The following is a 140796-nucleotide window of genomic DNA, read 5'->3' on the forward strand; positions in this document are numbered from 1 at the left end:
TGCAATATTATCTACAGTGACAACGTGTCAACGTTTACTTGTGCAGCAAAATTAGTGACAAAAGATCCTACCCTAGCCAATTGGCAAACAAGTAAGCGTATAGAATGGAAGTTTTCTCCTAGCCTAGCTCCATGGTGAGGTGGGTTTTGGGAGAGGATGGTACGCTCCGTTAAAGAACCGCTAAGAAAGATGCTGGTGAAAATGGAGGTTAGTTTCGACCAACTTCACACCATACTGGTGGAAATTGAAGCTATCGTGAATTCGCGGCCCCTTACTTATGTGTCTGCTGACGCACATTCCTACGAAGTTTTGTCTCCACAAAAGTTGCTGACCGGAAGACAACCTGGAGCTTCATTAGAGTACCCGACTCAACGAAGATGAGCCGTGTCGACCTCATCGAGCTGGACAAAGAGAGGAGCGAACACGCCTTGACATGGTGGAGACTGTGGCAAGAGTCATACCTGTCTGATCTTAAGCGATTTCACTGTCGCAAGGGAAAGGGCACCAGAATTTCGCGTGTTGGTGAAATCGTCCGGCTGAAGGAACCTAACATCAAACGTGTTTCGTGGACGACGGCCATTGTTACAGGAGTGATCCCTGGAACCGACGGCAAGGGCGAGCGGTTGTTTTACGACTGCGTTCGGGTAACGAAACCACCAGGAGCATCCAGACTGTCTATCCATTAAAAGTCCAAGCCGATATCGACACGCCCGTCGATGATACTGGAATCAGCACAGTGGAGAAGACTACGTATACGAAAAAGAAGAATCCGCTCCGTAAGTTAACCTTCAAAAGTATTTAATCGCAGGTATTAACGTAAATATTGTTACGGGTTAAGATTAATACTTTTCACTTCAGATTCAATAGGCAGCTACCACTGTTACTACCACTATTGGCCAGCCAGCCACATTCGCAGTCAACTACTTCAAAGAAGCTACGAATACTTAACACCGCCATCATAATCATCAATACATCATCTCTTACAGATCAGATTCTTTGCAATTTGGTTTTTGAACAATATATTACATGTAACTGATTGAAACTCTTATTTCGTAAAAACTTCTGGTTTTTTTTTTGAAAATGCATAAGAGAAAGTTAAAAGATTTTGTTGGGTCGAGACCGAGGGCACGTCGTGTGAGACGATTTGTTGAGGATTTTAAAGATTAATATCTTTTTTGTATAGAAGATAAACTATTTATTTTTTAACAGTCAAATGTCTTTACCATAAAATATACTTGGTAGAAAAATCGTACACCTACAATGATTTTAAGACCCTCAAAAAGCTTATGAAATTTGTCAAAAACTCATTTTTTTTAACTGACGACGTTGGGGGGATAATAACTTCTGATAAAGGTCGCAATGGTCTTAAAATTAAGTTTTCTATACCCTTTTCCTATTCTAATCATAAAAAAATTTATTCTTTAGTTTAAATTGGTTTTAAAAATTATTGCGCTCAATACCCAATTTTTGACTTTTTTGAAAAAATCGAAACTTTGAACCCAAATATCATCCGAACGAATAATATTTGGGTAAAATCCTTTGGCATACCTTGTTTTCTAACTATAAAGAACCCACCAACCAAAAATGATCAAAATCCGTGAGATGTCGCAACGAGCTCTGGATGTTTTGGCGTGGAATGACCCATAAGACTTAATTGGGTACTCCAAGAAAGGTTCATATAAAAGCCATCAACCCTGGATGGTATCATGGATTTGATATTGAAGATGGTATCGTGGCTTCTTTAAACTCACGAAATTTTCACTTTTCATCAGACAGTGTGGTGCTGAAGATGTTAGTTGGGATCGATGGTACACCGTTGGGAAAGTGTTCAAATAGTCAATTGTGGCCCATTCTTGGGCTACTTTGCATGGACGAAGCAGAACCGTGTGATTTGGGTTTTTATCATGGTCACGCAATGCCAGATGATGCAATTCAGTATTTGAAACATTTCTCTGAGGAAATATTACAATTAACTAACAACGCCTTTCTGTACATCGGGTGCCGAATTAAGATCAAGCTCCAAGCATTCTGTTGTGATGCGCCGGCTTGCAGTTTTATAAAAAAATGTGAAACCTTACGGATCATACCATGGATGCATGAAATGTGAAGCTGAAGGGATGTATGTAAGAAATATTTCTGGGCAAGGTGGAAGAGTGACCTATCCAGAGACTGATGCGATTTTGAGAACTGACAAATCTTTCCGCCATAAAGAACAACTACATTATCACAATAGATGGTCTATTTTAGAAACATTGCCAATCAATATGGTTGACGCATTTTCTATTGACCCTATGCATCTGGTTCAAATGGAAGTAATGCAAAAATTGCTCTTCATTTGTTACTAGTATACAATACGGTATGTAGGAATGGAGCGCCCCAACTATTTATTGGAGAAAGTTCATGTTTTTCTCTCATTCCAACGTTGATCGGCGTTCCGTGCTAAATCAATTCCTACTAGTATCATACGGTTACTACGTAGTAGTAGTAACCGACCTACCGTCGGTGCAGACTACGTCTGCTCTGTGGCCTACGGCCACAGCAGTAGTACTACCACTACTACTGCTACCTTTGTTCTACTAGATTGACGGCTTTTCCAGCATATATATAAAAAGACGGCTTTTCCAGCAGAAACTTGTCAATGTAATATGTTTGTTAAAATAAATGACCTCCCGTGGACACCACGGGAGGTCATGCTGAGCATGAAAGACATGGCGGCTACTTGTGCACGCACGGGGCGGATTTGGCCGCATACCATCCTATGGGCCGACCGTGAGTCGACAGAGCGCGCCCGCCATTACGAGCGACTTCGAGCTGCTCAGGGCAGAAGGGATGCCCGTATAGCTATACGAAACCAAAGGGAGCAATATGGTGATGGTGTTCAGGCACCTGAACCGGTTGCTGGGTTTTACCCAGGGGTCTTGTTATAGACGGTGCGGCACCCGTGATACAGGGCCAAGAGCTGGATGATTTAATGGGTGGGGTGGCCCCGGCCCAATTAGAATTTGATGGGTTTTATGGTCCTCAAGACCAGGCCACAGAGTTAAATAATGGAGGGTTTCCGGAGCTAGACGCCCCGATTCCTGATTTTGAAGTTATCTACAAACAACAAAGTTTATTATTAGTCGTTATCTACAAATTAAAATAAAAATCGGTTACGAAAAGACGAACGATGAAAATAAAACTGTCCTGGCAAACGATGAAGGAAATGTCATACGTTCTTTTAAAAATCGAAAAGTTCATATGTGTTGAATTCAAAAGAACAACTAGAACACTTGATGAACTTTCACGGTTCAAGGCAACTGAATTTCGGCTACTTCTTCTACACATTTTACCAATTATTTTGAAGAACAGACTTCCGGACGAAGGTTATCAACACTTTCTGTTGCTCCATGTAGCGATTAGAATTTTATAGTGTAAAGAAAGGGTACAAAACGAAGCAAATGTGGACTACGCCAATAGTCTCTTGCTCTTATTTATCAAGAAGTCCGAAATGATTTATGGAGACCAATTTGTAACCTACAATGTTCATAATTTGCAGCATTTGGGAGAGGAATGCAAGCGACTGGGTTTCCTTGACATGTTTTGCTGTTTTCCGTTCGAAAATCACATTGGCAAGTAAAAAAATCTGGTTCGCAAAAGTTCAAAACCTTTACAGGAACTATTTAATCGTAGTATGGAGATCCGTTCTAGTCCCCCGGTAATGACTACAAAGAAAAATAAGAGCTTGATAAAACTCCTTGGTGAGCACAGCAATGGACCCATGATAAACGGTATACATGAGCAGCAGTTTTCAAAAGCTTTCTTTAAGGAACTCAGATTAAGTAGCAAAATTCCAAGCAATTGTGTTGTGATCGAAAATGATTGTGTAGTGTTGATTGATAATTTTATTGAGAAAAGCGACGGGCAAGTTTACTTTTTAGGACGCACATTTTTGAACTCAGAGACATTGTACAATTTGAATGGACTCGATAAAAAAACACTTGGTACTCAAATTGTTACTTTGCTGTCTCCAAATATTGAATGTTGGAACTTAAACTCAATATCAGCTAGGCTCTAAAAATACCAATTATTCACAATACCGCACCACATTGTTCTGGAATTGCTACATTACTAAACTTTGATTTAAAGCAAAAGGTGTCTTAAAATAATTTTTTTTTAATTCCTTTTAGTATTCATAAATTGCTGAACCTTAACCGAAACCGGTGGAACCCTCACCTTCAATCACCGATGCAGAAGCCGTTTTCTTTTGATAATACAGGAATTTCGGGATTTACAATACAATGGATTTTTATAATATTTTGTTTGTTCTTTTTGTTCCATTACAGTAGTTGGTATAAATTAAGTAACTAATGGTAGTTGGTATAAATTACGTAATTTATACCAACTACTATAAGATCATGTACATGATCTTCGTTTTCATGTATCTATTCACATTTATCAAATTTATCTTTTAGATGTCAACATAACAATAACGAAACATAAATATTTTTTTGAGATCTTTAAGTTATATTGAAAAGTTATATAAAAATAGAAATCTCATAAATATCGTCTAAATATCTTTGAAATAAAAAGACGGTGGCAAGATAGGAATATATTTGTAAGATAACATAAAGATATCATGTTCTACTAGGTCGTTTCCATTTTACATGAAACCATGATGACACTTCAAGTAACTAACGTTCAAAATCGTCAATATAGTCTGCTAGAGCGACTTTATACATATTAAACGTTGCAATTCTAATTAACAATTTGTTTAAATATAAACTATGAACCGAAAAACAGATTTGTTGTTCAAAAATAATATTTAGAGGTTTTTAAATTTTATAACAAAATTTTGAAATATTCGAGAAAACAAAATATGGTCCTTAGTAGATAATCGCGTTTAAAATTTCGCATTACAATCGCTGAAATGAAACAAAGCCCTTGAGAAAATATTATTAATTACACCATAGTATTCCACGAACCGTTGACCCATGCAACTGCAACAGAATGGCAATTTGTTACTTTGTTCTCTTTTGAAATACTATCAACACTAACTGACTTAAATAATTTATTTTTTGCAAATTAAGGTTGTGAAATTAATATTATAAGTAACGTTGGAGAAAGAGTGAAGTTCTCTTCGAATTCATCACTCAAAAAACCTTCACAAACATGTAGTACTTCGTCAGTTATCTACAATGAACAACACTCTGGTAACACATTATTCACAAAACCTTTCTTATATCAACACTAATACTGTATAAAACTTTGTTATCCAGAGGAAGGTTTTAGTAAATACAAGAAAAATAAACAATAAGAAAAGGAAATTGACTTCTAAATCAACATATAGATTCAAACATCGTATATCACCATTAATGTTTTCCGATAACAGTAGTGATCATGAACAACTGTCTGGTAATCCATTACTTTGCATTAGTTATGTAAACTCTTGAACCGACTATACTTAAATTTCATGCTGATGTAGTCGAAGCAATAACCTCTGGGTTAATACTATCAAAAACCGAAAAAGAGGAAGTTATCACAGGACATTTATCAACAACCATCGACTTCTTGATTTGATTACAATGCTGTACAACAGTCTGGTAAAATCCATTTTCATATTTGTTTAAGAACACTAGTACTATTAGTACGAAAAATGATAATAATAATTGAAAAAGAGGAAAATAATGTCCTTCAAAGTTATCCCTAAAGCACAAACCTAGCAATACTGCACCAAAATGTGTGTCATCTGAGAGCTATGAGGATACATAGTCGGGTAACAAAGAAAATTGTTTTCCGTTTTTTGGCAAAGTCTTGCTGTTACTGACTATACGATACCTTTCTTATGCAAACGAATTGAATTCCAAAAGCACTTTGAGTAATAGGAAAAGAAGGAAGGCTCAATATATCTCTAAACGTAAACAGTATTCGTCAGTTCATCTTCGGCCATCTGAGAGACTTTATTTAAGAAAATGGAAATTGACGAACAATTTCGGTGGTGCAAGAAGGTAGCGGGGGGGGGGGCTACTCCAGACAAAATTGTGTCAACTATGTTATGGTTGAGATTTCTTTCGATAGAAGGAAATGTACGTATATGTGTTGGCACCAAAATGTAGCCTAGGGTTAACTTATTTTTAAAATGTTTTATGTTAATAAATAGCTTAAATATAAACAATTTTGTGTTATTGTCTCTTCTTCCGGTTTTACCCCACCGAAGGGGCTATCGTACAGTTTAAAAAGATATATATTTCAAATAGTGTCAGTAAATATTTCGAATACATAAATATACCAATTGAACCAGAATTGTATTTCCGTTTTGATAGTATAACTTTTATATTATTTTAATAAAGGAAATCCAGAAAATAAAATAAAGTAGAGTAAAAGTTTGTTTCTTCAGTTTTCTGCATTTGGTTTAGCAAAAATCGGAGATAAGGGAGAAGCCTTTAGTAGCATATGGTCTAGTCTCAGAATGGCGAGTTCTTCGTATTCTGCTACTTTGTTTTCGTTCGTTTATACTTTCCTTGTGATATTGAAAATGGTTCGCACCTACAAGAAGAAAAAGGATAAACCACCCCCTACTGATGCTGAGATAGTTTCTGCTTTAGTTTTGCTTAAAACTAGTGGAAAATCATTAAGAGAAGTGCTGTAACAAGTGGTATACCAAAAAGTACACTTCATGATTATTCAAAACGGTTTCCAGACTGTTCAAACCTACAGCCAGAAACCAAAATTAAACCAACATTTCACCATCTGCCAGTGCTGACACCAACACACGAGCAAGAATTAACAGATAACTTGATTGAATCCCGACAAAGAAGACATGGCTTGACCCCCAAAAAGCTTAAAGTGCTACTCTACTCTTATGCTTTTTTTAATGGTATCCCCATGGTCTAACATTGGAGGTCCCCGAACTGTCGTCTGCTAGGCCTGTTTTGGGTTTTTCGTCTGCTATTTCCGCGGACAAATTTTGGGGCACTCGCTAGGGGCGCTGACTACCCGGATCAGTCATAACATTCCCTCCAAAACGTTGTCAACAATGGGGAAAGTAGTCGCTTGTGAATGTTTTCCGCGCTGTTTTCTTCTGGATTAAAAAAAAATTACTACAAAAAAAGGAAACCTGAATTAATTCCTCTTCGTATTAAACACCTTAATATACATTAATGCACATTAATTGACCATCTTAAACAGTTTGTGCAGCTTATGCTGCTCTTCTTTTAATTTCTGGCTAACCTCATTTTTTAAACGTTTCGCTTCCATATGATATCGGATTTCTTTACATTCAAACATTAAAAAGTGACCATTTCGATGCGATGTTCGTCGATACAATTTTTTTGCAAAACAAGGCCGTTGCACGCAACATCATGGATGACTAGATGGAACGAATTTCTCATGTAAGCTTTTTCAAAAAAATTATTTTGAACAATTTTCTCAACTTTGGCAAATGTAAAAAACATGCCAAGAGAGGCAAAACGCAGGAAGCCTTTGCCTCTCTTGGCATGTATTTTAAGTTGAGAAAATTTTTCAAAATCATTTTTGAACGGCTTTGTTTTGCCAAAAATTTGTTGTGTCCTCATACATAAAAGCGGAATATGCCCATGGTGCCCCCCAATCACGCACAAAATCAGCAACATGTGTTAACAGGTGTAGGTTGAAAGACATGTTGGTTAAAGTCTATTTTACCCGACCAACGTAAATTAAAGTAAAGTAAAGTAAGTTAAGTAGTTTACTTAACTTGTTTACTGATTTAGTCACTAAATATACTGAATTGTATATACCGAATCGTTCTCTATTTACTGTCAGACTTATAAAAGCTGCTTTAGAATGACACTGTTGCCAAACGTAGTAGTGAGGCGATGTTGCCGTCATTAAAGTGTAGTATTTACTAAATTGTTCGATTAATATGAATACAATTATAAGAAACCAGTATGTTGGGTAGCTGTGTGGTAGAGCAACGGATTAGTATGCTAGATGTCACAGGTTCAAATCTTACATTTTCATTAAATTTTTAAATTTTTTTTCATGAACTGGTTTATATGAAGTAAATATTAAAATAATCGACACTTTGCTATAGTTTTCCTTTATTGTTTATTGTTGTTTTGTTATATTTAGTACTATTTATATTTAGTATAGTATAATATATAGTATGTATATTTAATATTCTACTATACTTTAGTATACTACAAACTATACATTGTAGTATATATACTTTACTATACTATACTGCACAAAAAAACCAGTACTAATATGAATTTAAATATACAAATGTATTAAATGAGGTAGCTTAGTGGTAAAGCACTGGATTACTGTAAGAGAGACAATAGGTTCAAATCTTAAATTATCATTTTTATCATACATAAATTTTTATTTAAATAATTGAGTAATTCAGTTTTCATTTGGTGGTGTATACGTTCATAAAAACAGTCTGGTTTCAAGTATGGATATCAACGGATCTATTTTTCTGACCTCGTCAAGTGAATTTATCAAAAGTTACAGTGAAATGTTGGAAAACTTTATGGATGTGAGGAAAGTGGATGTGTTGAATATATATACGAACAATTTTCTACCCCGTGGGACTGCCATCTAGCAATTTACAATTTTTTGCATGGAGGAAAGCTACACACTCGCAAGAGGCTCTCCCATCGGGCGGAAAAAAAGCATGGTGACTGAAACGCCCGGTCATTTGGTTGTTAGACTTGATGGTGTGTGATATATAATTTTTAATACGGATAACTTATATTGGTAAATATTTTATTTTTACTATACTTAATATACCCACCCAAATTTCCTGTTTTCCTTGCTTTGCTCGGCCTTTGTCCCGCTTAGTTTCTTTAGTAGTATAATTAAAGGTTAAGTTCATTAAGTTTAAGTTAAGTTAAGTTAGTTAAGTTAAATTATTAAGTATACTGTATAGACTTTCATTCATTATACTTTACTACTTTATTATATTACTATACTATACTATACTTTACTTTACTCACCCAAATCCCCGGTTTTCCTCACTTTGCTCGGACTTTGTCCCGCTTAGTTTCTTTAGTAGTATAATTAAAGGTTAAGTTCATTAAGTTTAAGTTAAGTTAAGTCAAGTTAGTTAAGTTAAATTATTAAGTATACTGTCTAGACTTTCATTCATTATACTTTACTACTTTATTATATTACTATACTATACTATACTTTACTTTACCCACCCAAATCCCCTGTTTTCCTCGCTTTGCTCGGGCTTCGTCCCGCTAAGTTTCTTTAGTAGTGAAATTATAAGTTTATTTTATTAAGTTTAAGTTAAGTTAAGTTAGTTAAGTTAAATTATTATGTATACTTTGGTCGGGTAAAATAGACTTTAACCGACATGTTTTTTTCATACAACATTTTCACTTCATTAACGAACTTATAAATGAAAAGAGCAGCAGTTTCTACATCCTGGTTCTTCAACTCGTGCTTGTGAAGTAATTAACCTGCATCACAAGTGTTTATAATTAACACTTGGCAATACTTCTTTCAGAGCGACAGCTGAAATCAACAATATTGTAACGCACAGCTGACGTAGGGTTATGCAACCTATAGAATTTATCTCATGGTTAACTCCCGAGAGTTAGATAAAACTGATGATTATTAAATGTCACAGGAAGGTTATCACCCAATTACTTAAATCCCTAGAACAGGAGAAAACGCCCAACGATGGTATAAAAGAAGACCACTCGGCTGGATCTGGGTTCCTTCCGTCTTAGTTATTCTTATGTGTCAAACTTGTTTAAACCTTGTTTCCCTTATTCTTAGTTTACTCTGTAGTCAATTCTCTTTGATTTCCAAATAAACGGCTCTGACGTCGATCGTCCGTTACATGGTGGAGATGCAGGGTAGGCCTTTTTGGTAAAGCAAGGTAAGACCAAGTTATCTGTGAATCTAGCGTAAAGAAAGAGACTCGGAGGCAGGTACTGTTGAGAGGTCCTTGGAAAGTGTGACCAGCTGGTATAATTTCCTTAAATTGCTTGGGCATAGGACCACAGGCCTGACCAAGTTTCTTGTCTATTTTTTTGAGATTCACGAATAAGTGGTCTTTTGCTTCTCCTTGTTAATTAGAGCCTACCGTAGGGCCCGTAAAAATTTTGGAAATTGTTAGGGATAGATGAATCCTAGTGAAACTAGGCAAAGTAAGCGAATTAAGGGATTAGAAGCATCACCCGTCAGTGAACTGAAGGGACGCGGTAAGAACAGTGAAACAGGAGCGAGACCGAAGGAGTCAACGAAGAAAGGCGTCGAGAAGGAGAGTAGAACGGCTCAAGAGATCGGCCATTCCGTCCAAAGTTCTGGAGCGGAATCTTTGAACCCGATCGGAAGCTGAAGTACAAAATCAACACCACGGTGCGGATTTCAAAAACTTGTGCTTCAAAAGAAAGTAAGGAACAGTGGTTTTGGGGAAGAGTCGATTGTCGAAGAAGACGAATCGTATGAGGAAGTGACGGTAGGAAGACGTACTTCCATCTATCCACCTGAACAAGACAGGTTCGAATCATTCAAAGAAGGAATAGAAGAAGCCCCAGCAGTCTCATCTAGTGAGTCATTGGTTGCAGAATCAGGAGACGAAGGTGAAAATTTTGAAGTTTCACGAGAACCATCTCCCGAAGCCATGGCTCAACGACAGCTTATTCCGAAATTGAAATACAGAGAGCCGCCGATCTTCTGCGGGAAGAAAAATGAAGACGCTACAGATTGGTTGGAGCGTTACGAAAGTGTTGCAGCGCACAACCGGTGGGGGGACGATGAGAAGCGAGAAAACTTCGGAATGTCCCTAGAAAGAACTGCTAGAAAATGGTTCCTCTCGGCTGGGAACTTTACCCAATTGGAGGATACGCCAGCAGTTGCCGCAGCGGCAGGAGTCCAAGCTGCTCCCGCTGTGGTAGGCTTGCGAACGAAATTTCTTAGCGAATTTCAACCGCAGCACTATACCCGTTATCAAGAAGCAAAACTTCGCTAGCGTAAGCAAGGAATCGATGAACCAGGGGAAGACTATTTCTATGACATCATCGATTTATGCCGCAAAGTAGATCCAAGAATGACAGAAGAGGCGAAAGTAGATTACCTATTCAAAGGATTGAAACCTACTTTGTTGGAAAAAATGTGGGTCGTCAACCCGGCGACGACTCAAGAATTTTTGGCAGCGCTAAAGCTTCATACTGAAGCTTTGGAAGTTGCTGCTCGACCAGATTGGGTAGTGAGCATGCTTGGCCCTGATGGGAGAAGACCACCACCCAGAGAAGAAAGAAAAGATGATCTTCGAGATCTGGTATTAGAATTGAAGGCAGAAATAGAAGAGATGAGACGAACTTCTAAGCCTAGCAAGCCTTGGGCTGGAAAGGATAGGCCTAAGCCATCGCGCACGACAGATGGAAAACCGATTTGCCATCGTTGTGGAAAGGCAGGACACATCGCACGCGTTTGTCGAACCGATCTAAAGCAAGAGAATAAAAAGCCAGATTTTCCTAAAGGAGACGAGAGAAGACTAGCCAAAAGAGACGAAAGAAAAGTTCCACGAAATGAACAATAAGACGAACCAGCATCGGTCGGAATAGTGTCGACAGATGAAGAGGAAGATAAAGAATCTACCGTACTCATCATCCAACCGGCCAAGCTGATAACTGAAGAAGTTGTTTGTCAAGGGATGGAGCTTAAAGCTGTCATCGATACAGGAGCTGTAGTATCTGTAGTATCACCAAGCCTGCGAGAGAAGTTACAAGCAAAATGGGTTTCCTGCAAAGTACCCTCTGTTGTGACAGCCAGTGGACAAAAGGTACTTCCAATGGGAGCCATCGAGATAGAAGTGGAACATCGAGGCATGAAGGCCAAAGGAAAAGTGATTGTCCTTGCCATGAAAAACATTGAATTACTGCTAGGAAATGACTTCCTGAAACAATTCAACAGATTGGAGATAAATTACGATGGTAATGGACCAGACTTGATGTTGGGAAGAATGCCCATCAACATCATCGAAGAAGTGACGTCCACACAAAAGCTGATTACAAAAACTGGAAAAATGTTACCTCCACGAACAATTGTGTCAGTGGAAATTGAACCAGCTGGTTTACAAGAAAGCACCGGAATGATAGAACCATCAGAACATCTAGCTAGAGTGAAGGGTGTAACGCCAGGAAAAGTTTTGGTGTCAACCATACAACCATTGGGACAGGTGCTGATGGTTAACTTAAACAACCATCAGACTTATATTCAAGAAGGGACAGTACTTGGACAAATAGAGCCTATAAACTCATCGATCGTGGCTGTGGACGAACGGGAGCAGACAGAAAAGACCGAAGAGCACCACGCAAAAAATGAAGCAATCCTTGTACTGGAGGAAGAAAACGTTACGCAAAGAGAAATGGAGCTGATTCCACGTCAAGCTTTTCGAGCAAAAATAGCAGAGAACTTCCCACAACAAGAAACGGAAGAATTAGTAGATGTCCTACTAGAGTTCAGTTCCTGTTTTGCGCTGAAAAATAGCGGACTTGGGATGTGTAAGGTAGCCGAACACGAGATTCACACTGGAATGTCAGCACCGGTACATCAAGTTCCTTATAAAAGCGCATGGAAGGAAAGGTCCATTATTCAAAAACAAGTAGAAGAAATGCTGGAGAAACAAGTGATCGAACCATCCAACAGCCCTTGGGCAGCGCCAGTGGTTCTGGTAAAGAAAAAGGACGGCAGCTGGAGATTTTGTGTTGACTACCGTCGTCTAAATGCTATTTCGGTAAAGGATGTATACCCATTACCAAGAATTGAAGAGACATTGTCCCGGATGGGCAATGCCTGCATCTTCTCTACAATGGACCTGGAGAGTGGGTATTGGCAAGTACCCATGCATGAGGAACACAAAGCTAAAACGGCGTTCGTAACACCAGATGGCCTTTACCAGTTTCTAGTAATGCCGTTTGGATTGGCATCAGCTCTAGGCACCTTCCAGAGGATGATGGATCTAGTGTTGTCAGGTCTAAGGTGGACGATTTGCTTAGTATACTTAGACGACATCATCATCTACGCGGGAAGTGCAAGCGAACATCTAGTGCGCATTCGACAAGTGCTAACAGCACTGCATAACGCAGGACTAAAGATTAAACTAGTGAAGTGTCAGTTTGTCGCCCAAGAAGTGAAGGCTTTAGGCCATGTGATTAGCGGAGAAGGCATTCGCCCTGACCCGGAAAAACTAAAAGCTATAGAAAACTTCCCGTCACCAAGCTCGTTACAGAAACCAGCTGAACAACTGAAGTGCGTTCGCAGTTTTATAGGATTGTGTTCCTATTACAGACGGTTTATTACTCAATTCGCTCACGTAGCTAAGCCCCTGACAGACATGTTCAAGAAGGGAGGAAGCTTCGTGTGGGAAGTGCCGCAAGAAGAAAGCTTCAAGACATTAAAGCAAGCGTTAGTGAAAGCCGCTACACTAGCTTATCCCGATTTCACAAAGCCTTTTGAAATTCACCCAGATGCGTGTGATTACGGTCTTGGGGCAGTGCTGCTACAAAGAGTGGACAACGTAGTAAGACCTCTGGCCTATGCAAGCCGCCTCTTGGCAAAAAGTGAAAATAACTATTCCATAACGGAAAAAGAATGCCTTGCGTTGGTCTGGGCAGTGAAGAAGTTTCGAAGTTACATCTGGGGAATGGAAACCATCGTGGTAACCGATCACCACGCCCTGTGCTGGCTACTCAGCAAAAAGGATTTGGCAGGACGTTTAGCACGCTGGAGTCTTCAATTACAGGAGTTTCTCCTGAGAATCGTGCATCGCAACGGAAGATTGCACACAGACGCAGATGCGCTATCACGCTACCCCGTGAATGTCGTAACAAGTTCAGACGAGGGTTTAACATGCATTCTGGCCGCGTTAAGCATCGACCAGGACACTAAGAAAGAATTCCAGCGCGCTCAGCAAGAAGAGTGGAGCGAAGCGTTTGCCGCCATCAAAAAAGGAAAAGTGTCGGGACGCTATCGAATCAAAGATGACTTGCTGTTCTATGAGAAGATCGTGGACGACGGACGTCTTTTAAAATTGTGTGTACCACATTCGTTTAAAGAGGAAGTTATGCGTTCGTGCCATCATGACATTACCGCAGGTCACCTAGGATTAACGCGTACTTTAGCGAAAGTACGTGCTCGTTATCATTGGTGGGCAATGGCCGAAGACGTAAGTGAATTTGTGCGTAGTTGTCGAGAGTGCCAATCTCGCAAACCTGTGTACCAGCGACCCGCAGGATTTTTGGAAGTAAAAAGAACTGAACGCCCGTTTGAGAGACTAGGATTGGATATCCTAGGCCCGTTCCCACTATCAAAGAAAGGGAACAAGCAAATTATCGTGGCAGTCGATTACGTAACAAAATGGGCCGAAACGAAGTCACTTCCGACTGCTGACGCAAACGAAGTAGCGGATTTCCTAGTGAAAAGTATTTTGTTAAGACATGGAGCACCACGTCAATTAACAACAGATCAAGGCCGCTGTTTTACTGCAGAAGTGATACAGGCGCTCGAAACGAATCATCGTACCACGACAGCTTATCGTGCGCAAGCCAACGGACTAGTGGAACGTTTAAACCATACATTGGGAGACATGTTGTCAATGTACGTGAGTCTTGACCATCGTGATTGGGACGAGTCGTTACCATTCGTAACATTCGCCTACAACACAACCCGGCACGAAACTACGGGAAAAACTCCATTCTACTTGGTCTACGGAAGAGAAGCTGTACTTCCGATAGACGTTACGTTGAATGCAGACCCAAACCCAATACCACCTGAAAATCGTGATTCATCGGAATGGGCAATTCAACGTCTGCAGCAGGCTCGACTAGAAGTACAAGCCAGAGCCGCCGCAGTACAACAAAAACAAAAAGAAATCTACGATGAAAATCGTAGAGAAGCAACCATGTACCTACCAAATGAGGAGGTACTGGTCTACAAACCCATTAGAAAAGTGGGCAAGTCAGAAAAACTTTTACATCGTTGGTTTGGACCCTATACAGTGGTGAGGCAAACAACGCAAAGCAACTACGAGCTTCGATTAGGCAAATCACCAAAAACAGAAATTGTGCATGTCGAACGAATGAAACCATTCATTGACATGACTAGTGTTGCACAATGTACCAAAAATCCAGTGCCTTCTGAAGATTTGCAAGAAAATCAAAATAAGGGGCCAGAAAAAGAAGTATCTGCCAATGCTCAAGATCAAGAACAATCAGAAGAAACAAATACAAGGCCCTCAGAGGAAAATGGTGCACAGTCAGAAACTACAGAAACAAATACTGACGTACCAACCGTACCGCCAACAAGACAAGGAAGACAAGAAACCGTGCAAATGGCAAGAGCAGAAAACGCAGGCATACTTTTCCATCTGCTCGCATAGCTCAAAGAAAAACAGTGATGTTGACCCTACCTTTGATTCTGCTGCTTTCCGTAATGTCAGGACCAACAACTTCCAAAGAGATACTCGCCTATCAAGGCGTTATCTTCAAATCTGAAGGAGAGATAGCCTTTTCAGACTGTGGGTAGTCGTCACCGACTTCACATTCAACCCTTTAGAAATCGTCATTAAAACTTTACATGATGTATTGGGAAGAAAGGTCAACACTCTGAACTTCAGATACGAAGGTCCAAACGACGGGTTTAAAAAACGGATAAAAGAAGAGGTCGAGGAACGAGCACGAGCAGAATTAAAAAACCTGAAAAAGAGTCAAGAAAGACTTAGAGAACTAAAACAAGCAGTAAATATAGGCAGTACCCGTAAGAAAAGAGGCCTAATCGATGGAGGAGGAAAAGTTCTCAATTGGCTCTTTGGGGTGTCAACTGAAGAAGATCTAGAACACGTCAACAATCATGTTGAAAAGTTATCAACAGAAACCACTTCAATCGCTCACGCATTGAAAGTGCACGCGTCACTAATCAACGAGACGCTTTGGGAAACAAAATCAACAACGAACGCCGTTGAAGAACTGCAAAACGCTTTTGAAAAACTAGAACGTGAGGCGTGGAAAACAGATCACAAAATTGATGGAATTACCCAAGAAGTTGAAAAACATGAAATAGCCAGAGTAGCCATTGAAAACACCTTTCGTGAAATCAAGTCGGCCTTGGCATGGCTGGACGAATCGATTGAAGATTTTGCCGTCGGCCTAGCAACAATGGCAATGGAAAGACTTCCAGCACTACTTTTCCCACCTATGCAAATCCAAGCAGTGTTAAAGGAAATAAAAGCAATCTTGCCATCTGGATGGTCATTGAGCCCTTCTATTCAAATGGGAGACACCTGGCAAGTTTATAAAGACGCAAAAGTAGCTGTGGCAGCAATTGAAGACAATTTAAGAATTTTCATTCACTTACCTGTGTTCGAGTTCCCATTTGGATTCACTCTATACGAGGTAATAAGCTTGCCAAGACCAACGAAAAACGCCACCCAAGGGGCACAGTTTCATCCGTTACCGGCATTCTTAGCTGTGGCAAACGATAGACAAGCGTTTACCGAATTGTCAACACACGAAGCACATCGCTGCATGATGACAACCACATCGATTTGCCCTATCAGCAAAGCAATAAACAAAAGGCATAGGGAACCAAGCTGCGCAATGGCATTGTTTCTAAAAGATGAGAAAAGAAGCCGCGTACAATGTTCAACGAAATTATCTCCATGGACCGGACAACAAACTGTATACCTGGGACACCGAAGATGGGGATACACCTCAGCACAAGAAATGACAATCACCATAACTTGTCCAAACAGCAGAGGAAAAACTAACACAGTGATTAAACGTGAACCTTTTGACGTGTTTGAAGTTCCAACAACATGTACGGCATACACAGAAGATTGGATTTTTCAAGCAAGCTTCAAGAAGAACGTCAAACATTCGTTGAACAACGTTACACTACCGCCGCTATCTGAATTGGAAAATGCAGACCTCATTCCAAAAGAGTATGAAACGCGGAATATGGAAACGGCAGAGCCAGAAATGAGAAAATGGAAAAATAGGCCTCAGGCAACAAGCAAGGCCTCAATACAAAGCCGCGTTACTCTTATGGGGGAACATTTACGGATAATAGAAGAAGAAGAAAAAGAAAGAAAGAACACCGAACGTACAATCAACGTCCGGTATCCCTTCGAAATTGTCGCTGCTATAGCCACTGGGTTCCTTCCGTCTTAGTTATTCTTATGTGTCAAACTTGTTTAAACCTTGTTTCCCTTATTCTTAGTTTACTCTGTAGTCAATCCTCTTTGATTTCCAAATAAACGGCTCTGACGTCGATCGTCCGTTACAATATCTTCGTTAGCTTTCCAATCAGATCCATATTTTTCATAAGACCTTACTATTCGGGGCATGTCATCTGGAGTACAAATAGAACTTAGAACTGCATCAATTTAATTTTTTTTACAAAAATTAATTGCTTAAAAAGAACCAGTTCTAGTTGTTTTCCAAAGTTTATGAAATTGATTATCCAGCCCCGAAAATAAACCATGCATGATGTCAGGTACTACTCCACAGGCAACGTCAAAGTTTGGGATAAGATTAAGTGAGGTGGGGCCTTTAACCCCTAAAAATGGTTTGTTCTCTTCAATAGCTTGATACGCATGTTCAATCATGGAATCTTGGTCCCTTAAGGGTGGAAGTGGGTGAATTACATCAAAAACCTGAACAGTGCCTTTTCCTTGTCGAGCACGTGAGCCTTCATGCAGGCAGTGCCCACAACCAAACGCACCATTATATTGTACTAGGTTGCAAAACATCGCTCTGGCTGGGGCATCGACAACACACAAACAAAACATAACTTTTGACGTATTTTTCTTCCCAGTAGAATCATACCAATCAAATCCATTTCCAAACAATGAAATAGTCTGATCTAAAAAGGGTTTCAAAAGAGTTTCTGGTGGTTGTTTGTTAGTGACTGAGTACAGACAACAAAGTGTGAGAAATTTTGATTTCAGATGAGTGTCAAGTTCATTGATTGAACAAGTGATAGCCCACAACGTAACTGACGATGCCCTGAGTGGTTTAATGCCATGAGTAGAGAAGGTCATTGTGAAATTCAATGGAGATTCATTCAAGAAATCCTGAATATTTTTACAGTTGTAACGATCTCCCGTAAAAACCTCTCCCTTTGTACCTGGATCACGCACTTTCTTTTTTTGTAGTTGTAGTAGGTTTCCCAAATTTCGTTTTTCTAAAAAGGTTGTCAATTGATATTTGATGGGATGAACCATAAAATAACGATTGCTCTTGTTTAACACACATTTTGGCTGTTATAACTGTGGAGTCGTCACAAATGGGGCATTCAAAAGGGGATCTTGTTTTTGTTCCCAAATAAGTTTGGCCTTTCGGACATTAGAAATGCATTTCAGTCTTCTAGTTTTCTTTGGAAAAATATCTCTCCACGAAATACTTTGATGTGGGAACGCACTCGGGAACAACATTATTTAACAAGCATGGCTGTTACAAACGAAAAGCGAAATGACGAACGAACGAAAAGGCGATAAGATAAAACGAACTATAACGAATAGGGTAGGTAAAAAATACTGTATTAGAAAAAGGGGCTGCCAAACGGGAGATGACGAAAAATGGCGACGAGCCGCTCGAACGGCAAAAATGTGACTGCTTCGTTAATACACGTCATCCGATCACTTACGCAAAAACAAAGGAATAAAGATGCGCGAATTAAGATAAACAATAGATTTAAAAAGGGGGGGTAATTAAAGGCGCGCGCGAAGCCCGGCCGAGTTGCCATGGCAACTCGGTAACACAGCCGGCCCTGCTGCGGTAAAATTTAAGCAGCATTACAGGCTTCGAAGCGACATAAACTTGTAACCGGGCGGGTATAGGTCTTGCCGGACTTCGTAATGACTTCAGCTGCACGCCCTACCCCATCAGGTCCAGGCAACGTTCTTACAACACGGCAGATCGGCCAATGCCCGCGCGGCGACTTCGGGTCAACCATCAGCACCATGTCGTTGGCTTCTAAGTTTTTCTGCGACTGAGTCCATTTGCTGCACGTGGTTAACGTTGGCAAATATTCGCGCAACCATCGGTTCCACACCTGGTCTACGAGTCGTTGCGCGTGGAGCCACCCGCGACGAAAGCCCTTGATGTCGGGATCAATGACGTCAGCCGGCAAGTGGGGATTGGGTCGCCCCAACAGGAAATGATTCGGGGTTAATGGCTCAAACTCTTGGGGAGCCGCTCCTATATCGGTTAACGGACGATTGTTGAGTAGAGCTTCCACTTCGATAACCACCGTAGCAAAAGTTTTGTCCTTAACAGTCTGCTGGCCAACGATCACTCGTAGGGCATCTTTGCACGAACAGACAAGACGTTCCCACACGCCCCCAAAATGCGGTGCTGCAGGGGGATAGAAGTGCCAGCGAATCTCCTTTTGGGCCAGTTGGTCGGCGATTCTTACGTCGTTTAAGCGGGCGACCGCCTCACGCAGCTCACGTTCTCGAGCCCTCAAATTCGTCCCGTTGTCGCTAAAAACGTCAACCTGGGCACCCCGCCGACTGACGAAACGGGTAAAACGCCATCAAGAACGAGTCAACGTCCAGCGACGGGGCAATCTCGAGGTGAATAGCACGGGTGGAGAGGCAGGTGAAAAGCGCGATCCAGCGATTTTCCGTGCGACGACCAATTGAAATTTCCGTGCGACGACTAATTGAAATGAAGAACGGGCCAAGGTAGTCCACACCGGCGCTGGTGAACGGCGGGTTGAACGGTTGGACACGTTCTGACGGCAGCGGGGCCATTATAGGCTGAAACGGGGGGCACGCATACGGGAGCAATAAAGGCAGGCCGTGATGACTGATTTTGTCGCTTCACGCCAACTCAACACCCAATAACGGGCACGGACTTCGGCGAGCGTTCTGTCGGCTCTTCCGAGCAACAGAAAAATGCGCACAGCGGATAAACAGCTTGGTAAGCGGGTGCTTCGGGTCGAGAACGGCTGGATGACGAGCTTCGGGGCTGATAGGGGCATTTTCGAGGCGACCACCGACACGAATAATTCCGATGCAGTCAAGGTAGGCAGCAAGTTTCCGCAACCTGGATTCGGGGCGAATAGGTTTTGCTCGCTGCAACATCCGCAATTCATCGGGAAATGAAACGCGTTGCGAAACACGAATCAGAAGGTGTCGGGCTGCTTTTAACTCGTCCGCGTTTTGCCGCCGGCCTGTTTTCAGCTCACTGGGTCCTGTTTGCAAGTTTTTGGGGTTGCCACTCAGGACAGCCTTTTCTTTAGCCCGATTTTGGTGTACGAGGGTCCGCATATTGGAAATGAATCTTTCGACCCAGGCGAAGATGCGCACCAGGTGGTGTAGATTGTCCGCTCGAGCAACGAGATCGTCTAACGGCCCGTTAGAGGCAACGATAAGTAAACAGCCAACAGAATAATCTTCGGCTTCTATTATTTCAGTCGCTGGAACCTGGGCTGGCCATCGTTCGGGGGGCAGAGCGAGAAATTCAGGTCCACGGTACCAGCGATGATTCGAGTCGAGTTCGGACGGACAAAGGCCACGACTGCATTCGTCTGCTGGGTTGAGGACGCCAGGGACGTGTCGCCACTGCTGAGGAGTAGTAGAATCCAGGATTTCAGCGATTCTGTTTGCGACGAAAACGTTATAACGGCGATGGCTTGCGGGAATCCAACGAAGAACTGTCATCGCGTCAACCCAGAAAAATACGGCAGTTATGGGTAGATTCATTTCTTTCAACAAGTAATTTGCTAGCCGGACTGCTAACAATGCACCTTGAAGCTCCATCTTCGGGATAGATAGCTGATGGATTGGGGCAACTCTAACCTTTGCCATCGTGAATGAAACTTCAATCTGGTCGACTAGTTCGGATCTTAGGTAGACGACAACGCCAAACCCGTCTTTCGAAGCGTCCGAGAAGGCATGTAACTGGAACGACTGGTAGGCAGACCAGGGGCGCGATAAAAAGTTTCGTGGGATGTTTAACAGCTCTAGCAAAGGCAAGCGCTCGACGAAACGACCCCAACGGTTCAGGATCTCGGAGGGCAGGATTTCGTCCCAGCCACCTTTAAGCCGCCAGATATCCTGGAGGATGATTTTTGCCACCAGAACTACCGGTGCTAGGAGGCCAAGCGGGTCATAGATGCTGGAAATTGCAGCCAATATCGATCGTTTTGTGTGTGCTTCTTCCGTCCGCCGAAAACGTTTTCTTGGTGGGACTACACAACTTTTATGAAAGGTAGATATCAGGCAGAAACTATTACTACACGTAACAGTTTCATCGCGTTTTTTGTCATCTTGACAACAAATAAGATAACTTTGGTTTGCTCTTTGGTTTGCTAGCTCAACTTCCATTTCTGTCACTGATGGGACTTCAACGTTTAAAGCACTTATGACTAGTTCAATATTAACGTTTTCTTTTAAACTTAGTTCACTTACATTGTTTGATTTAACGTAATGCTCACAAAGTAATTGCGGTAACATTACTTGCCTCATATATTTATGTGTTTTTGAGATTATTTCGTCCGCAACCACTTTGTCAAAAGGAATGCTGATAACACAAATGTCTTTTTCTATGAACATCATGAAAATTCCATAAGTACAATCACAAGCAATCATTTGCTGTTGTATCTGATAAAAGAAAGGATGGTTTTTTAAAAAGAAGAATGCTTCCTCCTCACAGTCGTACATCAAACAAAAATCATTGTTATCTAAAGCAACCTGACTTAATGAAGCAGCATTACAATGTTTCCATGAACACTTTACTTCTACCACACAACGACCGTGGCATTCACAGAAGAACAAGCTGTCAGGGGATGCTGCCATTCCCAGAAAACTAGTCGACAATATTAATCCACATTTTGTCACGGTAAATGATGGGTGGAGATTTCGTTCACGCATCCAGCATATTCCTTTCTTAAGGCACTTGGTTTCATTTTCAATGCCATACCTAGATAAAAAGAGATTCTTTATTTATGCACTAGAACCAAATACACAAAGAATTACAAATACCTTGTTTCCTCAGTTGAAAAAATGTTGTCAGCAGGATAACGAATCGATTTTAGGAGCGACGTAGATGGTTTCACAATGTTCGTGTGGCAAATGGTATGAGACTTCGATGCTGTTCAAAGTCCAGATCGATAGAGGTTCCACAACTTAGCTTTGGTTTGTCCTTTAGTTAGTTTTTGCACAGATTCTGATTGGTTTGCTGTAACTATAAACAGGTCAGTTTGAAGAAGTCTATCGATCTCTGCTAGCACTGTTTCAAATGGTTTGTTTAAAAAGACAGCGTTAAAGATTTCTGTGATGGGAGTCGGGAGATCTGGTGGAATGAAGTTTGCAGCAAATTCATCAAGGACGTACAACTGGACTGCGCGCTGAGAAACCAGCTTACTGTGAAAAGAAGAAATTTCTTCTAATGTAATTTCCGAAATCGTTGTGGTGGATATCATTTTCATCTTTTTATTCCTATTAAATTCTTCTTCATCTCTGTTTTTTTATTGTGAAGTATTCAGTTGACATAGCTGGTGGATGAGCCCCTAAGAAAAGTCAAATTATAAGCGTATGTATAGTTTGATTTGTATATTCAACTTACTATGTGATGTTTTGTGTGGGTATCAAGCCACTTGTTTTCTTGAGCAGTACAAGGCACATTCATCGCATAGATGAATGTGCTGTACATAAGTGCACCAACATGACAACAAACATTACCTAGCCTAAATTATTTAAAATAATGTGTTACATGTTAGAAACTATTTTACGTTAAAATTTGTCTTACCCAGCTGTGCAAGGACAGTGAGCTGCAATGATAGATTTGTTGGGATGAATTGCAACCCACGGTGTAACTTCTTTTTTCCTCAATGACTGTGAATGATGGACAGCAGCCTTTACTAAAACTTTGTCGTTAGGCAAATGGATTCCTGACAAGGCAGATACCCAGCCCCACTTGACATATTGCAGAGAATCAGACATAGTTTTGTGGGCATTAAGTTGCAATTCAGTGTCCCTACTTCTTCTTGCAATTAAGAAAACGTAAATGTCATGAACAGTTATGTTAGGCAGGAACTTTTCTAGCAAAGAAATTTGTTTTTGCCACATTTCGTTTGGAAGAATATAGGGGCAATCAATATTTAGGGTACACAACTTTTCCAAATAAATCTATTTTTCCTTTTCCACTAAACTTTCTGAGTAAGGAGAAAATTTGAAAAGATTAAATGTATCACTAAGGGGAATATTCCCACTGCCATGGCAGAGGCCATACCACATTGACTTCACTTTGTGGTGTTCAGTCCGTCAGCTGACAATTACAATGTAAACACCATTCTTTAAAAATTTATTTAAAAAAAAAGAAACGAAGATGTTGGTTGAAAAAAATTGTATTAAATCACCAAAAAATCAACGTACACTTTAAAATTAAAATAAAGTTTCAATTTCTTCTAATAATAACACAGGAAACAAACAACCGGTTTTTACGAGAGGAAAAGATGGGACGAATCCGACAATACGCAATTGGGATCAATGCGAGAACTTGGAACTCAGCATCCGCTCAGGGTCTATAGCTGTAAATATATCTACAAGTTATCCGTAAGATATCTTGTTCTACTTGGGGTTGGAGAAGAAGAACCAGTCGAGTATTACCTCGTTTTTCTGCCAGAAGAGCCATTAAACACCGAAATTGAGACCATCAATCAACAAGCTACTGGCCGAACTTAGCCCATCTCAACCACTGATTCAGCCAATCCCCAGCATATTCAAGGAATATCGCAACTGATTAAAGCAGAGGAAGTTATTCCCCAACCGCTAGATGCTTCAGGGGAAGAACCCATTCAAGACCAAAATTTCCACGGATGGACAGACCATGCTGGCGCAGTCCCTCTCAGGCGATCCATGCGTATATCAATGCTAAAGCCCCGACAGTACAAAGGTTTAATATCGACAGCGATCGAAAGTCCAGTCGAACCTCAAACCTATCAAGAAGCCATATCATCTAAAAAATCTGAACTGTGAATCAAAGTCATGGAAGAAGAGTACGCCTCACTTATGAAGAATAAATCCTGGCAGCTGACGGAACTGATCGTACAACTATTAAAAGCCGCTGGATCTGTAAACTTAAACCTGGCTACAATGACGTCCCACAAAGGTTCAAGGCAAGACTAGTAGCAAAAGGCTACACCCAACGGCAAGGTGTTGACTACCAAGAGACGTTCTCTCCGGTCGTCAAGCATACAACTCTTCGCATCATACTTGGACTAGCTGCCACTCTTGACCTGGAGATGATACAGCTCGATATCAAAACGGCCTTCCTCTATGGAGAGCTTGATGAAGAAATCTATATGGAACAGCCGAAAGGGTTCATCACACCTGGAAGAGAAACTGGTGTCTGTCGTCTCGTCAAATCCCTTTACGGTCTTAAGCAAGCACCGAGATGCTGGAACGAGAAATTCAACAAGTTTATCACGAAACTCGGCCTGACGCGCTGCTTATCTGACTTCTGGATATACTACCGCCATCAAGGGGAGGAATTCACCGTTCTTACTTTCTTCGTTTATGACGGTATCATTTGCAGCAAGCAAAAAGAAGCCATGAAAGACATTCTTGGCCATCTACAGAGGGAGTTTGAAATAAGAACTATGCCTGCAGACCGGTTCCTTGGCCTAAATCTCTTCAGATGCCGATCCAAGTGACAAATTTGTGTGTCACAGTCACACTTTATATCTGAACTGCTTCTCAAGTTCAACATGGATAGGGGAGACTGGAGTAAGCCGGGACGGTTTTCGTTTTCCCCCTATATCTCCCAAACTAATCGTTAAATTAATTTATTATTTTGTTTTTATGTATTCCATACGGTAATGTACACCCCATATTTTTTATATAATTTAATAATAAACTATTTTACCATATAAGACCTTTAAAGTTTTCTTATATTTGTGGGAGGAGCCTATTTTGAGGGGTAAGTGAGGACACTAGGGTGGGTGGTGAGGGACGTCTTCCGTTTTCGCCTTAAAATTCATAAAAAAAATTGTAAAAATTGAAATCGGAATTGGATCTTATGGATTGGGACGTTAGTTTATTTATTATAAGAATAATTTCAACAAATTTCTCTTCATTTAGTGAAAAAAAATAAATAAAAACAGGACATTATGTAAATGTATTTATTTTATGAAAAAAAATGCATGGATGTTAGGAAAGACACATTTTTACTTTTTATCTTCGGATCCAATTGTCTTTTCTGATTGCTCTAAAGCAACTCGCCAGCATTTTAGCAAATGAACAAGCCCTTTGGTTATCACAACCAACCTTTCGCTACCAGCAGCATGGTTTTGGGCCCTTTAAAAAAAGGATGTAATTAAATTACTCATTACCAAGATGTATTATCTTAAGCTAAGTAGCTTTATTTCATATATAAAGCTTTATTTTCAGCTAATCAAGCCAATGCTGCAGCTTAATGTAACCAAAAAAGAAAAACTTTAATAAGATGTGTAATTAGTAAGAAATAAGTAACGGTCTCTTGGAATTCTAAATTTCAATACCTTTATGACATTTTTTTTGAAAATACAACACAATTCCAAGAGATCGTTCCTTATTGCTGATTAGTTACACGACTTATTTAAATGTTTTGATAGGAACGGTCTTCTGAAATTTTGTTAGATTTTCAAAAATTTTCATAAATGGTATTGCAAATACGTAATTTGAAGAGATCATTCCTTTAAAAACATTTAATAAACTTTGAATGATGTGTAATTAATAATGATAAAGAACGGTCTCTTGGAATTGTGTGTTTACAATACTAGATGTGACAATTTTGAAAATGCGACACAATTTAAAGTGGCTTATTTAAATGTTTTGATAGGAACGGTCTCCTGGATTGTTCTAAATTGTCATAAATGGTATGCAAACACACTATTTGAAGAGAATATTCCTATCAAGACATTAATAAACTTTGGATTTAATAAGATGTGTAATTAATAAGCAATTTTTTTACCAAAAAAAGAAAAACTTTAATAAGATGTGTAATTAGTTAGAAATAAATAATGGTCTCTTGGAATTGTAGTTTGAAATATGTAGGGGGCAGTTCCCGACGGCGCTCAACCGTGAATTATTATTTTATTATATTATCCCAGCTTATTACCGCATGGTTGAAAAATTTTCTTATTTCCAGTCATTAGATCCGTCATTTGTGTGTTTCATATAGCAGCGGAAAATAAGATGCGCTAGCGTCATCTATCCCTCGGCCCTGGACGGGCCTAAAGTTACTAGTACAGTAAATAAAATAAAAAACACACCGATGTGTAATAAACTTTGTTAAAAATAAAAAATAAAAAGATTTAAAATAGGTAAAAACATTGTATTTATAGGAATAAATAAATTATAAACAATAAAATACATAATAAAAATAGAAAAAGAAAAAAACAAATGAAACGGCAGCGCTGCAGAAAACTCAACTGTGGAGAGTGTGCACCAGAAAATACATCGTGGCATATAGAAAAGTGCATCGCGCCGTTGAAAAAGGGGCATCGCTCGGAATCAACACGAAGCGTCTCTGAGAGCCGTCGCAATGATCGATATCTAGTTGGAAGAAAGGCTTTCGCTGATATCGACCACCCAACACAGTCTCAGTGACTCGAGTCCAACCTCGGACCTTTTCCAGCTTTGAAAGTTTGGTCCAAGGTTGGACTCGAGTCTTCACTACGGTTATCGTCGGATAACCGCTAGGGGGGGGGGACGTTAGAAAATCCGTCAAGCAATTTTCACGCCATTATCGTGATATTATTGTTTTTAAACGATTAATCGATATCCCAGGGATGTAATTAATCAATGTTAATGATATATTTTGTGGGTGGAATTTTAAGGGCTTCAAGCTTGTGATTTTACATTAGCTTTCCCTTTCATATAAAATTTCAGAAAAGTCGTTTGGTACTACCGTTTAGTACCACCCGATTTGTTATTGTTTGTCAGTGGTTTCTCAAAACATTGAAATTCAAAATTGTGTGGTTTTTTTGTTTGCTGGTATTGAAATGGAAAGAAATAGTACCACAAATCCGTGTAATAGGGTGAGCTTTTCTTTTTTGACATTTCCTTGCTAAGTACTTGACCCAAATGTCTTTTCAGTTCGACCCACAACAAGAGGCTCGACTCAACAAGCTTCGAGTAATTATCATATATCCTTATCATCACACTTTATTTATAAAGCTGCCCCCTTCAATGACTTCATTTTTTATCTATACAGGCTAGCCACCCAAGATCCAGACTTGTTGAGAATCCAGTTGAAGAACAAAGTAGGACTCGTGTCTTTGCCAATACAATCCCATAAGTGGTAATGTAAGTATCTTATTTCTAATTCATTGGGTTGCTGACTTATGTCAACAGCAACCCCAATAGATCTGCTATAAATCAATCTCATCTTAGCTGAAATTTATAAAAAATTCTCTATTTAGTTGCAGCTATATCCATCACCTCAACTCTCCCCTATTGTGACGGAAGTAAGTCAATTACAAAGAGAAGAGGTTCCTATTGCTTGGCAAGAAAATTTACCTTAAGTATCAAATATTCGGGGTTTGCAATTTTACTGTGCTTGTTCCTTGTCTTTTAAATTATTAAAAATGACTCAGAATAATTGTCCTGCAATATTACCTGATAAATGTACGGCTAGGGTTTATGATGTGATTGTGCACCGGCATATGCAGGTTGGAATATTGAATACAAAATTAAGAAGGCTTCGCAGTTCGCACGTTATGATTTTTCACTTGTGACCATTATTTTGTTGTAAGAATTATAATCTGATTGCATTTAATCTCTCTTGGGAGTGAGTACAGACAGTCTACTTGTATTTTTTCAATGCACGGCACTCGGTATTCAATTTATTTCTGATTGCTACTCTAATGGGACATTTTTTCTCCGTTAGGACGTCTCCGCAGATGTTTTTCCATGTGTCTCTGACAAACCCTGTCAACAATTTTATTATAAAATGAAAACGGTTTACAATATTTTGGAATAAAATCCTGGCATACTAATAATGTCGTTGAGGTCATCTTCTGGGAGACCAGGTTTGTTCGACTCCGTGTTTGAAGCATCATTCTTTGATTTTTTATTGCATCCACCTGACAAGGACCGACTTCCCAAAAACGTCTTAGAGTAAATGGATTCCAACTGTTTGTTTATCATTAAATTAAAATTATCTTTCGTTTCCCTGCCAACGACCAGCACTTTATCGATTTCTGATCTTTCAAGTTTTATATGTGAACCCGCTACTAAAGGAATCTGAAATATAAAGCTAGTTAGTAATTTACTGTCCCGTTTCAAAATATAATGTTAATTAGCGACTAAACTATAACTCTGAATAAATAAAACTTTACGGCGATCGTTAGCTCTCGATAAAAGCTATCTATTGCTGTAAAATTCAAATGAAAATTACTAAAAGGAAAAAATTTGGGGGCAAAAGTTTTGGGTTTGCTTTCTTGATTGGGTCGACTACGGATCCGGATCGCAAAATCTGAGATCTGAGATTTGCGACTTTTTTCCTATTTTTTTTTTTCTATTTGAATTATACAGAAATGAATAGCTGTCACCAAGAGCTAGCGATTGCCGTAAAATTTGAGTTATTCAGAGCTATAGTTCGGTCGCAAATTAATATAACATTCTGAAGTGTATAGCAGTAAATTACTAATTAGCTAGCGTCTACCCAATACGGCAATACGCTATTAAATTTCATTTGTGTGTAGTGATGGTGATTTAAATTTCTTAGAAATACATTACTTTCACCACGAGCTGTATGGACTGACATACAATTTCTTAAATTTAGAGTTAAGTCATAATTTGTTTTCCAATTTGTTACCGAAGACAGCAAATTACTCAGCAGTTAGGCAACATTGTTTGTTATTTTCAACAGACATCGTTTTTCGATTTTTCTTGTTTTCATTTTGAACTGAATTCCATAACATTTTCCGAAATCCGAAGTAAGTTAACTCACAAGAAATCAGACGTTTCAATTCATAAGGAATTTTTAAAAATCAATCCAACAATTACACTCACAAATCAAAAATGGAGAAAGTTGAGATGGCATTAAAAGACGACTGTGAAAGCCACTACAATACAAGAATTAGATTAGTGACCAGTAAATTTGGAGATGGATATATGGTTCAGTTGTCACCTGACATGTTTCAGGAAGCAGGTGATTCAAAGAAAATAAATTTACAAGTATAGTTATTTTAATCTCATGTTGCCTAATCTTATGTTCACAAAAGACGAGGACAATGTTGAACATGTTCAACATGTCGAGTCACATCAATCGGAAGTCGATCCACCTTCTCACAGCTGCAACAAAGGCCAACCAGAAAATGATTCATCATCATCCCAGAACCAAGATGTTAATCATCAGGTAAATTTTGTAAACCAAACAAAGAAGCATAGATGAGTGAAAAGTGTTTCTATACCATTAGATTGAGTCACTGACCAAACGAAATGATGAATTAGCCTAGAGATTGAAAATGGTTTATTGTACACAACAATCCAAGAATTGAATAAAGAGATTAATGATTAGAAACAAGAATTGAGGCAAACAAATGCTACTAGTAAAAGTAGCCAGGGGAAAAGAAACAGGACGAGTGATGAGCTGCAAGTCATGGTAATAAGTCAACGTCTATCATAACAATCATTTATCGTTATTTTAACCAATTTTACTCGATTTATATTTCAGGTTCCTTTAGTAGCGGGTTCACATATAAAACTTGAAAGATCAGAAATCGATAAAGTGCTGGTCGTTGGCAGGGAAACGAAAGATAATTTTAATTTAATGATAAACAAACTGTTGGAATCCATTTACTCTAAGACGTTTTTGGGAAGTCGGTCCTTGTCATGTGGATGCAATAAAAAATCACAAAATTTTGAATTTCAATGTTTTGAGAAACCACTGACAAACAATAACAAATCGGGTGGTACTAAACGGTAGTACCAAACGACTTTTCTGAAATTTTATATGAAAGGGAAAGCTAATGTAAAATCACAAGCTTCAAGCCCTTAAAATTCCACCCACAAAATATATCATTAACATTGATTAATTACATCCCTGGAATTTCGATTAATCGTTTAAAAACAATAATATCACGATAATGGCGTGAAAATTGCTTGACGGATTTTCTAACGTCCCCCCCTAGCGGTTATCAGACGATAACCGTAGTGAAGACTCGAGTCCAACCTTGGACCTAACTTTCAAAGCTGGAAAAGGTCCGAGGTTGGACTCGAGTCACTGAGACTGTGTTGTGACCACCAAGAAAGCGCTGATTATAGCACCCCTGGCGGCCTTACATGTATTACAGGTCAAATATAGTTGGTTTGCAAACGAGTCGGCCCGACCTAGTTATAGACCAGTTTCGGATGCTGCGTTGCAAAATTTTTTAAAATCGAGGGGGGTTTCGATTGCAGGGGGAGATAGGAAAAAAGGGGGTTTTGATTTATTTACCCAGTAATACTTATCCAATTCAGGAAATGTTTTAGAATACTACACTTTAAGACATTCTTCGTCTTCTCCAGTCATTTTAAATAATTAATCATCCCTAGTTTATCCATGAAAATTAATTCAAGTAAAAGGCTAGGTATGCTGTTTAGTATTTTTTGCGTTTTTAGTAGTGGTTATCATACCTGTCAAGTGTCAGTCCTGTCACAGGCTTAATATTACTCTGTGTTGCGAACTGTGAATTTACTTGTGCCAATTTTAGAAATGGTTAAGATATGTGCTATTGTGGGGTGCATAAACAAAGCTGGAAGCAGAGTATCTTTCTTTTGTATTCCAAAAGTAATACAGAAAGACACAGAATCAGAACAACAATTACAGAAGAAAAGACGTTCGTTGTGGATCAAGCAACTAAAGAATAGCATTTCCATAACTGATCACAGTGATACTAGGGTTTGTAATGAACATTTTATTACTGGTTAGTAAAGAATTCATATACAACAATTTAACAGATGTTTAATGTTGTTAATTGGCGTTGCAGGGACTCCTAACAAAGATGAGTCTCACCCTGATTGGGTCCGACACCCAGTGAGAAAATTGTTGTTACACCATTATTTGCTAGCTATTTCGAAGATTCATCAGCAACTTTATCTGCAGTATTGCTAGTAACATTACCATGAGAGTTTTACGGTTCTTAAAGTAATGTATTTTAAATTATTTATTAGAACCCTGAAGAACAGACTGCGGAATACAGTGATCATATGGATCTTGAAACAGCAAACACTCATTCCAAAAATGAACCAGTTGATGAAGTAATAAGTCACTGGGTGTCGATGACTGTTGATCTTTACTTTCCACTTGCTTCCTGTTGAATTTTCTTAAATGACGTTGCAATTTATTTTTTGCATCTTCTTTACTTGTTATTATATCAGCATTACACTTCACGTTGGGGACCCAATCAGGGTGAGACTCATCTTTGTTAGGAGTCCCTGCAACACCAAATAACAACATTAAACATATGTTAAATTGTTGTATATGAATTCTTTACTAACCAGTGATAAAATGTTCATTACAAACCCTAGTATCACTGTGATCAGTTATGGAAATGCTATTCTTTAGTTGCTTGATCCACAACGAACGTCTTTTCTTCTGTAATTGTTGTTCTGATTCTGTGTCTTTCTGTATTACTTTTGGAATACAAAAGAAAGATACTCTGTTTCCAGCTTTGTTTATGCACCCCACAATAGCACATATCTTAACCATTTCTAAAATTGGCACAAGTAAATTCACAGTTCGCAACACAGAGTAATATTATGCCTGTGACAGGACTGACACTTGACAGGTATGATAACCACTACTAAAAACGCAAAAAATACTAAACAGCATACCTAGCCTTTTACTTGAATTAATTTTCATGGATAAACTAGGGATGATTAATTATTTAAAATGACTGGAGAAGACGCAGAATGTCTTAAAGTGTAGTATTCTAAAACATTTCCTGAATTGGATAAGTATTACTGGGTAAATAAATCAAAACCCCCTTTTTTCCTATCTCCCCCTGCAATCGAAACCCCCCTCGATTTTTAAAAATTTTGCAACGCAGCATCCGAAACTGGTCTATTGGCCCATCAGGTGGCAGTTCGTGATCCGCAACAGACCAGAGTGTTGGCAGAGTCATGATAGTCAAAAGTAAAAAATGTCAGCAAATCAAAAGTTTCAAATAACCCAGTCCCGAGTTCGGACATTTTCACTAAGCTACTACCATGAATCTGCACAAAACTCATCAAAAGAAATGTAAACAACTGGTCAGCTGATTGGAAAACTGTACTTTAATTAATTATAGTAAATTAAGAAGAGGTTATTTCCAAATGAAAATTTTTAAACTAAATTTGTATTACTATGGGGCACATTTTTGTAGAAGATTTCGTTTTTTTACCTACTACAAGTAAATATAATATTTTAAAAACCACTTTTCCTCCTATAGAGCAAGTGATTGACGCGTACCCCCTCCCTATTTGTGAACGCACTCTTGCAGATTTCGCAATGTTTGTTACGAGTCCGTTTTTCCTCTGAGGAATCCTTATAGGGAAAAAAGGGGATCGCAAAAAAAAATTTGTGAAACCTTCCCAGTTTACTAAAGGATACTAGCAATAATTTGGTGTTAAAGGTAAATGAACTAGCTACATTTTAATATTAAATTAAGGGTATTTAATTCTAGAAAACAGCAAAATTTTAATGTTTAACGGTATTGTTTACATTATGTGTAAGGAAAAATGAGCTGCGTTGTAAAAGGGTGTCATCATACCCAGTGCCTAAGACAATGAAAATTGTAAACAATACCGTTAAACATTAAAATTTAGCTGTTTTCTAGAATTAAATACCCTTAATTTAATATTAAAATGTTGCTAGTTCATTTACCTTTAACACAAAATTATTGCTAGTATCCTTTGGTAAATTGGGAAGGTTTCACAAATTTTTTTATGCGATCCCCTTTTTTCCCTATAAGGATTCCTCAGAGGAAAAACGGACTCGTAACAAACATGGCGAAATCCGCAAGAGTGCGTTCACAAATAGGGAGGGGGTACGCGTCAATCACTTGCTCTATAGGCACGAGAGGATAGCGCTCGGACCCGCGCCAATCGGGGAGCTTTTAAGTCGAACCGGTGCGGGGATAATCTTAACCGGGGAAGTGATTTCAGTGCTCGGTACGGTGAATCTGTGATCGGTGCCTTCCCCGATTTTCAATGAATAGATATCTAAATTGGCAGTTGCCCTGCGGCCAACAAAAACAAAATGTGACCCTAGTCACGTGTCTCGTTGGCCTATCAGAACGCAAGGTCACTGGTAAGACTAGCCCCCTATGGCTGAAGCGGTGCTATCGGTGTAGCACCGATTATAGCACCGTTCCGCACCGAAAAACGAAATCCCCGCACCGAACTTCCCCGATTCATTTTTATCGGGGAAGCTTAGCGATGTCCCCGATTAGAATGTAATCGGGGCTGAGCCCTACGAGAGGACCGACATCTAGGGTTCGGCCCCGATCACATTCTAATCGGGGACACTGCTAAGCTTCCCCGATTAAAAGGAATCGGGGAAGTTCGGTGCGGGGATTTCTTTTTTCAGTGCGGAACGGTGCCATAATCGGTGCTGCACCGATAGCACCGCTACAGCCATAGGGGGTTAGTCTTACCAGTGACCTTGAGTTCTGATAGGCCAACGAGAATCACGTGACTTGGGTCACATTTTTTTCTTGTTGGCCGTAGGGCAACTGCCAATTTAGATCACTATTCATTGATAATCGGGGAAGGCACCGATCACCGATATCACCGCACCGAGCACCGAAATCTCTTCCCCGATTAAGATTATCCCCGCACCGGATCGACTAAAAAACTCCCCGATTAGCGCGGGGCCGAGCGCTACCGACATCAGCACATCACCGAACAATTTTGAAACTTGGCAACTCAGCATCCGACACAGGTCTATAGCCAAGGCCTACTTAATGCTTAAGGCCTGTAAACTCGAATACCTCCTATGGCGGTGACGCGTTACCTGGCAACAACTAATCAGAGAAAAAACAAGGGTTACGACGACACCATCTGGCGCTCGCTACTGCTACTGCGTCGAAAACCTAAATACAAGATTAAGCAAAAACAGGGTTTCCTTGTATTTTTTAATTAATAGTATCTTAGAATCCTAAAATTTTATTTAAAGAATTCCAGTAAGTGTAGAAAATCACCTCTTTGAAAAAGAAGTGTGTCCACTAAGTAATATTATCATCATTACATTTCACCATTTCAATCATATTTGCATCGGTACTGGGATGGTGGTTATATGGTGGTTAAGGAGAGATTTATGGATATGAGTATGACGGTTCAAATCTATTTCATGTCATGTTATCAAAGTGAGTAAAATTTTATAAATTTTTAATTTTATCTCTAAGAGAAAATGTTTAATCCGTTTATAGATTTTTTTCCTAAGTGATTAATTCAATTAACTACAAGAACAAGAAGAAAATTTTTCATTAACATGATAATAAAACTTATACCGTACCCACGCCAGGTATTGGATCACCTCGGTCCAAAAACGGCGTTTTAACCCGCACGAGATAGGCCTGACGGTGTCTCGCGCGTGAATTTTTTAAAATACTAAGATTGCTTGTACGAGGTTAATTTTTTTTTATGATCCGTGATTCCGTCGGGTATGGGAGAGGGTCGAGGGGTGAGAAAGGGACCCAAGTTACAACCAAGTTACCCGACGGCATAGCCACGGGTAGGGACAACGAATGCAGCACATGTCGGGGGTGATACAAAATTTTAAAATGATCCTTTTTCCCATATAACAACTATACTTTTTACAAATTAAAAATCAGAAAGATAAAGACTAGTTCTTTATCTTTCTGATTTCAAAAAATTAACCTCGTACGAGCAATCTTAGTATGTAAAAAAAAAACACGTGCGAGACACCGTTAGGCCTATCTCGCGCGGGTTAAAACGCCTTTTTCGGACCGAGGTGATCCAATACCTGGCGTGGGTACTGTATATTTTTAACATACTATTTTTTTCTTTTTAACAACTCAATTGCCATATTGCTGTCAAACTAGCACACTTTTCATTTCAAAAATTTGATTTCCATTCGTTTTATCTTTATTCGTGTGTTTATGTAACTATAACAAGTGTTAAAGTTTTTGGGGGGTATTTTTCAACGAGGTTATAATTGCGAGCGCCAGATGGTGTCGTAACCCTTGTTTTGTTGTCTGATTGGCTCTTACTAGGGAACGCCTACCCACCATAGGAGGTATGTGAGTTTACAGACCTTAAGCATTAAGTAGGCCTTGCTATAGCGCGTAAATTGCTGGTATTCCGCAATCAAATACAGCATTTTACCCACTTAGGTCCGAACCCGAAACCGTTCTTGAAAGTTTATTGTGGGTGCAAAAACTCTCCACGTTGATTAATAGTTTGTTATTTTGCTATGGCTATTTTTAATTTACCTGAATCGTTAAATTAAATGCCTAAAGATCAAACATATCAAAACACTATCTTCGTGTTTTAGTATCCAGAATGTGTGTGCTTCTGTAAATTCAAAAGAATTCAAGTTTATTGTGTTCGTACGAGATGTTTGTTTAAAGGGACATTGAGGTTTTCGAAGATATGGGTTAGAAAACAGCTTTAACCTAAAATTACCAAGTTTAAACCTCTCACAAAGATATTATTGTGAGAAATGGATGTAGGACTTCGAGTTGTTCGAGGTCCTGATTGGAAATGGGTAAGTACAGCCACGTAGTAAGTTAAATAAGGATCTCTGTTTCATCATCAGCTATTCTTTAAGCAACAGGGAACTTACTTTAAATACCATATGTCCAATAAGTGATCTCATTCATTTTTCCTGTGGTGATGACAATTTCTTAGGCATGACCTAAGCTTGAAGACTTAAGCAGAAATTGCCAGTCTTCCCTGTATATCATAAAGAATTTGTATGGCTGTTTTGGTAGCTGTGGTTTCCAATTAAAATACATCAGATTTTTTTTTACACTACAGAGTTCATATTTAAACTAAGTTATCTTAAAATGAGGAATTATGTTTATGCTAGATCCCATTGGTTCTATTTTGCAATCAGCTTACACAGCATTACTTTTAATAAATACAACTAATGCAAAATTTTAAATGAATCTCAGAATCAATAGTAGAACTAAAAAAATGTCATATCTTGTAACCTACTACATTTTGTTTGAAAACAAATGCAGGGTAACCAGGATGGTGGCGATGGGAATATAGGAACCGTTGTTGAAATAGGTAAACTCGGAAGCCCATCAAGTCCTGACAAAACGGTTGTCGTGCAGTGGGATGCTGGTGCTAGAACTAATTACCGTGTTGGTTATCAAGGAGCTTATGATTTAAGGGTAAGACAAAATAAATTTTGTTGGTGTGGCGTTTTCTGTTGTTTTTTAATGATAAAATTATTGGGATCTAGATATGGGATAATGCCCCAGTTGGTGTAAAGTTTCAGAACATTGTTTGTGATGGCTGCAAGTGCCAAGGAATCTCAGGAATGAGATGGAAGTGCCAATCGTGTAAAGACTTTGATTTATGTACTTCCTGTTTCATGGAAGATAAACATGATCTAGCTCACCCATTTTCACGCTATGAAAATGCATCATCGTTTGGGTATGTTTGCTTCTTCAGTCTTACATAATTCTAGCGTTTTTTAAATCTGTGCTTGAATTTACAGTGTTGCGTTGGATAAAAGGCAAAGCATGTCAAAAGTTCAAGTTAAAGGTATATTTGTTGGAGCCAAAGTAGTTCGAGGACCTGATTGGGATTGGGGAAATCAGGTATACAAAAATGATTGCTTTACGGCAGTTCGTTTTACACATAATTTTTTTGTTGTTGTTGTTCTTAAAGGATGGTGGAGAAGGGAAGATCGGCAGGGTTGTTGATTTGCGTGGTTGGGATAATGAATCTGGCCGCAGCGTCGCTAATGTAGCTTGGGCTTCTGGCTCAACAAACGTCTACCGTCTCGGGCACAAGGGTAAAGTGGATTTGAAGTTGGTTCATGCTGCTGTTGGGGGATATTACTATCGTGAAGCACTTCCGGTTTTGGGGCTATCAAACGATTCCACCAGCAGACCTTCACGTGGTCCTGGTTCTCCAAGCGCCATTGCTGCGTTTAGCGTGGGTGACAAAGTCAAAGTTACTGTTGACGCCGATCGGCTAAGAGAAATGCAAGAAGGACACGGAGGCTGGAATCCTCGTATGGCGGAGGTACATTGCTGTTCATATTTTCAAATTTTAGAATATCAAGTTGATCGTTATTTCCCGTTTTTTTTTGGTTTTTTTTTGTTTTTAACGAGCAACAGTGCATAGGTCACGTCGGAACAGTTCATCGCGTTACCGAAAGGGGTGATATTCGAGTTCAGTTTGATGGCAGTAACCAACGCTGGACGTTCCATCCGCGAGCTATTTATCGTTTATCGGCCTTTTCCATCGGAGACGCGGTACGGCTAACCGATGATATTGCACACGTGAAACTTCTTCAACGAGGCCATGGAGAGTGGGTTGATTTAATGCGATTGGTACGTATGATTTTTAACAATGCGACATTGCTAAAACATGGCGTTTCTGATAATCTTGTGGTAATTTTCTTCGGTCAAAGAAAATTAAAAACAACTTCGTAATATCTGAAAAAAAAAAAAGGATAATTCATTGTGTTTTCTAGGCTCTTGGTAAGATCGGTAAGGTGACCAAAGTCTATGACGATGGTGATCTACGAGTCACTGTGGATGGACAGACTTGGACCCTCAATCCATTATGTCTTACGCCATTGCCCGGTTCAGCGACAGAACTGCATAACACCATGGCTGCAAGTGTTCGACAAGAACACATTAGTGGGTTTCCTTTTTCTCTATAATATTAGTATTACTATTATCTTTTTGCTTAAATTCTGAATTTACGTTTTTAAGATCCATTGACCTCATATCTGTCTCATCTGCTTGTGAATGGCCCGAAGCAACAGCAACAACAACCACTCTCCCTGTCTCATCCCAGCCATCAGCCGGGAACGTTTAACGAGGGCACGATAGCCGATCGGCTTGTAAGGGCGGCTGCACAGGGTCAATTTAATATCTTCGAACAGTTATTACTACAGCATCCCGATAAAGCGAACGCCAAAAGCAGCGGAAAGACTTGCCTGCAAGTTGCCTCTCATCAGGGCCACACTGAACTGGTTGGATTCTTATTGTCCAAAGGGGCATCTATGGAAATTGCTGACGATGACGGTGATACAGCCTTACATTATGCCGCTTTTGGGTAACATTATTAGGATTTCCCTGCGTTAAAGGAATACTTTTATTTCCTACTTTTATTGTTGATATAATTTGTGTAACAGAAATCAGCCCGAAGTTATGGAACTGCTCATAAAAAAAGGAGCCGTCATTGATAGTACGAATCGCGGACGCTGCACACCTTTGCATGTCGCTGTCAATAAGCAGTTTCCTGCTTGTGTTCAGATGCTCCTCAAATACGGATGTGACGTCAATGTTCAAGTACGAATTTCAAAGTCATGCATGAATCATCGCTGATAATGACACGTAAAAGTTATCTTCATCCTGCTTTGAAACTGAACTAGGACTCGTACGGAGACACGGCCCTGCACGATGCAATCGGCAAGGAAAATGCGGATATTATAGAAGCTTTAGCTTCGGCATCAGCTGTCGATTGTACACTGAGGAACACGCGGGGTTTCAATGTTCTTCATCACGCCGCTCTCAAAGGGAATTATTTGTAAGCATGGAGTAATGGAACGACATTCGTTAACACCATCAGTTAAACCAATCTTGTGGTGTTTTCTTAGCGCGGCGGAGCGCATTTTGATGCGCAGTCGACAGCTGGTGGATGTGAAAAAGGATGACGGATTCGCCGCCCTTCATTTAGCTAGTTTGAATGGCCATGTTCAGGTTGGTGCTTATTTATTATCGGGCATTCCCTCGGAGCTCTTTTAAAGCGTTTACACGTAATCTTTTTTTAGATGGCCAAACTGTTGTTGGATGTCGGCCAGTGCTGCGTTGATCCCCTGAACAACCGTAGGCAGACACCCTTACTGCTAGCGGTGTCTCAAGGACATGCTCCTCTTGTCGAGCTCTTAGTTGAAGCCGGCGCCGATGTGACGGCTGCTGATGAAGACGGTGATACGGGAATCCACGTTGCCTGTCTCAAGTTGCATTCACTCCAAGGAGAAGCCAGCGCTACGATGTCACCCAACATATTCAGTGTATGTTTCTTTTGAATTTCTCATGTGCAAAAAGGATTTTAACGAATATTTTTAATCAAGATCCAGCAATGTTTACATTCGAATGGTCGAAATCCAAATCATAGCCTAGCTCTGGCGATCGCTTGTTACTTGGTGCAACTTGGTTGTAATCCCGAAGTCCGCAATCGTAGAAACAAAACGTGTGCGGACCTAATTGCTGACGCTTCTGTTTGGGAAACTTTGATTAGTTACGTTAACCATCGAACTTCGCTTTCGCCAACTTCGGTTGGTGGCGAAATTGCTACCGAGTCTGATTCAGTCGTCATTCCGAGTGAGACAAAAATTACCAGTAAAGGAGGATCGCCCGATCAATCGTTGCCACCTTCCGTCGGCATTGAATGCATCGTCTGCTGTGAAAATCCGCCGGATGTCCGTTTTGAACCTTGTGGCCATGTCGTCACCTGTTCCGAATGTGCCCAACGGATGAAAAAATGTTTAAAATGCCATGTTGTCATTGTTCTCAAATCGAATTCCGGTTAGTAAGAATCGTTTCTAATGTTTTCTTCAGACTCAAGTTCACACCTGTAACTCATGTTCAATTGTGTTTCATTTCAACGTCGTGCTTTCTTGCAGACGGCACCCCGATATCAAGCCAATCGTCTCAACAGCCCAGCCAAGATCGCTTAAAATATTTGGAATCTCGTATCGCTGAAATAGAAGAGGCTTATACATGTTCCATTTGTATGGAACGCCGAAGGAATGTGGTAATATAAAACATGATGTCCAATTTTTTTTTTCCATCGCTTAAAGTTTATGCAATTGTAGGCTTTCCTTTGCGGCCATGGTGCGTGTGACAGCTGTTCGCAAACGTTACGCACTTGCCATATGTGCCGAAAGTTGATCGCACGTAAAATCAATCTGTATTGAACAAAAGGAGCATGCGAACAATGTTAAAGAAGGGGTTGGTTCAGCTGTTTGTCCCAAGCGAAAGGAAGTAAGCAGCGCTTTGCTGCTACCGTTTCCAGTTCAAATAGAAAATACTTGGAAAGTCATATTTCAAAACTGCTAGAACGGGACCTCAGACTATGCATTGTTTGGCCCATCCTATCCGCACCTCATTTTTCTGTAAATTTTATTCTGGTTGAATTCAATGTGAAGTTTTTGTCTATCTTGGATTTAGCATGATGATTATGTCTAGTTATACTGGATATATTGTTTGTGCCTTTAAAACGTTTGCAAAAAAGAATTTTCTTAGATCTGACAACATGTGTTACTGCATTGATTAAGGATCCTTGAAATCACTACAAAAAACTGGTTGAAATTTTAAACCTAATCACGGCCTGGATACGAGCGGTTTAGTTACCGTCATATCACCTGTCCCTTTGGGCTTTGCATTCTGGGGTCGTTAAAAAATTGCGCGATTTCTTTCAGTTTCTAACCTTTTCATGGAGAAAATAACCAAAACGGACTCTTTTGTGTTGAAGACATCCCTCAGTAGAAATGCTTTTGAATTCCGACATAAAAGAGTGGCGAGTTTGCCTCGCGCTTTAAAAGATGAAGTGTTAAAATAAACACCAGACGGTAGAGGACAAATCCTCTAACTGAAAGTGTGTGTGGTTCAAAGGTTCCACATGGAGGTTGGAAAATTAAAATTTGGTAAAATAAGAACCACTAGTTAAGGCAAGAAGAGCTTGGAAGTTTCTGTTTATAAAATCTATGAATACGGCTACTCGTTGGTATGGTGTTTGAAGATTCGAAAGCATGTTAGCTTGGGATGAGCTTAGACCCATTTTCTGGAGTTTAGAACTGAAATAATGCTTTAAAGAACTACCAGAACTAGAAATCTCACTATGCTACATACTATCACTGTTGGAGGCTTTTGTTTCAAACTTAAGATATTGTTAACCTATTGATAGACTATGTACTTAAAACTATGAAACGCGTACAGTTTGTATATGACGACGCTTGCATTTGTTGTATTTGTCCGTTAATGGATCATAGGGTACAAGCATAAGTGTATTGTCACGTTCAAAACTACACTGTACGTTTCGGGTTTTTGGAAAGAGTTTCTGTTTCGTATTCAATTTCAAGTCTCGGTTTTCTCCTCGTGTTATCTTTGACAGAATTTGAAGCTTTAGGTTCAATGTCTTCCAAATCTGATTCACTTTCTAACTCTCTTTCTAGATCACTGTCAGCTTCAACATATTCAATCTCTTCGTTTTCGCTTTCTTCTTCTAGTTCTTTCTCTAGCTCTTCGTCAATATCCTGGCAAAGACAAATTTATTATAAACCACTCTGTATGAAAACTCCATAATTCTGCAAGATTTGCAAAGGGATCTACAAACCTCGTCTGGCTCCTCTCCTTCGTTTTCTTCATCTTCTCCATAATCATCGCCTTCCATATTCACTTCCGCGTCTTCCTCCTCTTCTAAAGCTTTATTAAAAGCAACTTGGGGGAAGTTGTAAATGTCACCGTACTAAAGATTATTCCAATCGTGAGTGCTATTGCTATTCCAATTTAAAATTTAAACAAAAATAAAAAAACATACAGTTCCCCGTTTAAGACGTTCTAGAAGTTCTTTTTCGATAGCCGAATCTAAACGGGCTGCGACTAGGGCTTTTTCTTCTCGGCGACGCTCACGTCTATCTTGTTTTCTTTGGATAGGTACCAGTTTCTTCCTATTGGGAAAATGATGCAATAATTAGTACAGTTGGTAAAATATAGTTATTCATGCAGAATAATTGCTAAATGGCAATTTAAACACTTACTGTCTTCGAAGCCTCAATTTTCTCATTCGTATTAGATATTGGGAGATTTTAAGCAGTCGCTGTTTGCACTTTTGCCTAGTAAAGCCTGGCCAGTACACAAGGTACTCGTTAATCTGTCGAAGGGCTTTTTCCAAGCTTTTAGACAGCTTTACTTTCTCCCACATGTTACGAGGAAATCCAGACCTTAAATGAAATAATTGGTTTTATACCTAGAAAAGCTATGTGCTAACAAAATTTTACCTTTCAACTGTCTTCATATAAAGAAAACAATTTCCATCTTCTTCTCTGACTGTGGCATACTGGCTGTTGGCTAGTGGACAAGCTGAACGATTGCATAATCCAGTAAGGTTATACTCATTTCTGCAGAACCTCTGAGTTTTTGTGCTGCACAGTACAAGAATACAATTTAATCATTGTCAATAGATAAACATAAAAGTCGTTATTTAAACGATGCAAAACATACTTGACTTTATAAGAACAAAAAGACTTGTTGATAATCGACCAAACAATCTGTCCAGATTAAAAAAAATTATTAGTGATCTGTCAACGAACGTAACATACAATCAAAATATACATCGTCGTTTTCCATTTTTTAAACAATTGTTCGTCTTCCGAAATAATTTTCACTAATTAGTCCTTTTTGCTGTCAATTGGTTTTAAACCGCTGATGGAGATATATTATTCAAAAGATTTTACTGTTCACTGTCCACATGCTCTAAAAACAAGCATGCGGAGTCTCACAGTAGCCGTCTGCGTGTCACACATGGAAGTAACAGACAAAGGCCATTGAAACACACAAAAGTAAGAAAACAAATCTTTTCACTTTTAGCTTTTAGTGCGGCATCTAGTAGAGTACTCTCACGGCAAACAGCGTTACTACCTCTTTGGTTTATCTTTTCCGTCGTTTGGCGCCGCTACTTTTACCGATTTCTGAAAAAAATGAAAAAAAAAAAAATAAAAACTTAGTCAAACCCCACCCCTCCTCTTTACTACGCCAAGGATTGGAAGAAGGAGACTAACTTGTTTAAATAATAGCCTACTAACTACGAACACTACAAACGGAACTGGTCTTTGGCATAGAGGTATACTAGTCTACGTCTATCCCGTAGTCTAGTAAAACATGTTTTGGAATAGTTTTGTAGCATATGTAGATCCTATTATATCAGGCCATCGGCCTTCGAGTTCGTATTCAAGTCGTCCAATTCGGATTTCGTGGAACTGGTTAAAAAAAAAAGAATCACGCCAGAGCCACGGGATTTTTCCATGACTTAGGCTACATTTTGCTCATGCATTTTTGGCCTTGATCTTCGTGCGGTATTGCACTGGCACCAATATCCGTACACGGCTGAGGGAAAACAAGATATATGGTAATACCCTTCCATACGGTAGCCTACTATCATCGACGTAGTGTAGCCGACCGGTATTTTACTGAAAATATGACACTAGGCTCCATGTAGAACAAATAAAGTACTAGAGCAAGTCCTTCCTGCTATTCTTATTCATTACCGTTTGTCCTGAGTAGTGTGCATTAGGCTACCATTCTACAGCCACTCTATTTTCCAGCAAAACAGCAGAATATAGCTACTGTATTAACCCTGAATGCATTAACATTTGTTCTTTTTCAGATATTGTGTTGTTTTCCTCGCATTCCTATTAGGAATCGATCATTTTCACTACCACTACCACTAACAATAAACAAGAAACCACAAAAAAAGGAAAATCATTTGGCTATAGGCAGGCCTACACCAAGAAGCATGTTGTCCTTTTTTAAAGTTCTATAAACCTATTAATGGGTGGTCGTATATGTTTTGTCAAAAAGAAATCTAAATAATGCAAGATTGAACTGGACCGGTCCATGAACTTATAACTCAGAAGAGATTAGGAATTTAATTTTTCCGATGAATAGTCTGGAACAATCATTGCCTCTCAGAATTGTGTGCTGGACGTGCGGACTCGATGACTCGAACATATCGGCAGGACACCAGAAGCCACAGTGGAACGCAAAACATTGAAATAGTTTCATGATTGTGCTCACACAAGCAAAGCCTCACGGTAGTCCTTTATTACAACATGCCAATGCTGACATTTGCGGAACTCACGTCTTATGCAGCAGTGATCATTTCTTACGCAACTCTCCTTTTCCTCTCGTCGGTTCTAAGTGTTGCTTTGCGACTAGAACGTCACAGGGTGAATCGAAAATCAGCTGTTTTATTTTTGTAGCTGAAATGCTGGTTCACAATACATTGTTTTAGCTTAACGAGGTCTTCCATAGATCTTTGAATCCAATAGTTTTCTTCCAGTTTCAACGCTTTCCATTCGCATTAGCTGTAAAAGAGCCGATTGCGCTGTCATTCTCACACCTAGGCCAGTAGGCTACGTACTGTGCATGTACCACAGGTTAGCTACAGACTTTACACAGTTTTCATCCTCCATTGAACTACAACATTGCGCTTCATTTTATAGAGTACTCTACACTACTCTTATTAGCCGTACAATTGAAAAAGAAAAGCCATTCTAGGGATAAATTTAAACGGGTGATTTCAAACTGTTGAATATAGCGAAGAATGATCAACGTTTAGAGATTGTGTATACGAGATTCATTTGTTTGATGGATATGACTTTGGATATCGATATAATATGACAAGTGCAATGACAAGTTACATCTTCTTTTATTTCAATCGGTTAGCGCGGCAAATCTTATGTTTTATTATAAATGAACATGTATCCTAAATTTAGGACGTTGCACATGCCCATTACAAATGTCATTACTTAAGAATAAAATCATCAGTTATAAAGATGGAAACAATTTTATAAATTAATCTATTGCAATTCAGCCAGGTGGCCGCAATAGTTAAGGCTAGTGGGGATATTTGAGTAGTCGATTCGGTGCTGTTGTTGATGCATCTGGTAGCTTGACTCGACTACAGGAATTTCATCTCGCATATTGTTCTGGTGATGCAAAGACTGCTGTAATTGATTTTGCAAATGGTGATCGTCTTCAGCCAGGCACTCGTGGAGGTTAAAGTGATCGACGCTTGAGGTGGGCGAATCTGATCCGCTATCTGACGAGGAATTCGTCGGACCATTGCCGGACTTGTTGAACATGAATGGCCAACTCTAATCATTCAAAAAATACAAATGAATGTGGATCGCAAAGTACGACTTAATCCAAGTCTAGCTATAATTAAATGGCTGACGGTTGGCGATGGTATACGAACCGCACCGTTTTTGCTTGTATGCCATTAGACAAAGGACACTCTTATTATTTATGAATGCAAAATAGGGAGAGATTATTACGATATGCAGATTGAAATTATGTTTCTCGAATACAAAAAAAAAATTAGTGAGATTTTAAAGTTGATGGAATGCACCCCTTTCAGCTCATTGGTGACAGAGAATCATTTACTTCACGTCCAGGTGGGAACAGTCTTCGCAATCTGTCTCAACAGTGTACGACTCTCTACCAGCCTGTTCTAGATGTTAAAGACTCTTTAGCCTGTGCGCGAGTTCGTCTTCTTATAGGCTTGTTGAAAGTAAAGAACATTAACGTCAACCGTGCCACGCGACGTCGATGCTCGAAGGAACCCAGCTGGGTTTATACATTAAAGCTCAAACCGGATTTTTTTTTCTTCTTCTTCTTTTCTGCCTTTATTTTACTTTACTTTATTTTATTTTTTTTTACAATTCTTGCTGTCGGTTGTTGTAATCGTCATCGGAGTCGTAGGCTACTGTTCCCCCCTCTGCTTTTGAACGTGCTAACGACGGGTAGAGGGAATGGACATAAGGCGAAACAACTGGGATTCAGGAGTTCTAATCGAAAATATGTCTGTATGTATAGGATCTACATTCCTGGTTGACAAAGATCTTGTGCTGATTATCTCAGAACTACTGGACGCATCGAGAATTACAGAATGGAAGTTGAACCTTTGTTATATAAATGAACATGTTTCGCTTGATGCAAATGTTTTCAAATATACGCAGGCCTATATAGCTGTAGTCTACCTTCTTCAGTGATATGCTGGGATACTTAACGACGAAGGTTTTTGCTGGTGCCTTTTTACCTGCGAAGACCATACGTTGTTTGAAACGCAAACGGGTCGTCGAGTAGCGGTTGTGTTTCTCAAATGAAATTGCGACTAAGAGAAAACCCACGTTTATAATAGCCTAAAACTTTTGGGGTTAAATAGATCGGGCGTTTTTTTTTTAAATTGATTGCATGGAAACTCACGAAGGGCTAAATGAAACGATTCTTCGATGCAAACAATAAGTGAGAATCCACAGTTATAGGCCTTTCCCAAAAGTTGCCTTGTCAATCCAATCCCACACTCAGATGTAAGCGATCGAACTGCGATAAACATATCATGCGACCCAGCATGTTCGAAACAACACGCAACTATTCACGAAACATTTTGCCACGTATTATTTTACAGAATAAAGCTAAAAAAGAAAGAAAAAAATTATACCATGGACACAACCGGATGAGAGGTAACGGGCGAGGTTCTTCCAGCAGTGCTGCCTTCCACCAAAACTGCTCGTAGATGACCGATGTAGGTCGTAGCCAGTCGAAGAGTATCTAATTTCGATAGTTTCGTATCGGCCGGGACCCAAGGTAGAGTTGTCTTCAATCGACAGAAAGCTCGACTCAGTACACGCATCCGAGCACGCTCTCTGGCATTCGCCGCTGATGGATAGAAAGAAAAAGTGCATTGCTTTGAGTTAATTAAACATTGATAGTAATAGGCCTATACAGGCATATTCTGATTGGAAATATAGCTAATGTCGATGTGTTTTAAGGATACGACGTGTTTACGTACAACTGCTATTACCGTTTCGCTGTTGGGGCTTCTCTTTCGTGACAATCGACCTGTGATGAAGTTGTGAATATCCGCGACCCACCGACGATACCGTGACGCTTCCGCTGATCATGTCTTTCCGACGTCGTGGCATCTGTGAATAACACAATTGAATTAAATTTATTTTTCTCGCGCCGCTTATTCTAAAATTGATTGCAATCAAAACCTCGTAAAAACTAACTTTCATTTAACCCAGGATTGACCGTTTGTAAACAAAACTATGCAAATCCATTGTTTGTACCAGTATAAAAGAATGCAAAAGCGAACACTTAGTCAAATTAAGCCTAATACTTACGTTTTATAATAGCCTACGCTCGGTAAATTCAGGGAGAACGGATAAACAGCAGAAACCGCAAGAGAATGTAGCTCCAGCAGCCAACCACAAGAGAATAAGATCACTTGGCTACCGTGTTCATCTTTAAGACACAAAATTAGAATGCAGAGCTATTCATTTGCTTTCGGGTTACACTCGACTTAGGTCGTAATCAGCACAAGAGGGGTGGAGCTTTCCGCCTAGGCCACACCCGGTACTATTCGTCGAAGTATTTCCCGTGCGTCGCAATCGACCAATGAAATGCTACAACTTTAAGAGCCAGCTGAGGTACTTCAAACGCAACGAACAACGTCAAGATACAGGGCCAGAGAAAACAGTGGCCATGCTGCGCGTCTTTCCTGTTCAACCAAAACAACCGGACGACTGCCGCCTCTGCTTTCTGCTCGTACTATACATAAACATGACATTTATACAAAGAAAAAAAAAGAAAAGAAAAAAAAAAAAAAAGAAGAATGTTTTGTGTCAATTTCGCGATCATCGATATGAGTCTCGAACAAATTTAGAAATTTTGTAGATGGCAATAACTGTGATGAAAGGCGTTCATTAAAACATCACACTTAAGTCTTTGATGGTTTCTTATTAAGCGACCAACCTTTTTGGACGTACAGTTAAACATATGTGGTAAAAAGAAAAAAAAAATGTTAAAAGTTGGATGACATCGGAAGTGCTTGAAGTGCCGAAAGCAAGCGTGGGAAATAATAGGCATGAGCGCTTTATCTATAATTGAACCTGATTTGCCGAATAAAGTTTTACGACTTTTTCAACGGCGGCTCTTCTTTGAGATCACATGCCATTTAAAGAGGCTGTTGAGAGTTTGTTGAGTTTTCCGCCACAATGCTAAGGCGTGCCTCGATCGTTTGTTTGTTGTTGTTTCGTTGGACGGAATTTTACCATGTACCCAGCTGAAATATCAACACCCCTCGTCAAACGTCGGTAAACGCTTCCGCTCTACAAACTAGAGCTTCAAGTTATGACCTTATTGTTCATGTTGGGACAGACAGAATGTTATTCGGACGTCGTCCAATAGAAAATCGAAATCTAATCAATCAGATGTCTTCCGATTGGAATTTGGACCGTCAAAGGGACAAGCGATTTTTCCTTGCTGGCGTCAGTTGATTCATATACTTATACGAAAAGACATGCTGCAATTCTATTTTGGGTGTTACCACTCACATTCCTTGGTGGCAGAAAGTAATCTAGAAGGCATTTACTCTATATCAATCTTGTTACTGTTTAAATGGGTTTGTAAAAAAATAAAGAAATTTTATCATGTAGCAAGCACTGGTTGAATGCATGAGGCTGTAGGCGAAGAAGAGTTAACACTGGATGGCCGTTCAAAGTGAACAAACGCACATATTCATGCTGACAATTATGGTTTAGCGTGGCCTTAAAGTTGAATGACTGTAAAAACCATTGAAAGGCTAGCTTTGCGTGTGCTTCAAGTCCTTTGGTTTCCGAAGTTGAGCGTTTCGTCAACTAGCCCGGGTTGATGGCCTGTCATCGGACCACTTTGCAACCTAACCCCCCCCATCCCTCCGCTCAATAGTAATTCAGTCACTCATCAGCCTCCTCCGCGGTAGATCAATCCTACCGATTGTCGAATTTGTTCTGAGAATCGACGGTGGGTACAATCGTCGAGTTTGTTTTTAAGCACCTTTTGTAAGAAATTTAGAGCACAGTATGCATAACGTAAAAAAAGGGCGAAGCAAGACTACGTATAAAATAGAGAAATAAAATTAAAGACAAACTTTACTTTAATCCAAAGGGAGAAGGAGAGAAAAAGGGGAGTGAGTGAACTGTTTAACCCCAATCGGCACATGACATAGTCCCCTAGTGATGGGGTTGACCCGCTGCCCCAACTTGGTCGTACAAGACTCGTGTGAATTCCTACGTGAAGACAGCCATGATGGTGCTTGCATGGAGTGTTAGGAATATCGAATATCCGAAATACGAACTTTGGAACTGAACGTCTTGGAGACTATTCTGAATGGCTGTTTTGGTCTATCCTCCATAGTCTACTCGGTTACGGTAGTTCTTTACGCAGCACGTTGCTGAATATACGCGGACTTCATCAGTTTGCCTTCGTAGGTCAAAAAGGTTCACTGCCACATATTTTGTATTTCGAGCACCTTATTCTTTAACACTGTCCCTTTCGATGTCATTTTTTGTGTGTGTGCAGAAACTGGTGAAAGAATGAATACCACTCCTTGCGATGACTGTCCCCTATGCTCCCCTATACGTGTTACGTAGCGTACGTGAAAAAGGAGTAGTCTTACGGTCACGGTTTTAAAGACATTAAAGAACTTGAATTTGTTCAATCATTTTCAGTAAAACATGGAATAAATTGGCTTTCGGAAGCTCCTTAAATCTTTGTTCATTACAGGAAATTGCTAGAACAAGCAAGCCACCGCGTTATTTAAAACGCAAAACGATACGGGGGAAAACTAAATAATAATGAATGTAATATGCGATTTCCTGTATAACAAAAATTGGATTCTGTTTACACAATCAACTGGCTGCGTTGACCGTTAGTTGGGAAAACTGTTCCTATTCGATATCAACAGGCTAAACAATGGTGAACAATGCAGCGCAGACTGTGCAATTAAATTGCAAATGACTGAAAATCGAGTACGTACATGATTATAATAACGTGAAGACAGAAGCAGCTATTTTCTTTTATTTGCTATCTGCGAATGCTTCGTCAGACATGTACAATCTTGTGTATTCGGAAATGATTCACGATATCGACAATGATTCACAATACGAACATATTTCGAGATACGTGACTTAATCGTCTTCCGTCACTCGGAATCACGAATCAATTCTCCATAATAAGCGGTAATTGTTTTGACTTTATTATTTAATATGTTTTGCTCAATTTCAGCTTTCCCGTCGCTGGCTGCAAGTTCAATAACCTCGAAGAATAAACATTATTGTCAGGCAATTTAACGACAACTAGAAGGAAATTGTTCGGCACAAAAAATTCTTACTTGATCAACATTGGTATTCCTGGGAAGAAAATATGCCAGGTTAGGTGTAATTCTTCGTGCGGCTTTAAAAATTTCAAATCCATTTGGCTGCATGTCTTCAAGATTGAATTGTGGCGCTTCGAGATATTTTGGCCCTCCCCACTAATGACAACAAGAGCTAGAGATTAGTGGACGTAATAATAGATACGTACAACTAGTTATAGAAACATAACATCATGGTTTTAAGTTACCGGAGGCGAAAGAAAGACTACGTCAGCCTTCAAACTAGGAGCAAGCTGGAAAAAGTCTCCGACAATAAATTCAATACGATCAGCTACTCCATACACAGAAGCGTTATGTCGAGCTAGCTCTATTTTTACAGGATCAATATCTATGGCAATGACTATTCAAAGTATTCAAGATTGAAATTAGTGAGTTTCTTAGGTCATGTTAACAACAAAGTTATGTATAATGATATACCTCTTTCACACTTAAAGGCAAACTGTATGGAGTTTCCTCCAGCTCCACAAAATGCATCAACTATTAAATCACAACGGCATCTGGCTGCAATATGTCTAGCAATGCGTTCAGGTGTCACTGAAAACCAGGAGTCTAGATAAAGACTAGGTAAGTTCAGTAATTGCATACTTTATAATTTAAACATTTGGCACCGTAATCTAGTTTTATGCCTTGATCAAATCTTGAAAACAGTCTGTAACGTTGAGCCCAGTACTTCGTCAACTCTTTGTTTTCTAGTACTTCAGGCGAACATGCAGTCTGGGTTTCTTCATCTTCCTCTTTCTTATCATCAGTCTTCACATAGCATGCAAGTTGCTCAGCAGCCATTTTGCTGTGGTATAACTGAATAAGTTTACAATGTAATTTTTAAGCATGCAATTTGCAGACAGCTTCTGAAGATTTATATATATTTTTTTCAGCACTTTTCAATGTTATCCTGTCTATTATTCATGAAAATGTGCGATGTAGAATATAATAGAGTAGCAGAAAAATGAAAATTACCTTCTTATTCTTGCTTTTCTTCTTCTTTTTCTTTTTCTTCATAGCCAATACTTTGCAACTACTAATATTTGAGCCTGTTTTGTTCATGTTGCTTGCCAGTCCGAAACCAACCAAAAAGTCTCGAGTTTTTTCTAAAATTCCCTTTTCAGAGTGATTAGGGTCAATGGCATCTGAAGGCAACAAAGTCACCTCCATGTCTATGTTTGTTTGAAGAGTAAGGTACTCAAAATCAAGTACTGCAGCAGAAACCTCGTCTGCTAAGGATTCTTCGTTTACTTCAGAATTGGGCTGTTCATTGGCAACATCAGCAATTTTGCTTATTAGCTCCTGCTCACTCCACCACTGTGAGAACCAATTTTGATAGTACAGGTATTGTTCAAGTTGATGTTCTTCCCACAAATTTGTCCATTTATGATTTGTTGATTCTGAAGATTCCTTGTCATGGGTGCTGTCTGGGCAATTTTCACTGTTTTCCTCTTGAAACTTTTGATTTGTGGTATCAATGAAATTTATGTATTTTTCAATCCAGCTTTCGAGAACCAGCTTGTTGCCCTGTTCACTCCAGTATTCAATCCAATCACTCTCCAAGGTGCTCAGATTAACTTTATCAATAACATTTACAGATGCCCCTACTGTACTATTATCTAAACAATGGTCCAATCCCTGGGCAAGTAACTGTGTATCACTAAAAAGAGAAGTAAACACTTCTTACCAACAGTATCCACCAATAACTGTTTAATTTGCTTACTTTAAAAATGACTGCGTAAAATTACACCAAACTTCTACCGATGGGCTCTTGAACTCGAAGTTAAAAATACAGATTGATTTCCACGATTTTTGTTCATTCATCCTTTTTACGACTCTAAAATCACAATATAATAGCACAGACTACGAAGTAAAGACCGATATCATGGTATAGGAGTTATATGGTACGCGTACTCGAGAGGGCGAAAGTGGGACAAAAATTGGAATCGTCTATTTTGGCAACTCTGGCCGGGTGTGTAACTAGAGGGCCTACTTTAACGTAGGCTCTTATGGGACTACCCCTTTTGAACTGTTACATTAAGGTGTTTGAATTTTTTTTTTCATTTAGAAAAATTTTTATCGTATGTAGAATTAATTTTTATGCAAAGTTCATTTTTTGGATTTTAATTTAAAATTGTTTGTATAATTAAAAAAAAATAAAAATGGTCCAAGAATTTCTGAAAGTCTTTAACTTTCCACTTCTGCTAGACAGTTCCACATTATTAATATATAATGCGGAATTTGTTCTTTGGAGCAGTTACGTTTGCGTCTCGTAAATGGACGTAGATTGTTTACATTTTGGCTGGTCGATTCACCATTGTTTGCAGCCCTAATTTATAATATAATAATAATAATAAAATTGTCGTCGTTTGATCTTAAAACAATTTATTTGAGATGAGCAGTGCAATCACCATGGCAATCACTTCCAAAGAACAAATTCCGCTTTTTATATATAATGTGGAACAGTCTAGCAGAAGTGGAAAGTTAAAGACTTTCAGAAAATCTTGGACCATTTTTATTTTTTTTTAATTATACAAGCATTTTTAAATTAAAATCCAAAAAATGAACTTTGCATAAAAATTAATTCTACGCACGATAAAAATTTTTCTAAATGAAAAAAAAAATCAAACACCTTAATGTAACAATTCAAAGGGGGTAGTCCCATAAGAGCCTACGTTAAAGTAGGCCCTCTAGTTACACACCCGGCCAGAGTTGCCGATGTTGAAGATTCCAATTTTCGTCCCATTTTCCCAGTCGACGGCTCTGGGAAGTACGCGTACCAGTTAACTCCTATACCATGCCGATATCATCGCCATAAGGCTGAGAGAAATCCAGTAGGCGATGCTCGGTCTTAACCGCTAGGGGCATGGCGTACGTATTTGACAAATTTTTCAGCTTTTTCAAATTTTAGTACTGAATACGTGCTTCACACACACGTATTAGCAAGAATTGTAGTTAACTTTATTTCTTCAATTGTACACCTTAATTTTCTAGATCCCCTTCCGATATCCCGTGAATTATTTCAGAATTTAATTCTGATTTTCAGGTGCGTTTCTTAAAATTCTTATTTACCCCATCTTTTTCACTATCTTTTGGTAGCATACAGCTCATCATGAAACGCTGCATTTCAGACAGCAATTTTTTTATCGCTATGAAATGAGCGCGAAGTTCTGTTGCTACCGTTGCTACTCTGATATATTGATGTTGACATTTATCAAGATCAAATTCTTATTAAAGCAATAGTGTTTGAATTTGATGTATTTCTGGGACCATCTGCACAAAGAAAAAGGTATTGTACTATCTTTGTTAGACATTAAGTAGTATTCGCTTTATTGGCAATAACTGAAAATCATAAGAATATGTTTTTTATAGGAGATGACATATTGTTGTGTAATTGGCTGCAAAAACAGCTACAAAAATAGAATAGTGGAGCATGCAGGTGAAGGCAGCAGTTGTCAAACAAGTGAAAAAAAAGTAAGATATTTCAAAACACCAAAAGATGAGGAACTATTTCAACAAAGGTCACAGAAGATTCCTAGAAAGGCAGGCTCAAAATTACATGCTTCATCCAAGGTTTGTGATAACCATTTTATAGACCACGAAATGGTTAAGCAAGATGAAATACTGATTGGAGGAAAAGTGGTTTTCAATCCTCGGACATATTGGAAACTAAAAAGTAATGCTGTTCCTAGTATTTTTGAAGGTAATGATTTGTTATAGTTCAATTAAAAAACATGTTACAATTGATAAACAACTATTTGTTTATGAATAACACAATAGTAGTCGCTAGCACTTCTTCCAGAGTTAGGTAGAGCACAGAGCCAACTATTATGTAGAACGGGTAATGTTTTGCTACGCTGTAATAAATCATGTGTGTTGAATATTCTGCAATTGGTGAAATAGACATGTTGAAACTGTGGCTGTGCAGTCACATTTCTGTTTAGCCAAATAATATTACAAACACTTAACCTGCCTTTTTTAGGTATAGGTATATCTTGATTTAGATCACCGTTGCTTTAAAGTTCATCATATTAACTTTAGACTAAAGAGTTCCATAGAATGGTCAATAATTGGGCTGTAGTGTTACAGCTCTATTCACAAACGACCACTTCTCAATCCCTTCGTAGGAAGTTGCCTATAAACATTTCCTATTTAGTTTATTAATTGTGAATATTTATTTTGTGGTCCATTAAATGTCTATCACAAAACGTAGATGAGGAGAGTAATTTTTTGACTTCCTTCCTAGGAATCTTATGTGACCATGTTTTAAATAGTTCCTCATCTTTGGGTTAGGATGGGATCTTGATGAATGTCATCATCAAAAAAGAAAATAAACAACAGCACTTCGCAGTTCGCACTTCTGTGTTCTGTCAGCTTCTGTCAGAGCGATGAAAATGCTGTCTGAAATGCAGCGTTTCACGATGAGCTGTATCCTACCGATAAATGGTGAAAAAGATGGGGTAAATAAGAATTTTAAGAAACGCACCCGAAAATCAGAATTAAATTCTGAAATAATTCACGGGATATCGGAAGGGGATCTAGAAAATTAAGGTGTACAATTGAAGAAATAAAGTTAACTACAATTCTTACTAATACGTGTTTGTGAAGCACGTATTCAGTACTAAAATTTGAAAAAGCTGAAAAATTTGTCAAATACGTACGCCATGCCCCTAGCGGTGAAGACCGAGCATCGCCTACACAATGAGATAGGGGATATCGGTCTTTACTTCGTAGTCTGTGATAATAGTAAGGTACACGATCGCCGTATCCCTGACTGGGGTGCGTATCACCACAGACTACGAAGTAAAAACTACGATCGGGGAAAGGGCTGAGAGGAATGATCAAAGCTATGCTCGTCCTATGCCGTATGGTGGCACGTCGAACGAACTTTCTGAAAGCCATTATTTTTCCTCGTTGGCTTACTGATTTGGGTCTTCACACACCGTAAAATTGTAAGTAAACCATTAACCTTTCAATGTTGTATTTTTTTGTAGATATAGCTTAGATATTCCCCTTGTTGTGCGAATTTTTTTAAATTTCTATCTGATCTCTAGTCATGATCTATAAATTCCTTTATTAAACCACCTTTTTCCCCCTTTTCCCCCTTTTTCCCCCACCCCCTCTTTCTTTCTTTTGAAAAAGAGATTCTTTTGAGAGAGGATTGCATTGTCCGGATCATATTCATCAGGGATCGATCATGGCCGGCCCATCAGACGCTAATTGTGCCGTCTGTCATTCCCAATCCAATGTGACCAATCAGGTAATGAATCAACAATGAATCATTACAACTTTCTATCGATTCTAACGGAATGCTCTTACTTAAAAAATGCTCAGCTCTTTTGCGTGGCCTGCGGAAAACATTACCACGGCTCCTGTGTCGGACTGGGTAGCGGCCCGGGAGTCTGAACGGCCTGGAAATGCAACGAGTGCAAAGTTTGCATCACCTGCAGGACTCCAGTGGACCAACAGGGAACTGGACTGGGGCCAAGGCTGTCACCGACCGAACCAAAATGCTCGTCTGCGACACTTTTGACAAAAATTACAACCCCTCCTGTGTCCGGTGAGTTGATTTTCTTCCGTTTCTAAATGATTTCGCCAGAAGTGACGAGTTGACAAATTTTGGAAAATTTCATGACAGGCCGTTGATTTCCAACATTCCCAAACTTGGCTGGAAATGCAAAAATTGCCGGGTGTGCGCCGATTGCGGGTCAAGGACGCCCGGATCGAGTCCTTCATTTCGCTGGCAAGCTTGTTTCACCGTCTGCGATTCCTGTTATCAACAGAGGAACAAGGGCGTTTCCTGCCCCATGTAAGTCATTTACTTTTTCACCTCTACAAATTGGTTTCTCATTCTAATTATTTTTTTTTTCACGTTTCTGCTCAATCAGGTGCGTTAAAGCTTATCGCCATTCGCAGCGAGAAATGAGCCAGTGCACACGATGTCGCAAATACGTGCACTCTGGATGCGATCCGGAAGCGGATCGGACGTTTGTTCATCGCAAGAAAGACATGAATTCCGACTACGAGTATCTTTGTCCTCCCTGCAAAGTCTCGTCGCCTGTGCCGACCCCCAAATCGGCCATCAAACTCGATCCGCTGTCGGAAAGCAATCAGGGATCGGTTAGTCAAGACAATATGCAGCAACAGACGACGACGCATCAGCAGCAGGCCATGATTGACGTTGATGTTCCTGGCACCCCCACCTACTCTGACGAGCTTCAGCAACAACAAATCCAACAAGAAGAGACGAAACCGTTGGCCGTTGGAGTCGGACAGAAGTTCATGGCGTCTCAACAGCAGCAGTCTGCTGGTAAAATCGCCCGGAAGCGGATGAATGGTGCGACTGCGACCGATGGGGGAGGTGGTGGCCGACCCAAAGGATCGGGCAAAGCCTCGTTATTTGGAGTCGCTGGATCCAACAGCGGCGGAGGCGCTGCTTATAACCGCAAGGCCAACTAGTTGGTCGATTTCGGACGGAAGAGAGGACCCAAACCAAAGATGCGGGGCGTTTTCGGTGCCCCTAGAGTCGGTCTCCAACGGCCAGCAGATGGGACTGGTAGTGGAGGCGGGGCCGGTAAAGGAGTGGCGTCGGGCAGTGTTTTATCGACTGGTGGTGGAGAAATTGAAGGGGAGCCCTGCCTGGGGAACAAGTTGATGCTTTGTTCGTCATCCGTCAGTTTTGTTTGGAGCAAGACGCTTGTGCCATGTGCTGTTCTTTCGGTTTGGACCAGGAAGGCCGTCTTATCTCTTGCGCCCAGTGTGGCCAGGTATAATTGTCATATCAAAATTCTTTTTTTTTAAAAATAAATTCAAATTTCCCGTCCGTCTGGTCCATTTACAGTGCTACCATTCGTTCTGCGCCAACGTCAAGGTCACCAAAGTCATTTTGCAAAAGGGCTGGCGCTGCCTGGACTGTACGGTGTGTGAAGGGTGTGGCGAGCGTCATGACGAGGCCCGTCTCCTCCTGTGCGACGAGTGCGACATCTCCTACCACATTTACTGCATGGATCCGCCGCTGGACTACGTGCCGCAGGGCAATTGGAAGTGCAAGTGGTGCGCCGTCTGCCAAGTTTGCGGCTCTAACGAGCCGGGCCTCTACGTCAACTGGACTCACCAGGCCAACGGCTCCCTCTGCGGGCCCTGCGCCTCCCTGCGACATTGCCCGTCATGCTCCTCGTCCTACAACTGTAAAGGGATCATGGATTTACTCATTCTTCCGTTTACGGAATAATTAAATTAAAAGCGGTTTAAATAAATAAAAAGGAGACGGCTGATCCACAATGCAAATGTATTGGTTACTAAGTCTAAGCTACAGACCTAAATAAATAGAGGTGTGACATACCAGTTGGAGCAGTTGGGTAGCGTGAGCGGAAAATATTCACTTCACAAATCAACTTAACTGAGCTTTACCGATACTGTTAAGTCATATGAGCGGAAAAGTCACAGAGCTCGAAGGGAGCTGTACTAGCTAACAGAACTTAACAGAACTGATGAACTGTACCGAACTGAACAGAACTGTCTGTCTATGAAAGGAAAGTCACGGCCTTTTATATGGAAAAGATGCGGCCGTGACCTGAATAAAGAAAACAATAGGGAAAGAAGGCTCCGTGCGAAAGCCACCCCCGACTCGAGTTGACAGTTCTGTCAACTCACTTAAGTCGAATTTTAGGGAGGTGAAAGGGTACCCATCCGCTAGGATGAGTCACGGAGGGGTGGGAAGAATTATAGTTTTAAGTCGTGAGATTTACGGGAGAAAGCGTGAGTTTGAGGTATAAATTAGTATTTAATAGTCCTGTGTTAAAGCCACCCCCGAACTGTGGTGACAGTTCGGACAGGTCACTTAATTAGGGTTTAAGTAAATAATTAGTAAAACTATTTCTATATCTACGGTTATTTATGCATTGTGATCTTAATCTAAAAAGGGGTTGAATGTTCTGGCGCGTGCAGTGCAGGTGCATGAATATTCTAGGCGTGGGAACAGGTAAAAAGATGTTCGAGGAGTTCCCGGCTAGACGAGGGTGCTCCCGTGTTAGTCGGCTGATATAAAATATGTCTTCGGGCGGTGCAGGTGTCTTTTGGGGAGTCGATGGGAAAAAGTTCTATTCTGTTGCTGCTTGCAGACTTATGGTAGGTTCAAGTGGAGGCTGTGGGACGAGGGATGTGGGGGAGGTAAAGTGAAGAAGCCATGCTTGCAGAATGGGAATTCTGTTACACAACGAAGGTGAGCTCATGATCCAATCTATCCAGTAATCTAATCTATACACGTTTTTGCACAATGTATTCTTTCATTCTGCTGATAATAAGCTGATAATAATCTATCTCTTTAAGCAATATTCTTTTTTCTTTATTTGTTTGTTTTATTTGATTAATAACTGATTAATGACAACATTTTTGTGAATTTTCTTCAGTTTATTTGTTCCAAGATTACTAATTGGGTGGTTGGTTTATCGCCAGCAAGGCGTTGGCAGCCACCACTGCTCGAGGATCGACAGTTACAACATCAGCAATCGGCGCCCGACATAACGGGCAAAGTCTCGCACGTAAGGTATCAATACAATTTAAACAAAAAATGTGCTGGCATGGACGAAGCGAATGATCCGCTTGATTGTCTAAACAGACTGTGCAAGTGCCATCAGCAACTTCGTTGTTTATCTCGCGAATTGCGGCCGGGTCATAAGCTAAGAATGGAATTTCTTCTTCAACTTCCATCATAGCTACTTCTTCTTCAAATAAAATTTCCTTCTCTTGTTGTCTTCTTAGACGAACTTGTTGTAGTCTTTCCATAACATCATCCCTTCTTTGCAGGTGCTGTGCATTCTGGCGGTCAAAGATGTCCTGCAGTCTCCGTGCCCATTCGGGATCGTCTGGGATTTCCCAATCTAGGTCCACTAAGTTACCGGCAGGAGGCAGATCTTCTCCACGGCCTGGTTCTTCGTCGCCACGGCCTGCTCCTACGCCACCACGGCCTGCTCCTACGCCACCACGGCCTGCTCGTTGGCCACGCCCAGCTCTTTGGCCTCGACCACGAACAGGAGGCAGATATTCTTCACGGCCTGGTTCTTCGTCGCCATGGCCTGCTCCTACGCCACCACGGCCTGCTCGTTGGCCACGCCCAGCTCTTTGGCCTCGACCCCGAACAGGAGGCAGATATTCTTCACGGCCTGCTCCTACGCCGCCACGGCCTGCTCGTTGGCCACGCCCAGCTCTTTGGCCACGACCACGAACAGGAGGCATATCTTCTCCACGGTCTGCTGGTTCTTCGTCACCACGGACTGCTCCTACTCGGCCACGGCCTGCTCCTACGCCACCGCGGACTGCTCGCTGGCCACGCCCAGCTCTTTGGCCACGACCACGAACAGGAGGCAGATCTTCTCCACGGTCTGCTGGTTCTTCGTCGCCACGGACTGCTCCTACGCCGCCAAGGCCTGGTCCTACGCCACCGCGGCCTGCTCGTTGGCGCGCCCAGCTCTTTGGACACGAACAGGAGGCAGATCTTCTTCACGGTCTGGGTCTTCGCCGACACGGCCTGCTCGTTGTCCACGCCCAGCTCTTTGGCCACGACCACGAACGGCGGCTTCAGCAGGCTCATTTAACGCAGCGGCTGCATCAAGACGATTCTCAGCAGCGGCTGCGTCAACAGGATTCTCAGCAGCGGCTGCGTCAACAGGATTTTCAGCAGCGGCTGCGTCAACAGGATTCTCAGCAACGGCTGCGTCAACAGGATTTTCAGCAGCGGCTGCGTCAAAAGGATTCTCAACAACGTCTTCGTCAGGAGGATTCCCAGCAGGATCATTTTCGGGGGCTACTACACCATCATCATTTTCTCCTTCGTCGTCATGTTCGCCGGGCAACACTCCAACGAACAGGAGCACTTCAAAGGCAGCTCTGGCTTCCTCCATTGGAAGGTAATAATCTTCGAATTCCCCAGCATTGTTGCCACCATTATTGCCATCATAGAATTCAAATTCATTTCCGGCGGAGATCAAGAATTCTCTAATGGTAATCCGGTCTTCGTCGAGGTTGTTGAGCAACCGCCTGAGGTTCCTGTTACGAACTACTTGCTGTCGGCGCATGGTAGCCCTAACTGGTCTTCCAGCGCTTACAGCAAGAAAATCGTATACAGCCAGCATTCCGAATTCCTGCAGTTTTTCTGAAAAAAATTATTTGTTTAAGTTATTCTCACTTGTTGTATGTACTAATATTAGTTCCTAATTTTAATTTGTTTACCTAGGAACAGCCAGGGAGCAGAGTGAGCTAAACCGACGATGGCGTTGAATAGCCGGTGTTGCGCTTCCAATAGGTTGTTGGTGCGGTTTGCATCTTTGTAAACGCAAAATCGTTCGGGTCCGATCCTCTCCAGCCAAAAGCTCCTGACGTAGGAAAGAAATTGTCTTAGTTGGACCCTCGTCTGAGGTCCAACATTATCCGGTAACTCTTCCAAACATTGTTGGATAACCTTTTTAAGTTATATTACATGTAAAAACAAAAACTATAATTTAACTTTTTATTTCCAGTTACCTCAAAGCCGTCCCACACAAGAAGTGCCGGCAAAAGCGCGAGCGCGATGGACATCTTGATCAATCTTCTTACAGCTTCATTTTCTCGGTAGGCGGCAGTCAAACCAATTCTGGCTGCATATTGGTAAATAGCCTGTATAAATTTTTAAATAAAACACAAACAGTAATATAAAACATTCCAATTTAACGCTTATAGGGAGAAAAACATACGTTTCCGCTGTGGTAGTGACAGCCGCGGGATCTAGCGCCAAGGAAAGCTCTCGACATGGCTTGTAGTAGGGCCAGCTCATAATCGCCGACTACCAACTCCGGAGCTGGTACTCTCCCTATGAGTCGTTATATTAATTTAATTTAAAATGTTTGCATTACATAACGAAATCTTTGATTTATTTAGATATCCTACCTGTTTGTTGCAGGCATATTTCCTTTAGGCGTGCCAGGCATACTTCGTAAAGAGCTTGCGTCTTCGCGGTCATCAAGAACGTGGCAACTTGAATAGAAATTCCGTGGGTTTTGCCATGAACACTTGCCAACTGATAATACCCTCTTGGTGTGCTGTGGAAGGTTGCATCCATATGGGCAGACCAAGCTTCCACTAACGCCGGCAACGCTCCAACATTGATGAAAATCAAAGCGTGTTCATTCCCTGCAGTGACACGACCAAAAAAGAACCAATGTTCCCCATTCAAATCCATGCTGCATGATTTCAATAATAGAAAGGTATTTTAATTAGTTTTTTTCTGTGAACTATAATGTTGTTTCTTACTTATAACGAGGAACACTTTCGATTAACTCCGCCAATTCTTCTGGACTGACAGGGATCCTGGGGTTCGTCTCTCTCCGCGCCCGATATATCGTCGCTCTAATTTCCTGGAATGGGCATGGAGGAGGGCCAGGAAACCTTAGAGAAGTAATTAAGTAACATTAAGTAGCGGATTATCCTACATCTACGTAGGTTGTAGTGTTTAGGTTGGTTATCACAATTAGCTTGTGGGATGGGTGACTACATTAGACAGAAGGTACGTTGTTCCCCCGTAAATCAGTTATTTGATTAATGTTCAAACTTAATGTTAAATCCTCCCATCCACACAGTTACAGATTTCTAGTCATTTCTAGTCATTAAAAAAATATTACCTTCTCAATGCCTCCAAATAAATAGCATGCGGCCGGATATTTGTTGTTCTAGCTCTTTCTCGGCACCATTCAATGAAAGTGTGTCGACAAATCACGGCTTGATGGATTTCGTGATTGTGGTGGCCATGCGCATGGTATATACCGTGTAAATCGGGAACAACACTTGCCCGGCATCTTCTTTCGGTGTAGCTGGAACAACGGTATCTTTAACAAAAAAGCGATTTGTTAATTCAATAAAAGTTGGTCACTATTGACTTGCACACACTAACACTTAGCACACAATATCGAAACTCACACACACGTGTTAATAAGTAAAATACATACCTTGTGTTGCCTGCTACAAAACCATTTCGATGCCAAATCCATTGACCAACGCGGTCAATTAAAACAATAGATTTTCTACGAGCACCAGTCAACTCAATGTAGCGATCCATAGCACTCCCTTGCCAATGGTCAAACAAGAAATGAGATTTTTTTCCGATAATTCCATAATGAATGAAGTGCCTTTGGGATATCAGTTTTCCCTCACTCACTCCTCTATGTTTATTGGTGAGTATTTGGACAATTCGCCCAGTAACTTATTGCTCCAATCACAGTCGGAGTAAAGAGTGTAATCCCCAAGAGGATATTTTTTAGAGGGAGGGTTACATGTTGAACTTAAAGTACCCTACATTCAGCAGACATGTTCATCGCTTTGCTCTTTTTCCACTCCCTCCCCCCACTACATTGGGTGATGTATCCATGACTTTAACCAAATCCTAAAATCCAACGGTTTTCATTTGATTTAATGGTTTTCTGCACGTGCTTCCAACGTGCTCGCATTCCTCTGGCCTTTAATATTATACATACCATCGATTCGATAAAATATAGACATAAACAATATTGAGATGCCGGGAAAAAAAATTTACGGCCCTGTAATTTTAATTATTTTGAAAAAAAGCTTTCTGTCCATGTTTTTCCGTCCCTTTTGATGTTTTGATAAAAACTTTTTCCTGCGTCACTATTAAATGTCATTATATTTTTTCCCCTTTTTAATTTTTAAGTCCATTTTAATAAATCCATTTTAATTCCCCGGTTGTTTCCATTGCACGTAGCAGTACAATTGAATTATTCATTCGTTTTCAGGTCTACCCAGTTTACCATGGCCCTGCCGGTTTGCGAAAGATTGCTCAACGAATTCATCACTCTACTGTTGTCTGTGTCAAAGGTATACGGATTTAACAAAGTTGGAAACGAATCAAAGTGGATCTAAAAATGACGTTACATTGGAACAGGTTTGGAGTCGGGCGGTCACGTAGTGCAGAATAGTCAATTCTTTGATACGCTCAAAATTCAAACGTCTTTACCCGTCGAAGATATTAAAGCACGTGCAGAGGCGCAAGAGATCAATTTGCGCTATTCCTCCGATGGAGATGTACTAATTGTTGAATTATTTATTTCGGTTAATTCAATTAACTTTTTTTTTTAGATTGGTATCTCCATTGACGAAACTGTTCGCGAGAAAGATATCTATGATATTTTCGCCATTTTTAATGTCGATGTAATAGCCGAACAAGTAAGACTTGTCAGATTTCTCAGTTAAGTGAATCAATAATCAGTTTATTATCAGCAGAATGAAATAATTTTTATTTAGGTGTCTCAGCCACCAGATATTCTTTCGTCAAGTTTGGAGCAGTCTGAGTTTTGCAGAAGATGACAGGAGCCACAAGCGCAACAACGAAAACGATACGACACGATTTGGTCCAACCCAGCAGCAGCAGCCAGTCCGATCAGATATTTTGTAATACTGTAACCCGCCTTGCAGCAGACAGTCTGATGTTTTTTATACACAGTCAGACATCGTTAATATTACAAGACATCCAATATATATCGAATTTTTCGAACACAGAAAAACGGTCGAATGTGTGAGCGCATTGGCAGAAAGCGTTTGACTGGTATATATACGCTCGGCCATCATATAACTTGGATGCTGAGCTGTCGTTCCAGCCAGCAGCAACCGCCATCCAAATAAGATCAACATCTTTTCAATTTTGCTGTCTGCGGCTTTGGGATTTCCCTGCAATTTTATATCTATAGATCTATAAAGCCCCTCCACTATGAAAATCATTTCCCAATGGGCGAATATGTAGCCTACCGGATTGCCTCAGGTTCAAGTACCGGAATATACTTGCTTAATTATAGACTCGTTTTATATCAACATTTCCTCGGCTGGGGTAATCTCGAATATTACAATCAGGATTACATTCCAAACTTCCATTTGGTGTAGTGGTTAAACCATCACAAGTGGTGGGCGTCTTGAAAGTTACGATACAATTACACTTAAATTCAATAGTTTAAAGGGCGGGGAGAGAAGGTTACATAATCGTTAGACCTTGGAAAAAAAAGATCTTTTTATCCGATCCCTTACTGCTACTTTTCTTTTTCTTAAGATATTTTCTGACCTTTCCTCCATTGATTGTATCTTGTTGATATCCGCCCACTAATGCAAAATTGTCAGTACTTTGTCTTCTCGTCAACTGGACAGGTGTATTCCTCACTGTGACGTGTCATTTGATTGTAAATTACGTGAACTGTAGCAGCTCTTTACGTGAATGCGTCGGCGGTAACGAGTGGCGGTTGCTTGACGGAGGAGCGTGGCAGATATTCACGGACCTGTGGACCTGGATCGATTTCGTGCCTAAGTCGAGATTAATTTCATTATTAAATGGGTCTTTACCCACAATTTAGCTCTATCTATATTCTGTGTCTCCAATGTCGTGAAGTTTCTGTTGCATTTCGGTCGTGGAATTCCGCCGTAAGGTTAGATTATGTCGTAATGTATTCATGTAGTCCATTAAATTTGACTGAATGTCTAAGAGTGTGTCCTTGAATACGTCATGGAAATGAAAGCATTTGAATAACGCAATCAAAATCCAGATTTCTTTGCAGTTGCTTTCTTTGTACAACATTAATTATTGAATTTTGAGTTTCCCGCTTTAAGTTTTTTTGCACTTTTTTCGTATTCGTATGGAGATCTTGCACCCAATGCCGTACCTCACGGGTGAACTGAGTTGTGCATATTTGAAGATGGGCTGTGGGATATCTAATATCCAAAGGCTTATAATTATCTTTTTTGCATCTGTTTCTTTATGTACACATACCGACTTTCGTTAGATCTTATTTTTTTGTGTGTGCTCTGAACGTGTACAATATGGACTACACGGACCTTTCCTCCTTCTGCTCGGCCGTTCTGTGAATTTTGGCACAGGTCGACATTGGATACGCACAGTGTCTTTTGCCTTCAATTATTTCGGAAGCGAACCAGCAAGGGACCGCGCGTAAACAGATTCCCCCCCCCCCTTTCTACGTCCTAATCGCCTTCAACGTACATCACCAATGGGAAAAGGGAAACCCAACTAGAAATCCGAGTTTTTACTTGAGATTTGGTTGCTCTTCCTTGACAATCGTGCCCTGAAAATTTATGGGAAATAATAACAAGGCCATCAGGAATCAAATTGTCGTTTGAACTTTTTTCTGTTTAATATGCGCAACTCTGTGCGGGCGAGGAGCATGTACATATTTATGGCCTGTAGCGCAACAGCATTGGAGCTCGAGAGTTTTCACCATGAAAACGGTGGATCGGCGTAGCAAAGTTCTCAGTGTAGGGGAGAGTGGGGCTAGTTGGCAGGAGGGCAAGTTTGCAATTCCTAATTTAGAAGAATTGTGTGAAAGAGGTTTTATTGAAATAATTCATAGTCAAAGATGTTTATTGTGCGCACATTTGTGCAAAGTTTTATAAATTTATCCCAAATAATTTAGAAAATAGAAAATAACGAAATTTTTTGCGTCAAATCCACAATAGTTGCGTGCTTGGTATTCATCAATTTTATCTTTTCTTGGTATGCATATAATTTTTAAAAAATATTAGTTTTATAGAAAATTGTGTCCTCTATTGAACTGTAACAATGGATTTGTTTTAATCAATTATAAAGGAGTAATAAAAATTTGTATTTGAATAAACCCCGGGTTGGGGCAAGTTGATACATTGCAAGATGGGGCATGTCGGCATAGGCATTATACATGCATATGTATAGTACATGGCCTGTCCAAATGTCAGGGAATTGTAAGTCGAATTTTTGCTAGATATGACTTATGGTGAACAGTGGTATGCATTAGAGGCCAAAATTTGGCACATTTTAGGTGTTTCACTTTATACGATGTTCACCTGTAAAATGTTTGCCTGAATTATGTACATTATTTTTTATTTTTTGCATTTAAGGCTATTTAATCTTTATGTAAGTTATCACAACTTATTTCTGAGTTTCCCACTCTAAAATAACTATGGGATTTTTGTTTATTGTAATTTTATTCTAGTTTGTTTACAACATCAACATTTCACTGAAATCCGTATTTGAAATACATGGGGCCAACTTACCCCACTACCACTGCCAACTTACCCCGTTAGTGGGGCATGTAGGCAATTTTTTTTTGAACGTTGATTTCGATATAAATTCTTCAACGTAGATCAAATTAAAAAATAGCACAAGAAAGCTGGTTATCTGAGCTTTCTTTTACAATTTTTTGGGTGTCAAAATATGAAAAATTAAAGAAACCAGAGAAGAAATTTAAAAAATTGTACCAACTAGCCCCACCCTCCCCTACTCTGTAACATCGTAGGTCATACGCTAATTTCCCGAGGGACTACAATTCCAGCACACTTTTTTTCTATTTCACATGCGTAGTTTCACATTTTGAATGCATAAATAATTGTCGTTCGTGAATCGGAAATTTCGTTGAAATCTGAAACATTTAGATATACCATTGGAAGGAAACTAAACGAAATTCGATTGTCTAGTTGTAAGGAATAGTTGTTGCATGATGAACGCTCCTATTTGTATTCATAGCCAGGCTCGTGCGGGAAGTAGCGGTAGCGATGGCAAATCTTAAAAGTAGTACTAGCATTTTCCACTCGTGTTCTTCCCTTTTTTCTTTCCTTCTTTTCATTCTCCGCTTTCTCCGGCAATTTGACTATAATAAGGAGCAAGGAAGCAATTTTCCACTCGATAGGATCACTTCGTCCACTTTTTTCTGTCTCCTCTTCATTTTCTCGCTACGCCGCGGAAATCGATCGGCTCGGCAGTTTTTCCCGGACGTCATTCGTTGTTATTGACAGTGTGGAAATTGTAACTTGTCTTTTGGATTGTTATACATTACAGCCCTGAGGGGATGGCATATCGGCCCAATACGGCTACTGATTGGGAGAAAACGCGCAAACTATGCCTCCGGGCGAATCGATAAATACCGCCGTCTTTGTATGAACGTATGCCAACTTTGTCATAGGTATGCGGCGTAAACTCTCTATTATTAATACCTGGGTAATTTCACAAGCGCTGCTCTGTACGTTGGTCCTGTCTATGAGAAAGTACATTTTTGGATCGTATTCAATTATTCAGGACTCTATTAACTTATGTGAATACTGAATAACTCATCCTGCCGTCACTCCAATCATCTTCAATTTCTGTACCAACGAATATCGTCAGAGCTCAGAGGTGGGGGGGGGGGAATTATAGAATTCCGGTCTATAATCTACGATTCAAAGGTCTTATTAAAGATTCTGATGCATCCTGGATGATTAAACGGCACTCCAGTATAATGTACATGGGTGAACGTGTCTCGTCATATTAATCGGAGCCCTAGATTTAAGTAAAAGTTTACATGTTTTTGGCCTTTTTTTTAAAGCAAAGTTTTAGAGTTGTTGTTGAATGTACATGTGTAATCTTTTTCGGGGAATTTCATTTATAGTTGATTGAAGTTGGCGAATGAGAGTGCGATTCGGTGGGATGGTTCATTGGGGAATAAACGTCTATGGCCTCCAGTTTATTACGTACGACCGTGTCGTGATGCGAGTCCCGAAATTTAAATGAAACCCCTGCATAAATAATCAAAGAGTGGGCGAGAGACGGCCAAAGGGAAATAATAATGAAGAGTCCATAGAGAGGGTACTAAATACGCAGAAACAATAAAGAAGTGTACACACCAATTCTCGTCAAAGCCTCAGCTTGGGAAAAATCTTCCATCTACTCCGCTTTTTATCCATCCAGTTTCTTCTTTTTCTCAAGATTGCGCGCACGGATCGACTTGAAAGAGAAGCAACTGAGTGCCGGAGGAGGAGGAGGGGGGAGATGATGGCCATCAAAGTGTCTTTGTCCAACTAAAATATAGATAGGAGGAGCATAGAAACAGTGTCTAGAGGTTATGTTGGAAGTGATCCAACAGATTTGCTTTGCTCCGCAATCAAAACAAACAGTTTATTCCGGCATTCACAATTTTCGTTCCAAATGGATCTCGGTCTTTCTTCTCCTTTCCCTTCCGTCCGTAGGAGAAAAAAAAATGTTGGTCCCAGCTTCTCCTTTTCGGTTTCACTTGCCGGTTTACCCAGCACGTACCCCGAATGGTCAGGTTAAATGGCTGCAGATAAATTAGCCGGGCACGCCCATCGATTCCATTCACATGTTCTCAGAGTGCTGTTAGCTGGTCTCTATATCCCTTTGGGCTGAGTGCTGTACAGGTCTTTGCTCCGCCTGAGAATATTCCATCGTCGATCCAGCTGCTGGATCGACAAGAAAACATCCTCTTGATTTCGCCCCCCATTTCCTTCCTGTTTTTCCTTTTTATTTTTTGCGATGGGACAGCAAGTATTCCAGGCAGTCAGCAGACAACTCCACAGATGGTCTCGACTTTAAAAATATTCTTGATCTTAATGTAACAAATTATTATATTGCTCGTGTATCTCACTTCTTGCGTTCAACAGACAGGTGAAAAAAATTATTTATAAACAGAAAATGTGGTGTACCTTTTTTTAACTAGAAAGTTTTCAGACGTTGATAATCCGTGAATCCCAGGCCTGTTAGAGATCATGACTAATTTGTGTAACTCGTGAGACATAGTTATCCATCAAAATAAATACTTTTGATAAGGAGTAAGGACTCCTATTTGAAGAAAACAAATTTAAATTCTGCCGCTAAGCTGCAACGCTGCCGAATTTCAGAAAATTGTACCGAATGGTACCATACACTTTGAGTCATCTAGCGGGTAAAGTTGCAAACAAATTGAATATACTTGTGGAACAGAATATTTATGATACAGTTTTTTATGTGAAAAATTTAGTGTGGTTTCGCTTAAAACAATATTCATGTGCTACATAGTATCTTTGCAACGAAGTTCTAATGAGACATATATTTAAGATACGCTTTCTTTATACTACACATATAACTTTAAGTTCTTATGAGAAATTTTACTTAAAGAGCTAGTTATTTACGGTATAGTTTAGAGTTACTACATAATCAAAATATCAGTGGTATTTTTTATTTATGGAATATTTTACTTTCAACACTGTATATTTATGAGAGTAAAAAAAGTTGTTATTAATATCAAACTTTTACTAGTGCGATTCCGTCACTCTGAGATGTATCACCTTATGAAATTATTTAATAATGGCCATTTGTTTCAAAGAAATTAGTCAAGTTTTTCAGAATTTTTAAAATTTCTACTGAACATTATCATTTGGAAAACGTTTTACTACTGATACACTGTTGCGAATGTCAAATATACTATTGATACAAATTTCTAAAGTACGATACTTAAGAAACTTTTTACTAGTGCGATTCCGTCACAGTGATACGCACCCTTTACGTTATTATGAAAAATTTTACTAAAAGAGCAAGTTATTTACGAGTATAGTTTACAGTTACTAAAGAATAAAAATATAAATGATATCTTTTATTTATGAAACACTTTACTTTCAACACTATGTATTTATGAGCAAAAAAAAGCTGTTATTAATGGCAACCTTTACTAGTGCGATTCCGTCACTCTGAGATGCACCCTCTGACTGTTGGGGGAAAACGGCGGGTGTTTGCTCAGGGGGTTAAAAGATTCCCCGCTAGGTTCTCTAGTCTATCAAGCTGATCGATTACAGAGGTGATAGGAAAAAACACGTTTATTCATTTTATATAATAATTAATTGCCAGTCCATCTGCTAGAAAAGGGAATGCATGAAAGCTTCATTTTATTCCCAATTTTTAAGAACCAAAATCATCAAGATAGTGCAATTTGGGAATGTTTTATTTACGTTAAAAATTATCTTTTTATTTAAAATAGCGCCTTTGCAACGTTGCCTAACTTGTTAGTTTATCCCTGAGGGATTTAGTTTACTAAATTACCGAAGGTTTAGGCACAGACTAAGATTAGAAAGACGGCTATCTCCAATACAGCCATCAGGATAATGCTCGTGACTCCCGCTGCGGCGCTGCGAACGGTTTAGAGGAGACTTTTCGGTGAATTTTCCTTTATCCCTACTGATTAGAGTCTTCACACACCTTAATTTTAAAAATTGACTATTTGTGCTAAATTTTTACTTTTTCCTGTGTAATTTTGTTCGTGACTTCTTGACAGTGTATCGTATTTGACGAAAACAATCAAATATTTGTCAAATAAAATACATCAAATACGTATTTTAATCGGTATTTTATTTGAGGTGTTTTTTCTAAAGTTTTATTTGGTATTTTATTTGACAGAACTAATTTTATTTGGCAAATACCAAATACAATACCAAATACTTTCTTTTCAAGACGAATTGACAACGCCGTGCATCTAGCAGACGAAATAATCGCTGAAAAATTAAAAGTGTTCAATAACAAAAAGATGTTCCCAAAAAGGCAGGCCACGGTCAGAGGCTCTCGTAGGCTTCCATCAACACCTCGAGGTCGAGGTAGGGCCAGAGGAACACCCCTGTTAAGCCGCTCAAGTAACTCAATCACATTAGGTAAAACCCAATTTCTTATTAACAAAAATTAAAATCTTAAAACAAAAATGATCTTATTGACGTAACAGAAATATTAGTTGTTTCTTTTAAGCGAGTTTGAAAGCTGTCATTACTTTATTAACCTGTATTTCTAGCCACTAGTCAAGAAGAAGATGTAGCTGGGCCTTCTGGGGAAGAAGTGGTACCTAACGAAGAAGTGGTTTCTTCTTTTCGGCTTCCATCAACACCTCAAGGTAGGGCCAGAGGTAGACCCCCGTTAAGCCGTTCATCACCTAACTCAATCACATTAGGTAACGCAAATTAACTACAAATGCAATTTTTTACATTACAAAGCATAGTGATTTTTACAATCTTTATTTCCAGACACTAGTCCAGAAGAAGATGTAGCTGGGCCTTCTTTGGAAGAAAATATAGCTAGCGAAGAAGATGATTGTGATGAAGAGTCTGTAGATGTGGAGGCCAGTCTGCAGCAGCGTGAACCTGAACCACCTCCAGGGTCAACGCCGATTCCACTTACCAGACAATCGACCTGGCCATTGTGGCGGACAGAGTGCTTTCGCAATTGGTCTGAAACTGAAAACGGAAAAGTTCATGCCATCTGCAAGTTATGCAACGTTTTCTTCATGGGCTCATGGAAAGCTTTCAGCAACTTTTCGCTTCATTTGAGTCGAGTTCACATGGAATTATTCAACAAGTTCCTCAAGTCCTCCAACACGTCTCGCCAATTACCAATCACCGCTTTTGCCAGAGAAAGGAACGTCAGCTCTAGTCACCAAGCCAAACTGGACAAGTACTTGACAAGAGCTTTTGTAACGGGAAACATTCCGCTCCTTTTCACTCGTAATGAAGACTTTATCAAGTTTCTGAAGGTAAAAGATTTGTCCATTAACGAAACTTGTTTGATTTTCTAATTTCAGAAATTTATTTATTCATACAGCTCGGAATTCCTGGCTTTGTCCCCCCTACTGATTTTACAATGAGAAGAAGGCATGTTCCAAACGAATACGACTGCATCAAAAAAGTTGTGGAGGCAAAGATCGGGCAGTGCACAGCGGTAACCATTATCTTAGATATCTGGTCGTCGAAACGCATGTGCGGTTTTATTGGTTTCAATCTCGAAGCTGTAACGAAGACCTTCGAGATGTTCACTGCCTTCCTCTGCATTCGACATATGACAGGCAGGCACACTGGTGAAGCCATTCTTGCGGAATACGAGGAAGTTCTTAAAGAGTGGAATATCGACCCCTCTCTGGTAAGGCTTCCTATTTTTTAATTAATAATATTGTAACGAATAACGAGCATTCTTTGTTTAGGTTGTAAGGGTTGTGACCGATAACGGATGGAACATGATCAAAGCCTTCAAGGTTCAGTTCCCTAAACCCTCTGATCCAATTCCACAGTCGTTTGATGACTCCCTTGAATCGCCTTTGATTGAACAGGCAGATGAGATGGTTCAATTGGAACTTTCGGATTCTACTTCTGGGGCCTTGACTGAGTTGTTATCTATCGATCCAGATGATGATGAAGAGTGGCTGGGATTAAACAAAGACCTAGACGACAGCTATTTAAACGTTCCCAGAAAGACAACTTCTCGTACAGGACCTTGGCAGGATGAAGCAGGTTTCGGTCATTCTTCTTCATGGCAATCGACTTTTCAGATGAGTAGCAAACTTCGAGAGTCCTGCAAAGCTCATGATATTCAGCTCGTTGTTGAAGACGGACTAAAAGTTCTTGATGTGAGTGGAATATAGCTTGTTTTCTTACTTCAAAATGTTTATATTGTGGGTTCTTTTAATTTTTTCAGCAAACAGCAGTTAGTGCTGTTAAGCGCGCTGGGGATATTATCAACTCAATCCGAAAAAGTGTGACCGATACCGAAGTTGTTTTTAATGCAGTCAAGTTCCGATTGGTCGCCAAAAACGCAACTCGGTGGAACTCTCTGCTGTTCTCACTTCAGTCACTTGTCAAGGCCCTTGATGCTGACCCCCAGATTCAGTCTCGCCTGAACGCAACCAAAGACAACAAGCGAAAGCTGTCAGCTGTGGATATAAAGATACTGAAGGAGATAATCTTAATTCTGATCCCGTTTCAAGAAGCAACCGATGAACTTCAGGGTGACTACGAAACCATCGGCTCCGTAATTCCGGTCTACTTAGACTTGTCCAACAAAGTTTCATTGACTTCTTTTAATGTCAATGGCAATTTTGTTTTGAACCCGGACTGTCCTCTTGCTGGTAAGATCTCTCATTGCAAAGGTCTGGTAGAGGCACTTAAAGCTTCCCTACACAAGAGGCTGTCATATGTCTTAAACGACACTGTCTACATCTTAGGTTGGTGCCAAAAACAATCCAGAATAACTATCTTATCCGTGAGCTGGTAAAATAATGTTTCCTGAATTTTATGACAGGTGCTATTCTCGATCCGCGTTTCAAAACGGATTGGATTGCTAGTTCTCCCCTTAACGAAGAAGACGTTCTCGATTGCGTAAAATCTGAACTTGTGTATCGCTTTCGTCAGATGAAAGACGAATAAACGATCGTTCCAGATGGGCACTCACCGGGTTCACCTCTACCAAACCAAAACCAAACCAGCAACGACTCTCCAACCGGTCAGCCAGCATCAAAAAGGTCGAAGCCGTCAATGCCTGTGCGGCAACTTTTCAGTTCTTTAAAAAGAACACCTCGACCCCCTTCTGGTGCTTCAACATCAAAAGTACTAGAAGACTTCGAGTTGTACCTGTCCGATCCAATTTGCCTGATGGAAGAATTGATCGATGAGAAGAATCCAGAGGCAGGATATCGTCCATTGCGACCATTGAAATTTTGGCTGAAAAGTAGGCATCGATTTCGAGTCCTTTCTTTTATTGCCCGCGACGTTTTGGGCATAGCAGCCTCATCCGGAAGCATTGAGAGGGCTTTCAGTACCGCAATGGACATCTTTGGGATCAAGAGCGTCAATATGAAGACGGATATGCTCAATCAGCGTATGTTCATCAAGCGAAACAAAAACTTTACGGTCTGAACTGTTGCTTTTCTGAAGATTGTTGTTTGATATCCAAGTTTAAAGTAATTTCAATACACAATCAATGATATATTAAAAAATGAAGTTGAAATGTCCTTTTTTCTAAAAAGTATTTGGTATTTTATTTTATTTGGTATTTTATTTGACCATTTAAGTAACACCAGAAGTATTTGGTATTTTATTTGGTATTTTATTTGATTTTATTTGGTATTTGACATTTGAGATTATCAAATGCATTTGAGACGTTCTCCATTTTCAAATACAGTATTTTATATTTGAAAATACCGTACTTTTCATCAAATACGATACACTGCTTCTTGACCATGTATTGAAATTGTCAAAAAGATTGGTTTTTTGAACGGTGCCTTAAAAAATTGGTTTTATCAGAGTCATAGAACCCTAGTTGGTTCACTATGGCATTCCAACCCTTGCAAAAAAGGGATACCTTGTGCAAGCCATATGGCAGTTTTTGCTCCGACGCTTGCACTGCCTCTACCGGGCTTGTTAGGCATTCGCCAATCACAATATCCCTTTGTAAAACAACTGGGCCAATTGCGAAGGATTTTACTTAGCCATCAAGTTTGGGAGGAGTCTCTAACATAAACACAGAGAATTTTCTAAGTCTTTAAAGTGAAACCGCCAAACACAAGACAAACAATCACAAATTGATATTGTTCAAATGTGTTTTAAATTTTTTTTTCAAATACATTCGTAAAAAGAGCATACGGCACAGGTTTAAATTAGTTTATAGCTTTATCTGTGAATTACAAACACTTAACAGGTACAGAAAGTTGATGGAAAAGTGACTTATGTCACTTAACTTGTAGCAAACAAGGAAACTGGTAAGTTATGGAGACTTATCAACTGAACTAATCATTGAACAAAAAACTGGTAAAGTTATGAGAAAGTGATTTAGTGAGTGAACTGTAACGAACAAAGGAACTGGTAAACTGATGGAAAAGTGATTCATGTCACTGAAGTGGTAACGAACAAAAAACATTAAGCATGTTTTGATAATTTGGCATTGGAAACTTTTACAGCTTTTGACTGCGATAACATCAAATTCTTCAAGCGAACTGACTCGAAATGGTAACGGACGCCAACATATTCTCTTATTAGGTAAGGGAGATGGTGATCACGGTGTATATCACAGAACAGTTTTAATATTTGAGCTTTTGAAATTTTTGGGATGCATTCTTCAAATGAATTTTCAGCATACATCTGACCAATCGGATTGAAATGAGATTCAATTATTGACTCATTTACCCATTGGGTTCTATGACTCTGGTTTTATAGACATTCTTTCTCGCTTATTTTGTGACGATTTATAATTAATCGTGAAACGCTGGATTCTTGTGTTGTTGGGAAAGAAGGACAATTTAGGCGCCAAATGAAATAGTCTTATTAGTAGTGGTCGTCTTAGTCTTAGTCAGCCGTACCATGGCAAAGCAGCTTAAATAGAATAATAGTTTTTACAAATGTGTCGTGATTTGTTCAACTAAAATTGTTGTCCAAGGACCAGAGATGCCGGAATATTGTTTCATTTAAGGTTGTCCTAATAATTATCGTGGGAAGAAAACCTTGGGTGCTGCTACTAATGTAATAAATCCCAAAAAATTAAGATTATTTTATGTACCAAAGGACGACATTTTAAAGGAAATCTGGTCTGAGAAAAAAATGAAATTCCGATCAATGGCACTGACTTACAAAAAACTTCTAGGTTGTGTCTTGTGTGAATTTCACTTTAAAGAAGAAGACATCATAAAAGAAGATAAATTTATCATTGATGGACAAGTAAAATGTATTCCACGACAAAATTGGAAATTAAAAAATGATGCTTATCCACAGATTTTCCCATGTAAGAAATAATAACCAACTTACCATTGATTAGGTGTATCAGTCACCAAAAAGAAATGATGACAGCTGCCATTTTCCAATATCTCATTTTACGTTTCAGGTGTTTTTCAAAAGTAAAATTCATTGAGATCGTCGAACAAAAAAAAAAAAAAAAACAGAATCACATGCTCAGATGAAAAAAAACTTGCCAAATTTGTTCGGCGTTAACATTATTTCATTTTTACGATACAATGTTGTGATAAAAGATGTAAATATGCGATATGTCAAACAGTCAAAATAAAGAAAGTCAATTTAATGATGAAATTCGTAACATATTGATTAATTTAATGAATAACATAATATTTCTGGGTTTTGTTACTTTATTCGTACAACATAAATATCATAATTTACACATCGCGCCTAAATTATCATAAATTCCAAACGACACAAGAATAAAGCGATTCACGATTCACTATAAATCGTCACAAAATAAGCGAGAAAGGGTGTCTATAAAACCAATTTTTTAAGGCACCGTTAAATAAACCAATCTTTTTGACATTTTCAATACATGATGAAGAAGTCACGAACAAAATTACACAGGAAAAAGTAAAAATTTAGCACAAATAGTCAATTTTTTAAATTAAGGTGTGTGAAAACTCTAATCAGTAGGGATAAAGGAAAATTCTCCAAAAAGGCTCCTCTAAACCGTTCGCAGCGCCGCAGCGGGAGTCACGAGCATTATCCTGACGGTTCCTCTCAGCCCTATAGGGACAATCGTGGTATTTCCCCTCTTAGTCTGTGGTTTAGGGGCCTTTAACGAAGCACAACTTACAATAGGCTCCTCTTCCAGATAGGGACCTGAAAAGGTTTATTGGAATTTTTTCCACCAATAGGAATGAAGGAGAGCGAAAAAACAGCATTAACCATATTTTAAAGCTGAAATTAGTAGATTTAAATTATGACAAAGGTAACAAATGATAATGCACGCCCTTTTATTGTCTTAATTGTTAAACTATGTGACAACTAGAATCTTTTTCGTATACAACAAAGTCAACAATCGGCCATTTTGTACTGTTTGGGGTGTTTCAACTTTTGGAAAACAGATGGCACTTTTTTACTTTTTTTCTAATTAAAAATTATAAAACTAGATGTCACTATTTTTAATGTAAACAAAATTGGAAAACAGTAATTGAGATTTGAGACAAACAGTTGTCCGGATTATGTTAGGTTTCGAAGCCGATCAATAAAACAAATACGAAAATGAGAAAGAAATGTTACATTGCTACATGTAGCAGTAATTGTAACAGAAACCAAACTAAATTGTTTTGTATTCCGCAAGAGCTCAACGAAAACAAAAAAGATTGGAAAACGTGTCAGAGTAACAAATTAAGAAGACAGACTTGGATTACGAATCTTGGAAGTGAAGAGATAATTTAACAACTATAACAACTAAAACTAACCTAAAATCCTGAAGGCGCCCAAGGGGTTTTATTTATTTAAATGTTCCGTATACGGCCATCCGTGAAAATGAAAGTTTCTTTGGCAGGCAAATCGGTCTATATCCTTTTATTTTGTTTGGACGGAAGGGATCCTATGGTGCCTACCATACCCTGTTTTTTTCTATTCTTCTCTTCCTCTACCTTTCTGTCAATTTTCCCACTTTTAATTTTACCTTTTTCGCGGGTTGCAAAGAAAAAGAAATAGGTATAGCATAAAGGGGTAGGCACCATACTATCCCTTTCGTCAAAAAGAAATAAAAGGATATATGTCGGTTCGCCGTGGCAATAGCCCAAGAACACAGTATTCATCCGTCATTGCATACAGATCCTTTTACCTTGGTCGCTATAAAAGAATACATTGAGTCTTTACCGACGGATTCGTTTCCACTAATTTATTTGAATGCAAGTAAATACACCACCTTTCTACTCAACACAAACTCCATCTGAGAATGGACTATGATTTTTTGTTTTAGCAGAAAAACTCATATGTTCAACTGTTTCGAAAGTCAAAATTGAAATTCAGAAAAGGCCCAAAAATGCCATCTTTGTTGAAAAATTTCAAATTTTCAAAATGTTTTGCAAATTTTTCAAGAAAATGTTTTCAAACATTAAATCGTGAATTCTAGAAAATTTTCAGTAAATAAATTATGAGACTTTTTCTCCATTTTTTCCACCGGGATTGATAACTGCGTTAGCTTTTACTTTCCATACTGTTTGAAGAAGGATCGTTCCATTGGGAAAACTTTATTATGTTCACCATTCCCTTCATTTAAAAATCATTTTTTAAAATGAAGTAAACTCACAAGCGTTTCATTTTCCATTCTACCTCGTCGGTCACTTTTCGTTTCTTTCAGTCTGGTGAAAAAATGCTCTGTGGTGCGTTGCTTGTCGGCATTCAAATAAGAGAGAAATGATTTTAGTTAGTTATGGGAAATTTACTTTGCCGAGCACTGTTTTCACAGCTAGAACTAAGTCCCAGTACTTCTCCACTGTAAGACGTTTTACCTCATCATTACTTTCTACTCCAAATGAACTTTGTGAAAGGGCATTCTAGTTCGCCATTCTGTTTTGGCATGATTGATATTGTCGCAGGTGAGAAAGGAAGAGTGATTATCTCTTCGCAGAGATGAGTCACCCGCTCCTTGGACAACGCTGTGACGATGGTAGAGAAACTATCACGAAAAGTACGCACTGAGAAAGATACGGAGATACGCAGTCCGGAAGACGAGTAATTCATGCAACGGTATAAAACCCTGTCGCAAAACCCCTTTAGATGAGTCTCCATGAGGTAAGCTCCTGAAGCTAGATGAGGTTTGTAAGTTGAGTTCCCTGGGTTGCCTATAGGTCTTCAGATGACATCCCGAGTTGGAATAAAGTTTTATCCCCTTTTTGGTCTTAGTTAAGAGATTGTTTAGTTTGAGTCACCATTCGTTGTATTATTCCTTGTTGGTAGCCGGTGAAATAGGACTGAAACGAAAAAGGACTGGAGAAAAAAGACCGGGAAGAATAGGACTGATTTTTTAAAACCTTTAGAATAGTCCCATTTCTCCTTAGAAATACAAGTCCTATGTCGTCAACCATACTTCCATTTTGACAATGAGCCACCAATCAGGCAAGCGAAAAAGGGAGGGAACCCTGGCTTATATAGTTTAATGGATGTGATATACCGTTGACGAAATGATTGTACTCTTTAATTGCTCTTAACTTAAGTAATTCTTATTCGAATTTATTTATTTTTGAATATTTTTACACAATTTAATTTACTAAATAAATTTCGATATTTCATTTATTCAATTTTTTCATAGGCTTACATCCATGGTAGAGCTAACCTGTTTGGTAGATTTCCGCTCTACCACTTCCCTCTCTGCTGCTGTTTCCCACTCTGAGGTGGAGCTTACGTCAGTGAAGGAAAGGGGCAAAACCGACACTTGTGCTGAGGCATCCATGGTCTCCATTTGTCCACCACTATGCGAATCAAATTAAATGGAGCCATCTATCGGGGTTGAGGCATCCATCTGGTGGAGTCATCCATTGGGGTGGATGCCTCCATTGGAACGTCTGGTTGCGTAAAATTACCATAAAAAAATTTAAGTTCCGGAAATTATTAAAGAAGAAATAATGATGTAAAAAACAATAGTTACCTCTAATAGACTTATTAGTTTGTTTTGAAATAGGGCATGTCTGTTGTCTTACATTTTGATATATGTTGATACAGGTTAATGAAAAAAAAATACAGAACAGTCAACTGTAAAACTGTAATTTACAATTAACTGTTCCTAATATTTTGAAGTAAAATGGGATTTTTTCCATTTTTCAGCGGCTGTTGTTGCTGACATCTCACGGTAAAGCTTAATCCCAATAGCATTTCTTTTTTAGAACAATTGCGCTGCACATTCTACTTTACAAATTTTTCACATTCTTCATTTTAGGCACACTCTCGTTTTCTGGAAGTTGTTTGGAAAAATTTGTGCATCAGTTACCCTACACCCAATTGAAATTTGCTTCTCCTTTTGAAAAGTGTAGTAGTCCTGGTAGGTCTAGTAGTTCACCTTTGAACTTGCTACCTAAATACAGTTTATTTCCATCAGTTGACATAAGAATGCCATGACCATATTTAGTATAGCATACCTGGACAATTTTGTATTTTTAAGAATGGTTTCTCGTAGATTTTAAGAGATGAGGGACATCTACAAAGAAATGTTGTAATCGTGTTGTGTTTTGGTTCCACCGTGAAAGATATTGAACTCTTTTCGGTGTGTTCAGACCGTTCAAGACCTTTAGAAGATGAAGAAATGATGAACACTAACTCCTAGTTGTGTAGCCTCTCGAGGTGTATGTTCGACTGGGCTACGTTAGGCCATAAAATGGCTTACATTGGCGTGGGCGGGGGGATACACTAAATAGTGGGATCTAAACCATAGAAAAGGGGGGCCACCTTACGGGGGCCCTTACAAATAGTTGTGTTACAGACGTCGGGGGAGACGGATGGTTCTCCTCGACCTCGTCGTGGCTGTTGGGGGTATTATATTCCCACCACATCGGGTGCGTTACTGAGGTAATGCAACCAATTTCACCCGATACCCTCAGTTGTGCCAACATAGATTTGTTTGTAGAAGATCCATCACAGACTGTTGCTTTTACAATTGCACCCTTTAAAATAATTTTGCCGTCGGTTTTATTATTAAGTTCCACAAGCATTCCAGCACGCGCAGCAATTTTAGTTCCAAACTACCCGATTGGTTGTCTTTGGGCTTTCCTTTAACGCCTGTGCTGCAAAAACGAGCACATGATCACAAATACTATTTGAAGCATGGACGTGCAACTCTCCCCCGTAGTAAACTATTCCTTTCCATTCCAGAGTTCTGGTGTAGATACTTAATTCCTTCGTACACGTTACGGCTCTTATGATTTTTCAGGAATGCTGCGATGCAGTCGTAGTACGTATTCCATCGGGTTGCACAGGGTGTGGGAAGAGAAACGCCTAAAAAAGGAAATATTATTTTAAATTTCAATGAACTATTTTCTTTATGAATTGTGCATAATTTATACCGAAAACCTCCAAGCTTTTCTCACTTGCTGAAATGGACTGGCCAATCTTATTCCAAAATGCAGTGAGTTTTCCCCAAGCTTGACGCAACATCCTTTTCTTTGGAAATTCTTTTACATCGAATTTAGACAGATCGGTGTCAGTTTTAGCTATTAAATCCAGAGTATGGGATGCGCAGCTAATGAAACAAAGCTTTTAGAGATGTAAAGAATATTTTGCCAATTTTTTAAATCAATAAAACCTCAAATGGTCTGGCAGAGAGATCCTTGCAAATGAGTCCTCGTAGTTTTGCTGTAACAGATCATAAGCACTGGTCGCTAGAGATGCTGCTTCATCAATCACTGAAGGGTCTTCTAACTCTTCAGAGTCCAGCTCATCCAGCAAACTAGAAGTTGCAGCAACTTCGTCCTCAAATTCAAATTGTTGAGCCTCGTTGGCAACATGTTCGGCTAGCTTAGCTTCAGCAGACTCGACGAGAGATTTCTTTATTTCGGCCTACAAAGTTCATATTCGAAATAAACAAATGTTTCAGGTAAAAGGACTTAGACAAAACTTTACTTACGGAAAACTGTTTGAATGCTTTAACGAAATTCGATCCGTTGTCCGTTACAACATGACTCACTTTGTATGCCGGCAAACCGTATTCATCCATGACTTGCTTAATATTTTCTGCTACTTTGTCGTGAGTATGCGACCCTGTAGAATAAAATGAGAAAAATGAGTTTCTTATTTTCTTCACATAAAAATATGTAATCACCTGGGAACCTAAGGCAAGCAATCGCAGCTTACATCCGAATAATAGTTCCATCAGGAAGCATCTTAAGCCAGTGGGCTGTAACACCCATAAAACTGCGTCTCTTTGCACCCCAAACGTCAGCTGTCAAACAGACATGCATTGCCATTTGGAATTCGTTTTTGATATGGGACTTAAACTTTACGAATTCTTTTGCAATAAGTAATTTTAAAGATTTCGTACACAACACATTGACCCGTGAGTCGATCTCCTTAGAATAACTACGGAAATAAACGCTCTCAACGATAGAAAGTGGCAAGGCTTCAGCAACAATCAGTTCAAATGCCCGAATGTTAATCTTATCTTGAACTTCTTGTGGTAATTTTTTCCCTTCTTCCAACACATCTCTCTTTTTTGCAATGTTGTCGGGATTTAAGGCATCGACAATACTTTCCTGTTTGGACCTTTTACTCTGATTCTGGGTGCTAGATTCTGGAAGAAATGAGGAATCGGGGGATCTTGGCCTTTTTTTTCCTTAGAATTGGATTCACTCATCAAAATTTTATATTTTTGATGCTCCACTGGATGTTGCTATAAGAATTAACATATATGTAGGTTGTAAATTGTTATTGATGGTAGAAAGACAAAAGCTTACTAATAAATGTCGGACCCAGTAGGACGTGTTTTTGTATTGGACCTTTGAGTTGTATTTGCAGAACTTGCACGTTCCATGCATCCACTCTTCTCCTAGCTTACGTTTTTCATCTCTACGAACTATTTCACTTGCCTTTGAATCAATTGTAAATTTCTCTATGACTTCAGGGGTTAGCTTAAAAAAATTAAAAATTCCAGTCTCAAACCACTGAGTTTTAATTAGTTGAACACTAGCCATTCTTTATCAATGATAATAACAAAATATAACGCAACAGAAAATTCGTCTTGTTTTAGGTCGACGTTGCCAAGTTCCAACTAATAACGTCAAACGTCGCCGTCAAACGTCATTCAGAAATTTGTTACACGTCAATCGTCACGGCAAACGTCAAATTTGACGTTACGTCATGAACGTCAACCAATGACGTTCCAAACACTGGACAACGTTTACAAATAAAATTATTCTCAGCGTAGTCTGTACAAGCTACTGAACGTAATTGTCCGTCATGGTCAATTATTTTATTTCTGAAAACACGGACTACAAGTTGTTGGTCATCAGTAGAAGTGTTGATCAGTTCTCGGCAGCGTTTCAGTAAATCGAAATCTTTGATAATTGACCCTTATTCTAGTAATGTTGAGGTAGTGCATTTGAAGTTTTCTTGGCTTAGTTTCTTCCCGCCCATGTGTAACACAACAATTTCTAGATATGTTGCCCCGATTTTATTCCATTGGGATTCCAATACCTGCAAAGGTAAAAACAAAAGAGTGATATCAGGGCCATAGTATTAAAATATTGTGAAATTAGTTACTTGTTTGATGAGTGTGATAATTTTTTAAATAATGCCACAATGGTTTACCTTCTGTACCCAAAAGTGTGATTTCCATCGTGGATGGAAAACGCAGACAGCACACATGCAAATTTAAAGCTTTGCATTAATTAACCATTTAAGACATTGATGCTTTTCATTAAACCTAATCAAAATTGGTTATGTGATAAGAAATTAAGTATATTACTTAAAAATTTGCAAAATATTCCTAATTTTAACGTGAAATTGTTTTCGGCAGTATCCTAGAATCCCTAACTTTTAGATAGAAAATTTTAATTAGTATAGAAAGATTTGTCTTGATTAGACGAATTTAACCATACCTAGTTTATGGGGGTGCAAATGATGTCTTGAGGTAGTAAATCCACTTTGAAAATATTCATTTACCGTAGCTTCCCCATGCGTCTGACGGGGAAATACCCTCGTACCCCACGCTAATTTTCCCCTTTCTCCCCTGGGGCGTAGGGGAAACTTTACCCACAAATTTTAAATATTAGAAGTTTAGATGTGGATCTACCTGGTTTATAAGTTTCTATCTAAAAGTTAGGGATAAAAACATGACGGGAGTTAAATAACATTTCAAAAAATACATTATAGAAAAAACAAAAACAAACATCAAACACCTAATCGTTCTCTTGAAAATCGGAAGATGACTTAAAAATATAAGAGCATGAAGGAGAAAAGGAAGGAGGGTTGAGGGTAGGGTGAGAAAGAGAGAGCCAATCACAGTGGCTGATAGGTTTCTCCGCGAACAACCCGAACGGTCGAGTTGACTCTTGGGGCCATTTGCATTTCTAATAATTATTATCGATTTCACCCCTTCCATGACATATACCGATGAATTGTATTCTGTGACTGTGATAGTAGGGTAATAAAAGAATTTGTTTTGGTTACCTTCAAAAAGATTCGTTAGTTACTGATTTTCAATGTAGGTTATCTCGCTTATTGCAATAATATATCAGTTTATTTCACCGTAAAAATGTATGACGTGGAATTAGAGTCGTAAGTCACCAGATATTTAAGTATGTTTATACATTGTCATTAATTTGTATAATTTTTCTTCCTGATATCTTATTTATTTAGATCTTGGTTTTCTGGTTTAGAAAACTGCAGATTAATTCACTCTAAACCGGGAGCTGAAGGAAAGAGTTTGTGTTTGTAAAAATCTGTAATTTCATCATATTTTGGATTTTGGACAGATAAGAAAACTGCATTTTTCTAGAGATGATATCAATGAAGATCGTTTTCTAAAGGGGTAAGGTAAGAGTAAAAATTCTTTTTCCAAACAAAGTTTTTGTATTTTACTTAGGTGTACTACTAGGTGTGTAGGTTACTTTTTAAAGTAACCTACACTAAACATTATGCAGCCAACTAGAAAGCCATTCCTCATAAATTCTACAGTATCTTTTCCTTGCAATTGGAAGTCAGCAAAGTAAATGTCCGTCTTTTCGTTTATAGCGTCGTTCAACTCGTTCTTCAATTTCTATTCTAATTTCAGGGACCTCAACTGATTCGGTATCGAGGGATTCATCTTCCTCAATCTATTGCTCGAAGTCTAATATTGGAAAGAAGAAAAAATTTATTAAATTTTTCAAATTTAAAACTTAAAGTAATTACCTGTTGTAACTCCTTAAACTGTTTTTTCCACAACTGGTCTCCTCTTTAAAGATGTAAGTCCCCTTATTAATATCCGAATGGGTTACATGAATGACGGAGCCGTTTGGTTGGTATGAAGATTCTACGAGTCAACAAATTCTTCTATGTGTTGTTGTATTATGGGTAGAAATACTAGAAGAAGGCAATAAAAGATCAACTTCTGAGAACGAATTGAGGACTCCTTCTCGCTCCATTTTTCGTTGAAAAGTAATTACAAAATTCTGAGACTAGGTAAAATTAAATTTGTAAAAACGTTAATTACGTAAATAATTCGTAAAAGATGGAAGTGAAGGAATTCCACGCATATTGCCATAGTCTTTCAATTTGTTGATTGTGTACCGAAGGGTCAGTCATGAAACTACCGCGGTTTAATCCACGGTGAATAAGCATGAGCTGGCTGAGAAGAACCTTCTCTCCACCATGAAAACCCCTGAATAGAATGTCATTCATGGTTAAAAATTGCTTTTCTTTTAAAATTAATTATGTAAAAAATAAACTATAATACCTGACGCGACTGTGAAGACCATCTTATTACATGAGGCATTGAAATAGTTAATTGTCTATTATTTTTGACTTGTGAATTTTGCTGTAATTATAAAATTCGTGTAGGCCGCCAAGGGTGCTGCCAAGCAGAGCCTTCTTGGTGGCCGATATCGGTAATAGCCGTTGTTCGAATTTTTCCCCCTGTAGAAGCAGACGCCATTATTGTGTCAAAGTCAGTTCAATAAATCAGTGATAGAACCTGCCTAAGTTTAACCTTCAAAAGTATTTAATCGCAGGTATTAACGTATTTATTGTTACGGGTTAAACATAGGGGAGAGGGGGGCTAGTTGGCAGGTGGGGTAAGTTGGCAGTTTGCTATTTAGGCCCCTTACAGACCAAAACAAATCGAGCATTTTATACCAAATATGAAAGACCACCCCTAGATGGCTCATTCAAAATTTCAAAAGGATACGACGCCTCAAACAGAAGTTATAGCAGAAAGAAAAGAAATTTGGTAAAAAAGTTTTTTTTTGGGCCTCTCACAACTTTTTGTTTGTCTTATAGTATAGAACTCTAAAGTGTCAGAACACCTACTGTGAAACATAGAATAAGTGTCCATCTTTCTTTTAAAACAAACGTGACAAGTCTGCCTTGAACAGTTTTTTAGTTATTGATTTATGAATACGAAAAGCAGCTTGTGGGGTAAGTTGGCAGAAATTTGAAGGGGCGTGTTGTCAGTTGTCGTGTTCTTAAGAAAGCATAACGTGGGTTGTTTTTCTCTTTCAGATGAGAAATTATATTAGAAAAACCGCTCGTGTTCAGAATGTTACACGTGAAAATGTTTCGAAAGCCATAGATATGGTTAGGAATCACAATTGGGGAGTTGTTGATGCTGCTAGAGAGTTTAAATTGAGTGAAAGGAGTCTTTTTCGATACTTCAAGGTCTCTGCCAACAAAGAGGTTGATGTTGACGAAGATTCACTTCCCTTAACATGTGGCTATTCTTCAAGAAAGGTAATAATGTTTAAACAGTTGTTTTTGGTAAATGGTGAGTTGACGATAAATTTTTTTTAAAGCTAGATCTTCACTGCAGACCAAGAGAAAGAGCTCGTAGCCTACATCACCAAGGCAAGTGATATCTACTTTGGACTAAGTCCCATGGAAGTAAGGAAATTAGCTTTCAGCTTCGCTACTTTTCTTGATTGTAAAATGCCCAAGTCATGGGAATCTACTTCCGCTGCTGGAAAAGACTGGTTTGGAAGTTTCATCAAGAGGAACCCATCTTTATCTATAAGGTTGGCTTTTATCAATGCTTAGTTGTTTTCAATCTCATGAGAAACTTAATTTATTTCTGAAATTCTAGGAAACCAGAAGCCACATCCCTAGCACGAGCCAGCAGCTTCAACCAATACAATGTTGACTGCTTTTTTAACAACCTTGACATTGTATTGGCTAAATACAAATTAACTCCACTGGAAATTTGGAACGTAGATGAAACTGGAATCACAACTGTTCAAGTTCCAGATAGAATTGTTGGCAGGCGAGGCAAAAAACAAATTGGATCCCTTACATCGCAGGAACGAGGCACATTAGTAACTCTATGCATGGCCGTCAGTGCTGTTGGGAATAGTGTTCCGCCATTCTTCGTTTTTCCAAGGTAAAGCGTAGGCTAGAATAATGTTTTTGTTTAGTAAGCCTAGGCTAACAATTTATTCATTATTATTTCCCAGAGTGCATATGAAGGATGATTTTCTGGTGAATGCCTCATTAGGGTCCTGCGGCTCAGCAAACAAGTCCGGTTGGATGACTGAAAAGGATTTTGTGTTGTACTTACAACACTTCGTAAAACATGCTCGTCCATCTCTAGAAAAGCCGGTTTTACTTTTGCTGGACAACCATGGGTCCCATTTGCCTGTGGAAGGACTAAATTACGCCAAGGCGAATGGCATTATAATGCTTTCCTTCCCCCCGCACACTTCTCATAGACTTCAACCATTGGATTTATCAGTTTATGGGCCACTGAAACATTATGTCAACGGAGCTATAGGGGCCTGGCTCAAGAATCATCCGGGCCAAACAATGACATTCCGTCATATTCCTGGAATTGTAAAGGAGGCTCTGCCAAGTGCAATCACACCACGAAACATTATGGCTGGATTCGAAAAAGCAGGTGTGGCCCCTTACAACCGAAATATCTTCACTGAAGATGACTTTGCTCCGTCAATGGTGACAGATCGACCAAACCAAAACCAGACAAACGAAGTTGAAGATGCGACTTCTACTGCGATTGAAACGGCAACAACAACAAACGAAGTTGAAGATGTGCCTCCTACTGAGATTGAATTTATCAATTTGACCGCAATTAAAGAGATACCAGAAGCTGAATTAATAAATGCCGTTCTGGTTCAGCCAGGATCATCATCTCCTTCTACATCATCATCATCATCTATATCATCACAAGCAACAGCGGACGGATCAGTGTTGGAGAATTTAAGACCTCTTCCCAAAGCTGGGCCTAGAAAGACGGCTGCCCGCATTTCTAGACAACGAAAGACGGTGATTCTGACAAGCACTCCTGTTAAAGATATGATAGAAAAAGAGAAGGAAAAGACTGCAGAGAGGGCTACCAAAAAGCTGTTTGCTCAACAAAGAAAAGCTACCAAAAAAAACTGCACCGTTGAAAGCAAAAGGGAAAACACCGAAAAAACGGACTAAGACTACCCCTACTGGGCCTAACGTGGACGAAAAAGAGTGTTATTGTTTAGTTTGCCAAGAGCCTTATTCAAAAAGCATTTCGGCTTGGGTTCAATGCAAAAAGTGCGGTGAATGGGCTCATGAGGATTGCGTAGACGACATGTCTATCAAAGAAGAGTTGTATTGGTGCGATGACTGTATTTAAAAAGTATAGGTAATTGATCCTTTAATGTAACATGTATAAAACCTATTAAGTTTATTTAAATTAGTTGGTTTTCTCTTTTAACAGATCAATCATCGATTAAGGCCAGTTCAACAACAGTGAAATCGTCTGCGGTGTAGCTATTACACGATCCATCCAAACAAAGAATCGTCTGCTGCCAACTTACCCCACCCCGTTCGGCAACTTACCCCGTAGGTGGGGCAGGTTGGCAGGAATTTTTTTTTTGCTGTTTTTCTTATTTTCTGAATTTTGTGTCAATGTATTTCAAAAAGCAAGACGATCAATACAAGGAGAATTGAAATCTGAATATGATTCATTAATTCAATTTGCAGAATATATGGTCGAAAAATTCAAATAAATTCACAAAAAGTGACCCTGCCAACTAGCCCCCCTCTTCCCTAATACTTTTCACTTTAAACCATCAATTCACTGATTTAAGTGCAACTGATGAAGAACGCATTTCTATTATTGATCAAATGGTAAATGTAGCTTGTGATCTTTACAATGCTTGTTCCTTTGTAGTCCCAATTATTTAACAATGTCATGAGAAAATGTAATCGTAGTAGAAGTTTGTGGATGAATATAGTAATACAATTATCAACTGCATTAATTCATAATTTATGTTTTAAACAATAGAGGAGTACATTTCGGAATTACAGAATGCAAACTTTGTTTGTTAATGAAATGATAAGATTGGTTATGTTTGCTAGAGGAAGTCTTTTACCGTTTTGTGTATCATTTGAGGGTATTTTTCTTTTTTCAGAAATAGCTGCAATTCGCGCAACTTTACCAAAAAATTTCTTTTTTTGGGTTCTCCCCCACCCATCCCTCCCAATATATCATAAAATAAAATAATTAATTACGGTCTAAGTTTAAACGGGTTTACATGAGTTTTACGGCAATCGATAGGTATTAAAGAGAGCTATCTACTCGGTGAATTTTATTGAAAAATATAAAAAAGGAAAAAATTCCAAATGGAATACCTTTTTTTTTGCGTTTTATCGCTTAGGTCCAATATTGTGCTAGACCGGTTAAATGAAAAAAATGTGTTTCATTGGGAATTTTTTCCTTTTTAATATTTTTCAATTAAACACAGCAAGGTGTTTTTCATTAAAAAGGTGTATTCTAATTACAAATATACGCACATTTTTTTTTAAATATCAACAACACAAATAAAACTTACGTAAAAACAAAATTCACATTTAAAAGATGTTTAGAAATAAACATTTAAAGAAAAAAACAAAACAAACATCAAACAGCTGATCATCTGCTTGAAAAAAAGAAGGTGACATCTCGTGATCCTTTTTAAAAAGGCATTGAAAAGGGGTTGTCCTAGGCCAACCGTATGGCTCATTTGAAGAGCCAAAGGGTTAGCCTAGGTGACGGAGACCAAGTTGTCTTGTTCTGCCAGAGTCATAGACCCCTGGTTCTACCACTTTCCCTCTCAGAAAAGGGGTATCCTCTTGCGGGGATTACTATAAAAAAAGGGAGTTTTGGGTCGAGGCTTTTAAAGTACCTTTAAAAGTATTGAATGTTGCGTATATGGTAGACTACTCGACTGTTATGCGGGATACCTGTGTATGAATCCGATGACAGAATAATGTTTTTAACGTTTCGTTTGGTAGAGCAAAAAGTCGTTCCGGTTTTTTGGTGACCATAAAAATCCGTGTATTAGAGCAGTTTCTGCCTGTCATCAACACCTGCTAAAATCATCTTTAAGTCGTCATTGTAGGATTTCAGGATAGAATAAAGAAATCCCAGTAGTGCCGTTAGGATGAATAAATATCCTTTAAAAGACGTCAGTGTGCTGTGTGGGAACCTTTTGTAGTTGGCTCAAAGAAAAATAGTATATCCTAGCAAAGCAAAACATCAGTTGGCTCTTAGAAGGCGTCTAGCATTTTGTATTGCTACGACACATATACCAACATCAATTTGTGAAATTTCAGATTTTTTGAAGATTGATTTTTAGCCTACAGACATTAAAATCACCATCTGATAAAGATTTGAATTTGAATTCCATCAGTGCAGTACTTCAATTTTCTCTGTCAGTTGTGCCATGCCCAGATGGGGCAGATCATCTGTGGGATAGAATCACACACTATACCTGCGACAGCAGTTTGTTCTATTATTGAGGTCTTGGTTATTCAGCGATAGTAATATCCCAGCTGACAGGAGCAGTTGATAAAACTTTGTATAGACGCCTTTCTGAAAGATGAAGATTCGAAACAAAGATTCTCAGATTAGTGCTTGTGAGCTCAACCACCTTGTGATCTCTTAAAAGATAGACCTAATTTGGGAAGTGTAAGCATTCAAAGCAGATTAGAGGGAAAGGGTATTTTTGTCCAGAGGTATCACATAGTTGAAACAGTTAAAATTGTGAAATAATTATATAAAACGAAACCGATGAAGAAACGTATTAGAAGGAAATACTATGTTACAACCCGCCTGTCCCTTTTCATATAGACCATCATCTTAAGCTAAGAACTTGAAAATCGCGATTCATGGTGGAATATATAGGTATTCAAGAATGGGTGTGTACTTTTAGGTTGCCAACAACAAGGCTGTAACCGTTGTAAACAGTTTTCTTGAAGGCGTCATGGCACATGGCGTACCATCTAGAGGGAGGTAACTATAGTGAATGCATTGATAACTAAAATCATTAAAGTTTCCATGAATGTTCTTGGTGTCAGGGACGGACAAAGGAGGAGAAAACGTTCCCGTAAGGGAGATACATGATACTCACGGTACGCGGTACCCAGCGAAGATCGTTAATTGTGGAGAAGGCGGTCCATAATCAGCATATAGAAAGTTTTGGGGGGAATGTTGGCAACGATTGTGTGACTTTATTGATCAACATTTTCATGTAAGGTTCTTTTCTTCCTCTGTATTACTTCAACGGTTGTTGTCGTCCAAAATTTACAATTCATTGCAGGGATATGGAATCATCTCAAATTTGGGTTCCAAACTCTGTAGCCGACATCTATTGACTACATCATTGCTTTACCCACTGAATACAGTAAGAGTTGGACATGTTTAGAACTATTTGGAATTGTCATTGCATTTGAAAAGCCACAAACAAACTCCAAATCAAATGTTTTATAGTGGTCTTGATATTCTTGCCCAGCCATCCACCGATAATGGGAAATATTTCCCTAAGCTAGATCAGGAATACCATTATTTTTAATGTATTTTCTGGTTTTGTTCATGCTCATTGTCTCTTTTTTTTTGGATTCATCAATGTATTCCGAAGACACTTGTTTTCGAAACAAAAACGTTGAAATTCCTGAAAATTCTAATCGAAACGACAGCGACGGTATGCTTGAAAGAGTAGAAGTTGATTTCCATGAAAATTCTGAAGATATCCAACAATTTATGGAAGACCGTGAAAACCTAATTCACTTAAGTTTACCTGACCAGAAGAATACCAAAGAGAACGTTATGGATGCGTATATTTAAGCAATAACTGTCGTGCACAATATTTTTGATGACTATTTCAAGTAACAAATATTTTCCATGAGTTTTTCTGTGTCTCGTGTGGCTTATCGGTTCCAAAATTTGTACGTGGGTCGATTGTTGAATTAGCAAGTCCAGCACATCTATACGAAGCGTTAATAAATAGCGATTTCAAAAGCTTAATACATAATTCTACTGGGGTTTAATGACTGTGTGAACATTTGGCTCTATATCTTTACCCAAGTGTAATACTAACATCATTAGGCTCATGCAGAATTAACCTGAGGTAGGACTCAGATAGGAGAAGCCATGACTTTTCATGGACGCCAAGTCACAGGACACGGGGGTGCTCAGAACTAGTACTTTTTGCCAGATTTCACTAAAAAGACAGTATGCGGAGTCCCCTTGCTAGAAGAAAAAGGCAAAGTAAAATAAAAAAATGTATAATGTCGAGTAACAGATGTTTTGCTAATGTGTGGTGTCAAACTAAAAGGTTTTTTGTTTAGAATTAATTCAAAGTTTTGGTGATGAAATAAGCCTACCAAAAGTAGCAGACAAATGCTTTTAGTTTTGAGCACCACCGTGGACAACGCAGTATTAATTTCGTCTGCTATTTATCTCCCTTCTTTTAGCTTCCCCACATTTCCTAACATCTCTGGTTATTTCTGGGCTCATGTCACAACTATCAGTCTTACTCTAATTCTTTTTTAATGAAAGCAAGAAATATACTATTGATTTAACACATTTACATAAGTACAGTACCCACCAAACGATTAGGGACAGTATCCTGCACAAAAATCCGAACAGTGATTTAAATGTTGAAAGCAATCTATTGGCAGGGTTACGATTTTTTTTAAATAGGTAGGGTAGATGGGGTGGGGACACGACAGGGCAGGGTTGGGAAAGTCTACATCTGGTTTTTTTTCAGGGCAAGTAACAGGTCAGGTCATTTTTGAAACCCTCAGGTGGTGTTTTTTTAAAGCGACAGTTGGAAATGTTGAGCTATGGCTTTGAAACATTGCTTACTCAAAAAATTTTTCTACCTGCTTGTTCGTGGAAACAAAAACAACAACAAAAAACCCGTAACCCCTCCAGTAGATGGCTTTCAACATTTAATTCGCTGTTTGGATTTTTGTGCAGGATACTGTACACCCCCGTCTTTTAGTGCATTCTTATGGCGCTACGGGTCTTAGGAAAACTCAAATATATTTTTACTGGTAAGGACAATTTTTTTTTTCTTTTTTCCTCTATCAGAAGAGAAAGTGCTCTAAAAGTTATCTTTACATGAAAAAATTGGAGGAGTTACGCCCAGGGTGCTAAAGTATCGTTCATATGATTAGGTACACCACCTTTCCCCCCATCAACGCCATGTTAATACCGGCGTTTCCAAAAATATAAATAAAATACTTCAAAACATCCTTAAAATAAATTTTTTTATGCCGAACGACGCGTTTTTCTTTACTCTATTAGAATATAATGCATGTTTTTGAATTATTTTAACTACAAAAATGCTTTCCTATACCCCAAAGTTGGTGCACTAAAATTTTTTACGGAGATGTTTTGTGATTGCGCCACCAGGGGCGCTGGGATCAATTTCAAGTGCTCAGATTTTTTTCTTTAAACACAGCTAGATTCTTCGTATAAAAAAAATAAAAGATCATTGTTTTTTATTATCATAAGAAGAATTAATTTTATCTATTTTCCTTGTTGCCTTAATGTCTAACAACAATTTCACAGACATTCTTTTAATTGTTGTTAAGACCCGTAGCGCCATAAGAATGCACTAAAAAACGGGGGTATACCCAATCGTTTGGTGGGTACTGTATATCACTCAGGAAGCAATTTTTGTATGCCCATACTATTAGGGTTGTAGTGTCTTTGCGAGGAATAAAAGGGCAATGAGAGTCCCAGGGTAGCGTATACGAAAATGTAACTGATGGTCTATCTTTCCGGATCAACATTGTTCGGGTACAAGTCCGCCGAGCGTGGAAGAGCGCACATCTCCGATCCAAACTTCAGGAATGGCTTGTCATAGTCACCCTATACATTTTGAAAACCGTCATCAAATATTCCACTTACCAAATGTTTACAAACCGACGAATTCAAATCTTGTCCATACATCAGAAAAGCTCCCATTTATTAGGATCATCGAAGCCAACAAATCTTCTTTTCGGTAAAAGTCTTTTTTACCCGACCATATTTACTTAACTAAATTAAGTTATCTTAACTCTAAAAGGAACTAAGTCTTAAGTAACTAAGTGGAACTAAGCCCGAGTGAAACGAGCCATAATAGGGGTTTAGGGTGGGTATAGTAAATGTATAGTAAAGTTTAGTTTAAGAATAGGTATTATAAAATAAATGTAAAAATTTTGAAACATTTACACCAATTTCTATTTTGTTCAATAACTAACTAAATAACCATAGGATATAAATGAAACTACACACAATTTAATTTTACACTAATTCTTATCACATATCAAAAATTGAAGTTTTTTAAATAAATTTTACTATTTTTAAAGCCACTGTCTAACCTGTTTGAGTGTCCAATATCGGTCCGGTCTTCCCTACCTGTTTCTCAGACTAGAAAAAACTACCATTCTTTAGTAAAATTAATACCCTTTTAAAATAACATTTAGTTAAAATCGAATATATTAAGCATCCTATAAACTTAAAGTATACAATAGCCTCCCAAAATAATATACACTTGGCCGTTTTCGGCCTTTTTAACACGATCTCTTATAGCGAAACATCTCCCCAGATTTGATTTTTTAACGGAATTTCCGATGAGTTTGCTTTCGTGTGGCGCATCCATGTTATACCCTAAACGACATTTGTGCGTTCAGGTGTACGATTTCTCTTTTTTCTCCGTTTTGCACCGCCATTACTTTAGTATTATTTTAAAAAAAGACCCTTTTTTTCGTGCATAATTTTGTTGTTAAGAACCGCACGTTAAGTTCTAGTCTAAGTTCTAGTTTTTCTCCTCGTATTAAGAATAATTTAAGGGTTTTTTAGTATAATTTTAACAATTTTACCGTCATTTTTGCCATCGTCATACTTCATATTTTCCCCGAAAAAAATGTGTTGAAGGAGCCCAATTTAATTTTCTAAATCCATAAAAACTATTTCAAGGTAAGTTAGCTTAGATTCAATTTTTTGGCCACTAGAGGTGTCTGCTACTTCGCTTGTCCGGTACTCCCGTTTTCTATATTTGCCTGAATCTCAAGCCAGTTTACCAAAATATAGCTTCTATGGATTTAGAAAAATCAAATTGGGCTTCTACAACACGTTTTAAGGGAAAATATGACGTTAAAATTTTTTAAATTATACACTTTAAAAAATTGAAACCCCACTTAGGCCCACTAAATAGTGGGAAATTGTAAGTCCCCACCTATTTAATGGGGTACCAAACTATTTGGTGTAGTGGTATACTTATGGGTCCACTAAAACTTAAGTGGACCTATCCACTTACGGGTTTAGTGGGGTTAAGTGGACTGAAATTCTTACACTAATTCGTGGGCAAAAAAAAGGGCAGTAAGTGGGGATTGCAAAAGTGGACCTAATTTTTTTTTTATTTGTTCATCGATTTAGTGAGGTAAATGGTACGAAACATACACTTATTCGTGGGATAAAGTGGGCTTATTTCACTGTACGTAATTTTGAAATAAGAAAATTGAAATTGAAATGCAGCTACTAAAAACACTGTATTAGAAAACACAGAATTGAAACAAATATGGCGAATAACATTGTTACTAGGTCTACAAAAACCATTGTAAAAAAATGTTGCACCACTTCATTTGTTTTACTTCTTCGTTGTTGATTGACGGTTTTCAGTGATGGCATCAAGTGTGTTTGCGAATTCCTGGTTGCTTGTGTTTATCTTACCTTTGTTGGGAAAGATACTGAATACAAACTGTTCCAAAAAATTCATAAACAGAAGGCATCAAGCGAAGGGTCAAAATAAAAGATTTCAGACAATCTATACTAAAAAAAAATAAGAAATAATTAGTAAAATGAAATTTTATATCACACTAACTAAAAAACTACCATCAGAACAATTTGGAATTTCTTCTCCGTTCCTTCGTGCTAAAATTAACAGGGAAGAAGAAAATCTCTCGAGAAATCTTGTTTTGAATGTTGCCTCTGTAATGTGTGGAGACTTGGCACGAAAATCTTTTATGATCTAAACGAAAAATTGTTCAGTTTTGCAGGCAAAAACATTATAATGATTTGTTAGCTTACTAGAGCACCGTCATCCACGTCAACGAATCTTGGATATTCTTTCATGATATATGACGCAGACTTAAATGTGGTAATACTCTGCTTTTGACGACAGATGAATGTTGTTTCAATATATTCGTAAATTTTTCTCGAATGTTGAACAAAATAAGAGTGGTTTTTCGTCCAATCAATCTATAGAAAGAAAGAAAAAACATCGTATGGAGATATGTGCAATAATCGTCATTGATAACTTGAAAATAAATAAGTTAAAGATGAATTGAATAGAAAGACAGATATGCACATACCATTGACTTGATCATGATGTCATTGTCTTCAGTTGCTGGTAAAAGTTCCAAAGACACTGGAAAGGCACCCTTTTTGTACTTCTGTTTTTTAGGAATAGAAATACTTTCATCAGTAGTTGAAGCTTCCTTGTTGTTCTGTTTCCTTTTTCTGCGATTTTCTTCCATCTCTTCTGCGAATTTCTTTTAAGTGATTCTCTATGAAATCCCCAGCTTGGGGATGAAAATAAACATCGTGGCTTATTTCAACTTTCCCCTGACCATCTTGATTCTTTGTGGCAAGGCACGGAAAAGACTTCACAATTGAAGCAGCATAAAGTTGTTTAGTTTCCGTAGACCGATAGTACTTCAAAGGATCATTTTGTACAATGTGCTGGCACACACTTTTGACAATATCAATTCGTTCTTCATTAGTTATGTAGTCTTCGTTTCTTTCAATATAACTATTGACAACTTTCCTTCCTCTCTCAGTTTTCTTCAACAGACTGATAATGTTGATGGACTCCTTAAAAGATAAATACTCCATATGTAATACGGCCATAAAATTGATAAATTAAATGTAAACACATACCTTATTGTCATCTAAATTGGGTGTATGATATGGGGACGTCCCACTTCCTTGGTTTACGATGATGGCATCCGCTACCTTACTTTGGCCAGCAGCACAGCTAGTTAGTCCTTTCTGTTGTTGACGTAGGGTCTCAATAACTACTTTGTGCTTCGAAGCTGGTCCAATCTTGAATTTAAAGCTAGCCTCATCACTATCATTCAGCAGAATTTGTGACTCACCATCAATTTCATTACCTAATTTTGAAAAACCAAAGATTTGTATAACATTATGTATTCCTGAAGTAGTAATTTTCATTTACCTTTCTTCATTTACACTTTCACTGAACCCTTTGGAAGTTAAAAAAATTTCCACTTCAGTGGCACTCCAACTGCTAACATCCATCACAAGTATCACATTAAGGCCTTAGTCTAGTATTTAAAAGATTTAGTGTATGTAATGCACAATGGAAAGAGAGGTAACACAATTCAAGGTTTTGTTTTGAAGGATCGCAGATGAGAAGGAATATACTGAAAAGAATTTGGTTGCTACTAAACAACATGTCATGGTCTTACATATTTGTTGTTGTCGTTTGAAAAATTGATATTTATATCGAGTGGTTCCACCGACATTCACATGTTTAAACTGAGAATTTTATTTTTATTTGGAACTTCTACAACATATGCGTGATATCGACGCTCAAACGCAATTGTTTTTAAGACTAAAAGACAGGAAAAAATCAGAATCGCTTTGTAAAATAATACCTGAAATTTTTCCAAATTTTGGAAGACCAGAGTTGGTCTCAAAACCTTTTTTAATAACAATAATATTATCAAAAAAAAATTGCCATCCTCCTACTTTTAACCATTTTGGGAAAGAGATAGGAATGTTTTGATTCAAAGGGTTACACAAAATGTCCAGTTGTGATATTTCTAACCACATTTGTACGTTAACATTTAATTCTCCTTTTTTTATTGGCCCGATAGTAATTTTTGGATAAAGTACTTGGTCCTCCAATAAGTTAAGATAATAGAGGCGCTGTACATGGCAGGCTAGTGATTTGCAGATATTCGTAAAATTGCCAATAAACTGGGCTCTACCGTCGTTTCCTGATATAATGAAACGACTTGAACCTCATGCACCAATATGTTATTGATGGACCATGTAATTTCATTATATCAGGGTAGTGAATAAGATGATGCATTTTGTTTATGGGCTGAACATCAGGAAAAAGTTCATTGAACTGTTCAAACAAAACGAAAATCATATCTTTCAAAATATTACAGTGGCCTAACGTTATTGCTGGGGCAAAAATTATGTCACAAATTTCAAGGAACAATAAAATCAAACGGAAGTGCGGGTCATTTTCGGGAATCTTGTCAACATATAGTAAAGCAAAGTTACGCATATAGCACAAACTCTGGCCCGCACGTTGTTTCGTACTATAATTGCCCTTTTCTCGCAAATTTGCTTCTGTAAATTTCGGACTTGGTTTTTTACGGTTGTCACAGCGACTGTAATGAAATGAAGATATTAGTTGATTCAAAAAAATCGGCTGTAATCCCATACTCAATCTTATTTGTACTCCAATGATAAAGGCAGAGTTTAAAAAAAATAGGCCCTACTCTCTCTGGGATATCATGCATGCCGTCAAGAATGTGATTTTCTCCTATGTGGAACGAAATGCTCAAATTTAAAGGGCAGCATCTCTTTAACTCAGTGTTTGGATCCCCCCAGGAGCATTGACAGATTCAACAGCCTCATCAATAGAATCTCTAGTACGCATCACTACCGAATCTGTGGTCGAATGATTTCTCAAATCGGGTCTTCTTATTTCGCACAAATGACAGAGTTTATTAGCAGAGGGGCTCATGAATCCTCCCAATTTATGTGCCCCCTTTGTATCCGCACAAAATGTTATTATCGTGCTATGAATTCTAAAACCAGGACGATTTGGAATGTTGAGTAGCATTCCTTCGTCTGATTCTAACATTTTTATTTCATTCATGAACGGATTTAACGCAAAATCAAAGCCGAACTCTTTCAAATGTTTTGTTTTTACGATAGAGAATGGAAAAACGTTTTTCTGAGCTGAATTTTCACTAGGTGGCAGATTTTGAATCGTGTAACAAAAATTACCAATTTTTTTTTTGTTTAACTGCCTAATGGATTTACCATGTCAACGCCATAAAAAAAACCTGGAATCTTACGGCATTTGGGAATTTATTTTTAAATCGTGATTCTCAAAATGAGTGGTATCTCTGTGGCAGTGGATAAATCCATCAGTCGATTTTTTTTCGGAAAAAAATTTTCAAAAAAAAATATCGTTTGAAAACAAACCATTAAGAGTACTACGAACACTAATGTATTTAAAAGTTTGGGCAATCTTCTTTGGAATGTATTGCCCTTACAATTTCTGTGTTGCTTGTCAATAGAAACAATAAAAATTTCTTCTGGAGAATTAAAACAGAAATTTTTACTGAAAAAGTTTTTTTTTAATGTTTCTAACTGTTTCAGACTTTCAATGATATCAATTTGACTACTCTCGCAATCAGTGACTGTGTGCAATAGCTGCTTCGTAAGAAAATTAATTGCAGTCTCACTTTCGTTAAAATGTGCAGATAACTTTAGCAAGATTTTTCCTATGGAAAGACTAATCTTGCTTTCTTGAGGGGCAATGTGCTCGCTTTGATCGCCAACAATCATATTCTCAAAAGCATCATCTTAAAAATTAGTATTTGGTATTGGAATAGGATTGTTCACATTTAAAAAATCTAAACTTTTTTCGCAAACAGACAAATGATGGTAAAAATTTGCAGAGGAGTTTACTTTCTGCCTGCATCCATTTTGACCAAAACACAGCTCACTATTAATTTCTTTTGCCCCCGTTTTAAAACCATATTATGTACGAAAATGACACGTTAGTGCCGAGTACGGGCCAGGAATAACAGAATTACCAGTTGACCAGTTCTTTGCCCTACTTTCTATCCAATGTTGCAAAGACATTTTAAAATTCATTTTAAGTATTATTTTATATTAGTTTAGTAAAGGTTAAATTAAACTATCTTAATACTGAACTTTATTAAATAGAATAGTAAGTATTAACTAAACTTAAGTATTTAAAGTAAAGTACTGCATAATAGAGAAGTAAATAGTAACTTTATTTGACACTTTTAAACATGTGTTCAAAAAATATTTTCATATAGCTGAATTTGAACCATTTGCCTTATGCCTGGCAATCAGGTGCCATACGACTGATCTATCTGTTTCTGGAATCGATTGATATTGGAGCGACGGCAGGGACATTTTTTGTTTGTTGCTTAACCCTCAATGATTGCTTAACCCAAATTTCCCATCCCACTTGATTCAGACACAAAGACAGACGTATCAGCTGACTTTACTTATGGCCGAATGTCAGTGATCGAATTTGTTGTCTTTGTGCTTTGTATCAGGTAAGTCCTCCTTTCATTTGATTGTATTATTATATGTATACTGAGGGTTGTCTTTGTGCTTTGTATCAGCCAAATAGATATCCATTAAGATATGCACGTGAAGAGTCATAATTATTGAGCTACGAAACATTGGTCCTTCGAACCGGAGGTTATCATTTGGCTGTACTTCACGCACGTTGTTTCAATCTGGGAAACACGTTTCTCTCAAGTAAGATAGGATGGGGAGAGGCCGTCCGAAGAGGAAAGTTTCACCTTCACCACCTACTCCATCACCAGTCCAACCCACTACTGAACCTGACACAGCTGTAATCGAACTGGAGCAGAAGATGAAATTAAGGACAAAGATGAGAACCCAGCTAACTACCTTCTTCAAAGTCATCAATGAGACCGTCCAGCAACGAGGTTCGAGAACAGCAGTCACCACACTTTTAGAACAAGCCTCGTCGGTTATGAAGGCCTCCAACGCCCTAAACGACGAGTTGGAACTGAATTCGGCCAACGATGAAGACTATCAGAAACAGTTCCAGAAGCAGCTCAACTACGTCAAGAGTCTCGCCGACACAAAAGAGATAGTGGAGGAGTATCTCAGAGAAAGAATGGGAGAAGCTCCATCAGTCATCAGTAACCAGATCCATCAACAAGTCGTCACTCCATCTCGAACACCTTCAATTCACGTAAGCAGTCAACATTCTCATAATGCCAGGTTCCCAGATTACCAGCTGTCGGTGTTAGAAGAAGAAGGAAGTCAGTTTTCGGAAGTTCGAGGTGTAGAACCAGCCCCTGATGACTGGATAGATGACTACAAGGCAGGCCGACGTGCGGGCGAGCCAATCACGAGAGAGGTGGGATGGAAAACAACTGTCAAAACTGATCTCGGTCCATACTCAGGTTCAGCACTTGAATGGTTCGCCTGGATCGACCTGTTCAAATCACTTGTGCACGATTCGAACTGCTCACCGGGAGAGAAGCTGGCCATTTTAAGAAGAAATCTTCAGGGGGACTGTCAAGATATCGTTTACGGATTAGGAGGAGGAGAGCCCGCTTATAAGGAAGCATTACATCGCCTCAAACAAGATTGTGGCAGACGAGATGTAATGAGAGCTGCACATATGCAAGCAGTAGAGAAATTGGATCCCGGAAGAGGAGCTCTACCCAAAAGGTATGCTGAGAGAATCAGAACACATCTGTTCGACTTAAGAAGAATTCGTGGCAGCAACTCAGTCGATATCATAGAGAAGATTTGCAGCAAACTCTCCGTACATGACCGACTCGCATGGAACGATTCTAAGCGATCCAGAGAAGAAACTAGAACCTTGGAGCAGTTTGGTGAATGGCTCTGTTTCAGAGCAGCTGCCTACAGGACTCCTTACGACGTCGCTTCAGATCAACAACAACAACCACAGCGAGAGCCCGGTAGGCAACGGGCTCGAACGAACCATGTCGCCACCAACCGACCTCCACACAAGTGCTACAAATGTCAGCAAGGTCATCGCATCGATGTATGTGAGTCGTTCAAATCCCTCTCCATTGAAGAAAGAATTAATTTCGTCAAACTACACCGCCTATGTTACGGATGCCTTCGTCCCTTCCATTCAGCGAAAGTTTGTCGCAGTTCCAAGATATGTGGTGTTAACAACTGTAAACGTAGACATCATTCTCTCATTCATCAAGAAGAGCCGATCAACCCGACCTCTGTGGAGACGTATACGGGCAGTACTGCCTGCGCCCAGATTGCTTCAAATCATCGAGTCATCTTTGGAGTTCTTCGAGTCAACGTTCGGGATCGATCGGGCCGATGGAAAACAGCCAATTTATTCTACGATGAAGGCAGCGACACGTCGCTGGTGAGAGAAGGATTCTTACGCCGACTAGGATTCAAAGGCAAACCAATCCTACTCGAGATTTCTGGTGTCCGGGCGGAGATAAGTCATTTTAAGTCGGAACAAATTGCTCTTAATATTGAACTTTCATCTGGAGGAGCTGCTTGTGTGAACGTCGCATCCCTTCCCATCGTCTGCGATCCGAAACCCTTGACCAACTGGGCCGACAAGAAGCGCAACTGGATTCATTTAAAAGATCTACCCTTGGAGGAGAGTGGAGGTCGTATTGACATTCTACTGGGACTTGACCATTGTCATCTCGTCATTCCTTTGGACGTTCGCAGTGGAGCAGACAACGAACCCTACGCGTTTAAATCCAAATTAGGATGGATTGTAAGAGGAGTACTGGGAGAAGCTGATCCGAAGCAATCCGCCCGGATCAACGTGATTTCATCCCGCAACATATCTGACTTAGATACGGCCATTCGTCAATTTGCAGACACGGAATCATTTGAGACAGAATACAAGAAGGATCGGATGACCACAGAAGATCAAGCAGCCATCGACATTGTCGCCGGAGGAACGCGACAACTGGAAGTAGGTTACGAAGTGGCGTTGCCATGGAAACCGGCCTCACCTGGCCTACCCGTCAACCGCCCACTGGCCGTCTTTAGAGCAAATAGCTTATTCAAGAAGTTCGAGAAGGATCCCGTCTACAAAGAAGATTATGCGAAGGCTATGAAGAAGTATTTTGAAAAGGGATATGCCGCTAAGGTTCCAGTGCTAGAACTCAACACCCCTAAACAGTATTTCCTCCCACATCATGGCGTTTATAAGAAAGGTTCAAGAAAGCTGAGAATTGTGTTCGACTCCGCAGCCGTTTATCAAAACCGTTGCCTTAATGACGCGCTTCTCAGCGGCCCTGCCTGGCAGGTTCAGCTTCCATCAGTCTTAATCCGTCTCAGAGAAGGAAGAATCGCCTTCGCAGCCGACATCGAAGCGATGTTTAGCAGAATTCGTCTCCGCCCAGAAGATGCAGCTTATCACCGCTTCCTCTGGAAGGAAGAAGGATCAGAAGAATTTACCACCTATCAGATGAATCGATTGTCATTTGGTGACAAATGTTCACCATTCGTCGCGATCGCCACCATCCGAAGAGTAGCAGACGATCATGGCGCAGAGAAACCGGAAGCGGTAAAGGCGATCAAGGAAAATATGTACATGGACGACTATCTGGACAGTGCGAGAGACCTAGACGAAGCCGTTAAACGCGCAAAGGATGTGAAGCAGATCCTAGCCCAGGGAGACTTTCATTTCCAAGAATGGATTTCAAATGTTCCGGCATTTTCAGCAATACTCAATTCCGAGTCAACGATTACGAAAAGCGACCATGAAATAAAGGTTCTCGGAATAAGATGGAACACCGAACTTGATCATCTATCTCTTGTTATAGGTGGAGCAGACCATGTTATTTACAATCGATTCGGCATTTCAAGTTTCGTCTCCAGCATATTCGACCCTCTTGGATTCGCCTCACCATGGATCGTCAAGGCAAAGATCAAGTCCAGAGAGCTCAGTACTAAAGGTGTCACCTGGGAAGAAATCATCGCAGAGGATGACCAGACCTGGTGGAGAGAATGGATTACGTCGCTCAACACGATAAAGGAAACGGCGATCCCACGGTGTTTATTCCCGGATGAAGAATTGATCACGAGTTCCGAGCTACACGTCTTCAACGACGCATCAGAGGAAGCGTTTGCGTCAGCAGTGTACCTGAGACATACCTACTTATCCGGCCAAGTCATCATTCATTTAGTGATAGCCAAAACCAAATTGGCTCCAAAGAAGGTTCTGTCCATCCCGAAGCTGGAGTTACAAGCCGCTTTGATGGGTGCAAGATTAGCTGACTATGTAACCAACTCTCTGACCAGACCGGTTACTAGAAGAAGATTTTGGACGGACAGTTCCTGTGTAAGAAATTGGATTAGGTCGACAGCCGCGTACTACAAACCATTCGTCTCTCATCGACTGGGGGAGATCCAAGTACTGACAGAGTCTTTTGAGTGGAGATTCGTACCCGGCCGTATAAATTGTAGCGATCTAGCCACCCGTTCGTCAATTGAAACCATTCCTGACGTTTCGTTCAAGGGTCCAGAGTTCCTGTATCAACCCGAAGAGGAGTGGCCCATCGATTTGCCCTGGATGTCCGTCGTGGAAGAAGTAAAATCAGCCCGGACCTTCCTTGCCGAAGTTGAAATCCGCCCGCAAATGGACTGGTCATCTCTACAGTTCGGTCCAAACGATTTACAAAATGTTATCCAAGGGAAAACACAACACATCGAGATACTACAACGATGCCAAGAAGAATCGTTTGAAAGAGAACTACGAAGAGTGAAGGAATCAAAAGAGCTCCATTCATCGTCAAGCCTTCTTTCCCTCACACCGTTTATCGGAAAGAACGGATTATTGCGACTGGGTGGCCGAATCGGGAGAGCACCATTGCCGTATGAAAATCTGCATCAAATCATCTTACCGGGAAATCATCCACTCACCGACAAGATCGTCGACGCATTCCATCGCGGTTATCGCCACGCCGGGATAGAATTCATTTTATCTCGCATCCGCGAACATTTCTGGATCGTGGGTGGAAAGGAAGCAGTGAGAAGAGCTAAAGAAAGGTGTCTGGAATGTCGGCGGAATCGATCGAAATTAGCTTCTCAGCTCATGGGAGAGCTTCCGTTCTACCGCCTGGAAATGTACACTCCGCCATTCACGCGAACCGCCATCGACTATTTCGGTCCGCTTTTTGTTGGTTTCGGTCGAAATCGCACGACAAAACGTTATGGAGTTTTAATCACGTGTTTGGTCACACGAGCCGTGTATCTGGACTTATCTCTTTCACTCTCAACCGTCGATTTTCTTATGGTGTTTAGAAGATTCATCGGTATCTATACTACCCCAAGATGTGTCTACTCTGACAATGGGACCAACTTTGTGGGTGCAGAAAAGGAGCTAGTGCAAAATGTAGAAACCCTAGGGAAAGATCAAGCTCTTCGCGATTTTCGTCCGGATCCGATGGCTCCGCCAATTGAGTGGAAATTTCAACCACCCAGCGCCCCGCACTTTGGTGGTGCCCACGAGAGCCTCGTCAAGTCAGCGAAAAGAGCGTTGTACGAAGCGCTAGATCAAGAAGCCAAGAAACATCGCTATCCATCCGAAGAGACGATGCGTACGCTGTTATTCGAAGTGGCGGGATTGCTAAACACTCGCCCTCTCACGCAGCTAAGCCCTGATCCGTCCGATCCACGTCCGCTTACACCAAATGATCTGCTGAATCGTCCGTCAACGAGCCATTTTCCCACTGGCTCTTTCAAAGACGCCCTACCTTCAGAACATTACCGATATTTGCGTCGTGCCGTCAACATATTTTGGGATCTTTGGAAAGGTCCGTATCTACAATCCCTTATAGCAAGAAAGAAGAGGAAGAAAGAAAAGAGAAACTTTGCTGTTGGAGATCACGTTTTGATTGCCGACCCGAATCAGCCAAGAGGAATGTGGAATCACGGAGTCGTTTCCGAGGTCTTCCCGGGACCCGACAATTTAGTTCGAGTCGTCAACGTTAAAACAGAAGCCGGCCAATCACTCCGCCCGATCACTCGCCTCTGCTTGCTTACACCAGCTGATAATTCCGTCCAGCCAGAATCCAGCTAGACGGACTTCGGGGGAGAATGGAGCGACGGCAGGGACATTTTTTGTTTGTTGCTTAACCCTCAATGATTGCTTAACCCAAATTTCCCATCCCACTTGATTCAGACACAAAGACAGACGTATCAGCTGACTTTACTTATGGCCGAATGTCAGTGATCGAATTTGTTGTCTTTGTGCTTTGTATCAGGTAAGTCCTCCTTTCATTTGATTGTATTATTATATGTATACTGATGGTTGTCTTTGTGCTTTGTATCAGCCAAATAGATATCCATTAAGATATGCACGTGAAGAGTCATAATTATTGAGCTACGAAACAGATATTTAATCACTTAATAGAACCTATTTATACATAATACCATATAAGGGCGGCAACATTGCTTTACTACGTTTGGCAACATTGTTGTTCTAATTGAAGTATTGTTCTTTCATGCAGCACAAAACAGATCAGTTCAGTATTATTGTGTCTGCACATTCATTAACAGTTAAGTAAATAGATAAGTTACTTTAGTCGGCTAAAATAAACTCCAACCTTCTTTTCTTCAAGAACCTTGCTAGGATTTTTGTTCGCACGCAAATACAAATTTGGCTGGTGAAGGGGCCATTACAGCTTTACCAGTTGTCGTACCCAACCGCACCATAGAGTTGGATACACCATAAGAGGCGTAAACAAAATATTAAGTTTTGGCTCCCAGGAATACGGTACCGACTACTTTTCAAAAACCAGACAATCCGCGTGCCTTCTGCTATTGGCTTGAGCTCCACAGAGCTGAATGCTGCCTGACTGTTTTTCCCGAAATTGAACACGATGAAACGATTATGCTGCCGTCATGCAACTAGATACAGACCGAAGTGAAGGCGTTAGGGACGGTTACTACGGAAGGGTAAAAATGAATAAAAAAAAACCTCTCATTATCACTCCGTACCTGCATTCTGTTTTCCTCTGAAAGTTAATGGACTGCTTCATTACTATTGTTTTTCTTATCAATGGCATTCTTTGGAAAACGATTAATTCAAAACGGAAAACTTGCTAAAAAAACGCTTTGCTGGCGTTTAGATTAAGGTTAAAGATAGAAGTGTAACACAGGAATCACAAGAAGAAAATTGAAATGTTCGACTCCGACCGGATCGGAATAACCAAATGGTATAAATGGCCTCAATGTCTAAGCCATGCAAATTTTTGGAATTATATTTACTTTTACGCAAAAAAATTGCTGTAAGAGAGAAAGTCTACCTGCCTTCATTGCAACCGAGAATACTTATACAACTGTTCTTTGAATAACATATGTTGGTGTTAAATATTTAGGTCTCGCTGCAAAAGCTTTTGCAACCATGCCAGTCTGTGTTCTTAAGTTGTCCGCGAGAGATGCAAAATTGGAAGAATTTTTAGCTTGGTTTTAGGGTGAATTTTTGCAATCATCCATAGGCGAGCTCAAATAGTTAAGAAAATAGAAAAAAATGACATTTTTTACGTGCTTGGTATTTGTATATTTTATCTTTACTTGCTTCGCATATAATTTTTTGAAAATATAAATATTATAGAAAATGTTGTCCCCTATTGAACGGTAACAATGGATTTGTTTTAATCAATTATAAATGAGTAATAAAAAATTTAATTTGAATACATCCTGGGGTGGGACAAGTTGATGCATGACCTGAAAAAGCAAAGCCTAAATAAATGACCTGTGAAAACGTTAGTGAATTGTCAGTCGAGTTTTTTTCTAGAAAGTAGTTACGTTAAGCATGGTTCGTACATATAGAAGGAAAACTGAGCGATGTCAGTACCCAGACGGGCACCTTGTTAAAACTGTTCAAAAAGTGCTAATATCTGAGTAAAAAATATCTAGTGTAGCAAAGGAATTTTCCATTCCATACAGATCGATGGGAAAACATTGTAAAATAGTAAAAACGTTAGGAGACATTCACGATATTGGAGGTTATAAGAATATTCGTTAGGTATAGATATCTGGAGTGTCATGATGTCATATCTGAAGTAATTCCAATTTTTTCCCGTTAGATTTCCACAACACAGCAGGAGGAAAAACTTTCTAACTATGCGAAGAGAGCGTCTGATATCCATTACGGCCTTAGTACAATGGACTTGAGAAGATTGGCGTATGAGTTTTGTGTTCAGGAAAAAAATTACAGTCCCAAACAATATTGGCACACTAAAAAGGTAGCCGGCAATGATTGTTACAATGTTGAGGCCCTTTTTGACAACGTTGAAGAAGTAAAAAAAGGGGTATTTTACCAGTACATTTTTTCAACGTCGACGAATCAGGATTCACGACTGTTCATCGTCCCGACAATGTTCTCGCCTAGTGAGATAGAAAACAAGAAAGATCCCTTACGTCAGCCGAAAGAGGAACACTAGTGACAGTTGCTTTAGCAGTTTCAGCGTCGGGAACGGTTATCCCACCTTTTTTTGTCTTCCCAAGGTAGAAGTTGACATCTTACACTATTGATTTATTGTGAAAACCTTTTTCTTGGTTTTTTATAGTTCATTGCAAAAGCTATTTTCTAAATGGTTCTCCAATTGGCTCAGCTTGAGGAGCATATAAATCAGGACGGATGACTGACAAAGATTTCTACCAATTCATGCATCATTTCATGAAACACCTCAGGCCGTCCATGGAAAACCAAGTAGCATTATTTCCTGACAATATTATATTCTTGACAACGACCTGTCATCTTTTTATCGAAGTGCATACCTTGGCGAAAAAAAGTGGAATTGTAATGATTTCGTTCCCTCCCCACTGCTCTCACAAGCTGCAGCTTTTAGACAAGAGCGTCTTTGGGCCGTTCAAGAGCTATTTCAACAGTTTTGCTACAAGTCGAAGAAGGGCAGGTCAGCGTAACATCTATTGTTGAAAAGGGGATTTGCAACTAATAATAATTGTTTTCCTTTTTATAGCTATTTGAAATCCTGGTAGAAGAGATTTTAGAAATTGAGAACCCTTTTGAGAAATTTAGTCCCTATCCAAAGGCAAAATCCAGGTCCCTATCTGGTCGAAAAAGAAAAACTGTGATTTTGACTGACACTCCAGTGAAATAACAATAAAAGGTCGAAAAGACAGCAGCCCTCTCAAGAAAAAAGCCAGCCGTGAGCTGAATTGCCGTGATCGAAATCAAAATCACAATCAAAATTTTGATCGTAAATCAAAACATTCCAAAATAATTTGATCGTACGATCAAACCAAAAAATTTTATTTCCGATCAAATCATTTCACCGATCATTTGGTAAGCAAACAGAGCCATGCTGCTGGATGCCATGCATGCTGATGGAAATAAACAATTTGTAATAGGTTTTTTGTCGACAGATCGTCTTGTCAAAAATTTTTAGTACTGTCAACTGTCATATTTTCTTCATAGTTAATACTGTAGTGCCAATGTACTTTGTAGCTTAGCGTCGAATGCTAAGAGATGCAAATGTGCGATGTCAATGGACTTTTCCACTCTAGCCGGATGTCAGAGGACTAAAAAGCCCGTCTATGGCCGGCCAGCGGGCAGTCCAATGTAGTGATTCACACTAGTTCTTAGTGCTGTTAGTGCTGTTACTGTGTAATGCTGTGTGTACGTGTTGTGTAAGCTGTCTACGACTAATTACATCCCTTAACCCAGTGAATCTGTCACAATACTTAATACAGAACTTCGAATTTGCCATAGAGGAAATTTTTGAACATTATGGAAGGGGAAAATCTTGAAAATACTAAGAACATTGATCTCAATAGAAGTTTTATTACTGAACGAAGAAATAGCAGGTCAATTATATTTGTCTAGCGTAGCATTTCTGTAAGATTTTGTTGTAGCCAAGGTGTCGGAAATTCCGACGGACGTAGCTCAAAGCCCTTGTCCGACAGACAGCCCTTTGGTCGAAGCAGCTTGGACTCAGCCGAGTCATCCTCAGAGGATAGCCGCACCACCGAGGATAAGGAAGTCAAAAAGCAAGGCAAAACGACTTAAGACCTACGGCTCACAAGAGCCGTAATTGAGAAGCTGGAGCGCGAGACACTGATATCGGAACTACAGGAGTACTTTTCCATATATGTGGAGACACCTGTTGAGGATGAAAAGAACGCCGTTAGGGATGAACTCATTGAGGTGGAGCCTGCAGAGTTCATCCCGCCAGAGTATTGGTTCAGTTCCCGCAGGGTTATCGGGAAGGTTACCGATCGATAGCTGGCAAGGAACGTCATCATCAACTGGTGCCCTCTATTCCATGATCGAACGCGCAATTAAGATTAGACAATGGTGTAGTTTTTGCCATTTATTTAAGGGGCTGTTAAGCCATTGCAATACACTCACTTTTCTTCACTGACTCCCCTTGTCAAGTCTTATTTCTCTAATCCTTCTTATTCCTAGAGTTGCAGTAAGGTCAGGATCCTCACCGTTGCCACTCTCCTTAGCCTACCCAGCCGTCAGCCTCCTTCCAAGCCACGCCCACGAACAGAGACGTCACCGCCACCTACGAGCATCCCAAGCATCACCACAACGAGTAATACCATGGTATAAGAGCTTAATGGTAGGGAGACTCCTATCCCTGAAAAGTGTCGTCGTTTTCAGGAATGTAGTTGGCGCTGCTAAACAACGTAGTCGAGATTGTTAGGGAGGTATAGGAAAAAAACAAGTTTTTCGATTTTTTTTTTAGTTGTAATGTTTTCATAGCTACCAAAATTTTTATTCCTATAGAAAATAGCTTTATATGTATTGTTCATTTTTCAGAAATTAATTAAAATTAATAGGTAAAAAGTTATGAATTTTGAAAAATCGCTACTTTTACCAATGGGGTTTTGAACATTTTTGGCGCGTATATAAGGGAAGCTGGGTTGGGCAATTTTCCCCATAAGCCCGCCAAATGGTGGCTGATTAGCATTTTTCAGTGTGTTTATCAATTTTTTCAAGTGACAAGTGATGTGTTTTATAATTTTTCGTTGTTCCTTTCATAGCTATTAACGTAAGATATATTTAAAGAATAACATTGTTTCATTTCTTCCATTAATATTTGTAATATATTGGTTTAGGTCCAAGAAAGAACTACAAAATCACTAGATACTCTTATGTATGTGTGAAACAAGCTGATGAAGACATTGACAAGGGTAAAAAAATTGTCGTAGGAGGAAAAGATTTTATACCGTATACTAAGTGGGTTTTGAAGAAAGGTGCTGTTCCTAAACTATTTCTAAGTAAGTATTGTACTAGCTCCCTATTAAGTTGTTCTAAATATATTACAAATTCATTTATTGCATTTCTGATCACAGAAGGCCCAGCAGAAAAAAAGCCCTGCAACGAAAGCTTAAACTACTCCACACCTTCTAACAATAAGAGGAAGGTATCTGTTAACAGTAAGGAAAACATAAGTCTTCCCAAAAAAAAGGGGGGTCTGAAATAGAATTTCAAGAAAGTCTAACTATTGATGGTGCAAGCAAACAGCATTGCACAGATAACGAAATCCCAGATCGAGATATTTCTGATTGCATGATGACTGATGCTGTAACAGAAGAAGCATCTCTACAGACTAGCCTACTAATTGGAGAAATTTTGGATAGCAATCCACCTGCGGCTGAAATGTTATCGTTACACAAATGCAGGGAAAGTAAAGATGCCAATCAAGACATGTCAGATTTGATTGAACCTACAGACTTCAATGCAAGAGTAAATGAACAAAATTCAGATGCATCCAATTTACAAAGAGAAAAATATTGCCTTAAAGAGGTTATAAATTGGGAAAAGGAACTATCCGAATTTGATTACCCTTTGAATTGGAATTATAACAAAGATTTGACAGAGGAAAATGAATTTCATATATACAAGTTAGCAAAGAACGACGGAAAACTGAGCGTGCAAAAAAACATCGTTTTGAAAAGCAACAGCATTGACTACGAAGTAAACGGAGTACAAGTGCCAAAAAACACTTTTACTATTTTACCAACGATCCCTAATTCAGTAGACATAGTAAAAAATGCAATTGAAGTTGTTTATGAACTTGACATTTGCTGTGGTGTAAGTTTACAGAAATTTGCAGAATGCAATGAACAACAGATGTGGCAGTTAACGAACAGCACTAAAGGTTTTGAACACAAAGGAGTGTGGAGATCGTACAATTGCACTATGCTTTTAGAACCTCGCCCACTTAAGTATCCAACTGAGAAGAAAATCAACTATTGCTTAGAATGTCGTCTTTTTAGATATGGCTTAAACAAAAAGATTTGGAACTTCAATCAGAGCAAAGTGGAGAACAAATTGGATAAATGTCGGGTACTTAGAGCAAAGGCGGTAAGAACTTGTCATCGGAAATCCGCGATGTTGAAGGTAAGGAAAATTGTAAAAAAGAATTGCAACACTAATCTAAAACACGTTTAATTTATGTTACATAACATATAGAAGGTCAAAATGGAACTCAATACCCTATGGACACAGCTGTCGCAGCCTACAGAGCAGTGAATCCTATCTTTTTTTTTTACCCTAAAGATACAGATACTGAAAAAAAAAATAGTTAAGTTAAGTTAAGATATTTCATCAATACCGAAAAAAATGCTCCGATACAAGATAGTATCTAAAAAAAATCGTTAAGATAAGATATTTTTGAAATTTTTTTGAAGAGCCTAAAGATAAGATAAGATAAAATAAGATATAAGATACTTTAATACAAAAAAAACGCATTGGATTTTTATTAAATTTTTGCGTGGAAATTTATTTTCAGCATTACTTTTCATTTATTTATCAAATGAGCCTACGTTAAGTCCAGCATTACACTTAATGAGCATTAAGTTAGAAAAAAGATCGGTTTTCATGGCAGACCGTTTGGCCGTTAATATATCGGAAGCCAAGTTTGAGAATGAAGTTAATTCACCTGAATAGTAGTGTTGTTTGTTTTTTGTTTTGCATTTCCCGGTGTTGCAGCGAGCCCAAACCTGATGGCCATTGCCCTTCTTTTTCGCTGCCCAGCGCCAATCTGAGAAAAAATCTCGTCTCCATTTCGCTTTCCATGATTCAACAGTAAATTTTGGTATTGGTTCACCTGGTGGAGGTAAAGGCTCAGCACTAGCGGATGTGATTTCATATTCTGCCAAATCCACAATGTCATCACTGCCTCCCTCTGCACCTTCCTCATCTAACAATTCCTGGTGAGCATCACTAATGGGAGGCTGGCCCACAATTTGTCGTAGGTTTTCTTCCCTGGTTTGAACTGAGCCTCGACCTCTAGAAACTATAGTTCCACTTCTTTTTCCAAAGGCCTTCGTAACTCTTGGTGGCATTTTGGACCAATCATTGGAGCCTGGTTGGACTAAATTTGAACGCAATGGCCTGTAAGAAAAAAAAACATGTGAATAGAATACACTTTTAACAAAGCATGGTTAAGGGACCAAATTGTAAATCACACTCTCTCTGCAATACCTCCATGATCCTTTCAGAACAAATTCATAGGGTAAATGTGATAATGAGTTTTAATTAATTTATATACCTGATAAGTGGAACGTTACAGTTTCTACTGTTATAGGGATAATAGGGTGATTGGAAAAAAGGAAAAAAAAAGTGCTGCAAGCCTGCAATAAACAGCAAAAACCACAATAGCCTAATAGAAAAGAAATGTTAATAGGGAAAAATTAAAAATTTGAATGAATTAAATTACCTGTTTGATAGTTAGAAGAATTTAACTGTCGTAATTTCAGTACTGTGGTCAGTAGCAGACTAGCAGTACTCAGATCAGGTCAGTAGCAGCAGACAAAGAAAAAAGGCATGACGGAAAACTGACTTTAAATAAAATTTGCTACAGGTAGCTTGACTTTTTCCCGGTAGATGGGGTCAAAAGTATCTTGTATCTTTTAGGTAACTTTAGGCTAAAATGAGCTTACCCTAAAGATAAAGATACTATTTTTTCTTCGAAATTTTTACAAGATATAAGATACAGAAAAGATACCAAAAGTATCTTATCTTATCTTATCTTATCTTATTTTTCCTAAAAGATAGGATCCACTGCTACAGAGGAAAAGTTTATAGAATTTATCGAAACTCTCCAACCTCAGGTTATATTGGAATAACATCTATTATATACATAATATCTTTTGTGTTTATGTCATGACAATTCGTAGTAATCTATTTGCTTTGCGCGTAAGACCTTTCCTTTATTTTTTCTATATTTCTTTCATTTCAAAAATAGCACGTAATACTTTTTTCTGAATTACTGATTTGATTTCTAGCTACATATAACATTTTCATGACATTCATACGATTGTATAAGTCTTTATTAGACTATCACACTTGATGTTCCTGCTGTATTCTGTTTAATATTTTAATAAACAATTTTTTGTTTTACATTAAAATACAGGCACAAGTTTTACTAAAAGCAATTCTTAGGACATCCGCATGTAAAGATGTAAGAGGAATCCGTTATGACACGGAGTGGATTTTTAATTGCCTGTTGTTGAGAATTAAAAGCCCAAAAGCATATGATCATCTACGTGGTGACGGGAAAATGGAATGCTGCCCTTGCCAAGTCGCAATACCATTAATCGTTTAATTAGAGGAATCCCTGGAACATATGGTCTTAATGATTTCTCAATTGAATCTATTGGAAGGAATATGAGTGGCAAACCTGAAAACTTGAGAAGAGGATCGTTATTGTGGGATGAAATGTCTGTTAAAAAGTCGCTCCAGTTCAACAAACAAAGAATGAAATTCGATGGATTAGTAGATTATTGAGACATCAACATCAAACACAAAAGCGACAAACTTGCTGACCATGCCTTCGTCCTAATGTTTCGGCCATACAGAGAAAAGTGGGTTCAGCCGATTGGTGTGTACGCGACAAACGGAGCAGCTAGTGTTGAAGTGATTCAATCTCTCGTGTTAAAGGCTATTATGGCATTGGAAAAAAACAATGCGATAGTAAGTAATGTAGTTTGCGATGTGCATCAAACAAACAAAGGGGTTCACAAGTTATGTAATGTCAGTGGTGAAATGGGAGAAGTAAGCAATTTCATGATGCATTCATCTAAACCAAAAAACAAAATCTATTTTCTATTTGACGTTCCACACATCATGAAATGTATAAGAAATCACATTTTCAAACGTGAATACGTTCAGGTAATTAATTCAACAAATGAAATTCATTGAGTACATATACTGATGTTACATATTAGTTTTGTGGCGAGAATGTTGATTTTGAACATTTCAAAAATCTGTTTTTGGTTGACGAGCGAAACCCATTAAGGATGTGTCATAAATTAACACAGGTCCATATATTCCCAAATTCATGGGAGAAAATGACTGTGAAATTGGCCATTTACTCAGGTATCAATAGACTCAATCATTAACGTAATCATTTTTAATAACATAATTTTTAATTTCTTTTTATTATAGCTGTTTTCGGAAAGTACCGCAAGAGGATTTGAGTACTACAGAGAAGATCTTGGATTGGAAGAATTCAAAAACACTGAACCAACAGAGGCAATGGTGAGACTTCTAAATAACGCGTTTGATGTTATGAATGGGCGACACATACAAGAATCTATTTGTAAGGAAAACTGGGAATCGAAATGCAAGGTATGGTTATATACAACCGTGACTTCCGCGGTTCTTTTTTTTAATGAATATCATATTCAATTCATTTTTAGATACTCAATGAACTTCTTGAAGCGATCGATATGTCTGAACATATGTCTAAGGAAGCCAATCTAACACCGTTTCTTTCGCAGACCACTATAGAAGCTCTCAGATTGACACTGACTAGTATAATTGATCTCACAAATGATCTCTTCGACGACAATTACACCTTTGTGTTAACCGGCAAATTCAACCAGGATTGCATCGAGGTTTTTATTTTATTAATGAATGAAAGTATGTAATTATGACATGTTTTTATCTAGCGATTTTTTGGGATCATAAGAAATCATGGGGGTGATAATAAACACCCTACCATTCACTCGTTCATGCAGCTATTTCGCTTGTTTTGTATATATTTCCCTACAAAAGAGTATGTCAAGCACGGAAATGTAGATGAGGAAGAGCAGCTAGAGTTATTGGTATCCTACAAGAAATGTCTCATGGAAAAATGTAAGACAGAAAAATAGAAGGGTGAATTTCTTCGAAAATCCATGAAAGATAAAATTATGGAAACGTTATTGGAACGTGACAACAAGAACTACGAGTCATTAACTGTCAATGACCAGTTTCAGGAAACTGATCCTTTAACTCATCTTGAATTTCTTAAAATTCCTTCCATCTCTGAAGTACTGGAAAGTGAGCGAAATGTCCCAACACTTCACGAAGAATTGGAAGCAAAAATAAAGAGACACATGGTATACAATTTGTGTGGGTATGTTTTATATTCTTGGAAGAGCCTGCTGAAGTGTGAAGCCTGTCTAAAAACCCTACAAACTGAATTCGAACTCTTACCGCAAGACTTTTACGAGCATGTAGCTACTTCCCGAAGAGAACGCCACGGAGGCTTAAAGTTTCGTACCCCTGCGATGTTTAAGGTTTTTTTGTGCGTTGAGGATTCATACAGGAAGGAGGTAGATCTCTCCAGTTATCAAATCAGAGACTGGTTCGAAAGAACCATGGATGCCTTTTCCGATTTAAGACGGAATGCCCATGAAGAAATTACAATTTGTTGTGATGAACATCGGAAAGAAGTCCTGCCAAATCTTATCTTGGAGTACCTTGTAATAAGAAATTTTTTCAACGTTAAAGAATGGGTGAAGAAAAACAATGTGCACAATCCAGCGCAATCCTTGCGCAAGCAGGCCAAAGTAGTGCAATAACGCATTTTTACTATGTATTTGCATTCTCGTTTCAAAGTTTTTGATGTTTCAGTCAATAAAACAATCTCTATTGCTACATTTCTTGTCTTATTATTTAACAAATAAACTACGGAATAAAGAAAACACCAAATGAAAATAAAAATAAACTATGAGAAATGCTAATCAGCAACCCTTTAGCGGGCTTATGGGGAAAATTGCCCAACCCAGCTTCCCTTATATACGCGCCAAAAATGTTCAAAACCCCGTTGATAAAAGAAGCGATTTTTCAAAATTTATAACTGTTTACCTATTAATTTTAATTAATTTCTGAAAAACGAACAATACATATAAAGCTATTTTCTATAGGAATAAAAATTTTGGTAGCTATGAACTTCATAGATATCATTCCGTTTATGATTAAAAAATGAAAGGGATCGCGGAACAAGATTTTCGACAAATAATTAAAAAAAAAAGTCAATTTTGTGAAAATTTTGATTTTTTACGATTTTGATTGAAAAAATAGTAGTGATACAGAGCTTAGATGGCGATAAAAATTACTGGGATAGTATTTCGAACCCTATTCTACATTAATATGTAAAAAAAAAAAATATGTAGTGATAACACCCGATAACGTGATTTTGAAATCACGAAATATATCATACTTAAATTAAGCGCGCTTGCTATCTAAAACAGCATCACATCCCCCAAACTATACATGTAAATTAAGTTTATGATTGACTTAGTTTATTTAATAAAAAAAATTCTTAATATCGCAATAATTCCCACGGTAAAAATGATTATTAAACTATACCTAATTTAAGCGCGCTAAAAACTTTGAAAGCCTGTAACACGGGAACAGGTGATTTATTTTCAAAAAAATTTTGGATACTAACTAGTACAGTATATATCAACAATAAAACATAAAAAAATTTAAAATCGCCAAGATGACCGTCACTGTCATTGGTTGATTTCATATGGAATGACCCATATTTATATTCGCGCTAAGACAATTCTTCGCGCGGTGAGAGTACCCTAGTGCGCTCTACTCCGACATCGCGGGGACGTTCACGTTGGCCGCTAAATACCTAAGAGAGGCTTATAGAGACAGCAGGGTCAGCACATAGAAGGCTCAAAAAATAAAAGTACCGCAACAAAATTGGTTTTGCGCTTACTGTCATTGTAAGCTAATTGATAGTATGCGTAGAGTTGTGATGAACAAATGTTTCTAACCGTTTGTATACTCGCTGCGCCGATGCATAACACTATGCGCAAACATAATTTTGCAGTGGTGAATCAGAAAAATATAAATAAAATTATTGTGGCCATGAAAACAGTGTAATCGTTTACGAATTAAATAATCATTAATCATATATAAATACTTCTTTCAAAATTTTTAATATAATATATCTCATCAATGAAAAATATTCAATTATATTCATTAGCTAGTTCTGCTCTAAAAACCATTAACGTAAACAAGCTTTTAACGCGGATCCTTTTCACAAGAATGCAAATGGCATCTCCGGTGTGGGTAGATGGAAAATGTGTAATTCAATAACAAGTTTTTTTCATTCTCCAAGTTTCTTGTTGATACAGATTAGATGTAGTAAACAGTAATTCCTTAGAAAGCTAATAAAGTACATTGGTAGCAGTCAGTAAACAAACCAAATATTACTCAAATAAAACTATAGTTCAGTTCCTTCTAGTGTTGTTTCCCCAACTTGAGTTTTATTGGAATACAACTTAAGAAATATGACAAAATGAAGAAGTAAGTTCACAAAAAATCACAAAAGAAAATTACATCATAATCAAAATGCCTTTGAGTAAGATCTTCCCATTGGGAATCTAATTCACGTACTTATTGCTTAAAATCCAAGTGCACTGACAAGATGGATGAAAATGATGATGAGCCACCAAAAAAGAGAATAATATTTTACGTAACCTACTTTGATTATTGTTGTTAACACCAGAAGGAGACTTCTTTAAATTGATCTGTTATGTGTAACGAGTTACATATTGATAAGTATTATTAAAAACTTAATACAATTAATGAAATAAAACAATGATTACCTGTAATAGATTTGGATGATTTGTTGGAGCTGATTATTGATTTGATTCCTGTACTCTGTTTAGATAATTTGCATACACAGCTTTATTACATGGCTTGTTTAGATGATTGTTCAGGTTGTTTGTGTTTTTCCCATTAATCAATCTGTCTTACAATTTACATTTTTGGACTCTGAGTTAGACGAAGGTCCAACGGAGGGAGTGTTAGAAATTCCAGCACCCGAACCTGATGATTCAGAGAGCGACAATTAAATAAAAGTCTAAGCGGAGAAATAATGACAAGACCGGCGTAACAAAAGAACAGAGACTGAAGAAGATTAATGTGAGATCAGAGAGAAATGAACTGTTTTTATATGTACAGATAAAGCAAAAACACGAAAATAGAATAGTAAGAGAATTCATCGCTAGATGGCACCACAGGGAACTGGTTAGATAACATATAGTTCATGGGACCAAGTGGTCTTCTCCAAGTGATATTGTCGGGACAACAAGAACGATGTAACCTCCTGGTGGTTGCATTAAAGATGGAATTTGAAAACAAACCTATTTTCCACTACCCGTCGACTGTATAAGGATTGCATCCTTTCTAGACTTCAGGGCATACAACGCTGAAATTTGGAATTCCGAAAGAGTAATTCCCAGTTTAGTACCAGCATAGCCAGACCAGGTCATAAATAGTTGCCCAGGTGGCTTGCCTTATCATCGTTATCATGTTCAGGTGGCTCGTCCTGCACATTCCCTTCCTCTTCTTGTTGTTTTTCCAGATCTGTATCGTGAGTCATAGATGCACCTCGCGATTGCTGTTGCAGAAATAAATATTTACTACCGTTGGACGACGGATTCAAATAGGGCGATGGATGAGGCCTGCTACTTGATGGCGTCCGATTTTGTGAAGGTGTAGGCTCTTTTTCTTTGGGCGGCATGCGAGTCAATTGAGATATTAGTGAATCTTGACTGCCGTGAGACTAAAATATGACAAAAAACAAAAGAAAAATTGTTTTCAAAAATTAGGATTTTATCACAACATAACTATATGTAAATTACATTGTCATCGTTATCTGAATCAGAATCATCCATAGGTATGAGTTGTTGAATGGGATCAACTCTTCTCTCTAGCAGAATTTTGTGTGAAGTCTTCTGGGATTTACGTGTCCCATTACTTAATGATGCCTAAAACAGAAATAAAATAATACCAATAGACTTTTTAACAACGAAATGCAATTGCTTACGCTTGAATGATCGTCGTTGAAGTCAAGCTTCCTTTTCGCAAGAGGATAACTATTTCTTGCCAGGATGGATTCTTTCAAGGGTGAATTGTTTCCGACCTTCCTAAGGTGAGATTTGTTTTTTGACATCGACAGGATCTGAGAAGAAAATCTCTGTGTTTTTCAGCTTCGATCTGGTACAATAAACATCATTAGTGAATGCATTTTCAGAAAAAAATTTTGTCTTTTACCTCAAAATTTTCTATTTGTTCTTTTATGGAAACAAGTGATGGTCTTTCGGCTGCTTCTTGAGCCCAGCACAATTTCATTATATAAAAGTACGCTGAATCATCATGATCAACAACTTTCGGACGTTCCCCACGCTTCACCGCTTCAATGATCAGTGATGTCAGGGTGTGTGGGCTGCATTACTTGAAAACTGACTCCCAGGGATGCGAGTAGAATATTCGTAATAGAATAATCAGCTCCAGCCGGAGCAGATTCTCTTAAAGAACGTTACACTGTGTTCGGTTATTGTTTACTGTTGTCTGCTTGATCAACCTTTAGTAAGCGATTGGTTAATCGATCCCACATATATCGAAGGTTGGAAAACCTGAATTTCTATAGAATCGTGTTTGTTCAAATCAGCGGATGGATCCCTCCCCCCCCCCAAAGAAAACAAAACTAAAGGACTTGCAGAATAAATACGTTTTGTCTCCTGTCCCAATTCAGCTTACCCACCCCGTTTGCCTTAGACTTCGTTTATGTTTCACTCAGCTTAAGTTAACTTAGTTGAAAATCAAACGAGAAAACTATTTTTACATGAGCTTTATACAGCATTAAGTTTGAATATGTCTGTTTATTGCCGTGACTTTACCAAAGTGGAATGAAATTGGGAAATGACGAAAGCCCAACTGATTTAAATTGTTAATCACTCTGGTTTCTAATCAATACCCGGATAAATTTTTCGCCTTTTACTAAAGATTTCCGTGGTTAGGAGCACTGGTGAGTTTATATGACTTATTTTTTGAACGCCCGGTCCTTAGACTGGCCACCTCCAAGATAAATAAATAAATTCTAGTTATCCAATCAGTAGAGTAATGAAAGCAGAAAATTTCCAATGTAATTGGAGAATAAAAGAATATTAAGATTCCTCCATTTCATGTTTATGAAGAAAAGGTAAATTACACCACGATCTTAGCGATCCGTTGAAGTTGGTTGAAAACGCGGCCGAGGGCGCGAAGCGCCCGATGGCCGCATAGAAACTTCAGATGCAATTCAACATTTAGGTATTCAGATTATTATTCAGTATTATCTTTGGGCTGTGGGGATGATGTTCAGATGCAATCATGCCAGTCACTTGAGCTTTCACCTTTACCACTGACCTTCAGTAACCAACACCCAAAAAACCTTGAAATTTAACTGTCTGACTTTACCTTAACCCTCGGAAAACCAGACACTTGACTGTCTGGCCTATCCTTTATCCCTCTTTCGCCTCTCGGCCTTTTGGCTAAGACCAAAGTGTAGTATTTGTTCTTATCAGCTTAATATCTGATACGGGTTCGATAGGACCCCGGGTATCATAGACTGATAGATTTTTTGACCAAGTGATGCTGCTGATTGCCTGAAACCTTTTCGGGCAATCTTAACTCACTTCCTCACTAACGTTTCCTCGTCTCTCAATCCTTGACAGCTGGGTAATCGCTTACGTCGGCAGCTTGCGAGAAGGTATTTTTGGCGTAAACTACGCGGCGTTAATTGTGACGTCGGTGTTCCGGTATTCAATTCGGCCGTCAATTCCTTTCTAGTTTTTCATATTCCCCACACGTGCGTCACGGTTAGGCCCACATACTAACAAGTTCACAAATTGGCTGTATAGTAAACTGTAAAACTTATTGCTAGTAATTGTAAACATAGATTCATATCTTGAAATTTTTTAACTTTGTAAATTTTTTAATCTGAAGTTATTTTATCTGTCTAAATGGTCCTTTCCTTAAATTCGGCAAAAAACACACCCACCTTTACCACTGACCTTCAGTAACTTACCCCCAAAAAACCCTGAAATTTAAATGTCTGACTTTACCTTAAGCTTCAGAAAACAAGACACTTGACTGTCTGGCCTAACCTTTATCCCCCTTTCGCTATTCCCTTGCTAAAATCTGTTAAGAAATCAACAATGTTACGCTCATGATGACGGAGTCGATAACCGAGTTTTTTTTCTATTACTGCGTAGATGGGATCCTTAAGCTTTCCTTCCCCGTCACTCCTACTCTAAAGTGCTCTCTCTGTCCTAGCGGTAGATATGGTTTCAAGACGCATGTTAAGCGCGCGAACACGGTTTGTCCACTAAAAGGAAATGGAAATGCAGAGCATGCAACGTCATACTAGAAGGGCATGCCATGAGAGGGCACTATAAAGTACATAGAATCCCACAACAAACCACACCTAATTCATCAATATTCTCTTCCAACCCTTTGCTCTCAACAAATTTACCGCATTCACCCACCCTCTCTCTTCCATCCACCAGAAATTCCTTAATTTCTAGTAGTTTCACCCGATCGACTACACAAAGTTATCGGGCTTCCCACCAGATATCACCACCAATCATCCTTAACATACAGCACAATCTCCAGTCCCCTTCACCATTGCGTATTCCAACACCTAATCCGAACCAAACACCCCTTAGTTCTCCGGCTTCCACTTCTAGCTCTAGTCGAAACACTTCCTTTTCCTCCCCCTTATCATCTCCTAGCCAACTTGTGAACTCATTATCTACCGTCGACGTAGCGGGAACAGAAGACGAGTTTAGGGGGTTGTGGGCTTCAAGGATAGAATTGTGCACCTCCCTGCAGGGTCTTGATTCCCTCCTCAGTGAAAGCACAGTTGAGTGGCTTAGGCTTTCAACGAAACCGGAAGACACGATCTACGCACCAAGAAGACCAAAAACATCAATAGAGAGGACAAGAAGCCAACGCAACCAAAATCGACAACAACAAAAAATAAGGAGTTCAGGAAGAAACGCAGCAGAGAAAAAGGCAAACTGCAACGCCTCTACTCACTCTATCCTCGCAGAGCCGTAAGGAAAATATTAGAAAAATGAATCCATTGGCTACACAGGAACCAAGGATTTGGCTGCGGCTTTCCTCGAATCAACCTACTCCCAAACACTACCATCAACTAACCAGATTGACTGCGACAGAGCACATTTTGACAGATGTGAATGGAAGAACCCAACATCTGAAGAGCTCAGAACTCTTTCCTCACCTCCAGGTTCAGCAGAAATCAAGCATAGACTCGGCAAAGCTTGCAACACCGCGCACAGACGAGACGGCTTGGAATATCGGCACCTTCGTGCACTGGACACAAGCGGTCACCTCCTAGCTTCCATCTACCGCGTGGTATGGACTTATAGGATTCCAGCTTGCTGGAAGACCTCAAGGACCGTTCCGATATACAAGAATGGTAACTCCTCGGATTATGGGAACTTTCGGCCAACATCCCTTCTTCCGACAATGTACAAGATCTTCTCATGAATTTTGTCCTCAAGAATAATGTCAACTGCGACAAAGCTAGGATGGATTTCGTCAGAGCAAAAAGTGCTCTCTACGACCTTGATGTCGCATGCAGAGATTTTCTACGCAGAGTTGCCAAAGTCCCAATCTCGTCTAACACGGCTTTCTTCTACGCAGACATAAGAGTTGGGGGGCTTGGAATGCTTCCTTTGACCGAGGAGGCTGATATCTGGACCATAGCTAGAGCGATGCATCTCGTGGACAGCGAGGAAAAGTCCGTTAGCGAAGTGACTATGGCGCAACTAGAGGAGACAATACGACTAGGATACGAAAAGAGAGAAGTACCATTCCCCATACCAATTAACGAAAACTTGGCAGGGTCAATGGACAAAGGTCTTGGTGACATAAGACATGGGGGAGCATCCATGAACCTCTGGTTTCGTTCGAGGAGGGCAGCTGGCCACTTGAAGAGGATCAAGATTGATGTATCCGGCAAACAGTACTCCAAAATCATCGCCGATGACATCTCTTGCATTTCCCTGAAAGCAATCAGAGGACTCCGAACCGCCCTGAGAAGAAGATGGACGTCAAGGCTACTGTCAAGCAACAAGGGAAGGTTGCAACGGGGCTTGCACTCGGCATGGTGAAGGACACAGCAGCACTCATCTCCTGCAGAACACGTCTAACATTTCAAGTATGGCCCTACCTCCACCAAGCCAGACTCGGAAGACTTCCAGTTAGAGGGTGTCCAGGATCTAAGTCAACAAACAAGAAATGTCGTCTTGGGTGTGGCAAATTGGAAACAACAGGCCATGTCGTCTGCTGTTGCCAAGTCAATTCAGCTCTTTCCATTAAAAGACATAATTCTATCCTAGATCTTATGGTGGCAGAAGCGGAAGCACTCGCCCACTCCGTTCCCATTAATCATTCAATAGACTCCACTGGAATGCGACCTGACATCGTAGTAACATCAACGAACCCGGCAATCATCATTGATGTAACGGTCCCACTTAGCTGTGCAGAAGGCTTAGCAAGGGCCAGGGATAAGAAGATAGAGAAGTACAAACACCTAGGATCTATACTTCCTCTAGTCGTTGGCTCACTCGGTTCTTGGCTACCGAGCAACGACGCAATATCCCTAGCACTCAGCATCCCTGGAAGACGATGGAACAACCTGAAGAGGAAGATGAACCTCTTGGCCATTCAGGGAACTACCAGGATAATATACGAACACTTGGCCTATCATACAGAAGAGAGCGATCCAATGCCTGAAGAAGATGAAGAAACAGAAGACAAAGTCTTCTGCAACTTCTTCTCTAAGGGTTTTTTAACGTAGCGTTCACACGTCGTCTGGCAAACTTTTTCCCTTTACATATAAATGTAAAAATTATTGTATATAGCTTTATTCTCAGTCCATTTGAAAATAAAAAGCATAAAATCTGTTCTTATCAGCTTAATATCTGATACGGGTTCAAATGAACCCAAGAATATTAAACTGACTTTTGGAATTCGGTGGGATATCAATGCTTGCATTGATCCTGCCACGGGTTGACCCGGTATTTCAGTACCTCCGGGCTCGGCCCACCCCTTTAAAGGGATGTTTTACTGAATTAAATAAATTTTTAAGTGCTGTTGTTTATTAATCTCGCATCATTATGAGGTGGAAAAACTGACATAAACACGAAATCTACATATTTTCTTATCCTCAACATATCACTTTTCCATCAGAAGTCATATGGCTGCTGGAGATGTATCTTTCGACAGCTTTCACTAAGTATGGAACATGGTTAAATAATTGCAGCCCAACAAGTTATGTCCCTCAAAGGAAACGAGTTTTTTCAGAGCTAACCATTCAAATTGGTTCTAGTTTAATTTATTGATCGGCAATCTGACATGCAGACATGTCTCTTATGAATATTGTTGTTTAGATTAGTTGAGCAGTAAAGACGAAAAAACAGTACAATTCGACGTCTCCATTTGGGTGGAAGACGTTTTCCCAAATGGGAGCATTTTCCCTCTAACCCAGAAATGGCTGTAGGTTTTCGAATTTCTAAATAAATAAAAACTTTGTGAAAATTGATGTACGCCAACAACGATTCGGACATATGCATTGTAAATTTTACATTCAATACTAAAACGGCCATACCACGTAGAACTCACCCGGTCTCATCAGCTCACAGACGTGTTTTCGACAGCTCCCAAAATACAAACAAACTTCACCATAATCTTTTTTTCTTTTTTCAATTATTAGCTTCTAATTAGTTTTCTCTCTAGAATTTTTTGTTTAAGTAACATTTTTTTTCTAATCAGTGAAAATAGTACTACATTCTATTAGTGTCCTTTGTTCTTGCTTTCCTCAAACCTTAATATTATAATTGTATTTATTTGCACTGCACTGCCCTTTTTCATTAATTAATCATTATCTTTCTATTCTATTTAGATTTTCTTAAAATCTTTCAAACATCATTATCTAGGTCTTTCAATTATTTGTCCTATTAATTATCAATCACTTCTTAAAACTTTTTCCCTTCACTTCCCTTTTTTCTTTTTGCATTCAACCGTAAAATAATAATTTATTTAATTTATTTAATTTTCATCTTTTCCTTGAACTTAGATTCTTATATTTCTTTATTATTCGATCTTCATTAGTCACCTCTCTTAATTCATTACCTTTAGTTTTCACATTTAAATTCTCTATTTGTTGCACATATATATTATTAAAACAAACAAAAAAAATATCTTCGATCACTAGCACAAAAATAACATTATCAAAAATGGAAATCAAGAGAGAAAGAACAATGTTCTTCAGTTTCAAAGATGTCGAATATGTTCCCTAGTTGCAATATCCCAAATAGAAGTCCATCGTTGATTTATGGGATTGGGAATAATTGACGACCAGTTGACTGTTATTGATTTGCACTATCACACTAAACAAATAGTGGCGAAATTTAAAACCCAAGATCTTTTTGAGGGTTTCTTGCAGAAACACGCAAAAGGGGTATTATATGAGAAAAATGAGAAAAAGTCCAAAATCCCTGTAATTGTTGCTGGGAGCCCATGGAAAAAAGTCCAAGTAAAGTATGTCCCGGACGAAATGGATTTTACATATATTTATTCGGCATTAGAGCAATATGGAAAAGTTAAGGAAATTGAATGGGAAAAGCCGAATTTAGATTTATTAAAAACTAAATGAGAAAAGTTAACTGTGGAAATGATAGTGGACAAGAACATCCCATCATTCATCACCATTATGGGGATTAGATTTGCAGTTACTTATATGGGACAGATCAAAGAAAACGAAAAGGAACGTACAACCAAGCATTGGGAAGTAGTCCCGCTGTAACACTAGCCATTAAAACGCTGGAAGAAATAGTTAAAGATGCTGAAAACAATTAAAACGACAGAAAAGAAGAGCACAGCGAGATTTATCCGGGTATTAATTAGAGACCAGAGTGATTAACAACTGAAATCAGTTGGTCTTTCTTCATTTCCCAACTTCATACCCCTTTGGTAAAGTCACGGCAATAAACAGACATATTCAACCGTAATTCGACGACTATTTTCTGTTAGATTTTAAATAGTCACTAAAAACCTTCATGCTGTATAAAGATCATGTAAAAATAGTTTCCTCTTTTGATTTTCAACTGAGTTAACTTAAGCTGAGTGAAACATAAACGAAGTCTAAGGCAAACGGGGTGGGTAAGCTGAATTGGGAAAGGTGACGAAACCTATTTATTCTGCAAGTCCTTTAGTTTTTTTTCTTTGTTGTATAGGGTGGGGGGGGATCCATCCGCTAAGTTGAACAAACACGATTCTATAGACAGAAATTCAGGTTTCCCAACCTTTGATATATGTGGGATTGATTAACCAATCGCTTACTAAAGGTTGATCAAGCAGACAACAGTAAACAATAACCGAACACAGTGTTAACGTTCTTTAAGAGAATCTGCTCTTGCTGGAGCTGTAAAAAATTGCCGACAACAAAGAATGTTTCACTTCATCGTGGCGGGGTATTGGTTAAAGTTTTCAACTAGCAATAATCACACCTCGGGAGACCCTCATTGGGTATGATATTGCCACTGTGCAAAGCTAAATTTCACATGAGAGAGCCCTACTACTTGAACCTTTTTCTTGTCGATTCCGCACGGACGTTGACACCAAAAACATCAGGCAAGGTACTGCTTTTCGATTAAACTAATCATTTTGCTGCTTTCAGTTTTACACTCACATACCTATAAAGAATATAGTTCATTTTACGAATATTTCACATGTTGCCATACAACACCGTTGAGTAGTAAAATTCATGCAAATTACGATGCATTTCGCCAGCTCAAGTGAACCCACAGGAATTGTTTCAGTTTACAGGTCAAATTTGCTGAACCCCTTCCCGTTTACTTATTTTAACCATAATATCAGTAAAAACCTACAACAACTGAACGAAAATTACTCAGTTGCTATCTCATTGTGCTTTTCTACTAGCTTTGAAATGCCGTGACCAGGATTCGAACCTGGGTTACTACGGTTATACGCTATTAGACCACACAACGTAGGGTCCTAACCACTAGACGATCACGGCTGAATTACATCGTTTCAACACACGTTAACGTTTCCACACAATCACATTAAGGATCATAAATATATAGTGTTGGTCATGTTAAAATCTGACTAAATTGAAAAAAGAAATGCCAACAGCATCCCGTATTCCCAAGCGGTCACCCATCCAAGTACTAACGGGACCCGACGTAGCTTAACTTTTTTTTTTTTTTTTTGGACGATTTATTTCTATAATTAAGGATATTGGACTGGTAACCATCGTGTTCGTTGAGCCACTATTTTTCTATGAAATAGAAATTCACATTCATCGGTAAAGTCACTGCTGGTAATGAACTACTCTACACTTCCCTTGTTGGTGTTTAAAAAATAGCTATCAGTGTGTACGAGATAAAATATCAAAATTCACCCCTAGATGGCGTTTAATAAAGTATCAAAATTCACCACGAGATGGTTTTAACTAAAACTTTGATTCATTTTCGAAACTCTTGCTGGTTAAAAAAGGATTGATGCCAACAGCATCCGGTATTCCCAAGCGGTCACCTTTCTAGGTACTTTTTTTTTTTTTTCTTGAAAGAATGGGTTAGCTTTTACGACACTAGATGGCAATATTTCTTTTTCTCTATTACTAGCTAAATTATAAAATGTTTAATTCCCTTAATATTATTTTTTTTATTAAAACCATTTTCCAAAATCTGGTTGTTTCCTTATTTCATTTTCCGAGTTTTTAAGGGAGTTTACAAAATGGTAAACAAAATTTTGTTTCTTTCTTTTTTTCCACATAATTAAACTGAGATTTGCAGCTAAAAAAATTGCTTGGTTTTGGCTTTTCTTAGGTTTGTCGGGGAAGTCAAATAAATAAATTTGTTGTATCGTCGGAGTAAAAGTGTTTTGGTATATTGTGGAAATTCTTCTTGTAATAATCTTCACCGCAGGGATTGTCACTTTACAATTGAATAAATGATTTATATTTTCTGACTCATTACACTGATCACATTTTGGGTCTATGTCTTGTTTGCCTTTGATTAATCTGTCTTTTGTTGGTAGGACGTTATATATTTGTAAAAACATATGTTCTTTTAGCTGCGGAGATAAAAATGGTTTTGTTGTGGCTTTAAAACTAGGTTTAAAATTAATATTCAGAAACTTTGTAGTAATTTTAGGGTCTTTTTGTTTTTCCAAAATTAGATTATCATAAATATCTTTGGTTGTAATTTCTTTGGTTATGTTCAGCTTTTTTAAAAATAGTTTTATAGATTCTATTGATTGCAATAAAAATAAGGGAAGTTTTTCACAATTTGGGCCTGAGTGTACCGGGAAAATTTTTCTTAACCTTAAACTAACCCAATATTCTATAACTTTACCATTTTCCGTAGTTTTTGTTTCAGTTAGATTTTTTAAAATATTTTTTAAAAATAAAGAATTATACTTTACGCTAGCATTAATGAGATTTAATCCTCCTTCTTGTTTAGTTAAGTAGAGCTCAGCTTTTGCTATACTTTCTAGTTGATGCCTCCATATTAAACTGTGGCTTATTTGCTGAATTTTTTCTGCATATTCTTTTGGTATAGGTAAAATTTTGGCCAAATGTGAAAATTTTGGAATAATAAAACTATTGAAAAAAATAACTTTTTGTTGAATTGTAAGTATCCTGTTAAAGGTGGTTTGTATACTTTGTTTTATTTTACCAATTATGCTGATACAGTTTTGGTCAATTGTTTAAAAAAAATTTTTTATGCCAATGAATTCCTAGCAATTTAATAGATTCTACTGAATTAATCCAAGTGACTGATCCTTGATAATCATCTCTGGAAGATCCTAATTTTAAAAGGTGTGATTTTGCTCTATTTACTTTTGAATTTGTTGCTTTTTCAAATAATTCAATGCATTGTTCTAGTTTTACGAGGTCTTGTGTATTTCCAATAAAAACTGAAACATCATCCACAAAAGCGCTAATGTGATACGTTGATTGGGATATTGTTATAGTTTGAATTTGTTTTTTTATTATTTTTAAAAAAGGCTCAATAAAAATTATATACAAATACATCGCTAATGGACAACCTTGTCTTACTCCTCTTTTTAAATAAATGTCTCTTCCAAATGTTTTATTGATAAAAACTTTGCTAACTGAGTTCTCGTATAAAATTCTTAAATGATTGATAAAAATTTTATCAAAACCTAACTTGTCCAAAACCTCATATAAAAACGTCCTATCAACCATGTCATAAGCTTTTTCAAAATCAAGGCTTACAATTGATATACCTTTTGTTTTATTTCCACAATAAAATTCTTTCCCTCTTTTTTTCTCAAATTCTTCTTGTGTTGAGAAATGTTCAATTATATTTCTATAAGCTATTAAATTCTGGGTTATATCTCTTTGTTTTATTCCGCCGGTTTGTTCCTCACTGATGATATTGGGTAAAATATTTTTAAGTCTTATTGTTAAAATTTTTGCTAGGATTTTATAGTCAGAACATAAAAGGGTAATTGGTCTCCAGTTACCATGTATGTTTCTGCTGCCTCCTTTGTGTAAAAGAGTTATGATTCCAGTTGACTGTGTTTTGCTAAGATTTTGCGATTTTAAAATAAATTTGTACATATTTGTTATTTCCGGCCTTAAAATAGGCCAAGTCTTCTTGTAAAATTCAATAGGTAACCCATCTATTCCCGGGGATTTATCTTCCTGGAGTGTATTTATTGCATTAAAAACTTCCTCTTCTGAAATTTCTCTTAAGAGTTCGTCGTTTATTTCTTTACTTAAAACTGAGTTGATATTTTCTAAAATTACTTTTCTTTGTTCTTGGTCAGAGTCATAGAGAGGATGGTTCGCTAGCTATGGGAAAATTTCCCATAAGCTGCTGTGTCACTTTTTTGCCTCTGACGCTACTGCCACCTAGCGGATAAAGGCGGGGCTTATTTCACACATGACTTGCACGAACCAATGAGGTTTGAAAGCTTTGCGCTATACCTAAACACAATCCCATATGTTGTATACCGCTTGTACAATAACAAGTTGAATATATTTCGATATTTCTTTTTTAACCTTTAAATAATGGTTATTTTAAAAAGCATTTATTAGTACAACCCGCTGGTTAGTTTGAAAAACAAATGAACATTAAATTTTTGTTTGGTATTTTATTGGTGAAAATTTTGGCAAGTTTGAAATAGGCAATTTATAAGCATAAATTATAAATTTTATCTAAGTTTTTGGTATCTGAATTTGGGTAACATTGACTTTTGGACGAAAAATTGAGGTGATTTTAGGCACTTACTTATCACATATTTTGAAACATTTGACTTATGAGTTATGATACTTTGGCAAGTTTAGAGTAGGCATGAACATTAATGCGAGATTTGGATAATTCAATATTTCTTAAACGTTTTGACTCGAAATGAAAACGTATCTGTAGGTATTCCATAATAAGAAAAGGCAGTGTGTCCAGATGATCTTCACAAGAAACGGGCATCACGTTACATAAGCTGATTTTTGAAATACATTCTTGGTAACTGTCACGGACATAGATGTGACTAGCACTTTTAAAATGCTCTATAACAACGTTTTCTACTACACGAAAAGTTCTAAACATAGCAACACTTGCAAGTTTTAATCCACCATGAGTGCGTGCAAGAGTGTAGTCGGCTGCGGCAAAGTTAGCAGGCAGCTCCATTTCACTGGTTTGCAACAGTGATTTGCAATTAGGGCAATCGAGAACAGAAGATCTCGTTTTAAGCAAATACCCACATAAATCATACACGAGTTCATCATTTGTTAAATCTGAATTTACATCCTTTGGTAAATTATCGACATATCGAACGGCAAGCTCTTTCAGAAGCTTGTCTTTTAACGATTCTTTTACCTCTTTCGATGTGCTCTCGCACTTGTGAAATTTGTTGATTAGGCAGGTTTTGTAAGAGACTAGAATACGCAACCTGTCATCTTGATTGTCGATGTTGGCGTTTTTTAAAACAGTCTTTACTGGATTGTAGAGTGACAAGATGCGGAAAATTTGGAGCCAAGAGTGACAGGTTGGATGATTGTCGAATGAACGGACAATACCGAAAAACCGCTGTCAAAAAACCCCCAAAAAAAATGAAAAATTTTGTTAAATGGAATTAGAAAATTTGCGCTTACTTCAATTGGGTCCTGATTCCACTTTCCCGAAAGTACTGTTATGTATCCAGCATTAAGACACTCTTCAGTCAAGGCTATAGTGCTGCGAACATTCATCATGAAAGACAGTAGTGTCGTTCGCGACGTGAACATTTTGCTTGGTAAATTCGGATATTTCTCCTTTTCGCTGAACAGCCGAAACGTTACGTTGAGAACATGCATCATGGCATCGAGAATATTTTTTTTTTTGCCCCAGTTGTTGAAGTTAATTCCTTCTTTAATGCATCTTCCGTTAAAAACGTCAAAGACGTCATTAAGCAGTTTAGTCATCTTTTCTGTTGTTTCGGAACCTTCAAAAATTAAAGAAATGTAGAATGAAGGAGAAAAATTAAGTTTTGTAGCGAAATACCAACCCATAAATAAGGCAGAGGTTTTTGGTAGTCTACGATAGTGGTTAATGGCCATAGCAACGTGGTTGGATAGTAGCTGAACGGCTTTGGGAACGTTCATTTTATCCCAATTATCCGGTCGAATGTGGCGTTCCGTTAAACGAAATGCATTTTTGAGTCCGAGGTTTTTTTCCGTTTCATATAAATGATCGTAGAATCTGAAGTCGGCCACTGCTCCTGCAAACTACAAGTTAGCTGGTAAGATAACATTCAAAAGTAGTTAAAAATAATCTAAAATGAAGTACCTGCACTATTTTGTGTTTCAAAATATTGTTTCTAACGCATTTCATTAGATGTGGGGCATCAAAGAATAAGTAGATTGTCGTATTACAATCGAGTGGATGTTTGAAGTAGTGGCTCTCTGGTGATGGTCCATGTTTTTGTAGCAAAGTAAGCGCTGTTTTGTTAGTTTGACAACCATCACTGACACAGTTCTTCACTAAGGCGTTATTTGCAAATAAAACGCAAAGCGCTTTTATTATTAAGTCATGGAGCATAATACCCGAAGCATTTCCTTTAGAAGCAAAGCAAGCAAAAGCTTGCACCCAGTTTTGTTTATATGGTCTAAACATAAAAACAAGGGCGTGATCAGCAATGCCAAATTTAAGTTTGTTGTCAAATTCGTCACCAAAATTTACTATCCCGTCCCACTCTAGTTTGTGTGAATCCCACGTAAGATCCTTCTTCAAACTGATTTCATCCCACATTAAACAACCCCACCGATCATGTGCTGGCAAACTAGCTAGAGACTCCTTAATGCTCTGCAAAGCAAGTTCGTTAAATCCGAAACGGCAGTCGGTAGAACTAATGTAGCGTCTGATCGTAGAAGGAGATGGTAGCGGAAGGATTTCGTTGTCTCTCAAATGTTTGTAGCAAGAGTTACTCTTCATCTTTAGTAACAAACAGTCCATGAGAAAAGCAGCTTCATACCGCATCCCGTAACTTCTCCCCTTAGTTTGCTTGATCATTGCAGATCCATGTGCAATGAACGTTTTTATCACGTTCTTTTTCTGAAAAAGACAAGAAAAAAAACACTTACAATATGTACTTTTTGGTTTACAATTAAAGTGGCTGTCAAAGAATTTCAAGTAAGACAGGATTGTATCATTGTGATCGACAGAAATCGTGTAGTTTTTAAAAATGGTAATACATAATCAGAAATGATTAACAAATGGTTGGGAAATGTGAAAAATGAAAAATCAAGTGTCGTAAAGTTAAGTTTCTTCAAACAAGTCAAATGCGTTCCAGTGTCGTTAGCCTTTGTGTCATGGGATAGCTAGGTGAGGCAATCCTGAAAGGGTTCAATTTACCCATACTAGTTTCATACCATTAGAAAACTTATCATTAGAACTTTTCTGGGTTGGAATTACTATTAAGTGAGACCGGTACCGTGACGCTAAGGTTTTTAATTTTCGCCTCAAGCTGGTTCTCCGTTAATTGTTCAATTTTTCCTTTGCAATCCGTAACGATGTCAGCAAGCATCTGCGAAAAAGTTAATAAAAATAGATTATCGTTTTGCATGACAAGTGTCGAATCTTAGATGTAGCGTTTACCTGCATTTTGTGTGATAGTCGAGTATATCTTTAATGCCCAGTTTTTTACTTCCTATGACTTCTTTTAAGCTGCTCTAGATAACGGTTAGCACGTTTCCTCTCGAAGTGCACCATTTTCTCCAGTATGGCTTGTTTTTTTTTACATTCATCTGCTTGGCAAAAACTCCCGAGTTTGCTTGGGCGAGAAAAATGGGGTTCAATTGGATTCCGGTCGACAGAAGCAACGATGTTGAATTGTTGAACATCAGATGTATCACGGGCATTCACCTTTGAACTATTATGCAATGATAAGCAAATAGCTGAGGTTACTTCCGTTGTTGGATGTTGCCAATCATCCCTTAGCCCTATATTACAATCAGGTATTATTTTAGATCAAAGTCAAATTTTAGAAGTCTGTGAAATAAAAGTTACCCCCATCACAAGTCACAGCTGATGTAGTAACATCAGATTGAACATCAGAATAATCAGATGTATCACGGGCATTCACCTTTGGACTATTATGCAATGGTAAGCAAATAGCTGAGGTTGCTTCCGTTGTGGGACGTTGCCAATCATCTCTTAGCCCTATATTTCAATTCAGGTATTATTTTAAATCAAAGTGAATTTTAAGAAGTCTGTGAAATAAAAGTTACCCCCATCACAAGTCACAGCTGATGTAGTAACATCAGATTGAACATCAGAATAATCAGATGTATCACGGGCATTCACCTTTGGACTATTATGCAATGGTAAGCAAATAGCTGAGGTTGCTTCCGTTGTTGGATGTTGCCAATCATCCCTTAGCCCTATATTACAATCAGGTATTATTTTAGATCAAAGTGAATTTTAAGAAGTCTGTGAAATAAAAGTTACCCCCATCACAAGTCACAGCTGATGTAGTTACCACGGCTACAACAGGATTCGGCAATACCATAGAAGCTGACTGCTGATTAATTTCCTGACAAGCACGAATATCCAACAAGTGGCTATTATTTTTTGTTGACCCACTTATTGACGTTGCTTGTGTCATTGAATCTTGCATTCCATCAAAGAGATCTTTATATTAATATCATAATATTATTAAGTAAGAATCTTTTGTTTTGGAAAGCTTCGACAAAACTTACCACCAGTGAAAATGACATCTGATGTAGTGGCAGAAATAGTACTGGTGTTGCTTGATGGTGATAATCCTGCATGTTTTTGTTGCGTTGCTTTCCCTCTGCAAGCTGGTTTATTCTCTTTGTTTGAAATGATGATGGAAGCAATATTCTTAGCAACTAAAGGCTTACGAACAGCAGGTGCTGGCTGTGTAATACCTACTTCAAGTAAAAATTATCAGTTACTTAGTGCATAATATTGGTAAACCATAACTTGTTCAATACATACCTAAACAGTGCTTGGGAATGGCTCCAATCTGCAACTTCCACACTTGATTGGGATAAAATATATTTTGGATCGTTTTCCCTTTCACTATGTCTCCAGGGTCAAAATGACGAGTGCACAGTCTTGACCACTGCGTTAGTCCGTTCTTTGAAATCACTTCTTGCCATTCAAGCACTTTTTTCCCTGCTTTGAAGCTCCGCACGCCATTTTCTTTGTCTTCTGGAATTTTTCCACAAATGAAACAAGAATTCACCATGTTTTAAAACAACCTTTAAATTTCGAAATCAAAATTTCGCTCACAGTACCATGGTAGCATGGTAATAACGGTTGCTAACTGAAAATGGCGATACATGATAGTTCATGCATTTTCTTCTTAGGCGGCAGCACTTTCACAGGCAAGAGAGGAGGAGACAAATATCACGTGACTGTCCCCAGCCTCCAAAAAAGTCGCCTCAACGGCTTATGGGAAATTCTCCCATAGCTCGCGAACCATCCTCTCTATGACTCTGTCTTGGTTGTGGGTTTCTAGTGAGTATAATTTTTCATAAAATTCGTGTATTACTTTTTGAACATCTGTGTTTACTACTCCATTGCTTTCCAATTTATCAATTGTTCTACATTCCCCGTTAACTTTTTCTCTGATTAAATTCGCTACTGTGCAGAGCTCGTTATTGACAGAGTATTTCAATTTTCCTCGTATTTGTTTTCCTTCTTCCCCAGTCTTATGAATATCTCTTAATTTATCTTTGAAGAAATAATATTCTTCCATATTTTTCTTGCCGTTATCTATTTCTTTTTTGGATTGATCCAGGCATTTGTTATAAAATTTTTCCATTGAATTCTTTTCATTAGTTTTTATCCTGCAATATTTTTGACATAACATTTTTAAATTTTCTTTAATTTCACACTCCCACCAATCTACTATAGTTTTATATTCTTTCACTTTCAGTTTTGCTGATAAAATGAATTTTTCTAATTTTTCCGAAAAGTCTGGGTTATAAAGTATACTGGTATTGAGTTTCCATATTTTATTGCCTTTAAGTGGTTTACAACCAGATTCTTCTAGGTCTAACAATACGGCTGCGTGGTCGCTCAATGCGAAATTAACATGGGTACAATTTTTAATTTTACCCTAGTATTTTGAAAATATATATATTCTGTCTATCCTGGATTTTCCATTAGGACTGATAAAAGTATATGAGGTTGTATCTGGGTTAATTATTCTAAAGGCATCTTCATACTTCAATTTTTGAATCAAATTTTTTAGCTGGTGGTTAATTTTCTTCTTAGTTCCTTCCCTGTCTCTTGCATCTATAATACAGTTAAAATCTCCTAATATTATTGTGTTCTCATCATTTGCTTTCAAAAATTTTGGTAAGGTGTGGAGGAAGAATAAATGTGTGTTTGCTGCTGCTTCATTTTGTGTTGGGGCGTAAATGTTTACGATGGTAATATTTTTAAATTGTGCTCTGATTATTCTTCCTGATTCTTCTTTTTCTATTTTAATTACCTCTATTCCCTTTTTGTATATAATTATTGTTCCAGACCTTTTGTTTTCGATGTTGTTATTTACTATTGCAACATAAGCACTATGAAGCTCCTTAAGGTTACTAATGTTAGTTTCTTGTAAGGATAGGAAGTCTGGGTTATATTGGATTAAAAATTTATTTAAAAAATCTTGTTTGCTTCTATCTTTAATCCCATTTATGTTAAGTGTTAGAATTTTTATCATATTAATTTAAATGATGTATTAAAAAGGCTTTAAAGTATTGGTGTAAAATTAGTATTTTGGTTGCTTGGATCTTTTTCTTCTCCTGCAATGTCCGGAGGGATATCAGAATGAAATTCTTGATCATTTTCTTTCTTTTATTCTCTTCTTCGATCTTTTTAATTTATCATCTTTTTTTATTTTATCAGAATCCTCTGACCCTTTTCTTTCCCTTTTCTTTTTGTGTCGCTCTTCTTCTATCTCTGATTCTGAAGTTTTAATCGAATTTTCTGTTTCTGGATCTTCTTTGAAAGGTTTTTTTATGACACTTGTTTCAGTCTCATTTACAATTTCTTTCAAAGTTTCAATTGCCAGTGTGATTGCAGGGCTGCCTCCCACTGCTTGACTGTAGGATTTTCTTCCAGTGTCACAGTGTCTGGCTTCGTGGTTCTCCGAATCACATCTGGCACATGTTTTAATTTGCCCTGGATAGGACACAGCAAATCTATTTTCCATAATTGTTATGAAAGATGGAATGTTTTTTGTTACAACCATCTCAATTGTAAGTTTTTCCCTTTTTGTTTTGAGGAGGTTTAAAGCTGGAGTCTCATATTCAACCTTCTTAATTTTCCCATAAGGTTCCAAAACCTTTTTAAAAAGATTTGTATCCATTTCGTCCGGAACGTATTTAATTTGGATTTTTTTCCAAGGACTTCCAGGCATAAATATAGGGATAATATGAATTTTTCCTTGTTCCTTAAAAGGTATTCCTTGGGAATGGCGCTTAAAGAAACTTTCAAACTGATTTTGGTACTTGAATTTTGCTACTACATTTTTTGTGTGGTAATGGAGGTCTATGACAGTGAGTTGGTCGTCGATAATTCCTAATTTCATAAACCACCTATGTATCTCAATTTCTAGTTGCACAAAATCAACATCCCTAAAGCTGAAAAACAGGGTTCTTTCCCTTTTTATTTCAATTTTGGGTGTAAATTTACTGAAAAAAAATAATGTGCTTTTTTGTTTTTTGATTTTTTCGAATTTTAGAGATACGTGAAAAACTGTGCTGATGATTGTAGTTGTGATAAAGTGTGAAATGAAGGAAATGTAAATTTACAATTGTGCAAAAAGGTAATTTTTTTTTGTTTGTTTTGTTTTTTGTGTGTGCAAAGATGTGAAGATGTAACAGAAATAAGGAAAGCTGAAAAGGATTATAATACTATTTCCACTTTTAATGGTGAAAATAATATTATTGTGAATTTGTGTATGTAAAAGAGTAATAAGGGGGAGGAAGAAGTAGATTGGAGAGAGAAACAAATAGTGTAAGTAATAGAGTATATCAAGAAGTGTAATAAGGTTTGGAATAAGAACAGGAATCCACTGGATTCAAAAAAATACTAACTTTATTTGAAAAATAAAGGAAATATTACTTTGAAATACCTACAAAGTAAGGGGAAAAGAAATGAAAACTTAGAAATGGCTAGAGGAAGAGAAAATAGTTGAAGCTTGTTGATTTTTCGGGAGCGGTAAAAAAACACATTCATCGGTAAAGTCACTGCACCACCACAACACAACACCAGCCGTTGGATGAATCTGCACGGAATCTTGCCCAACAGCAAACTCCATGATGTTGTTTTAGTAGATGTCGCTTAGGATGCGACGAAGCTCAGCTGGTATTGGTAGACTCTGAAATAGACAATTTAAAATTGTGTTAAGAATGGATCCAAAAGCATTAGAGAGGTCCAACCAGGCAATCACCATCTCCCGCTTGGACTGTTTCGCCTGTTCGATAACAGTGTGAAGGAGATGTGTGTGTTCCTGGATGCCTCGAACACCTGGTAGAAACCCTTTCTGCTCTGACGAAATCCATCCTAGCTTCGTCGCAGTTGACATTATTCTTGAGGACAAAATTCCTGAGAAGATCTTGTACATTGTCGGAAGAAGGGATATTGGCCGAAAAATCCCATAATCTGAGGAGTCACCTTTCTTGTATATCGGAACGGTCCTCGAGGTCTTCCAGCGAGCTGAAATCCCATAAGTCCATACCGCGCGGTAGATGGAAGCTAGGAGATGACCGCTTGTGTCCAGTGCACGAAGGTGCCGATATTCCAAGCCATCTCGTCCAGGCGCGGTGTTGCAAGCTTTGCCGAGTCTATGCTTGATTTCTTCTGAACTTAGAGGTGAGGAAAGAATAGTGAGCTCTTCAGATGTTGGATTCTTCCATTCACATCTGTCGAAATGTGCTCTGGCGCAGTCAATCTGGTTAGTTGATGGTGGTGTTTGGGAGTAGGTTGATTCGAGGAAAGCAGCAACCAAATCCTTGGTTCCCGTGTAGCCAATGGATTCCTCTTCTAATATTTTCCTTACTGCTCTGCGAGGATAGAATGAGTAGAGGCGTTGAAGTTTGCCTTTTTCCTCTGCTGCCTTTCTTCCTGAACGCCTTATTTTTTGTTGTTGTCGATTTTGGTTGCGATGGCTTCTTGTCCTCTCTGTTGATGTTGTTGGTCTTCTTGGTGTGGAGATTGTGTCTTCCGGTTTCGTTGAAAGCCTAAGCCACTCAACTGTGCATTCACTGAGGAGGGAATCAAGACCCTGCAAGGAGGTGCACATTTCTATCCTTGAATCCCACAACCCCCTAAACTCGTCTTCTGTTCCCGCTACGTCGACGGTAGATACTGAGTTCACAAGTTGGCTAGGAGATGATAAAAGGGAGAAAAAGGAAGTGTTTCGACTTGAGCTAGAAGTGGAAGCTGGATAACTAAGGTGTATTTGGTTCGGATTAGGTGTTGGAATACGCAATGGTGTAGGGGACTGGAGATTGGGCTCTAGGTTAAGGATGATTGGTGTTGATATCTGGTGGGAAGCCCTAGATTTTTGTGTAGTTGACGGGGTTGAACTACTGGAAATTAAGGAATTTCTGATGGACGCAAGAGAGAGGATGGGTGAATGCGGTAAGTTTGTTGAGAGCAATGGGTTAGTAGAGGATATTGATGAATTAGGTGTGGTTTGTTGTGGGATTCTATGTACTTTATAGTGCTCTCTCATGGCATGCCCTTCTAGTATGACGTTGCACGCTCTGCATTTCCATTTCCTTTTAGTGGACAAACCGTGTTCGTGCGCTATATGGTGTTCAATAGACTGCGCTGCAACTGTGCCTTGGACCGTTGTATACCAACGGCACAGTGGACATCTGCAGTTTCCGCAAGGATAGGGAAGGATGAGATCCTCTCCTGCAATTTCTGATTGCTGTATGGAAATACTTTCATCGCCAGTGCTGTCATCACTAGGTGCCTCGTCACACACAGCATGGTGTCTTTTGGCTCTGGTACGTTCTTCGGATATTTGATTGCACAAATGGCAATAATACTTTGTAACGACGATCAAACCATGTTTTGATTTTTAATGATCTACGGCATTTTTAACATGCGTCTTGGAACCATATCTACCGCTTGGACAGAGAGAGCACTTTAGAGTAGGAGGGACGGGGAAGGGAAGCTTAAGGATCCCTTCTACGCAGTAGTAGAAAAACAACTCGGTTATCGACTCCGTCATCATGAGCGTAACATTGTTGATTTCTTAACAGATTTTAACAAGGGAATAGCGAAAGAGGGATAAAGGTTAGGCCAGACAGTCAAGTGTCTGGTTTTCTGAAGGTTAAGATAAAGTCAGACAGTCAAATTTCTTGTTTTTGGGCTAGGTTACTGAAGGTCAGTGGTAATGGTGGGTGTAAGTTTGGTTTAATTTAAGGAAAGGGCAATTTAGACAGATAAACTGACTTTAGATTTTAAAATGTTCAAAGTTAAAAAATTTCAAGATATGAATCTATGTTTACAATTACTAGCAGTAGATTTTACAGTTTACTATACAGCCAATTTGTGAACTTGTTAGTATGTGGGCCTAACCGTGACGCACGTGTCTGGGGTTCATTTGAACCCGTATCAGATATTAAGCTGAAAAGAACAGATTTTATGCTTTGTATTTTCGAATGGACTGGGAATAAAGCTGTATAAAATTAGGTTTTACAATAATATGTAAAGGGAAAAAGTTCGCGAGACGACGTGTCAACGCTACGTTAAAAAACCCTTAAAGAGAATGTTGCAGAAGACTGTTGTCTTCTGTTTCTTCATCTTCTTCGGGCGGTGGATCGCTTCCATCTGTTTGATAGGCCAAGTGCTTTGCTATTATTCTGGTCGTTCCTTGTATGGCCAAGTGCTTTGCTATTATTCTGGTCGTTCCTTGAATGGCCAAGAGTTTCATCTTCCTCTTTAAGTTTTTCCATCGTCTTCCAGGAATGCTGAGGGC

The 140796-nt window shown here is 38.7% G+C and overlaps 12 protein-coding genes, 5 long non-coding RNA genes, 3 other non-coding genes and 4 pseudogenes across 25 annotated transcripts; 14 read left to right on the forward strand and 10 right to left on the reverse strand.

The window, feature by feature from the left end:
* Positions 1-26552: 26552 nt before the first annotated feature.
* Positions 26553-27668, forward strand: LOC116922270. Its single transcript, XR_004393932.2, has 4 exons — positions 26553-27009; positions 27068-27106; positions 27186-27277; positions 27394-27668. It is a non-coding gene; the product is annotated as an uncharacterized LOC116922270 (long non-coding RNA).
* A 2812-nt stretch (positions 27669-30480) lies between these two features.
* Positions 30481-31626, forward strand: LOC123472168. Of its 2 annotated transcripts, none has more exons than XM_045173321.1 (3): positions 30481-30882; positions 30946-31060; positions 31130-31626. In XM_045173321.1, exons 1-3 carry the CDS (start codon positions 30672-30674, stop codon positions 31218-31220), a joined length of 417 nt encoding a protein of 138 aa, XP_045029256.1. In that variant the 5' UTR covers positions 30481-30671; the 3' UTR covers positions 31221-31626. The 2 variants fall into 2 exon arrangements, 1 of the variants encoding a protein (XP_045029256.1); XR_006646439.1 differs by having other exon boundaries at positions 30485-30882; positions 30946-31069.
* Positions 31627-35270: 3644 nt separating this feature from the next.
* LOC116922274 (E3 ubiquitin-protein ligase MIB2) lies at positions 35271-40410 on the forward strand. Its single transcript, XM_032928652.2, has 15 exons — positions 35271-35669; positions 36148-36303; positions 36375-36568; positions 36633-36735; positions 36806-37165; positions 37261-37476; positions 37620-37788; positions 37864-38209; positions 38289-38445; positions 38529-38683; positions 38754-38856; positions 38928-39170; positions 39231-39684; positions 39783-39913; positions 39975-40410. Exons 1-15 carry the CDS (start codon positions 35625-35627, stop codon positions 40074-40076), a joined length of 2934 nt encoding a protein of 977 aa, XP_032784543.1. The 5' UTR covers positions 35271-35624; the 3' UTR covers positions 40077-40410.
* Positions 40411-41109: 699 nt separating this feature from the next.
* Positions 41110-42691, reverse strand: LOC116922275 (protein MAK16 homolog). The gene is made up of 7 exons (XM_032928653.2): positions 42493-42691; positions 42382-42428; positions 42159-42302; positions 41919-42101; positions 41699-41828; positions 41495-41626; positions 41110-41414 (listed from the first exon to the last, which is right to left on the reverse strand). The coding sequence occupies exons 1-7, from the start codon at positions 42505-42507 to the stop codon at positions 41184-41186; spliced, it is 882 nt and encodes a 293-aa protein (XP_032784544.2). The 5' UTR covers positions 42508-42691; the 3' UTR covers positions 41110-41183.
* A 1877-nt stretch (positions 42692-44568) lies between these two features.
* On the reverse strand, positions 44569-47220 carry LOC116922276 (musculin). 2 transcript variants are annotated; one of them, XM_032928655.2, is made up of 4 exons: positions 47067-47220; positions 46745-46865; positions 46382-46599; positions 44569-45035 (listed from the first exon to the last, which is right to left on the reverse strand). In XM_032928655.2, exons 2-4 carry the CDS (start codon positions 46863-46865, stop codon positions 44739-44741), a joined length of 636 nt encoding a protein of 211 aa, XP_032784546.1. In that variant the 5' UTR covers positions 47067-47220; the 3' UTR covers positions 44569-44738. The 2 variants fall into 2 exon arrangements, with proteins under 2 accessions (XP_032784546.1, XP_032784545.1); XM_032928654.2 differs by having other exon boundaries at positions 46733-46865.
* Positions 47221-49774: 2554 nt separating this feature from the next.
* Positions 49775-52050, reverse strand: LOC116922278. Its single transcript, XM_032928656.2, has 7 exons — positions 51843-52050; positions 51095-51779; positions 50746-50935; positions 50555-50686; positions 50326-50477; positions 50096-50236; positions 49775-50020 (listed from the first exon to the last, which is right to left on the reverse strand). Exons 1-7 carry the CDS (start codon positions 51941-51943, stop codon positions 49907-49909), a joined length of 1515 nt encoding a protein of 504 aa, XP_032784547.2. The 5' UTR covers positions 51944-52050; the 3' UTR covers positions 49775-49906.
* Positions 52051-53009: 959 nt separating this feature from the next.
* Positions 53010-54038, forward strand: LOC123472202. Its single transcript, XR_006646542.1, has 2 exons — positions 53010-53408; positions 53495-54038. It is a non-coding gene; the product is annotated as an uncharacterized LOC123472202 (long non-coding RNA).
* Positions 54039-55016: 978 nt separating this feature from the next.
* LOC116922279 lies at positions 55017-55924 on the forward strand. Its single transcript, XR_006646543.1, has 3 exons — positions 55017-55379; positions 55454-55679; positions 55758-55924. It is a non-coding gene; the product is annotated as an uncharacterized LOC116922279 (long non-coding RNA).
* Positions 55925-56013: 89 nt separating this feature from the next.
* On the forward strand, positions 56014-57393 carry LOC123466354. Its single transcript, XM_045173437.1, has 2 exons — positions 56014-56886; positions 56961-57393. The coding sequence occupies exon 1, from the start codon at positions 56042-56044 to the stop codon at positions 56576-56578; it is 537 nt and encodes a 178-aa protein (XP_045029372.1). The 5' UTR covers positions 56014-56041; the 3' UTR covers positions 56579-56886; positions 56961-57393.
* Positions 57394-58546: 1153 nt separating this feature from the next.
* On the reverse strand, positions 58547-61331 carry LOC116922280. Its single transcript, XM_045173438.1, has 7 exons — positions 61040-61331; positions 60847-60962; positions 60638-60769; positions 60347-60575; positions 59646-60269; positions 59389-59565; positions 58547-59217 (listed from the first exon to the last, which is right to left on the reverse strand). The coding sequence occupies exons 1-7, from the start codon at positions 61329-61331 to the stop codon at positions 58547-58549; spliced, it is 2241 nt and encodes a 746-aa protein (XP_045029373.1).
* On the forward strand, positions 61037-61812 carry LOC116922281. Its single transcript, XR_006646541.1, has 2 exons — positions 61037-61356; positions 61455-61812. It is a non-coding gene; the product is annotated as an uncharacterized LOC116922281 (long non-coding RNA).
* Positions 61813-63420: 1608 nt separating this feature from the next.
* LOC123472589 lies at positions 63421-64139 on the forward strand (annotated as a pseudogene).
* A 6234-nt stretch (positions 64140-70373) lies between these two features.
* On the forward strand, positions 70374-73668 carry LOC116922282. The gene is made up of 7 exons (XM_032928659.2): positions 70374-70573; positions 70708-70863; positions 70937-71442; positions 71511-71825; positions 71887-72309; positions 72378-72903; positions 72981-73668. The coding sequence occupies exons 1-7, from the start codon at positions 70453-70455 to the stop codon at positions 73103-73105; spliced, it is 2172 nt and encodes a 723-aa protein (XP_032784550.2). The 5' UTR covers positions 70374-70452; the 3' UTR covers positions 73106-73668.
* A 5036-nt stretch (positions 73669-78704) lies between these two features.
* LOC116922283 lies at positions 78705-81378 on the reverse strand (annotated as a pseudogene).
* Positions 81379-85192: 3814 nt separating this feature from the next.
* Positions 85193-88041, forward strand: LOC116923313. The gene is given in 7 exon segments (XM_045173436.1): positions 85193-85525; positions 85610-85837; positions 85904-86118; positions 86187-86480; positions 86554-87484; positions 87486-87731; positions 87807-88041. Coding segments are annotated over 5 exon segments (1905 nt in total). The 5' UTR covers positions 85193-85525; the 3' UTR covers positions 87723-87731; positions 87807-88041.
* A 6834-nt stretch (positions 88042-94875) lies between these two features.
* LOC116933635 lies at positions 94876-96750 on the reverse strand. The gene is made up of 6 exons (XM_032941369.2): positions 96583-96750; positions 96285-96517; positions 95717-96218; positions 95433-95603; positions 95238-95373; positions 94876-95174 (listed from the first exon to the last, which is right to left on the reverse strand). Exons 3-6 carry the CDS (start codon positions 95879-95881, stop codon positions 95170-95172), a joined length of 477 nt encoding a protein of 158 aa, XP_032797260.1. The 5' UTR covers positions 95882-96218; positions 96285-96517; positions 96583-96750; the 3' UTR covers positions 94876-95169.
* A 3180-nt stretch (positions 96751-99930) lies between these two features.
* LOC116915755 lies at positions 99931-105243 on the forward strand. Its single transcript, XM_045174452.1, has one exon. The coding sequence runs from the start codon at positions 99931-99933 to the stop codon at positions 105241-105243; it is 5313 nt and encodes a 1770-aa protein (XP_045030387.1).
* Positions 105244-111946: 6703 nt separating this feature from the next.
* On the reverse strand, positions 111947-113210 carry LOC123472236. Its single transcript, XR_006646584.1, has 4 exons — positions 112868-113210; positions 112700-112810; positions 112256-112542; positions 111947-112189 (listed from the first exon to the last, which is right to left on the reverse strand). It is a non-coding gene; the product is annotated as an uncharacterized LOC123472236 (long non-coding RNA).
* A 6969-nt stretch (positions 113211-120179) lies between these two features.
* Positions 120180-120301, forward strand: LOC116933665. The gene has a single exon (XR_004400237.1). It is a non-coding gene; the product is annotated as a U5 spliceosomal RNA (small nuclear RNA).
* Positions 120302-120738: 437 nt separating this feature from the next.
* On the forward strand, positions 120739-120901 carry LOC116933663 (annotated as a pseudogene).
* A 3255-nt stretch (positions 120902-124156) lies between these two features.
* On the forward strand, positions 124157-124350 carry LOC116933662. The gene has a single exon (XR_004400234.2). It is a non-coding gene; the product is annotated as a U2 spliceosomal RNA (small nuclear RNA).
* Positions 124351-126709: 2359 nt separating this feature from the next.
* LOC123472923 lies at positions 126710-126851 on the reverse strand. Its single transcript, XR_006647385.1, has one exon. It is a non-coding gene; the product is annotated as a U4 spliceosomal RNA (small nuclear RNA).
* A 6103-nt stretch (positions 126852-132954) lies between these two features.
* LOC123472343 lies at positions 132955-135170 on the reverse strand. Of its 4 annotated transcripts, none has more exons than XR_006646765.1 (8): positions 134790-135170; positions 134528-134719; positions 134277-134438; positions 134057-134209; positions 133836-133988; positions 133425-133768; positions 133261-133353; positions 132955-133186 (listed from the first exon to the last, which is right to left on the reverse strand). XR_006646765.1 is itself a non-coding variant. In XM_045173734.1 (7 exons), the coding sequence occupies exons 1-6, from the start codon at positions 135040-135042 to the stop codon at positions 133470-133472; spliced, it is 1233 nt and encodes a 410-aa protein (XP_045029669.1). In that variant the 5' UTR covers positions 135043-135167; the 3' UTR covers positions 133211-133353; positions 133425-133469. The 4 variants fall into 4 exon arrangements, 1 of the variants encoding a protein (XP_045029669.1); XR_006646764.1 differs by having other exon boundaries at positions 132956-133186; positions 134277-134459; positions 134790-135167; XR_006646766.1 differs by lacking the exon at positions 134057-134209 and having other exon boundaries at positions 132956-133186; positions 134277-134459; positions 134790-135167.
* Positions 135171-140577: 5407 nt separating this feature from the next.
* Positions 140578-140796, reverse strand: part of LOC123472590 — a 3494-nt pseudogene continuing 3275 nt past the window's right edge.

This window comes from Daphnia magna, linkage group LG5 (assembly GCF_020631705.1).
Source record: "Daphnia magna isolate NIES linkage group LG5, ASM2063170v1.1, whole genome shotgun sequence".
Lineage (NCBI taxonomy): Eukaryota > Metazoa > Arthropoda > Branchiopoda > Diplostraca > Daphniidae > Daphnia > Daphnia magna.

Coding starts and splice junctions, on each gene's coding strand:
- LOC116922278 (XM_032928656.2), bottom strand. CDS start 51,943: ATGAATGAACAAAAATCGTGGAAATCAATCTGTATTTTTAACTTCGAG. Junction 50,687..50,745: donor AGGCATAAAACTAGATTACG/GTGCCAAATGTT, acceptor GTCTTTATCTAG/ACTCCTGGTTTTCAGTGACA. Junction 50,478..50,554: donor TGCCTTTAAGTGTGAAAGAG/GTATATCATTAT, acceptor TACTTTGAATAG/TCATTGCCATAGATATTGAT.
- LOC116922280 (XM_045173438.1), bottom strand. CDS start 61,331: ATGGATTTGAATGGGGAACATTGGTTCTTTTTTGGTCGTGTCACTGCA. Junction 60,963..61,039: donor AATATGCCTGCAACAAACAG/GTAGGATATCTA, acceptor AACGACTCATAG/GGAGAGTACCAGCTCCGGAG. Junction 60,270..60,346: donor TGCTCCCTGGCTGTTCCTAG/GTAAACAAATTA, acceptor AATTTTTTTCAG/AAAAACTGCAGGAATTCGGA.
- LOC116922282 (XM_032928659.2), top strand. CDS start 70,453: ATGTTCCCAAAAAGGCAGGCCACGGTCAGAGGCTCTCGTAGGCTTCCA. Junction 70,574..70,707: donor AAGTAACTCAATCACATTAG/GTAAAACCCAAT, acceptor CTGTATTTCTAG/CCACTAGTCAAGAAGAAGAT. Junction 70,864..70,936: donor ACCTAACTCAATCACATTAG/GTAACGCAAATT, acceptor CTTTATTTCCAG/ACACTAGTCCAGAAGAAGAT.
- LOC116922275 (XM_032928653.2), bottom strand. Junction 42,303..42,381: donor TTTTGTTCTTATAAAGTCAA/GTATGTTTTGCA, acceptor TGTACTGTGCAG/CACAAAAACTCAGAGGTTCT. Junction 41,415..41,494: donor AAGGAGAGGAGCCAGACGAG/GTTTGTAGATCC, acceptor TGTCTTTGCCAG/GATATTGACGAAGAGCTAGA.
- LOC123472343 (XM_045173734.1), bottom strand. CDS start 135,042: ATGGTGAATTCTTGTTTCATTTGTGGAAAAATTCCAGAAGACAAAGAA. Junction 134,460..134,527: donor AGATGTCATTTTCACTGGTG/GTAAGTTTTGTC, acceptor ATTAATATAAAG/ATCTCTTTGATGGAATGCAA. Junction 134,210..134,276: donor AGCTGTGACTTGTGATGGGG/GTAACTTTTATT, acceptor ATTGTAATATAG/GGCTAAGGGATGATTGGCAA.
- LOC116933635 (XM_032941369.2), bottom strand. CDS start 95,881: ATGGAAGAAAATCGCAGAAAAAGGAAACAGAACAACAAGGAAGCTTCA. Junction 95,604..95,716: donor ACATCATGATCAAGTCAATG/GTATGTGCATAT, acceptor TTCTTTCTATAG/ATTGATTGGACGAAAAACCA. Junction 95,374..95,432: donor ACGTGGATGACGGTGCTCTA/GTAAGCTAACAA, acceptor TTTTTCGTTTAG/ATCATAAAAGATTTTCGTGC.
- LOC123472168 (XM_045173321.1), top strand. CDS start 30,672: ATGGTTAAGATATGTGCTATTGTGGGGTGCATAAACAAAGCTGGAAGC. Junction 30,883..30,945: donor TAATGAACATTTTATTACTG/GTTAGTAAAGAA, acceptor TTGGCGTTGCAG/GGACTCCTAACAAAGATGAG. Junction 31,061..31,129: donor CATCAGCAACTTTATCTGCA/GTATTGCTAGTA, acceptor ATTATTTATTAG/AACCCTGAAGAACAGACTGC.
- LOC116922276 (XM_032928654.2), bottom strand. CDS start 46,865: ATGCCACGACGTCGGAAAGACATGATCAGCGGAAGCGTCACGGTATCG. Junction 46,600..46,732: donor GCGAAACGGTAATAGCAGTT/GTACGTAAACAC, acceptor TCTATCCATCAG/CGGCGAATGCCAGAGAGCGT. Junction 45,036..46,381: donor CTCATCCGGTTGTGTCCATG/GTATAATTTTTT, acceptor TTGAATGATTAG/AGTTGGCCATTCATGTTCAA.
- LOC123466354 (XM_045173437.1), top strand. CDS start 56,042: ATGAGCCAGTGCACACGATGTCGCAAATACGTGCACTCTGGATGCGAT.
- LOC116915755 (XM_045174452.1), top strand. CDS start 99,931: ATGGGGAGAGGCCGTCCGAAGAGGAAAGTTTCACCTTCACCACCTACT.
- LOC116922274 (XM_032928652.2), top strand. CDS start 35,625: ATGGATGTAGGACTTCGAGTTGTTCGAGGTCCTGATTGGAAATGG. Junction 36,304..36,374: donor AAGGAGCTTATGATTTAAGG/GTAAGACAAAAT, acceptor ATTGGGATCTAG/ATATGGGATAATGCCCCAGT. Junction 39,914..39,974: donor TGGAACGCCGAAGGAATGTG/GTAATATAAAAC, acceptor ATGCAATTGTAG/GCTTTCCTTTGCGGCCATGG.